Here is a 122,166-nt window from a genome sequence, read left to right on the forward strand (position 1 = left end):
AGAGTGCATTCACACCAGTCTTAGATCATGCTCTTAGTTTCCGAATAAATACATTTATACCAATCAAGGTCCCAATAGCTCAGGAAAAGAAGAAAAGAAATTTGTTAGATAGAACCCTCCATAATTGAAGGTGCCAAGCTATCTTAGTTGTTATTGTACCAAGGACGTATTGAATTCCACCTTCCCCAGGAATTAAGACCCCATGACTGAATAGCGAGGGATTCCTCTAGTAGTGTAGCCCATAGGCCAATGGGTCTCCAAGGGACCAAAAAAAGGGATCCTCAATGGGTAGAAACATCATTGGATGAACCAGAAATCCAGCTCCCCAAACTAAATCAACATGTCAAGGAAGGGTATTGTGAAATGAAAGCATACCTTGATGGAAGAGAGAGAAAACAAGTCATTGTCAGTATAACCATCTAGCATTGCATCTATTTGCATCCCTGTTGCCTTCCGTGCCTTGTCCTGGAAAATTGAGATAAATGAGCAACTCAGAAAGAGAATTGTATATTGATGGGCTAGAATCAATCTTCTCTAATTTTAAATTCAAATTGAAAGATTTTTTTCTTGTCCTGGAAGATCATATCTTTAAATCAGTTCTATAGGAAAGAAGTTGTTCAAATAAAATGAGGTGATGGGCAATAGGCATGGTGAAGAAGTTGTTCGACAAAAAAAGAGACCAAACATGAAGCTGTTGACAGCCTGCAAGAGGTTATAAAACTTTCACGCTTCATGTTTGATCGACAATTTAAACTATCTTTATAGTGTACCATCAAGCTTGACCTAAGTACCAATCCAACTGAAATTTTTAGATATCCTTTAAGGTCAAGTTTGGCAAGGCTCTGCAAGCCTATTTTGGTACCAAATCCAACTAATAATCATACAAGGCGCCAACCACTCATGGGAGGGAGGTGGTGATTCCAGGGCCATGGTGGTACTAATTAATGGAGCTAAAACTAATTCCAAGGTATAAATAAATTTACAAGATCAGGCTTCATTTAATCAACTATCAACTTTTCAAGCATAACTCCAAACATCTCCCAGAACACTAACCTTGTACCAGTTTCATGACTCCATAATAACAGTGTGTAGTTGTGAATCAATACAGGAAAAAAAAATAAAATAATAAGTAGCACTTACTTGAGCCCGTCTTTTTTCTACAACCTTCTTTGCCCGTTTCTTCTTGCGCTCCATAGCATACGTTAGCTCCTCCATTTCATTGAGTATTCTGTCATCATCATCCTCCTTATTCTCATTTTCAACTTCTGTGGCAGTAGAAGCAATAGCCTTCTGCGAAGGAGATAGGGCCTTTCTTATCTGCACCCGCCACCTAATTGACAAAACAAACACAATAACATGGTATGCATTTAAAACAAGAAAGCTAGACTGCACCGTACTATATGTCTAACAATGCATTGCAATTTAACCATTACCACCCCCCTTCTTCTTCTCACTGCAATCTCAATTTTCCATTAGTAAAAATTACTTCTGCACCGTTTTCCATTATTCTCGCAACAATCCAAAAGATGATATACAACAGACACTTGAACCTACCATATTCCATCCAGCTGAAACTCATCAACTACAGGGAAGGGTAAGACCTTAGGTCAAGCGAGCCACAATGTAAACAACAGCAGGCAATTATTGGCTGACATGGCCTAAACATGTGCCAAGTTGAACAATAGTAGTAGGGCCCAATCTGGTTAGAGATACTCAGACAAACCCCAAACACAAGTTTTAATAATCATGGATGACATACATCCTACCCTGCTCCCAGGAGCGGGACAAGAGAGGTCTCACAGCTGGCTTGATAAAAGTATCTATTTAAATTGCTTCATACAGCATGTCCAACCAAAACTTGAACCATGTTTTGAAATCATAGTTCCTGAAAAATTACAGTGATCCCGTGGTATGCCACCTAATTAATTGGTCCACTGCCATCCATGGCTTGTAAAGAAAAGGTTGCCTTTGGTTATATGAAACATTAGAAATTTATAATAAAGAATTAAAGAGATACCTCCCCCTCATTAATTTTAATAACAACAATCGCAACAAAGATGCTATTACAGCACAGAGACATGCACTCTACAGATTTTAAATGGAAGAAAAAGAAAGTATCTAATTTTCAGGTGTGGAAATGCAATCTTAAAAAGATCTTAAGAGAAAATAAGGAAAACAGCATTTCTTACTTCAAAAGATGCTTGAAATCTTGCTTCCCCAAAACACGCAGATCATCACACAGAGTTTTAACCTGTTGAACCATAATGGTTAAAGCAGTTGGAACACAAACTGTTCAAAGTATAAATGAAGAGAATGCAGCAAACTCCCCAAAAACTAGAAATGGTTACCTCTTCTGTTGTTAAAGCATTATCCTTGATGGGCACAGATTTCACATCATCAAAAGTTATGGAAGTAACAGAACCAAGTACATCAAGAGGACTCTCAGACCAAATGAAGTCAGCAGCCGAAGACACTTTTCTCAAAGTTGTGTCTCCATCTTCATACCTGTATGTAGAACCCAATCAGGCAACAATCATAACATAAATTCACTTTTATTGAAATATTTGCACACACAAGGTCAATCATGGTGAAAAGAACTAAATCATTGACCCATCCATGTTACGCTGCAATTAAAGAGCAACTACATTGGAATTTTACATAACACAGACAATTGCAACAGCTTTATGCTCTATACAATCTAACAGAAAACCACATCCAACACCCTGTTTGGTAATTAGAATGCTGAAGCTCACAAAATTGTGTTCAGGTGGATGTGTAAAGATACTAAAAAAATTTGAAATTAGAAAGAAGGTTTACCCATCACGGTGTCTTTTTTGCTTTGTTCCTCTTAGTACATCTACCACCTATGTCAAGGAATTACAAGGAGAAATAATTATATTACAACAATTACAAGAAAAATTCAAGAAATTAATCCGCATATGGAAGAAGCCATTATTCTGTTTCCTCTAATATGAGTTACCTTCCTTTGTGGTTCTACAGATTTAAATAGATGTTTCACATCAAGTAGACGTGGATCAATTTTTGCAGGAGCCTTGTACTTAAAACCCAAAAGATATGTCTCAGCAGAGGTACTACGACTAGCTGCTGGTTTATCCTGTACAACCTTCTCAAATAACTGCAGAATACATACCAGGATCAGATACACACATCACTCTAGAGAATTACAAATAAATGTCTTGATAAAGAACTAGAAAATTACCCCCTTAAGCATATAGTAGACAGCATTATAGTCTTGTGACCTGAAAATCTGAGACAAGACAAAAGATAAGCAGTCAGCATTCTGAAAGCACAAACACACAAACACATACATTCCAATGAGATGGTACAGATCCACAACAAAATACTTATGTCAAAGGGCTTCCACAATTCAATCCTTGAAAAATTAAACAGTTTGGGTTCCAAATACAAATTGAAAACAGGTATTACATGCATAACCGAAGTATAATTAACTGCAACCATGGTCCCATCTGGGATATGAATAAAATGATAGTAGAAATTAAATTATGCAAAATATGAGAAAACTAAAGATAAGAAAATAAACTGAAAAAACAGAAGTTAAACATGTATGCCAGATTGCATTGAGGACCCATGAACCAATATACAAAATTCCACATGCTTATCAGTTTAAGAAGAAATACTATAATGAATCAACCGATAGAACACAAGCACTTACTGTCTCAACAGGAAAGTAAGTAAAAAATGCTAACCCAGATTTTCGATTTTCATTTTTAAGTAACCAAGCAAAGCATCCAATCCATTTCAGACAAAAATTCAGTTCCCAATAATAAAATTCAACAATCATAAGGGTTTAAAAAATTAAAAAAGGACTCATACTTTGGTAATAAATGTGCCTTTGGGAGCCAAGAGCTGGGTAGCCAACTTCACCGAATCAACAACCAACGCGTTCTGCGACATAGCCTCCGAACTCCACGCGCCGCCGACATTGGGCGATCCATCATGAAGCACCAAATCGAACGCCGAGACCCCATTCTCCTTCATCAGCCTCTTGAGCTTGGCCGTGCACTCGGGCTTGGTGATGTCCTGCTGGAGAGAGAAGGCACCGCGGACCGGGGCGATGGGGACGAGGTCGACGCCAACGACGAGGCTGCCAACGGGGACGCGCTGGACGGCGACCTGCATCCAACCGCCGGGGGCGGCGCAGAGGTCGAGTACGGCGTGGGAGGAGTGGAGGAAGCCGTGCTTGGTGTCGAGCTGGGCCAGCTTCCATGAAGCTCGGGAGCGGTAACCGTGCTCCTTGGCGAGGCGGTAGTACTTGTCAAGGCGGTGCTTCCCCTTCACCTTCCCCATTGCTCGTGAGGTTTGTTCACGACCTGTGTTTTCCCAATTAGGGTTTTGCTAGGGTTTTTATACAACGACCAAAAACCGAACCCCTCTTTAAACCCAAGTTTTTTTTTTTTTTTTTCTCCAGTTTAAAACAGAGTGTCTGTATTATAATTTATTAACCACTATTTTTTTCCTTCTTTTTTCTTTCACTTGTTACACCAATTTTTTTTTATTACTTTTGTAACTACAATTTTTTTGATTACTTTTTTTTATAAAATTACTTAAAAATGAAAAATTAAGCAGTTAATGATTATAGGTTCTAAAGGTGATACGGAATTATGGATGGAGGGGCCAGCTTGACTCTCTTCTATTCTTGAGTGTCAAGTGTTTGTGGCTTCTTCTTAGTTCTTTCTCAACTGTTTATCAGAAAGAAATCCACCCAATTTGTTTTTTATGACATTACTTTATTATGCCTTAGAGAATCAGATTCATAGCGAATTTGAAATTGAGGATTTTGAAAATATTATTAAGAAAAAAGGCTCTGTAGACAAATTTTGAAGTTGTAATATAATCACCAAAAAAAAATTTCTATACTTATTATTTAATCACAATTTAAGTGCTGACCAGAAAAATCACAATTTAAAGTGAGCTTCAACCATAATTTCCTAGTCCAACAACCATCATTCATGGTATTTCTTTCATTTACTAGATGGACAGTCACTGGTGGGAGTGTTAGGGTTGTGTTTGGATTAAAAGTGGGAGCTCATAATTCCAGTAGTAAAGCACAATGTAGGCCTCTCCTTCCCTTGAATAAAAAAAAACAATTGTATTAAAAATATAAATATATCATAATCCACCAAATAATCAAGAGGACCATGCCAGAACATTCATTGTTCATGCGCATGCCTTAACTAGAGACATGCTATATGCTACATTCACCAACAATCTGGGGTACCTGCATAATACTTTAAACTGGAAAGAGGAAGGGAAGATGCAATGTCATGTTGCTCAAGTAAGCATTGAGGGGTAACTCCACGCACCAAGGAAGTCAAACTTGTACCGCAGGAAATTTTCCATATAAAAGGATGTAACAGAATCAGGAGAGTGAAATATTACTGCATCATGCAGATACATTGGGAGTAATATCAAAAATTTAACTGAATATTAATGTGTATAAACAACAAAAGATAGTCACACATGATCAAACTGTATGTTTTGTGAAGGCATAAGGAAATCCATAGCTGCATGTCCTACCAAGAAAAATTCTACTATCACGAATTTTCACAATGCCTAAATTTCCCTTCTACTACTCCCCCGTCAGTTACTGTTCTATATGTTCTAATTATGTAACAGCCAGGCTTCAATCATTCCGGCCACTGCTACTTGCAGAAGATTTCTTGCCACCATATTTCTGTCAAAAATAAGGGAACCAGATTGTTATTTTTCGAACACCAGATATCTCATGACAGGACAAGTGGGATCCTGCGGTCAGTGCCACAGTAAACAAAAGGAAAAACAGAGAGTGCTTCTAGAAGTGGTGATATATGCAAAAATAATGAGAACTATTTGAAGATCACCTGCTTCCCAATGTTGAATGGAACATATTTGTATTTCATCATGTGTGCAATTTGGCGCCTCATTGTTAGGACGAACAGAACAATCCAGTAGCAAAGTAGTATGGGCCAAAAGACAGGAACATCAAATGCAGAGAAGAAGGTCATGACAAATGCTATGCAGAAAGCCTTTGTGAAAGAATACCTGTAACCATGAATTATTTACATGAATGAATAATAAAATAACAGGGAGCAGAGAGAAAGAGAGAGATTGAAGCCAAGGTAATTGAGCAAAGGATTTTTCTTAAATGTATGTGAAAGTCAATTGGCAGGTTCACATGTTTCCAGTGACGAGAAATACAGGAATCTATTGCAAATGCGCTTCTCCAAGAGGGCAGCAGCAACATAAGTTAGCTCCAAGCATGCAACCAAAATCAACATGATGGTATGATACACTTAAATATTGTTGTTCCTCGGTAAAACACTAATCTGTATTGTACTCGCTAGTTATAGGCTTGGCTGTCTAACAAGACTATATGGCTGCAGGTGTCGCATGAAATCCTTCAATTGCCAAGCCCAGTAATAAGTACAAATATGACAAGACATAACTAAAGAAGGAAAGAAACATCTCAACTTGATAATACATATAGTGGGGCCTTATAGCAATTTTAGGTAGTTCGCAAATTAGTTCACTTATGTATTGAAGTAGGCATTAGAATCTTCTAGTAACCAGATTACTTGCTGCTGACTCTTGACAATTTAGGCATGCTTATTTCCACCTCTATGAGACTCCATAGTGAAGTTTTATCTTTACAGAAGAAAACACCCATTACAAATATAGCTCATTTCAGAAAGCACAAACTTCAGGTAACATATATAGGGAAGTGCTATTTGTGCTCCCACCAAGGGATATACGTGGTAAATATTTGAACCTACATCTACTCCAAGCACTCCTAGCATTAAACCACCTGAAAAGAAGACTAAGCATATAATTTCACAACCATAACTTCTATGTCCTAAAAAAAATGACTATTTGCCTCCTTCCATAGAATCCACAGAACTGCATATGGGATACTCATCCATCCAAACCAACACTGCAATTTTATCGAAAGAGAACACTTGCCAACACCAAGGCAAGGGTAACAGAACAAGGTACCACCAACTGAATCCCACAAAATAAAAAAGCACTGCTCCCACACTTAACAGGCAAAAGAACAGTAGAGAAAAGTATGATCCACGGTTTCTTGTACATCACAATATACAACAGTTCCTATGCTCACTGAGTGATCCACCATTAAACACTTGTTTAGACCATTGTCCATACCAATAAATGATACTTTTGTAGGCTCCCTTCCGCCCATATTGCAGCTTTTGGAAATCCACTTCTTCCCCCTACCAGCAGCTCAAAGTAAACTTTGACAGAAAATCAACCTTGGACCCCTCCCAGCCACTCATATCTATCGCCTCTCCCCACCTTCACAGCATAAAGAATATTAAAGAAACAATTAATGTCCTCTCAATCCCAATCATGGAAGTTCCTAACAAAATTAACATTCCATAACAATTCTGCTCCCTGCGAGGACAAATAGTCACTTACACGTGCATTCTTGTTCCTTTCCAAAGCAAAGAGAGAAGGGAACAAAACATTCGAAGCATCCACGCCACATCGCACATCAGACCAGAACTTCACCCCAGTTCCTAAACCAACCTTGAACCTCCCAAAAATAATCCAACCACTCATTATAACCTTCCAAAGTCCTGAGCCATGACTTCCTCTAACCTCAATGCCTTTCCACCCACACCTTCTATACAGTCACACTTCCACTGCACCACTACCCTCCAAACACTCTCTTTCTCCACCATAAACTTCCATGACCATTTTTTTTATAAAGCTTGATTCTCTAATACCAACCTCCTAATGCCAAGACCACCAAGCTCCTTAGCAAGGCAAACTTTCTTCCACTCCACCATAGGGAATTTAAACTCTTCACCACCCTGACTGAGACTTCTCTAGACTCCTAGTCACTGACACTGGATTCTTAAACTTCACGCATCTTAGGTCATATACATCATCAAGGAGAGAGGGAGGGGGGAGAGAGGGAGAGAGGGGAGAGAGAGAGAGAGAGAGAGAGAGAAGGCAATCAACATTTCGAAGAAGTCAGATAAAGATGGCAGAACTGAATGGTAAAAGGAAAAAAGGAACATTATATCTCAAACTTTGAACAGCACAGTCCTGAATGAAGCAGAAGAACCAGTTAAGCAATACATCTTGAGCCTTTCATAAAGTAATGAAAATGAGATTCCTACTTCTAAGAACCATTTGAACATTTGTGAGACATTCAAAAAAGCTTTTACAATTTCATCAAATTCAATGCCTTCATATTGTGGTTATTCCAAATCATAAGGAAAATACTTGCCATACTTAAGCATCATTAAGTTCTTAGTTAATAAAAAGCTGATATACTCCCATTTTCTCAATATACCCATACTTCACCAGATTATATTGTTAGGCTTTTCATTATTTTCCTTTTTCTGTCACTTCTTAACACCCACTTTCTCTAAATAACCCATCTACGAAACATTCAGCATGAAACAACAAAAACACAAGATCCAAAGGGGGAGCCAATAAATGTTCCACAACCCCAACACTATTAATAATTGCCATTTTATCATAAAGGAGTGCCAAGAAGCTAACCAATCATCTTAGAATGCAAATAATTTAAAATATCAATTCACAAAATACCATAAAAAAGGAAACATTTAGTTACCAGAACTTAAACTCAGGAAGCCGGCGAATGAATGGCTTGAATTCATCTGAACCCTTTGTAGGAAGCAAAGGCCCATCTGAACCCTCCATCTCCGGATCAGTCAATGGTGACAAAAACCCAATCAGAAGATTCAGTATATAGATCCCGAGACCATATGAAATGATGTAAAACCCCTGAACATAGTAAACCCGCAATGCATAGACAAAAAATAGAACAAGAGTTCCGACCCATCTAAAGACTGAATGAGGAGTAGTCTTATCCAGATAATACTGATAGAGCCTCGATGCATCATATATCCATTTGTTGACAGGTGATGCCGCCGCAGAGGCACTTTCGCCCCCAACGCCCTCCATTCAGTTCAATTTCAAGCTTCACAATCTGTTAATACAATGGTAAGATCTAATCAAACTACACACTCACCATCACGAGAAGCGGCAAACATATGCATAAGCATATGACCAAATTCATACATATATATAATATAAATCCTAATGTAGCTTTTGAACTGCTGAAGGAATGTAGGGTAAGAAACCTTAGAGGTTTTCACTGATTTTTGGACCCAAGATGATGGAACACCAATTAGCTAAGCAAACTACAAAATATTTCAGTACATCTGACCAAAACAGAAACAAAAATTACAACCGCCCAAAACCCAACTCATTCTTCTCTCTTCCTTAACCTACTTTTTTCTCAGCAATCAAGCTGAGTAAGGACTAGGGTTCTTTACAAACAGAAAATGTCCTTAAAGAATCAACAAAGAAGTTTCAAAACCCAGATCCAGAATCACCCCAGGACTTAATTACCAGACTCCCCAGATTCACAGAGCACAAATTGGTGCAAAAACATTTCTGGGGTTTCCCAGAATGAGTGATTCCACGCAAGATAAGAGACAATATAAAAGAACAAAACTAGAGCAATCACATACAGAGACCCAGATCCAAACCCACAATAAATAATCGAAAACTAGTAAGGAACGGGGCTTAGGGAGCTGACCTTCGGTGACTGCAAAGCTTGGAGAGCGACGAAAATTGATTGGGAAGGGTGTTGGAGGAGGCCAAAAGCGTGCAGATCTGTGTGGGTTTTGAGGGGTGTTTATTTTTTTGTTTTTTTGCTTTTTTCTTGGTATTTTATTTCTATACGGATTACGGACTGTGACGCGCGTGAATAGTTGTTGAATAAGAAGTCGCCGAGCGAGTAGAACACGGATGCGGGGATAATGCCTTATGCTACCCATAAGCATGTGAAGACAATTTCGTAATTTTTGCTATATTTTAGTTTTTGTCTTTTTTTTTTTACAATTTTTGCTTTATAATGTAAATTATGTGATGGGTCCTTTTTTCTAATCTGGTGATTCCCCGCCCCATGCCTGCCCGTTTCCCCCATATTATTTTTCTGTGTTAAAATTTTTTATTTTTAGTTTTAATTTTTATTTTTATTTTTCTCCTAAGTTTGATATTTCTAATTTATGATTTTAATATGTTATATTAAAATATTGTGTATTTTAGTATTTTTATATGTTGTATAATATATTTGTGATGATTTTTATTATTTTATCAAAAAAATTAATATTTCAATTAATAATTATTAAGTTTAGTGGATCACACTCGATTCTCTTTTTGTTGGAAGTGTTTCTAACTCCTAAATTTACAACTCATGGAGGGACATTTATTAATTAAAAAATCATAATAATATTCCAAAAAAAAGGATAATGGGGTCTTTGTTACCCAAATCTAGGAACTTTATAAACTTTATGTTGTAGTGGAGTTGTGTTATCGAATTGTGTAAAAATTGTCACTTCTATTCAAAATATATTACTCAAAAAAATTGTGTTCGACAAGCTCTTTAGCATTTTTATTTTTTATGACTAGTCAAGATTTCATTTTTTTTCAATATATAATTTTAGTCAACATTTGCATAAAAATGAGCATAACGCCTTTAATTTTTCAAAACTAAACGTGCTTATATTGCGTTGTCTTAATTGTTACATTGAAACTAAATAAAGAATTGTCCTACTACCCTCTTGTATGAAGCCAGAAGTATGAGTAGTTCTAGTTAAAAAAAAAGTTTCAAAATTGTTATGAAATTGACCATCTGTAGTTTGTTGGAAGAGGTTCCATTGGAACCATTTTCGTTTTGTTGGGTAAATCATATGCATGGTCTGAACTATGAATGAGTCGATGAGATTTGCTTAAACGCCATTTGGAGCCTGAATCCTTTTAGCCCAATTGGGTCCAAGTGGAGTTGATATTAGGTTCAAACTGTAAACCCCATGTTATCAGTTGACCCACCTCCTAAGTCTTAGGCTCCTACCCAGCTCACATTTAAAAAGAGGCTGCTATTTACAATTTTTTTTTAACACATCTTTTCTGGAAAAAAATATATATATCAAGGAAAAAGACCACCTTACCCCTTTTTAATTTCCTCTCTTTCTCCTTCCCTCACCCACACACTCCATCCCCGTCTTTTTTTTTTTTTTCTTCTTATTCTTCTTCTTCTTCCCTCACCCCTACCTACACCATTTATTATTCTTCTTCTTCTTCTTCCCCCCACCCCGACCACCTCCCCCTAAGCCCTCCCCTCCTCTCCGGCTCCTCTCTCCCTGCCGCCTTCCCCCGAGCCATTCCCTCCTCTTTCTCTCTTTCCCTCTCTCTTCTCACCTTGCAAACAGCCAAAATCTTCACACACAAAAATTGCAGGGGCTAGACAGACACAGAGAAAGGGAGAGAGCAGGAGGGGAAGAAGAGAAAGAGAGATAAGGGGAGAAAGGAGAGAGGGGCAAAGAGGGGGTGGGGTGGTAGTCGGCAGTGGTGGGCTTCGATGGTGGTGGGTTGCTCGGCGTGGTCGGGATGGGGTGTGTGTGTTGGGTGTTTATTTTTTTTTTTTCTTTTCTTTTGTTTAGGAGGATGTGCAAAAAGAAAAAAAAAAAAGTGCAAATAACAACCCTCTTTAAAAAACAATGTGTTTTTATTAAAACAAAAAAAAGACATAATTTTCTTAACTATGAACACATCGACTATATCTTAGACTAATCTCCAAAACAAAAATTAGCACCCACACTTCTCTGTAAATGCATTTATAACTCAAAACTAAATATACATTTGTATTTGCATCTCAAAAAATTACATATGCATTTGCATTTGTCGCTAAAAAATTAGTTAAAAATACAAATGTAGATGCAACTCAACTTCACATATATTTTCTGAGTGCTCAGTGAACAATCTTTTTTAAAGTGACGAACGCTCGTACGCGAATAAATGTTTTTTAACTTAAATTTGTAATTGGGTGAATTTCCCGTTAAAATCAATGCGTTTTTGTAATTAATTCCCAACTTGTCCTAAGAAGAAGCAGAGACTAGCAGTCAATGACTTCATGAAAATTTGAAGAAGCGTGGGACCCATTTCTTGAAATATGTTTGATCCAGTCCCATGGAATTAAAGGAGAAAAGGGTAATTCTGAAGCTGCAGGCACGTTGATAACTCATCCGAGAATCCAAGCAATGGTTTTGTCTTGTACATAACACATGGCCCCACCATGAACAACATGATTACTACTAAAATGGTTGTCAAGAAAAGCATTAAGCACCAGTGGTCTAGTGGTAGAATAGTACCCTGCCACGGTACAGACCCGGGTTCGATTCCCGGCTGGTGCATTTATTTTGTTTTTAGCACAAATCAGAAGGCCGACCATCTTTTGGAGACAGAGAGGGACAATAACACTTTCTTTTGTACCTTTTTAACACTGAACTCTCTTGAGTTTTGGCAATTCTTGGAGGAGGAAAAAACTTGGGGTGGGAACGTTTGTACCACGTTATTTTGCTGATGTGACACGACAAATTAGTAATACAATAAGGACATATATTTTTTGTTAACATTTATATCATGGTGAGTCCTAAAAAGTATAATTTTGATATATTATGTATGTTACAACAACAATAACTATGAATGAGATTATGAAATATTTGGATGACTCAAGGTAAGGTCTCATAGGAAGCATTAAACACTAAAGAATATGCAAAGAGGGGAGAGACATTTGAAAGGGCCTAAAACTCTAAAAGAGAGGTGTCCTACAGGGTTAGAAAGTGACCCTTAGAGTGGAGAGATCATTGTATTTGTGGGAGTAGGACTTAAGAGACATGGATTGTAGCATGAATCACTAATTGCCTTAATATTGTTCATAACTTCATATGCGTAGCTTCTTTGGTCAATAAGGATTCTCAAGTTGCCCTCTTATCTTCAAAAGATTTTTTTTCTTGGATGATTATGAATAATGATAAATTCGGGCCAGAACAAAATTTTTGATCGAACACACATACCATGAAATGTTGAAAATATTTTTATGAGTTAATTGCACTAAAAGTTCATTTACTTTTTCCAAAATTTCAATGTGGTCTAAAGCTAAATTTTGAAAGGGCCTAAAACTCTAAAAGAGAGGTGTCCTACAGGGTTAGAAAGTGACCCTTAGAGTGGAGAGATCATTGTATTTGTGGGAGTAGGACTTAAGAGACATGGATTGTAGCATGAATCACTAATTGCCTTAATATTGTTCATAACTTCATATGCGTAGCTTCTTTGGTCAATAAGGATTCTCAAGTTGCCCTCTTATCTTCAAAAGATTTTTTTTCTTGGATGATTATGAATAATGATAAATTCGGGCCAGAACAAAATTTTTGATCGAACACACATACCATGAAATGTTGAAAATATTTTTATGAGTTAATTGCACTAAAAGTTCATTTACTTTTTCCAAAATTTCAATGTGGTCTAAAGCTAAATTTTGTTACAATTAGGTCTACGAAATGTTGGACGTGTTTCAATTTGATCCAAACCATTGACTCATGTTATTTTGTCCACGTGACTGAACAATTTTGTCCCTCATAATTAGTCCACATGCGCAACACGTGACCAAAATAGACAGATATATATCCAACATGATTTAACGGTTTGAACCAAATTGGAACATGTCATATATTTTGTTGACTAAATTACAGCAGAATTTAGTTTATGAACCATTATAGGATTTTGAAAAACGTAAATGGACTAATTAAGCCTATTTTTATTGTTGTACACGCTACAAATTAACGTGAATTCGTGGTGCACGCACATAATTCCTTTCTAGTTATTACTATTGCAACACCAAAATTTTCTACTATAAATACACCAACTCCTTCCAACATTCAAGAAAACTCTTTGATAGTTTTTTAATTTTGTGCTCAATCACATGACACAAATCTCTAAATACTTTCAATTCCTTCATATTTATACTCAATAGTCTTAATTTTCAGGTGAAGCATTTAAAAACCTCATCGAAACCTCTAAAAACAGTTGTTATTGTTTGCAAGGTAATTTTAGTTTTTTGACTAAAATATACTGATATTTTGATAAGATTTGAATTGAACTCTATAACCCATTTTTATATAAAATTATAAAATAATAAATTTAAAATTTATAGCATTATTCAATTAATAGTTCCAACACAGGTCGCCAAAAAAGATTTAACATTTCCCATTTGGCAGTTGGCACCACTTGAAGAGCAAGAGATGCTTTTATTCTGCTCAAATTGTGATGGCTCATTTAAGGCTAAAGTTCATTCACCTTCTGGTTTTATAATTTTTATTATCCGTCCTAATAGTAAACCCATGTTTGTAAAAGCTCGTAATATTGGCGATGTTGAGGTGGTGGTGGCAGCTGAATAGCTGATGCTCGTGATTTAATTGATGGGTTACTTTCGGCGATTGTTTCTGGTTTTAAGAAACTTACTGAGAGGTATAAAGTGCCTTGGCACATTCACACTGTTGTCAAGGACATTCAAAAGTTGCTTATTAGTCTCTTTGATGAAGTAGAGTTGCGACATGTCCATATAATCATAGCCAACTTTGCACTTTTGCTTTACCCTCGTCGGGTTATTTCCTTAGAAAAAAAAAACTATAATAATAGTTTCAAACTAAGACAGAGGTCACCAGAGAAAAATGTTTAACATATCCCATACGACATCATCCGAATAGTAAGAATAGTAAGAGATGCTCTTATGATGTTTGATAGTATAAAATTTGCATGTAACGAGTTGTATATATTATTTATGTCTATCACTTTTGTTATGTGATAGATTACGTGATAAAAAAATAAGAGTAAATTACAACTTACATCTCTGAAGTTGAGAGTGTTTCACAATTTGTACTCTATCATTTTATTTTTTTCAATTTAGTACTTAATGTTTTGATTTATTTACAATTGACTATTGTTATGTGTTTGACTGTCTAATTAAATGTTAATTGATAATTTGACAGTTAGTTACGGTTCCGACATTTTTGCTGACTTGTAAGGTTAAACAACCTTCCAGAATCTCCCATAAGAAATGCTTTAGTTGTTACTGTTGTTTGATATGGATTTTAGTTTTTGAACGGCCTCTAAAAATTTATATTAAATTTAATTTATCAAACATGTCTATGACGAGAGGTCATTTAATCTTACAAGTTAACAAAAAATATAATAATAATAATAATTAAATTAAAAAAATTGAAATGATATGGTATAAGTTATGAAACTCTTCAAACCTGAGTAACTAAGTTGTAATTTGGTCAAAAAAAATAATAAACACTTGCATTGTATTAGGCCCGTGATAGATAAATTCTGTTTTCTCAATCAACAAACAGCTGTGTAGTACACAAGTCTACCTACCCAAGGACAGACGTGGACAAAAGATGGCCAAGGGGATGATGTTTGGTGGCCAAACAAGGTGACGTAGCGATGAGACCCTCGTAGAGTTCCCTCCTCACTTGTAGACATGTACTTGGCTCCACTCTTCTAAACTCTAACCAGCCGAGCCTCCCACAAATAATCACAAATCTTGCTTTTCATTTTTAGTCTTTTACTAAATTACTCTCACCATTACTGCTTTGTACACGTATTCGTGCTTATCAGCGACTCTGATTTTTCTTTTTAATTTACTTTTCTCTCTTATTTAAAAATTTAAATATCCTTTCATCCAAGAAAAAATAAATTACAACCAATAAAAAGACACATAACATGTGGCTAGGCAGCTCAAAAATAAGTGGATACTGCAAAGAGAGATGATAGATGTGAGGGACAAAAGAAAAAAAAAAATAGTTCTATTTAAATCCCTAATTTGCTCGCTATAACTCACTTTTTCTTCAAAAAAATTTTAAAAACTCTTTTTCTAATATTTTTACATATTTTCTGTTCTTTGAGATGAAATCCTATTAACCTCACATCTTTAGGATGCTTCTGTTGAATCAAGAAATCAGTTATAATTAACTTCTTATTCTTGGATTTTTATTGAATCAAGAAGTCGATTTGGCCAGATTTAGTCAATAATTAGTTGAACCATGCAACTAAAGAGTCCCTATATGGTAAAAAAAAAGTTTCATATTACGAGTTTATACATTTTATATATTTATCTCATATCATGTATTAAAAGTCACGTGATCAAAAAGACAATTACAATATATAAGTGTATACATTTATATGTTTACTTCACATTACATGATTAGATAAACAAACATAATAAATATATATACATATTACATAGAAGTGTACTCCCTACACGAACATGAAAGGAAGAGGTTAGAGTGGAGTTTGGAGTGTTGATCGAGTTTTCAACTTTTCTTATTCATTAGTAAATTATTTTTTTATAAAACTAATGAAAAATAAAAGAAAAGGGGTAAAATGAGTAAATTAAGCATTCAAATATATCCATTATATTTTTTATTAGTTACATTGGAGATAATCGAACGTTAGATCTAATTTAATTTTAATTTTTATCTCACTTATTCTCATCACTTGAGCTAACTCTAAGAGTTTAAATTCAGCTTATTTTTATTGGTACATTTTACACCACTTATAACATTTTGTTTATATTAGAGTTTGGGTTTCAATTGTTACTAGCTTCTATAGCAAATTATTATGTTTTCATTACCATGTATGCTTATCCACTACGAGCATCTACCTTCACTGAAATTATAGTTATATTCTCTCCTCTCCTTTTAATCTCCTTTGTAAAGAAAAATGTAATATCGTATATAATAACTTCACGAAGAATGGATATTCTTCAACTTGTAGCTAGCTCAGCTGGCGAAGATATTTCCAACGTGGAACTGTGGAAGAGATATTTTAGGCTTTTTAGCCCACCATAAAGTGCATTGTCTAAAGATTCAACAGATCTTGGATGGCGAATGATATATTCAAAGTCAATAAGGTGTGGCAGAATACATCCCAGAAACAATATGATATTATTATAAGGACACTACTTTGGTCATCCATCCTTTTAAAATGCAATTTCGATAATATTAACATATAATCAAAATTATTTATTTTTTAGATTATTTATTATAAATTATTTTTATAAAAAAATTAACTCAATCAAAAATTATTTGATTATATAACTGATGTCGATTAAATAGAAAAAAATTAATAATTTAATAAAAATTAATTTTTAATCAAAAATTATCGATTTTTTTCTATTTAATTAATAACAGTTATATAACAAAACGATTTTCAATTGATTTAATTTTTTATAGAGATAATCTTTAATATATTATCTAAAAAATAAACAATTCTAATTATGTAATGATATTATCTAATTCAAAATTTAAGAAAGTAGGGTAACCCAAATATTGTCCTTACTATATTTTGTGAGTCTGTGACCAACAGATCCAACACATACTTTCCTAATATCTTTTCTTGGAGCACGTGCTTTAATTCCTAAATATCCATTCACATTCGGATTTGAAAACAGATGAGATATTAAACTAGTATGTGATCCATGCAAGAAAAAGTACAATGAAGAATATTACAGATTAGCAACATGATTTCTAAAACAAACATCCTTTGATCTTTGGTTAGTGTTTGAGCGATTAAACGCTCTCTGTACACCTTATTGTGTGAATTGAGACGGTTCGTTCTGGAAGTGCATTATAAGTATATATAACAAGGTAAAATAAGTATGTACATTCTCTCCAACTTGCGATGTATTAATTAGCATGATTTATCTTTTAGGTTCACATGCAAAATCAAGCAAAAAATCACAATAAAAAATATTTTAGCCATTTGATTACATTATCATCATTTTAGTTTCATTCATCATGTTATGCTTATTTGCATAATTTAGCAGAATTACTATTATGAGGAATTGTTTTATACGAGTCATTAGATTAATCCAATGACATATATTTCTTATCAACTTAAGACCTTAATAATACATGTTTTATTATCCAATAATCTGTTTTAAATTATTAATTCTTAAAAAAAAAATTATCATCCAAATTTTTATATTCTTCGTCTCGTTTTTTACCTCATCCACCAACAGGTTTACCCTATGCCCTCATAAGGTATATAATGAGGCTTGTGGATTTTGGGCACCTAACAATATGAAGCCAACAAATCATATGTCATTTGATTAATATAAGGGCTTTTATAAAACAGTTCATTATAGAAGCCGAACTCCATAATTTAGATGATTAAATAGATCTTTTTTTAACTAATTTTCACAAAAATAACCCTTATGGTGCGTTTGGATGAAGTAATTTGAAACTACTAAGGAATTCACAAATGACGGAATTAAAAATGACGTGATTTAAAATTCTAGAATTTGTAAATTCTCTTGTTTGGATAAATGTAATCATGATGGAATTTAAATACGAAATTTATAATAGTTTTATAAAAGAGTGATGGTGATAGTGGCAACAATAAAAATGATGTTTGTGGTAAGTTAACGATGGTAGTAGGGGTGATGGGCCACGGGCGGTGGGAGAAATGGTGGTGGCAAAAATTGGGGTATTGGAGGTGGTGGCAACGGCGACATTGGCGGTGATGGTGATGGTGGTGGCGACGGCAACATCGATGGTGGTGGTGATGGCATTGGTGATGGAGGCGGCGGCGGCGGTGTCAGTGTCGGTGGTGGTGGTGGTGGTGGTGGCGGTGGCGGTGTCAGTGGTGGTGACGGTGGCGGCGACGGTGGTGGCAATAGTAGCGGCTGTGGTGGTAGCGGCGGAGGTGGTGTTGGTGGTGGTGGCAGCCGGCAGTGGTAGTGGTGGTGGCGGTGTCGGTGGTGGTGGTAGTGACGGTGGCGGCGGTCATAGTAGTGGCAGAGGTGGTGGTGGCGGCGGCGAAGGTGGGGTCGGTGGTTGTGGTGGTGATGGTGGCGGCGGAGGTGGCGGTGGTGGTGGCAGTGGTGGTGACGATGGTGGTGGTGGTGGTGGTAGTGGTGGTGGTATTGTAATTAATTGGCAAGGTAATGGGTAGACACGAATTTTTTTTTATTTTTATAAAAATTGGAATTTTGAAAATGATACCAATTTAGGTGGAATTTAAACTTGGAATTTACAGCCTTCAAATCCCAAGTTTTTTTCCACATAGAATTTACAAAATTCTATATTTATGGACCCAAACAAGGAAATTAGAGCATGTAATTTTTTAAATGCTGAGTTTTGTTTAAATTCCAAGTTTTTTTTCTCCATCCAAACACACCATTAAAGAAAGACCCAAAATGTAAACGGCTCCAATATTAAACAAAATTGCAGAATGGCTGGCTGGCTGGGTGATGATGTCCACAACTTTCTTAAAATGTAGACATAATCTTTATAGGCTTTTTTGCACTAATACCACCCAGATCATAGGAGGTGTGCAGATTTACCATCCATACTTATATAAAGGTGACAATGTGGCACCTACCATTACATTCCGTCAAATTTTCTATGAATTTGAAGAGTATTTCTATCAATTCATATAATAAGACATTTTAAAAACATATATTTTTATTTTAATATTTTATTTAACTATTTTGTTTTTAGTACTAAAAAAAAAACATCATAAAAGTGTATTTATCGTCTTTAATCTTTTTCAAAAACTCAAATTACTTATTGGTACATTCTAGTATATAAGAATTTATTTTTCTAATTTTTTTGGAAACTTCATGAAACTACGAGTATTTTTAATATTTACTATGTAACAGTTATTGTGCATTACATCATAGTTTTTTATTTTCTTGGCCCGGGCATTATATCATAGTTAATCCAACACATATGTTATTAATTGGCATATTGCATCACATGTTACACACAGGGATGGATCCACTAAGTGATAAGGGTGGTCGCCTAACTACCCGCCCGCCGAAATTTCTTTTTCCAAAATCTCTGATTTGATCATCCAAAATGATCACTTGCGATCACTTGTAAATATGTCCATAACCTATTCGACGAAATGTCTCAAAGATTTGACCTCCGAGATAAAATTCTTGGATTTGTTACCGATTACATATCAAACTTTGAGCCCATTTGGTACCCCTTGCCCCTAGAAAACAGAACAAAAATGTCCCATTTTGTCGTAACACAATGTGCCGTTCCATAATTTCAGCAAAAAAAAAAGAAAAGTGCTCCCCTACTAAGTACTAACCAGTCTAACCCACAAACAAAAAGAGAAAATAGTCAAATACGAGGAAAGAAAAGGATAAAAAGAGAAGGACCAATAGTAAAAGCGCAAGCTTGTGGGTCCCCCCTCTCGTCCCCGTCCTGGCTTGTAGCCAAACACATTGTCACTTGGCTACTAAAGCGGCGGCGCCACTAAGCCAAGCCTCGGCTTTTAGATGCTTCTGCTCTGCTTCTTCTCATCATCCCATCCCTTTCTCTCTTTTGGTTTTTGAGTGCTTCATCATTTCTCCATAAATTTCAGACCTCAACCTCACCTCACCTCTCTCTCTCCTCATCTTGCAGCTTTCGTTTGTTTTCATTTCTGCCTCTGGATCTCTCTGCCTTCAGGTGCTTGCTCTGTCTCCCAACTTCTGTGGAGGTAACTTTGGCTTAAATCCTGCTTTTTTTTTTTTAATCATATAATTCATTTGATTGCAATTGCCCATATAAAAATACGTTAGATTTTTTTGTGCCTGCGTTAACAGAAAAGAAAAGGAGATTCTTTGGTAGTAATAATAATACCCAGAAGAGTTTTTGTTATTTAGGAAGAAAGAATGTGAATTTTTGGACAAATTTTGAATATAATTCAGGAGGGTTGTGCAATCTCATATATATATGTGATATTTTAGTGATAATATATCCAATTTCCATGGTGATGGGGTATATCCGTATATGGATTTAAAAGGCTTAGCAGTTCTCATGTTTGATGAAAAAAACTTCCCTAGCACGTGAGAGAGATAGGACAATGGGTGTATATTACATGAAAGTTTTACTCCATGGTTGATATACATATGGACTGTAATGACTTGGTGAGGTGGTTTTTCAGGTGACTTCTGATGAGCCATTGAGATAAAGTTGCTTATGCTGAATTGGGTATAGTGTAATAGTGTATTTATCATGGCTGATCGAGTTGTACGATCATGTCATGATAGTGATGGATCAAGTGAACAAGCTTACGAATCTGTTTGGATGGCTCATTGGATACGCACAAGCTGTAATAAGTCAGAAACCAAGGCATGTACCCATTTATCAATTCGTTATGAGGAGGACCAACAACACAACCATGATGTTAGGAAGCATTCCTTGCTTAGAGGGTTTAGAGAAGTAGACGAACCCAAAAGAGTGAGAGAAATCAATGAGAGTCTTGGTCAGACAGAGAGTTCAAAAAAGATAAGGAAAGAGAGATGGGAAGGCCAGTCTTTTCCGATGTTCAGCCTTCCTCCAAAGACTAGTTTGGCTAAACAGTATCAGCGAGCTTCTAGTGTCCATGGGGGAATGCCAAGTGAGAGTAAGTCACCTACAATGCTTGCTTGCGCTCCCACTGATACATGGGCTCTGGAAGCCATCCCAACACTTTCAGAGCGGCAGGTGAAATATCATAATTTTCTTGAGGACAACAGTCTAGCTGTTTCCAAGTCTTTTCAGGATGAGTTAGTGAGACCAGATTCTAAAATTGCACTGAATCAATTTAAGAGTGGGAGCAGTTCCGTGCCGTCCTTCTTGTGTAGAGAAGAGCAAATTAATCAATTCAACTCTCTTCGAGCAACTAAACATGTTGCAGACACTAGTAAACACTCAAGTTCCACATTTTTGGTTCATGAGAAGAATGCCAATAGCAAGTTAGTCTCTAGAAGACCAGGAGATTCATTGTCAAGGCAGAATGATGGGGTTTTGTTACAACATGACACCTCAACAAGAAGTAATCAGCAACTGGATTTTATTGGTAAGAATTTCCAGGAAATGCAAAACCAGTCAGCTAGTGTATTGTTTCCAAGCCGGAGCAGTCCCCCAGAGTTGACCAAATTGGAAAAAGTACATTGCGGATATTATTCACTGCCAAGCCTGCAGCATTCTGTGCATAACATGGAGACTACTAGATTATGTGCTACTGTCGAAGAACCATCTAGAGGTCCTCCCAAGTTTTCCCAGACAACTCATCATTTTCAGTTCACAAGAAAGACTGGTGTTAACTTGTCTGAAGGAGGTCAAATGTTTGGGGAGTCAACCGTATCAACAAAATTGAAAGGAAAAGCTTTCAGTGAGCTCCTTCATTTTTCTCCAGAGTATGATTTCCCAGTTCAGGCTGGATTGAAACTGCTGCCTTACAGGAGCTCTACAGACAGTGAAGGAGAGGAAGATGAAGTCAAGGCTCGTGCAGTTAATTTAGACAATGAATCATCATCTCAAACTGATACTATGGACATGGATGCTTTCCGGAATAACCTTCTTCCTGGTATTTTAAACTCTATCTCATATATTCTGGACTCTCAACTTAGTTGAACAGAATTTTATACCATGATAGATGTGCATAGGCTATTTAAATTTTACAGCATCATGCTCAGATGTCACTAATGTGTAATAATATATAATAATTTTTTGTGTTCTGTTGTATGTCTTTTGACTAATGATTTTTCTTGTTGTATCAGGTGTGGCTTCATCCCCATCAAATAAGGTAACTCTTACTAATTTTGATTTTGTGAATAATTTGTTGCTTGAAATAGTTTTGGCATCATTTTTTGTTCACTTAAAACACCTAAAATGTTAGGAAAGATATGGATGGCATGTCTTTTGCTGATTTCATTCAAGATGGATTGGATGGTCCAGATTTTCTCCTTGGGTCACCACTGTTTAACCCTATTAGGGATTGGTCTATGACTTAGGAATGTTGCAAAGCATGCCGTAATCTCCTCCAAAGTTTTGGATGGACTTTCGTTATTGCTTTTGGAAATTTATTTTATCTGTTGTCCTTGCACATGTTTCTAGTACACAATGGCAACAAGAAAAAATATATATGTTTGTACATGTATTTAAAATATAGTATATTTTTCTGAAATAAAAATAGTATAGAATATAGGGTTAACAACATATTAACCATGTGCTTATTTGTTTTACAAGTGAATTGGGATTTTAAGGACCACACTATATATGCCGAATGGAATCTGATAACATATTTAGCATAGCACTAAGTGGAAGCCATTCCCATTTTTGAATTTGCAGCATGTTGAGGAGGGCCAGAAGTCACCAACATCTCGATCTGCCTTTACTTCAGCTAGAGAAGAGATTGGAGGTGGACGTCCATACATAACATTACCTGATATAAATCACGAGCTTCCTGATCTTGCAGCTTTTGCAAGTTCAGCAGACGAAAGGGAGACGAGCACTTCAAGAACCCAGAGTTTGGATGTGGAACATCTCCTTTCCCATGCCGAGCAGCCAACAAATTCAAAATCCAGTGCATGTCCAGATGGCCCTCAGGGGCCAGAGCCAAGCAGCAGGTGGGTCAAGCGTCTCAAGTTGTGTGCTTCTAACTCTGCCTATGGTACAAAAAGCTCAAAAATGGGAGAAGCCTCTTACAATGAAAACGTCAAAATTTTTTGTAAAGGTAATATGAAATTCGGTATAATGAGTTCACAGCCCACTATGGGTAGATTTCATGGTAAAGAACAGATGGCAGTAGGTCAAACTGCAATGTTATTAAGGAATGGCAAGTCCTCTTCTACCGACTCAGCTAGGAAAAGTCAGAATATAACACTCTCACATCCTTGGATTCGGAGGTGGTCCCATGAATTAGTTGCACCCCAAAAGAAGTCTAAACCAATGGTGGGTTTTCCAACACAATGTTCAAAGGCAACATTAGATGAATTTCAGAAGAAGCAGTTTCCAAGCATTGCTGCAATGGCACTCATGGGGAAGGCCATGAGTGGTTTACATCCATGTGAGTTTGCAAAAAAGGGGTCTTTTGTAGTTTGGAATTCCAAGAGATTTTAAAGATAATAAGTCATGAAGCTCTGGAAAGAAGAGTAGGTACACAAAGCATGGGAAAATGACAGTTCAGGTGATGGTCGACGTTGGTTGACAAGGGTAAAGAAGGGTTCATCTGTGAGAATCAATTAGGTGGGCGGAATGTGGAGTTTTAAATTGTGAAGTTGCATAGGTATGTATCCAACTTGTAATGTTGATCTATTTTCTTTAAAGAGTAGGTGGCCAGTGGGTTTCGATAGAGGCCCTTGTTTCTTGAGTATGGCCACTACAGTGGAGGATGAGAACGGTGAAGGATGAGAGGGGCCATCTCAACTTCTTTTACTTAATTTTATTATTAGAAAGCAATCTCCTAAATGTGCACCTTTGGTTTTTCCCAAAATTACTGGAAGGAAATCTCTGTTATGCTTGGCAATCAAATAACAAAGAGAATATAAGGTCTCTGCACGCATATGCACAGATGCATGCATGTATGTCAGGCTATATCATAGATGATGTCTCTTTGAGATTGTTAGGTGATAGAGAGAACCTGAAACTGTGCAAGGATCACGTGTTATGCCCTAGATCTCTGCATGCTTAAACAATTTTATTATTTAGTATCTATATGTTACTATAGTTTGGGGCAATTATATACTTCTCCCATGACTTACACTGAACGGTTCAATTATGGCTGAAGTGGTCTGAGGAATCATTAATGTGGATGACGCCCCATAAGGGATATGATCCAGAACTGTTGTCTAAGCTGATGATGTAAGGAGGGTTTAAATAGAGAAGAGTTAAGGACGAACCATGTGTAGAACCATTTCCATCTTCATTTTCTGTTGAACCATGATAATGGACTTGATACACCACACTATCCATAGAGTGAAGAACTGAAGAAGGCAAACTATGATGTGAGCAAGTTTTAAAACTCTTGTGCCTTCTGATTGGCTATACTTCTATGTACTTGTGCAGTTGTGCTGTTTGGTATTTAGTTGACTTCCCCAAGTCTAGTTTGTTGATACTTGGTTTAAGATTCTGTTACATAGGGCTTAAGGTTTCCTCCTTCTTTGATGAAGATGTTGCTTATTTAAGATATCAATTAATTCTAGTATTCTAAAGTATTCTTCGGCTTATTGTATTCTTCAATAACTAAAGTTCATCCAAAATTTTGGCTTATTCTGTAGTGCATGCAGTCCAGCATCTTATTCATTTTTGTTTTTCGGGATATATATACAGTAATGTTCTCTTCTCAAATATACCCTTTGATGTCAAGAACACTTATAATGAATGGCCCACCGATCTTCAGCTGGTGAAAAGCCAACTGAATGAGAGAACGAATCCAACAGTAAGCATGCCAATTTACTTTCCTTTTCAAATTTTTTGTCTTTTTTTGGTATGTTGCTTCCTCCTTTCTTTAAGAATCCAATATGACTGAAAGTCTGAAAGATGCAATTCCTGTCATTTCTTTTTCTTTTGAATAATGCACGATTAATCGATGTCACCAATTTCATTTCTTTCTTTCCTCTCTTTTTGTGTATGAAGAGGCGTCCCAGCCCCAACCCACATCCGAATCTTGATTTACAAGCACTCAGATATAGCATTTAGACAGTCCAATAGGGCTATAGTTCAGTGGCATTACCAAAAGTTTAATAGTTTGTTTTAAATTCAAATTAAAATAAAATGTAAAATATATATCGTTAGTGCAAGTGAAAAGGCAGAGATCTTTTGTTGAGTGAATGGCAGTTGGCCATATGTCCCAGTGCCCCTCTTAATCTTGTTTGTGCTTTTGAGGTAAGGGTAAAGATGCTCATCTACATGGACCTATTCACTCTATGGATTATTGAATGCCTGAAAACTGACTTGTCAAATGTAAAAACTGCTTTGTTTCAGTTCAATAGGAAACCCATCAGAATACTACTAAATTATCCTTACCCAAAAAAAAGAAAGGAAATTTGGGATTGATGCATAATCATGTGTAGAACAGAATTTAGAATACATTCTTTGCTATTATTCCATTTGTTTCAGCCATACACAGAATGGGAACACCCTGTAAATTCTCCTATCTCCAAATTTATTCTCTAACTAATGCATCATCTTAAAATGGGAAATACCCATTTGCTTTTGGCCTATAGGCATATGCTTGGAATTCATGATGTAACTTAGACATGTGGGCCATGCCATATAAACCAACTTTCTTTTCTTGGGTCCTAAGGAGAATTAAGACCCTAAGGCCTTGTTTGGAGGATGAGATTGGACATGATTAAGCAATTAAAATGGACAATAGTCTCATGTCCCATGTTTGGTGGGCTTATTAAGAATTTGAGACTTGACTCACACTTTGGTACTATAGTCCCAAATAATTAAGGTGGTCCACGATGAGACTAGTTTGTCCTGTTCTGTCCTGTCTATAAGACACAGTCCTATCCCGTGCAGTTTTATCCTACATTCCAAATGAAGCCTAAAAGAAGAGGAGGAAGAAAACAATTTTGAGTCCTAGATGCGTTTGTTTAAGAGAAAACTCAAGTCTCAAAACTAATTCTGGACATAATTAGTAGCATAATTAATTCTGCCACTAGAACTTAAATTCAATAATTTTGAGCATAATATTAACAAAACTATAAGAAAATTTACATTGCATTCTTCATTTAGCAATGTACAAATACGTATAGACACCCCCAGAAGAAGGAGAAACTAGAAACTGAGATGTTCTTTCCCATACTTCTTCACTCTAAATTTCAGAGAACTCTTCTTGCAGTCGAAACTTCTGCTGCCTGGCAATGAAAGCCTCAACCTTGCTGCGAAACTCCTCATTACTCATGCCATCTTCAGGGTACACACTCTCTGTCAATCCCTCACCAGGCTCAACAGTTTTCTTGAATTTTTCTGTCTCCGACCGCCTCAATAAACGCCGTGAATTCTTGCAAATCTGACGTTCTAAATTCTCCGATTGACTCCTCGAATAGTTCTTGATTTCCAGAGGAGCATGATTTTTCTCAGAAACTACACCATCCTCAGCTGTGCTCTGCTTGGCCTGGTATTCAATGCCATATTGGCGAATACTCTGATTCTTTTCGCTGTTCTGAACAAACTCCTCATAAAGATCACCTCGTGAATGCTCTGAGCTTGAGTCTTTACCCGAAAACTTGCCAGACTTGGCGAACAGAATGATGACTATGACATTTCCAATGACAAACACAAAGCGAGGACTGACCAGAAAGCCAGAGATGTCTTTGAAGTAGCAGCCAGAATTCTTGACAGCATGAGGGAGATGAAGAGAGAGCCTGGAAACCAAAACCAGAACAACAAACACTTCGATTAATCGAAACAGGTTTGCTACCTTTCTAAGCTGGCGATACCTCAGGATGGCGTTGGTCTTCTCAGCTTTAATGTCATAAAAATTGATTGAATCCATTTTTGATGGGGTCTGAGAAAAATCAATGAAAAATCCTAAAAAGGGTTTTGATGATATTGTGAGATTTTGTGTTTCTCACTCGAAAAATAATCGAATTTTGCCCACCATGTCTCTGACCAGAGCAAGCAGAGGCACTACTATCAGAGTAGTAGGTTTTGTTAGGATTTTGATTATTGGAAGCATCAAAATAGAGAAAACAGAGGAAACAGAGTATACTCGCTGACCTCTGTTTTAGACACGAGATGAAGTGAATTATGTGGGTTGCTTTGTGAATTCTGTGGGATGGGGTTTGTAGACTTGTAGTTGTTGTTGAACCGTTTACATGGTGCAGGCTTTGTATTTATAGGCTATGAAATATAGAACTTTTTCTTTTTTCAAATTTTTAGGACAAATATCTTTTTCTTTATCCTATATTCCATTCATTTATTACTTTATTTCAAATTTGCAAGTTGAGGTTTTATCCAAGGCACCATTATACTAAGCCTATCCTGCTGCATGATTTTGTGGAATATGGCATACTAGGATATAAAAGGGGACCAAAAATATTGACAATAAAAAGATGAAAATATAAATATATGACTAGAAACTTTTTTCTTTTCTATATTTTCTTCAATCGAATAAATGAATTGAATTACCTACCTTTCTGTTTGCCTCAAAATCTCATTTCCATTCAAACACTTTCCCTCATCCTCCTCCATAAGTGGAATTTTTTTTTGCTCAGTCACATGTCAACTTGTTAATTAACATGATGAATTATTTTTTCTTAGATATTTAACATATTATATTATACTGCAAATTTAGACATAACTATATCTAATCAATGATTTCGATTTACAGTTGAACTTAGTATTAATTTTTAGACTTTCTAAAAAAAAGTCATTTAACATATTCAATCTCATAATCTACATATAGTTCATAGATGAATGGATTGCTCATTGTCAATAAGCAGAGTTTGAAAAGATCCTTGGAAGTATCATTGTTAATCTATTTTTGTGAATTGTGCTTTGAACTAAACATGGTTCAGGAAATTAGAGAAGCGTCTAGAAGGGTTTTATAAATTATTGGTGCTAACTTCACAGTCCACCTAGATTGAGCCCTGTGGCAAACATGGATACAAATACATCATTGTCATCTAGATTCCAGACTCAATTTCTTCCTCACTAAGAATGTGACAAGTAAGACCTACTTTCTCTCACTTTCTCTTGCTTTCTTTCTTTCTTTTTTTAATTTTTATTCCAAATGACTTGCTTCTTGGCTTCTTGGCTTATTTTAATTGGCATTCCCTTTCTCCTTTAGTTGGCTTTCAGTTACTTCTGTGCCTTAAGTGACCCACCAATAACACTATGCTGCTTCTTTTACTTATGGACCAGGGTGCTATGTGGCACCTTATAATCTTGGTTTTACACCTCCTCCATCAATCATGGAACACACTTGAAAAGAATCATTCCTTATCCTCTACGAAAATTACATGATCAAGTTTATTAATCTTAACTCAAATGACATGGGATGAGGTTAAAGGTAGTCTAGTGTTAAGTCATTGTAGGTAAAAAAAAAAATCATAAATGGAAAAAAAAAAAATCTTGAGAACATCACAAATGAAGGTCAATTTTGAATCCTACTCAAAATTTTGTTTTCCTAAAACAAAAAATTCCACTAACAAATAGGGGTGAGAAAAATTGAACAAATCGGTGAAACTGACCAAATTGATTGATTCGGTGTTGTGTGGTCGGGTTTTGACCCATTTCATTTGTATAAACCATATAAAGTTGAATCAATTATTAAAGAGTCGGTCCAAAATCAAGGAGTTAAATTTCGTTTTTCAGGGGTATAGAAATTTTAGCATATATTCGTCAATATTTCATCAACATTTCGCCGAAATTTCGCTGAAATTTGCCGAAATTTTCAAAATTTCGCACTGTCTTCTCTAACAATTTCTCATTTTCTGTCTTCTCCAGTAGTTTCTCTTTCTCTGTCTTCACTCTTCGCAAGAGAGGGAGATCCCCAACTTCGGCCAAATCTTGGCAGCTCAAGAGAGGGAGATCCCTGCCAGATCTAGGCGGCCCAAGAGGGGAGAAGAAATCGGGGAGGAGAGGAGGAAGAGATCGGAGAGAAGAAGAGGAAGAGAGGGAGAAGAGAAGGAGGAAAAGATTTATGCGCCTGGGTTGGAAAATGGAAGAGAGAAATGAGAGGGAAAAAGAGGCTCTGCCACGAGAAGGAAAATGGAAGGAAAAGCCGAAAAGGTGAGGAAAAGGAAGTGAAGGAAAGAGAAAGGGAAAAAAAAAAATTCACTCACGGACTCACCAAACAATATTCAAGTCAGCTAGCTAGCTGTCCACCTATGACCCAGCTTTTATTTCTTCTCTTTTGGGGTAGGCCAATGCTGACACAGTCAATGTTCAAATACTTAATGGATACTATTAAGTCTATTATTATGTGAAGAGAAACAAAAAGGGTGCTGTGCCATGTACTTTAATGGATACTATTATTATGTGAAGAGAAACAAAAAAGTAAAAAAAAAAAAAAAAAGAGGTTAAGGGTTGATTGGGGTTTGGGATTTGAGACTTTTGGGCAATTAAAAAGATAAAAAAGAGTTTGAAGTTTCGTTTAATTATTTATAAACTCTAATATATTTTTATATAAAAAATAATAAAAAATACCCTAAGAGGCCTAAACTCTAATATCTTATATTATATCATAAACAATATAGAGTATAGATTATATAGTATAAAGAATATATTAATTCTATTTATTCATTATACTAAGTTTTATTTAACAGTATTTGCCTCCAGCGCGCATTATATTCATCACATATCACATGAAATCTACCATATAATTTGATTTTTTTAATGTTTTTTATCAATGTAGTAGATAATATGTTAAATAAACATATGGTAAAGTTTCATTCAAAATTTTCGTATTTTGATAGTAATTTCCGTCGTTTCCGTCGAATTTTTGTCGAAATTTAAAAATCTTCGAAATTTCCGTCGAAATTTCCTCGAAACCCAAAATTTTATTCCTTGGTCCAAATGCAGTAACTTAAACCAAACTGTTTTTACACATGTACTGATGTTGTTGGTCATTTCTAACCTCATTGTACTCCTTCCCATGTCATATTATAATCTAAACAAAAACCATTTGACAAATTTAACACCTCACCTCAAATCTCTTCTATTGTCATCCCCTCGCCAGCCCACTCAAACCCTAAAATTAATGCCGCAAAAAATTTATCTTAAGAGGGCGAATATTTGGATTGGTGTTATAGATTCATTTGCATTAGGATTACAACAACCTATACTCTATGAGTTATTACATATAACAATACTATTACAAAGAAAAAAGTTTGGGAATTAGTGTAATTTTTTAAAACTCAAATATGCTAACTATTTGTTAAAAGAAAATAAAAAATAACTACCACTTTTCTGCTAACTGCCACTTTCTTGAACTCACATTCTCTTCCTTAATACACTGTTAAAAAAAAAAAAAAAAAAAAAGAAACCAATTCACACAATAGAGTAAATAACTAGAAAAATAGAAACTCACTTGCAAATTTGCAAGTGCGCTATTGGACATGCATTATGGAATATTCAGAAATTGTGGTAGACAACAAACAGACCCCACATGACTCAAAAGTACCAAAGTGACTTGCAGGCTTTAGGCAAAGGGAACTCCCATTACTGAATGATAATTGATTCATTTGTTTGAGATTAAGCAAAAACTCTGTTTTTGTGAGTTGATTATTTCGATTTTATTTTATTAAATAAAAAAAAAAGTTATCTTGTTTTAAAAACAATAAGTTTTCAATTGTTTCAAAAAATAAAAACACGTAAAGCTGCTTTTAAAAAGTTTTAAGCTAACAAATTGATACGAAAACATACACATATATATATTTTAAAAAGTCTACTTATCTGTTCATTTCTTCTTCTTTTTTTCCTCTCTTTTCCTTGTTCATTTTGTCTCTGTTATCTAATATTCTCACTATTCAGAGAACTGAGTTCAGATATTTTACTTATATTTTTTGTGAAAATATTGTATTTGTGTGACTACATATTCAATATCAGCACAGAAATATATCGGAAGACAAATTTTACTACATATTTTTTGGTTACTTTTGTATTGTACATTAAAATATACTATATTCAAATATATGTATTTGTGTGACCACTAGGCAGACAAATTTTATTAATGATTGGGCTTTATGGGGTGCGGTTTGAGCTCCAAATGGGCTAGATCTCTGGGCTCCATTTTCTTTATAGTTTACATTATCCAAATATCTAATATTGTGTGTGTGAAGAGGAGAGAGAGACAGATGGATGCCTTTGGAATCTAAATTATTAGTAATGCTGAGTCCTGTTGGCAATGGAAATTGCTCCTTCTTTCTACCCAATTCCATATAAAACAATAATTTTGGAATTCCTTCCTTGATTCAAGTAGAAGCTTTTGTTGTTAGTGTTAATGCCACTTTTCTTGCCTGTAAAGGCTTTGGCGAATAGATAAGGTTGCAACTGCAACTAAATCAAGGCTGCTTATTTTAACTAATTGTTAGAAATACCACAGCCGGTATTTCTCTTTCTATCTCTCTCCTCTCCTGCTTCTCCATTTCTCTCTCTGCGGTGACACTAATGTATTCATATCACAAAGGCAGGCAAGTTATTCTCAATTCTCTTTATTAGTTGATGGATTGAACATTCAATAAACTCTTCTTTTAATATTATTGACTTTTTTACATATTTCCTATTTGACTCAAGGAATAATGTTTTTTTATCAAACAATCTGACATATTGTGTTATATTATTAGTTTAAAGAAGAATTATGTACTCAAATATTAATCGACCAACTTTTTAAATTGACAGTTTACATGTTATATTATGTTATTGGTTTTAAATAAAAATCATGTATTCTAACATTACTTGATTAGCTTTTCAAATTGATAATATAAAGACATGACATTTTAGACTGTTGGTTAAAAAAGAAAAAAGGGAGACTCGATTGGGTATCATTTTTCTATCATCAATTTTATTATTTGGCCAAAGCACAAAACAAACACACGTTGGATTCGAATATTATCGAGTAGCTTTAGATATTCCATCAATTATGTCGTGTCTGTTCTTTTATATAGATTTATTTTGTGGGCAGTACTTAAAGACGAAGGCCTCTTGACATCAAGATCAGGAACTCGATTATTAACAACTCTCCTTCCCTCTACTATTATGGTTATATCTTAATGAACAGAAGAAGAAGTAGGTCTAGCGAAAAATCATCCTAAAGCTCTTTTTTATTTTTTTTTTTTTTTATATAATAAAATCATCCTATAACTTTTAGTTTCTTATAAAAACCACCACTAACAACTCATATTTTGTGTTTAACAACTATTGGATTTCAAAACTTTAAGCTTTTAAGAAATTTTCCAAAAACTCATATTATGTGTAACCTCATTTTACACGTGGAGAGGCTTATGCATCCCCACCGTGCATTTTACAAGCAAATAAAGTAGTGAAAAAATAGGATTGTTTCCCAACCTTTCACCTTACTAAATACAAACCAATAAAAAAGAAATCAAATAAGGATTGGAGGTTTCAAATCTAGAACCTCTGCAACCAATATACTGATACAATGTTAACAATTATTGAACTTTAAAATTTTAAGCTATTAGAGATTAAAGGCCAATCATGTATATCAAACTAAAACCAATTAACTAGAACAATTTTATTTTGTTTTAGAAGTGCTAAAAGAGTTGAATTAAAAACCTTTTAATCTTGAAGCATAGTCTGGGCACGATTACAGAGATGTTGAACCTTTGGATGGAAGAATGCGATTTTGTGTTATTTTTATTAACTATTCAACACATCACTAGGCTAGTAGGCTGAAGAGCCTGCTTCTATAGAAAGCTTTTGCTCAATAGCGTTTTCACCAAAAACGCTTTTGTAACCTTTTTTTTTTGTCAAAATTAATACAAATATTTCATGTAAATACACTTGAAATCATTTTTTGAGGAAGCACCTAAACTTTCTAAACGTTTTAACTTATTGTTTTTAATTCATGCACTCCACCTAAATCTTAACTCCATTACTCCTACATAATTGCATTCTTCATTTTCTTGAGATAGTTTCAGGTTTCTTGTTTCATAGTGCTCTAAAGCTAACTGGTTAACAAGTTAATACGAAGCTAACAATACTTTTAGGCCTACCATATAACTAATCTCATAATCTGAACTATAATTTTTCAGGCCATATTTCAATTATCATTATTGCAAAAAATCAACTAAATAAAAAATCATTTAAATATCTAATTGTAATCAAATAAATAAACGATCATTGTTTTTATCAAAAACATATACATAGTTGTTATTATAATCAAATGACTAAATGATTTATAATTTTAGAGATTTTTTATAGATCGAGATGATCTTTGAAGTAGAACCTAAAAAATGAACGATTTGGATTTTGATATTAAATTATGCAATGGGCTCAATATGATGGTTAGCTTTGTATTAAGAGCTTCTTTAACAGTGCTTTTAGAAGGCTTAAAAGTGCTTTCAAATAGTCAAAAACGTTTTTGTTATGTTTGGCAAAACAAATAAGAAACGATTTTGGGTTTTAAAAACACTTAGAAGCGCTTTCGAGTGAAGCACCTGTAAGGAAGCACTTCCAAGTATATTAACAAAAAACACTTGAATATTTTTAAAAAAATTTATAAATTTCTAACAAAAGCGTTATAGTGAAAGCACTACAGGACAAAAGCGTTTCCTACAGAAGCACTCCCAAACAAGCTTTAACGTACTTACCAATCAGTTAGTTTTAAAGCATTCTTATATATACACATGTATCTAAAATAGAGTTAATTACACTTACACCCCCTGAGGTTTATCGTTTTTCACATACACCCCCTGAGATTTCAATAATTACACATACAAATCCTGAGGTTTCAAAACTGTTGCATATAACCCCTTATAGTAAGACAAAAATGATAAAAAATTATGCAAAAAAGCATGCTAAAGGGTGAAATGGCCGAATAAAATTACTCAAAGTGTAAGGTCCAACCTCAATACAAATATTTTATTTTTTGTTTATTTATTTTTTTTATTTTGTAGGGGGTTATATGCAATAGTTTTGAAATCTCAGGGGGTGTATGTGTAATTTTTAAAATCTCATAGGGTATATGTGAAAAGACGATAAACTTCAGGGATGTAAGTGTCATTAACTCATCTAAAATAACATAATACATGACAACACAATTGAAAAGAAGTCAAGGATAAAAATCTTGTCTTACAAATAGGTTAACATAACAAATTAATGTGAACAGGAGGAGTCTCTTGAAATAGTCGAGAAAATAATTAATGCTATATATTTGTATTTAATTTTTACAAACCTATGGAAATAGTGCAGTAATCGTTGTTTCTAAGATTGTGGGCATCCAAGATCGAAGTAGCAGTAGCAGTATCTATGCCAAAACCCATGACAGGTTCCATAATTGGCTTTCTCTTTTTCTACGCAGAATTTCCTACACTTTTTTGGATGTCTACATCTCCTGCGGAATGTTTTGCTCCTCTGTTCACATGGCGGCCCATGAGCCCTTGCTATCTCATTAATCATTATGAGGGAATTAGACATCATAGAAATGCAATTATTTAATTACCAGATAACTTTCATGAATAATTTGAATAAATGCGTAAATTAGTACATAATACTAGGTACTAGTGTTACAAGTTTTCTTAAATTATATATGTTTTGTTCAAAATCAAGTAAATACAACATGTTAATTTAATTGACATTAACGAACATCATATGAGTAAAATATTAGAAGCCGCCTGCATGTGAACTACTTACCCATGTTTGTAAGAATCACAAAGCTCACAAAGATAACGAAGATGTAAGCAAATTTGAGAGTGCTAGCCATATACTCATGCATTCAACGCTTCAGCTTGTTTGAAGGATATGAGTAAAGTGATGTCCCAAATAATCATATACAAAGTACGTATATATTGAAAAAATTTAGACATTCATTCCAAAACCAATTGGTAATAGGAGGAGTAGTCCAAAACCTTTATAAACCACTAGATAAGGTTAACCTAACATAGGTGGGTGAATCTGCTCTGATATCATAAAGAAATTTAGGCATTCATTCCAAAATCAATTGACAATAAAAAGAGTAGCTCAAAACCCTTATAAGTTACTATGTAAGATTATAATTTTTTAATGTGGAACAACACTTCATATTCTCATATATATATATAATGTTAGCTTAATATATATTGTTAGCCAATTTCCTAACAATTTAAGCTTTTGGTACACAATAGTTGTTTAACATGATATCAGAGCTTTCTTTGCAGAAAATACTGGTGATTGTTTCACATGTGCTTTTAGATTGGAGCCTGAAAAACTAATTGAAGCAATCAAAAGCGCATATATGCACCCATTTCCTATAAAAGCTTTATTTTATAAGAAAGAAACGTTTTCTAAATCAATTTTACCCTTTTCTATTAAATATGTCTTCTATGACGTCCTTCACCTTATCTATACACTATAGAAAAAATTCAATTTAATTAATTTCTAATCAGAAATTAAGGACCAATTGTTTCTAATTAACCAAAAGGGTGTGATAAGAGAAAAGAGGATGAGCATGGTAGCCTAGTGATAAAGCAAAACACTCGAGTTTACTTGGTATGTATGATGTATCGTTTACAAGTACACGTATCTAGCTAGCTATCCAAAGTTTGCCCTAAAATCTTATACCGGATGAAAGAGTGAGTTGTAGGGGGTTTTCTCATTAGCAAAAAATAATATTTTTTTTTTGTTCTTTTATAAGGTCAAATCGAAAAATACAATAGAAAATTAGGATTAAATATCAAATCTCAATAATTTTTTAGTATAGCATGAAGACCATATAATTTTTCAATTGAACTACCAAATTTAAATGTAGTTTTTTAAATTAGATCACAAATATATTAGCCCATTTGATTTGAGTCTTTTCCATTTGACATTTTTATCCTTTGGCTCACATATGATGAGTGTTAATTAAAATTTATAAGGTTTTGACAAAATTGCCCTCGAGACTTTTATATTATCTTGAAAATTTGCTAATGCATGTAGTCTCAACTTCACATTTAGTTGTGACTGTACGACACTCACAACTTCAAATTTAGTTGTGACTGAACGACAATCACATCTAAGTTGTGAGACAGTCACAGTTAAGTTGTGACTTAATTAAATTTTTTTTAGAGAAATTATACTACAATATAGTATAAATAGAGGTTAAAACAATACTTTTACTCAAAATAATATATAATATAGTGGTATGAGTTGTCTCTTTCAATTTACCAAGACAGTCACAGTTAAGTTGTGACTGGATTGATTTTTTTTTTTATACAATATAGTATAAATTAATGTAATATTTATGATGTAATATTATTTTTATTTTTTTATTGTAGTGACATGTGATGTAATATATGTAAATTCTAATACCTTTTACTTTATTAATTTGTTTGACTTTTCAACTAGTACCTAATCTAAAATACTATTTAATTTTGGTACTTAAACTAAAAAGTTATTGAAATTTAATAGTTAAAATCAATAGACATAAAATACAATACTAAATAAAGAAATAATATATAGGGTGGTCCACTTTTAAGTTGCTTGATTGACCAGCTCCACCATCGATGATCGGCCACTCTTTTTCTATTTAATAACCTTGTTAGTAGTGGCAAAAAAAAAACCTTGTTAGTACTGTTTGTCAGTTACAAGCCCTAATTATTGTTACTCACTTACAAGTCAAAGATCATATAAAATGATCTAATAGAGATGCCATTTATCTTTTTATTATACATGTGAAAAATTAATATACCGATAGAAAGCACAAAAGTATAGTATATGAAATCACATTTGTCTTAATTTTATAATTTACTATTAACTAGTTATGAGAAAAAAAATTTATGACACTGTCTTATATGTTTATATGTTTATCTAGACTTGTCACGAGATAAAAGAGATATACACATACATAAATATATAGAACCCTGCCATGAAATTTGTTCCCCTATAGTGGAGGCCGGCAGGCCTTTCGGATTTTTAAGCATTAAAAGATTATTAATGCATTGGTTTAATGCTTAATTTGACTCTTGGAACTCTAATGGAGATGAATGGGCTCATAGTAAATTGTATGTGGTATTAATTAAAGTGGTCATTGCATTAATGTTTCTTTGGCTACCTTTTAAAGTGGTCATTGCATTAACTTGCGCAAAAGACAACTTAAATATTAAATCTCACCTTAATTAGTAGAAGTAGGAAACTTAAAACGCCATCAAAAATAAGAAAGCTTGCCATGCAAGACAATTTGGACGCAGAAAATTTTTATCGGGATTGGGATCAATCCCACATAAGTTAATATTGCGAGCAATCCTACTTTGAATTTTCAGCTCTTTTGACTGCTCCACGCCTCCACCTTATCCTGGACCTTGTACGACCTTTCCTACCAATCAATACCTCCACAAATACTTCCGTATATAGACTCGAAAAACTCAAAAGGCGAGCCAAAAATAGGCACACATGTGATACCCCGAAATGTGATCTCCCTAGCATGCATTAATTACTGTTTAGCATGTCTCCTTGTCTCCTAATGCAGGGCATACTGGTTCTGGTGGGCAGTGCTCCATCTACTAGATTGTCCCTCAATCCCTTGCTATATAAGGAGGGGCATTTGGATCACATCTCAAGCAATCAATTCAAAGTATGAGGATTCATTAAGGGAGTTGATATATATATATATATATATATAGAGAGAGAGAGAGAGAGAGAGGCATTTGGATCACATCTCAAGCAATCAATTCAAAGTATGAGGATTCATTAAGGGAGTTGATATATATATATATAGAGAGAGAGAGAGAGAGCAATGGTACCGTAGAGTGATCTAGTTGACAGAGTGTGTACATGGGGTTATCCATATAGGTATAAAGGCACAAGTTTGACCGTTTAAGACTTGATTTTCTATGGTGCGTTTGGATGAAGTAGTTTGAAATTACTAAAAAATTCACAAATGACGGAATTTAAAACGATGTGATTTAAAATTCTAAAATATGTAAATTCTCTTATTTGGATAACATAATGGAGTTTAAATACAGAATTTATGGTAGTTTTAATTTTTGATGCATCAATTCAAAAAAGTGATGGTGGCAACAATAAAAATGATGTTTATGGTGAGTTAACCATATTGGTAGGGGTAATGGCCCACAAGCGGTGGGAGAAATGATGGTGGCTAAAATTGGAGTGTTGGCGGTGGCGGTGGTGGTGGTGGTGGTGTTGGAAATGGCGGTGATGGTGGTGGCGGCAGTGGCAGTGATGGTGATGGTGATGGTGGTGGTGATGGTGGTGGTGGTGACGGTGATGGCGGTCTTGGTGTTGGTGTTGGTGGTAGTGGCGGCAGCGGCAGCGGCATCGGGGGTGATGGTGTTAGTGGTGGCGACGTTGGCGGCAGTGGTGGTAGTGTCGACATGGTCGACACGACTTTTTTTTTTTTTTTTTTGTAAAAAGTGAAATTTTGAAAATGACACCAATTTAGGTGGAATTTAAAGTTGAAATTTACAGTCTTCAAATTCCAAGTTTTTTTCCACCTAGAATTTACAAAATTATGTATTTATTGACCCAAATAAGGAAATTAGAGCATGTAATTTCTTAAATGCTGAGTTTTGTTTAAATTCCGAGTTTTTTTTCCTCCATCCAAGCACACCATTAAGTCGAGCGTATTTTGATACAATTTTAGATAAATAAAAAATGCTAACAACACCAAGATTTAACCTTCATCGGCAAAGTTTTGCCTACATGACTACATCCATGCAGAGTTTTCATTTTTACTATGGTTTATGGTTTTTAATTTTTTCACCATTTGATCTTATTCTTGGCAGTGTCTAACATTTTTGGGTACATATCAATTATCAATCAAGATATTTGATCTTATAAATGGTTGTTACTATAATCAAATGACTAAAAAACTTCCAATTTAGGAGTTTTTTTTTACAAATATGATTTTTGAAATGAGGCCTAAAAAATGAATTGTTCGGATTATGAGATCACATTATGTGGTGGGCTCAAAAAAGTGATTAGTTTCGTATTATTTTGCTAACGAGTTAGCTTTAGAGCATTTTTTACAGGGTCATCCCCGTAAAAAATCAGTCAAATCAGTAATTGTTTGGTCATCTAAACTGTGCAGACAAATACAGTCCGTCGGATAAAATTGAAATAATGTTGGTTGAATAAATTGGCTAAACAGATTTCGATTTGGTTGACTTTTTGCAAAGGTAATCTTTGAATTATGTTATAAAATATGAAAGAATCCGATCATTAAATTATAGGTCCGAATATAATGTTCTATACTTTTTTAAAAATAAAGACATTCTTACTTGAAAATTTTCCTATATATATTATGACTACTCTAAAACATACTAGTCAATACATACATACCATCTTTTTAGGTCCACCATACAATGTATTTCATAATCTGAGCTATTCATAGTTTAGGTCCGATTCAAAGATTATCTTTACAAAAAAATCAACCAGCTCGAAAGTTATAACTACAATTATTTCAATACTTTTATCTAAGTATTGTGTTCATTTATTTATTTGTTAATAATTATATATCATATAAGGGCAAATTAACCGTATGATTTATAACGGCGGTATAGAAAATAATGACATATTTTTACAAACCCACCATATAATAAAGTAGTTATTATAATTTATCAGTGTGAGCTAGCAATCAAGTCCGAAGTAGCAATAGCAGTGTCTATGCCAAAGGCCATGACAGTTTCCGTAACTTGCTTTTTCTAGTAGTATGCAAAGTTTGCTACACGTATCTACATCACGATCTGATTGACATCTTTCATGGAATGTTCTGCTCATTCGCTTACACGGTGGTATTGGGGGCGGTGGCTCTTTGATTGCTATCTCAAAATAAATAGCTTTTAGATGTTAGAGTTTTTCATCAATAGAAAATACATGAGAGAAATGGAAAGAGTGGAAAATAATAAAAATGGCGATGAACCAATTTGAGGCCCTTAAAATGATCGTATATTTCATTTTAATTATAATGAGGTATGATTTTGTGGGGTTTACTTTATATTATATTTTGATGATTTAAGCTATTTATTTTTTAAGTTTCTGTTCAAATATCACTCTTGCAAAAATATTAGATAAATTGAAAATTATTAAGACATCTAATTATAATTGAATAAATAAATAAAAACAGTAATTTCAGTAAACACTTGAAATGATGATCATTTAATTCAAATGGTTAAACAATTTTCGATTTGTCTAATTTTTTGTGAAGATGAACTTTGAATATAGATTTACAAAATAGACGACTCTGATTATCAAAATAAAATGTGAAGTGAGTCCCACAAAACATATCTCATAATGATTAAAATGAGATATACTTCATTTAAAAGAAAAAGAAAAACTCTGTTCAATAAAGTAATGACACGTGAGATGATATAAGAATGTGGTATAAGAAATGTGGTAAGTATAGCATTATTCAATAATAGCATTATTCAATAACTATTAACTACTTTGGTAGGCAAGTGTTTGTTTTTTAAAATAATGTGATTGATAGTTTCTTTTTTATAGGAACATGTTCTTTTTGTTTTTGTTAGATAATTTTAAAATATTTTAATTTAATAGATTAGTTATTTAATATTTTTTGCCTTATTAATTAATGTTTTCTTTTAACCAATTTAATTAACTAAGAATGTTTTTAGGTATTTTTGAAAATTTAACCAAACTCTCATTCTCCCTTCATATGTATAGATAGACTAGTCTCTTGGCACACAATCAAGATTTTTCTATTGCACAATCAAAATGAGTATTTTACTACTTGAAACGAAAAAAGAAAAACAAAACAATTTTCAAGGAAGGGGGACGAGGAGAGAGAGAGAGAGAGAGAGAGAAGAGAGAGAGAGAGAGAGAGAGAGAGAGAGAGAGAGAGAAGTGGGTAACGACATAAAATTTGTAATACGTTAATGGTTGGATTGGTTATTTTTAATTTATTTAAATGGCGCTCAATTTACTGTTTTAATCTCTTTAAATGAAATTTTAAATAGTTTTGTTTAATAAAGGGTGTTTTTGGTAAACTCATTTTTTGTAGAGCTTGCGATACCAAAGGGACGAAAGGGTGAGATAAAGACAAATTTCATTATTGATCCTATAGTTTATCAAATTTGATTTTAGTCTCTAATTTTAATTGTATCAATTTTACTATTGTAATTTATCAATTGTAGCAATTTAAGGACAAGATTAATTTTCCATCCACTCAGCCAATGTAGACCCATGGGTGAGTACTATGAGGAATAGAATTTTTGTGACTGAGGTTCGACCAACGGCCTTGTCTTCAAGTGAGGTGGACAATTAAGGCTCGTTGAACTATGGCTCCAGTTATTATTTATTTATTTATTATTATTATTATTTTATTTTTTTTGCTAAGGTATGGTTCCAGTTCAAAACCAAATATGGCTAGAGCAGGGATTGCACTGTGCCACTGTGGGCTAGCACAATTTCTAGACCAAGTCTAAGACTAGACATGGGTGTAAAATTGTGGTTTGTACGAATGACCATAGCCAAAAGCAGGGTTTTTATGGCCAACAAAATTGACTTATTAGGTACTATTTTCAACGAGTGGATGAAAAATTATACTTAGCACAATTAAAATTATATCGACCAAATAAAAATTTGGTCCAAACTACATAAACCAAAAGTAAAATTTAACCTAGATGTAAACATAATTAAAATGTGTCTCATCTAATCTTACATATATTTACATGTATGACATATTTATTACTACATCAAATCTTGTAGCGTAGGCTTGTAACTATGGGTGGGTAGCAAATCATATCCTCCAATATTACTTCAGAAAAAGTGACATTTCGTCAAAATAGTAGCTATGCATGAATAAAATAGTAGAAGTGATGAATTACATACCCATGTTTGTACAAATCATAAACATCACAAAGATGTGAACATATTTGAGAGTGCTAGCCATATCTACTGCTTATGTATGAACGTTAAACGAGATAAACAATTTTGGATTCTTTGTAGCTTGAATTAATGCCTTCAATACTTTAACACCTATAAAGGAAATAAGTAAAGTATTGATGTCCAATAAACATATACTGATATACAAGTATATTTATGTTAAATTTTTATATTTGAATATTTAATTTATATTAAATTGGAATCTAAAAAAAAAATATATATATATATATATAAACTAAGTGAAAGCAATCAAGCAATCATATAATACCAATTTTTTAAGCTCTGATTTTTTTTTTTCAAGGAAGAAGTATTTTTGTATATATACATCAATTTTACCCGTTGTTTTTATATGTTTTCCACGTCCTTCATACGTATGCATTGTGTTTTCAAGAAAAAATTCTAGTCAAGAAAGGATCATTTTTTTTTTTTTGCTAAACAGACCATGGATTAGAAAGCAATTAAGCTGTAATGAACACATACGAAAGTGATTGAGAAAAAAAAATTGGAAATTCTCCTAATGAAGTCTAAAACTCTACTACGTAATATACTCGAATAACTTTTGGAGACCTCAAATAAGTTAATGTGATGTAATTGGCACATAAGATCCTTCCTCAAATGTCAATTAGGATTTTTTTCTAAAAAAAAAGGAGAAACAAGAGAGGTAAGATAACATTTGTTGAATAACACTATTTCCACAAATTTTAGGTTTTTAATGAGGATATGATCCAACATTTATTTATATTTCCAATACTCCCCCTCACATATACTTCTCTCTCTCCACCATTAGAGCCTATGTGAAATTCAACTTAACAGGATTTCAACTTAATTAGATATAATATTGTTACCCTAAAAAATCGTCACGGCTTAGAGATGGAAGGCCGTGAATCAAGTATAGCTTTTCGTCCTTTGGGTGCTTGCGGGCGTGCCAATTATTCTCGGCCGAGAGAGCCGTAATAGAAAATATTAATGAAAACAAGATATTGCGCTGAAATTAATACAATTGTGCGACAAGTAAAGGAACGAGAACTCGTCTAGGTTCGTTTCTTGCCTGTGAAAATTAAAGGACTTTAATAGTATGAATAACTTAAAAAAAATCAAGAGTGATGACAATTGACTGAAAACGAAAGAAAATAATAAAATTATTGCGAAATCAATACTAAAAGAGTGTTCTTAGCAAAGCTACAAAACAAGGGAAATTGACTTTAAGAAATTCTAAGGACTAAGAAAACTAGTTGCTTGAAGAACTTGAGGAATTTGGTTGTTTGATTGTTGATTTTTGATTGTTGTATTGAGGTTGTGTAGAGAGCTTTTCCCTTCTTGAAGAGATGTATTTATAGGAGTGTATAACTTAGTGCTGAGTAGTCCTTGTATGAGTAGAAATCGGCTTCCTTGACCATCAAGTCTTCAGAATCTTTTCCTTATTGCACCATATCTCTTTTGATTTTCTTTCACGCTCAAGTAAATTGCACAATTAATATCTAGGAAAATCCATCAAAATATCAATAAAATTCATAGAATAATCAATAATAATTATCCTAATTTCCTACTATTTTTTCACAAATACGTGTCAAATTTGGGTGTAAACAAATATTGAACATGATAAAATTTGTTAATTTATCATTATTCCCAAGTTTAAGTTATTAGCGTTATGGGCAATTGTTTTATATGATTTTTTTTTTTTTTGCTACGATTGTTTAATATGATTTAAGTTCATAGAAAATCGCAGAATCCAAAAAGCCCTTTAGAGGGGAAAGTACAAGAAAGCCTAGTCAAGAAGGCTAGGCCCAGACTAGGCCCAAATATAACAGGGGCAAAAGGGGCAAACTAATGTGTAATCTCTTGGGTGCTGATCTTTGCAAAATTGTCTCTTTTATTTACCCAAGGAAAAACCAAATAGGCCAACAATGAAAAGTTAACTGGGACATGTCATGGTTCATCAAATGTCTATACTTTTTTTGTTCAAGAGAGAAAAAAAAAAAAAAAACGAAAAACATGAGTAGCTAATTACGGTAAGGAGCTTCAGTGGATGAACATATGCATACAGCCATTTACACAAGGATGAAAACGAAATAAAGTATTGGATAAAAGGTTTGTAGTTGGCTACAAACTTTTGGAATAGTGTACTAGTTAAAAGTTAATTAGACAAGCACTTAATTAATTTTACCTATTCGAGCAAATTAACCGCATAGTATGTAATGACAATATAGAAAATAATGATATATACTTTTACAAACCCACCATATAATAATGTAGTAATCATTCTTTATCTGAGCAATCAAGAGAGTAGTGGCAATAACAATGTCTATGCCAAAACCCACGACACTTTCCGGAATCTGCTTGCTCTTCATTTTTGCAAAGAGTGTTACACTTTTTATTGCTATTAGTACATCTGCCACGGAATGTTTTACTCATTCGCTTACACAGTGGCAATGGAGGCCGTGGCTCTTGGATTGCTGTATCATGCATCATTTTGAGAGAAATTCGAAAATGTTATGAAAATACAAATAATCATAAATTGGAACAAATAATGCAAAGGCATATAATATAAGATGTAAATTTAGGAAAATACTTGGGTCCTAAGCCCTTAGGACTCTCTTGTCCTTATAACGTATGTGGACAAATGAGATCATGTGTCATATGTTTTCAAACTCCATTTTTTGGGAGTTTTAAATAGTTTAATGAGATTTGATGGATTAAAGGAAAAAAAAAAAATGAGAAGAGGGGAAGGAGGCGTTGGGTTTGGTTAGGATAACAGAAAGATAGTTTTAGGCTTTTAGCCATAGTTTTATTTGTATTTTTTTGAAAATAAAAAGATAAAAAAGTGAGAAAGTATATTTGGATGTGTGATTAACAAAAATACGTTGTGTTTGGTTCTGAGTTAAAAAGTTTTAAAAATAATACATGTCGTTATCTTATTTACCCATGTATGTTATAAGCTCATTTAAATAGTACCATGCATTAATGCAATGCAAAAATAAAATAGTAAAAGTGATGAACTACTTACCCAAGTTTGTAAGAATCATAAAACTCACAAAGATAAGGAAGATGTGAATATATTTGAGAGTGCTAGCCATATACACTTCTTCCGTTATGCACGCAAAATGAGATAAAGAATTTTGGATACACTGATCGAAACTAGAATTAATGTCTTCTGTGCTTTAACTTTAACACCTAGGAAGGCAATAAGTACAGTACGTACTAATCTCCAATAATACAAGTATATTTATATTAGATTAGAGTGGCGCTGGGCACCCATTTCAATAGGTTGTTTTTGTTTAAAAGTTAAACATAAAATAAAATGATAAATAAAAAGAGGCGTGGAAAGAAATGATAGACTAGGTCACTTTTTAGTGGACCGATCGATCTGCACCACCATTGATTGACTGGCGGATTTTATATAGACATTATTACAATGACTACATGTAATTGACTGACTTACTATTAATTAGATACAGCACACTATACGGTGGGAAGTGATTTACCGGGATTATTGGGTTCTATTAGAGCAATTGAACCATTAGCAGGGAATGTAGGTGACATCAGTTATATCTTTTTTTTTTTTTTTTTTTTTTTTTTCTTGTTTTGCTAGGGAGTATATGTTTTTTTTTTTAATTCATTTATAAATTCCCCCCTCTCCAGATCTGTGATTAGAAGCTTCCTATAATGAGTTAGACTCGATTAATGTCTATCTCTATACTCGAATAATTAGTTAGATTTATATGCTTTTATCAAAACATACTATTTATTTATTTGATCACATATGACTAAATAGTTTTTTATTTGTTTAATTTTTTGCAATGATAATCTTTGAAGTGAGACCTAAAAAATAGATCGTTCGAATTTTAAAATTACTCATGTGGTTGGCTCAAAAAGATAATTAGCTTTATATTAACATACTATCGTTTGATGCATATGATAGAATTTGATATGATAAATAGCTAAATTCATGTGTATTTAAAGAAGAATTTTCTACTTTAATCTTTTGTATTTGGCTTGGTGTCTCACACAATAATGTTTTATTTTTATTTTTTATAATTAATTAATTGTCGTCTCTGAGTTTTGACATCTTCTCACAAAGAAAAGACTAAAGGCCTGTTTGGCAGTGCTTTTAGAATTGTTAAAAGCGCTTTTAAATTAGTAGAAGCACTTTTGGTAGCGTTTGGCGAAAATAAATGAAAGTGCTTTTGAGATATAAAAGCGCTTTTAAGAGATTTTTTGAGAAGCACATGTCAGGTGCTTTTTTTAGGAAGCACTTCCAAGTGCTTTTGCATGAACCACTTAGAATTTTTGTAAAAATATATTTGTGCTTCTTAGCAGAAGCGCTTCTAGTAAAAGCGCTTCCAAGATGCAATGCCAAACAGGCCCTAAAATCATTCTCTAAACCAAATGGTTATTGAATGAGCGCTTTAAAGCTAACTGTTAGACATCGTTTGATATATAGGATATGATTGATAAATGACTAAATTTATGTGTATTCAAAGAAAAACATGAAAAGTGTCTTCTAACTTAAAGGAAGAATATGGGAAAAAGATGAATTATCCCCACAAATCCCGCCATTTGTGGAGAAATTAGAAGAGATAAGTTTCCCATTTTGATTAGTTCATTTTATTCTCATCTTATAACGGCCTTGGGGTCAAGAGAAAAGCCCAAAATCTAGAAGGGTCCTCATAAGAGAAACTAGAGAAAAACCTATAGAGACTAGGCCCAAATATAAACAGACCGAAACAGGGAAAAACTTATGTATATCTTTTGGGGTATGCTCTTTGCAAATTTCTCGTATTTATCCAAGAAATAACCAAACAGACCAAAGAGCACTCACGCAGACATACGAAGCAACAATGAAATGGTAACCGAGACATGTCATGCCTCATTGTCATTGCACCTTTTTTTTTCAAAAAAATAAAGAGTAAAATGCAAGAACATGACACTACTACAAAATCCTTCATTAGGCACACCCACCAAACAATGCCAATTAGTCTCAAAGGACACACTTTGCAGTGCCTATTGTTGTTATATTCACGGTTTGTGTGGTGGTGCGATTGGAAGGGGTATCTATTGTAACAATGTCACGGTTTAACTAACTGTGAATCCATTCAGACTGGGTCCCACGCCATTCTCATTAGCATACTTGAGCCGAGCTGATATACAAGTGGCTTTAAAGGAAAGAAGCCGCTGGTGTTCATGAAGCCACTCCTCAGATAAGTGACTGTGGTATTTGTTTTGCACGTATTCCTATAATTTCTCATCTAACACAACTTCCAGCTTGTTTTTACTGACATATGTGCAGTAAATGCATTGTCACATAGATATTTGGGACCTTATATACCACACCCAGCGCCCAATGGCATATTACTCTTTATTGTTTTCTTATAATTTTTTTGTTTAATAATAAGTTTATTCTTAGTTTGGGAACCAGGTATTGAGAACTAGGGGTAGGCTCCGAGCTCATGGCCAATCACTACGGCAACTTCATCACAGATTGAGCATTAATAGATGTTTAGTAAAAATCCTGCACAATATTCAACTAAACCAAAGAGAAAACCCAAGTACAAAAGTTAATAATAACAAAAGGTAATGGACGAATTAGAAGAGAAAGAGAGAAAACATTTTTCTATTTATAGAAGAAAACGCAAAAAAAAAGAAAAAAAAAGGGGGGGGGGGGTAAATGCTCATACTCAACTTAACCAATAGAAAAGCCAATTACAAATTTCTTCTTGTGTTCTCTAAAATTAAAAAAAAAAAAAAACAAGAAAAGAGAAAAATCATTCAAGATAGAGCAACACTGTGAGGATTGGGGAAGAGAAGGCCCTAAACCAAAATAAAAACTTGAAAAAAAAGAAATGAAAATTCAAACTTGGTAGATCTCCAGTGTGGCGTGAGAAGCAACGTCCACTTCACAGATAATGTGCTGGAAAAATGGAGAGGTGACTGTACTTTTGCATTCAATGGTGAAGATCAGATCTTCTACTTCAGCCCCTTATACAAAAAAAAAAAAAAAAAAGATCAGATCTTCTAAAGGAAAAATAGAGGGAAGGTAGAGAGTGATATAGAGAGAGTAAAGAAAGATCTAGAGAGACGAGTAGAGAGAGATTGAAAAAGATTGTTCAACTCATCTATACTTCTATAGAATATAAGGAGGGTGAGATCGAAAACAATGAGGGAGAAATTTTTGAGAAATGTGTCTCCACGTTATTTTTGGGTAAAAATAATATTTGAAATTTAAATTTGATTGATATTTCAATCACATCTACACCTACACCCACGTGATTCCCAAATAAATCGGCCAAAGATTCCCAAATACATCTTGTAGTGCCTTTTCATGCTCTCATGTTTCTGTAACCGTGAAAAGAACAAATATAAGAAAATATAAGAAAATGTGAGAGTCAGGAGAGAGAAAAAATTTAAGTAAAAAAAAAAACATATCAGGTGTGTTACTGGAGGTCCGGTCCTCAAAAGAGAGAACCGGTTCTTAAGCCCATAAATTTCAAAGCGAGTTACTGGAGGACCGGTCCTCAAGAGTGAGAACCGGTCCTCAATCCTAGTTTTCTCAAACACCAATATTTTTGAATTTTTATAAAATGTCCTAGACTCCTAGTCAATATGTATTATCTATTTGGCGTGGTAAATTGGAGAGGGAAGGAGGAGGGTATTACTTTTGGTCATGGCACAGTATGCAAACAGTGACTAATAGTTAAAATATTACTTTTGGTCATGGCACAGTATGCAAACAGTGACTGATAGTTAAAATATTACTTTTGGTCATGGCACAGTATGCAAACAGTGACTGATAGTTAAAATATAAAGAACATATCCAAAACCGTGAGAGTTTAGAAAATCACCACCGACAACTTATATAAAATCTGAACAATCCTTATACTAGTACATGACACGGTTTGGTTATCTGTGAATTACTACATGGCATAGTTTTGTCATCTGTACGTGAATTACTACATGGCACAGTTTGCTCATGTATGAAGTTATTCATTTCTCAGTTGGCTTGCAGCGGCTCCACGCAGCCCAATACAATGATTTTTAATAACTCTCAGTTTACAAGTGCCTATTATTAAATTACTCACCCTTTCTCCATGTCAACTAATTTGGAGTTACTGATTACTTCAAACCATGTATTAAAATGTTCTAATCTCATCCTTAGCTAATTGTGAGTCATTGTTCAGTGCTTACTGTTCATTTTTTCAGTAGTGTGAGTGGTTAATTACACAAATACTTTCTGAAATTTAGCTTAATTCCGAAATTATATGCACTAAGCAAGTATGCCAATAGATTTTGGTTTTATAAAAAATTGAAAATACCATATTGAACCAACAAAAGGAGTTTCTCTATTGGTTTGTAGTACATAGCTTCTCTGAGTTGATGTAGTAATCAATTTTTCGGTTTTTATGAGATTATGGGCATGCATCATAGAAGGAGCAGTAGCAGCGTCTATGCAGATACCCATGACAGTATCCATCCACAGCTTTCTCATTTTGGATGCAAACGTTTTTGCAGTTGCGTGAATCTTTACATCTGCCATGGAATGTCTTGCTCCTCTGCTTACATAAAGGCTCTCGGTACTCTTCTTCGATTGCTTTCTCATGCACATTAATTATGAGACATTATTACCATATCATCATAAACTATATACGCACTACGCAGAATATTTGAAGGTCATGCAATTCCAAGAAAAATTAAGATTTTCTAGTTTGTAGGTAGGCATTGTTCTTTATGCTTTAAATCAACTCTTTAAAACTCATTTAATGCAAAAAGAATAACTTTAAAAGGAGAGTTGATTTAACAAATTGACGAATTCTTTGTCAATTTATTCTTAAATGTAAATGAAACTAAATTACAAGAATCTTATACACATAACATATACCGAATTTAAAAAACACCCAAATTACTAAATTAGAAGAACTAAATTGGTCATTCAGATTAAAAGTTACACAAAAACCAGCAAAGAAACATAAGCATAACACCCGCATCGATTTAAAGAGGATGTCCTCTTTTTGCCAATAATTAATGTCTACCACATTGCACATGGAGGTCACCTAATAATGTGGTCTAACATTAATCTAAACTATTCATGTTTTCGTTTCATCTAAAGTATTATTCGTGCAAAAAAATTAATAAAATTGAAAATTATTTAATCATTATATTATTATCATGACAATTTTAGTGTTTATTGAAATATTGTGTTTGTTTATTTATTTAATAATAATTAAATGACTAAAAATTTTAATTTGATTTTATTGATTTGTTTGTAGAGATAGATCCTTAAAAGATACATTTAAAGAAAAAACGGTTCGAAAACCAGATTATGGGTGCTCTCACAATGTGGTGAAAAAGAGGGTATACTCCTCATTGATTTCTCAAGCATTATCAATTATAGAGGATTTGTTACTACAACATATATATATATATAGGAGATACGAAAAAGTGAAATATTTGAAGTGGTGAACTACTTTACCCATGGTTGCAAGAATCATGAAGATCACCAATATGTAAACAAAATATTTGAGAGTGCCAGCCATATATATACTTCTTCTGGATGCTTGTATAGCTTGAATTGCTGCCTTCAACACTTTTAACATGTATGAGGGATATGAGGGTGGTTTATCCTAGTTAGAGGAGGGGCCAAATTGGCTCATGAATTATGTGGAACGTGACTTACCTATAACCAATACTTATGTTTAATCAAATTCAACTATTTTATGATATAAACCGAAGTATGTTTATGTTAGATTGGAGCCTAAGGAAATAATTACAACATGTATTTTTCTATATTATTTTCAGTCAATGATTAAACAGTGCTTTGTAGACTTTGTGTGATTGATAAATTCAGCTATTTTAATTATTTTTTTCTGGTTGAGAAAAGTGAAATTTCTGTTCATCCGGTCCACATCTAAAAAAAATTAGTTAATTTTTCTAAACAGTGACTTCCATTTCTTCCCTTTATATTATTATTCGAAAAATTAATCAAAACCTTTTGCTCTTTCTCTACTTTTTTTTTTTATATTTAAAGTTGGGCTGGGCTAAAGCCCATTTAGCCCGGTAGGTACATCCGTCTATCTGCGCACCAGACATTTACCCTCCAGGGATCCATTTTTTTTGTTTTGTTTTGAAAGATAATGAAAATTGCGTTGGAAACTCAACCAAAATTACAATCTTCAAAAAGCGTCCTGAATAAAATTAGAAGGCTCATCAATCCAAATACTCCTATTAGGATTTGAAACACCAAAACATCCTAGTTTGAGAGAGGGTCACCCATTTTTATTTGACCAAAGAAAATTTTACACAAACATGAGGAGCAAATTTTTGGATGAACAAAGAAAAGAAAATTATTAGGTATATATATTACACATTTGAGCAACCATATTCCATCAACATGAGGAGCTTCTCAATTTTCCCAAATCCACACCATGATGCACTAATCATTCTTCATCAGATTACTTATAGGCATTGAAGATGGAAGTAGCAGTAGCAGCGTCTATGCGACAACCCGCGACAACTTCCCATATTTGCTTTCTCATTTTCGATGCAGACTTTGTTACACATATTTGAATCTGCACATCTCTTATTAAGGAGTGTTTTGCTAATCTGCCTGCATGGCCCCTTTGGAGGTGGCTGCTCTTCATGCATTGCTGTGATCGTACATCATTATGAAAAATACAATTACCAGATCATCACCGTATATAAAAAAGTATTCGGATTGAAAGTGAAACAATTTCAAGATTTGTAATTATAAAACTCATCATTTCCCACTGGATATGGCTATATTGGTGCAAATTTTTCTGACGTATCATCTATCAAAGCAAGTAAAATTTCTAGCTAATTCATAATTTGACATAACATGTTGATGTAAAAAAAAAAAAAAAAACATAGGAGGATGCTCTCTTTTAAAGAGTAATGTGGACCACATTATGAAAATCCACCTAATAATGTGGTTTAATAATCAAAATCGTTTATCTTTTAAATTTCATTTTGAGGGTCTCGATCTCTTGCAACCATTTACTAGATTATTATGGTCATAATTATTAAGTATTTATCTAAAATATTGTCTTTTTCATTTATTTGCCAACAATTAGTTAGTTGACTAATTATTTTTAGATTTTGTCCAATTTTTATGGATATGATTTTTAATAACTAAATTCCAATAACGAACTAATCATTAGATAGCATTGCGAGTGATCCCACAACGTGGTGATAAAAAGGGCATCGATCCTCTTCATAGATTTTTCAAACTTTGATGCAGGGTTTGTTACTACACTACAATATTTAGTAGGTGTGCATAATTAAATATTAGAAGTGGTGGAACCACTTACCCATGTTTGTAACAATGATCAAGACAAAAAACACAATGAAGATGTAAAAAGAATATTTGGGAGTGGTAGCCATGCATATACTTCTTATGTTCGTAAGACTATTTTTATGAGAATGATAGCTACATATATACTTCTTCCATCAACAATTATGTGGACACTTATAGCTTCAATAGGCTGCCTGCCTTAAACGCTTTAACATGTATGGGGATATGAGTAAATTGGTGTCTCATTGTCTCCAATAAACACATGTATGTTTATTTTAGATTGGAGCCATTTTGTATGAAACCTTTTTTTAAAGTGCTTTAATTGTCTTGTTCAAGGAAGAAATTAACCTTTTTTATATTTTTTTTTCTAACAAATTAAAACAACAAACACATCCTTTTACGACAACCAAGGCCTAAAACATTAAAGCATAGCCTCTCAATCATATGAGATGGAAAGGCCTTAAACATCATGATATATAAAGTTTAATATTTTTAGCTATGTTATAGGTCAACTTGTGAATTTGCACACCTCAAAGGAAATGAATTGGTACTTAATTGGGTCAAATCATCCTTCTTCAAATGTACTTTTTTCTTGTTTTGAGAAAACGAAAAATTTCTTCAAAGGACATATCTTCCTTCTTCAAATGTCCATAAATAATTTTAAATGTTTAAGGGTGACAATTTGTTTGCTTATATAAGCCAAAGAGCAGTTGGCAGTGCCTTGCGTTGAACTTACAAGCACAACAAACAACATAATAATTCTCTTTGACCACTTGTAATTAACTTTTTTTTTTTTTTGAGAAAGTAATTAACTACATAAAAATTACAAATACTGCATATTAAGAAACCGCCAGACATAAATACTGCATATTCATAATTTGTGTCGAAATTATAGTACTTAAAATCTAGCCCAAAGTTCATTTTTGGTCCATGTAATTTGAGCTAAGTTCTATTTTGGTCTATTTAGTTTCAATTATTATGATTTTAGTCATGTAGTTTATAAATTGTTGCAATTCAAGAACATCTTAATATTTTCATTCATCAAATCGTCAAATTTATTGTGTTTTTGATAATGTACTTTACAAACGATTTTGATTTTGATAATGTATTTTACATACAGTTGGTGATTCAATAACTAATATAACAAATTAATTGACAAAAATGTTAACGTATCATTGAAATGCAACGATTTGTAAACCACAAAATCAAAATCATAACAACTAAAACTATAAGAATTAAAAGTGAATTTCGCCCTAAAATCTAAACTCTAACATGTTACACTTGTGTCAGTTTCTGAAAAATGGGCCTCAAAATCTGAAAAATGGGCTCAAATCAAAGGACCTAACTGGCCCAAAATAAAACCCAAAGCAAACCCTAACTATTAAAACCCCCCAAACTTCTTCATCTCTCTCTGTCGTTCACTCACTTCTTCTCCCGCCTCCAGAGCCTCCAGCACCTCTCTCTCCTCCGTCTCTCTCTCTAATCAAGATGGTATGTAACTTTTCGATTTCTCACAGACTGATGGATCTGCATCTTTCGATTTGGGTCTCACACACTCTCTCTCTATTTTGCTTTGCAGGCTCCGAAGAAGGACAAGGCACCCCCACCGTCGTCGAAGCCCGCCAAGTCCGGCGGAGGAAAGCAGAAGAAGAAGAAGTGGAGCAAAGGGAAGCAGAAGGAGAAGGTGAACAACATGGTGCTGTTCGACCAGGGCACCTACGACAAGCTTCTCACTGAGGCCCCCAAGTACAAGCTCATCACCCCCTCCATCCTCTCCGACCGTCTCAGGATCAATGGATCGCTCGCCAGGAAGGCCATCAGAGAACTCATGGCTCGAGGGTTGATAAGGATGGTGTCTGCTCACGCTAGCCAGCAGATCTACACCAGGGCAACCAACACCTAGAATGGTCTCGATCTTTCGTCGTTTAAATGTCTAGTATGGGTTTTGCTGATTTTGACAGTTTAATGCTTTTGTTTATTATTATGTGCTTTTAGATGATTTAGCAGTATCGGTTTCAATTTACGATTTTAAGTGTTAGATGTGGAAGCCTAGAGAATTGCTTTGTTGGGTTTTTATCTAATGAAATTGCTCTGTATCTGATGAAATTAGTTGCTTTTATATATCTCTTATAGAAATGTTTGCATGTATATTGATAAAAGTTGCAAGTAGGTTTGCAGTAACAGCTAAATCTATAGAGAATATAGTAGTGACACAGGAAAATATGGTGATCACCTACAATGCTTCTGTTATTCTCAAGAGGAGTTGCATTGCATTACCTACCCAGATTAGATAAATTTCAATGTATACAAAATTAATTAATTCTTCAATTTCATGCTTATTATGGAAAATTCACGCAAGAAGTCTTGTAGTCACACATGATTAATATAACACCAAAAGTCTAGTTGTTAGACATGGAAATCTTGTCAGCTGTGAATATGGTTTTCTTACATTGGGCTCTACTTTGCAACATTGTTTTTCTTTTAATGTAGTGATCCGGTTTGTGTTTATGTGTATTATGAGTTGCATAGGTTGGAAAACAAAAGTTTGTACAAGTAGCATTTTTCTATTTACCTAATATTAAATAATTTCAATCTTCCAACAATCAATATAACTTCACCTAACAAGATGAGATGGTTCATAGTGGATACAATAACACCATGAAAAATTAGTCATAGCATAGGAATCTAATATCTGGATGGTTCATAATGGACTGTGTAAAATGCACAGGAGTGTCTAGCATAAACTGTGTATACGGGAAGAATGGCTTCAGATTATGTTTAAATGAATAGATCCACCACTCAATCAAGAACAATCAACTGATTTCATACAGGCATTATTAGTATGCATCAATCCTTGCTAGGTTTTTATTTGTTGAAATCATTTTTACTTGAAATGCGTATTAGACCCTGTGACTCCAAGAGATAAAAATATCTCTTAGGATCCTCTACTTGCTGGTATTATAGTACTCTCTGCTTATTTGTATATTTGTTTTGCTGGAGTGGTTGATGCTTTAGTGTTTAGGGTTTAGCCTATATAAGAGGCCTGAAAAAATGTTGCTTTGGATATTTGCAAAATGTCAGCACAAAAGAGTGTTTCTATTACTAAAACTTGTAGCTTCAATGAATGTCTAGTTTTGGTTTTAAACTAAAACTTGTTATCTGGTCATCTCCCAGAAAAAGGTGTTGCTTTCTGTAGAAATTCACTTGACCCAAAAGTGTCTCAGTTGTTCGTTTTAAAACAGAGTTGATATGTATGGCTAGATTAACTACCATTCTCTGGAGTATGACTTGGTTTGGGACACTAAATCGTGCTGGTGAGCTTCATGGGTCTTCCTTGTTTTTCATGTTTTTTTGTCATTGGAACTCTTTACCTCTTGATCACTCACCTTGTAGTGTTTGCATAGTGTTTAAGTTCGTGGACTATTTTCTGTATCGACTTTGAAAGTTTGATTGAATTTTTTGTTTTCCAAAATACTATCCTTCTTTGATCTGTATTTATTTGAAATTGGTATTGTGAATTGGTGTTACTAGTGCACGCGGGTTCTTTCTCTTGAAATGATTTATAGTTTAAGATTGAGAAGCTTATTCATTTTAGGAAGATTACCAGGTGTCATTTTGGATTCTGAATTATGGGATTGAATATGGTGAGAGTAGCATTTTAGTTAACTATAGGTGTAGATTGACTCTGCTATTACTGTAAGTATTACCCTTATGTGTCCCAGAATTTGGGTAGCAATCCCCCCACAGCTGAGGCTTATTGCTGCTTGCCAGTTTCTTCCAAAAGGTGGACAGGAATGTAGTCCTTTTTTGCATTTAGTTTTTGCTTGCTCCCACTGGTTGCTTGAGTCATGGCTATGTGAATGCCATTTTCTGCACATAAACCATGTTTAGTTGCTGCTTTTATACCACAAATTATAACAAGCATAGAGTTGGATTGTTTCCATTTGATATAATGCGTCCAATTAGGGGTTATTAGTATTGTTAAGGGGGGATCCTTGCCTCTAATAATCTCCTTTATTCATAAACGCAAGCATTTTCACAAACATAAATTAAACTACTCCAAGATTGTTGAGTTCTCACGATTTTCTTCATTTTTCTAGGGCCAAAAGATGTTTCACTTTGGTCTCTATCATTTTAATTTGTTTTTTTTTAAGATTGTGATTTAGTCATAGTACATGTACAAAAACGCCTTTTGGCCTTTTTCTAGAGTAGAAATCAAAAGCCTCAACCTCCCGAGTCTCTTGCAAAACTTGCGGTACGATTTTAAATAAAAAAAACCAATATAATGAATTTTCTCTTGGTTGTGATGTTTTGAGTCTGAAACCACCTTTATTCACTCTCCCTATCAATTAATTAATTTGCCCCATACCCAGTCTCTTTCAATCTTTTCCACATGTTTGTTTGGGTGTCTATGTTCTTATGCATGGATCTCGATGACTCCAACCTAGGCTGGTGAATGCAAAGTTTCATGTGGCTTTAAAAAAAAAAAAAAAAGAGTTTTGGGAATAGTGGTAAACCAACAAAGTTTATTATGGGGAACAATACATATAATTAGCCTGCCAGTTGCATCCTCCCAATCAATTTAAGTTGAACTTCACGTGTTGGGGTCTAATGGTGGAGAGATACATATGTTGGACATATCCTAATTAACAATTTAGGGCCCGCTTGGTATCTTTTTTAAATTTTTTTTTAATTAAGATTTGTTTTTTAATGTGAGTTTTCAAAATCAATTTTTAAAATTTGAAAACCTATTTGGTATAAAATTTGAAAACAATTTTTAAATTTAAAAAATGATGACAGCTAAAAAAGAATAAAGTATAAAAAGAAAATTGAGAAAAACGATGTTTTATCATTTTTTTTTGTAAAAAATATTGTTGAAAATGGTCTACCAAACACGTTTTCTTAACTAAAATTTGTTTTTTTGTTTTTTTTTTTTTAAAAAAAGCTGTAGTAAATCAACAAATTTTATTATAAAAAAGTAGGATTAAATACTAAATTTTAATAATTTTTTGGTATAGCATATACACCATATAATATTTCAATTGAATTACCAAATTTAAATGTAGTTTTTTAGATTAAATCACAAATATGTTGGCCCCTTTGATTTGAGCCTTTTCCATTTGACTTTTTTATCATTTGGCCCACATATGATGAGTGTTAGTTAAAATTTATAAGGTTTTGACAAAATTGCCCTTGAGGCTTTTATATTATCTTGAAAATTTGCTAATGTAGTATCAACTTCACATTTAGTTGTGACTGTACGACACTCACAACTTCAAATTTAGTTGTGACTAAACGACAGTCACAACTAAGTTGTGAGACAGTCACCGTTAAGTTATGACTTAACTGAATTTTTTTTAAAGAAATTATACAACAATATAGTATAAATAGAGGTCAAAACAATACTTTTACTCAAAATAATATATAGTATAGTGGTGTGAGTTGCCTCTTTCAATTTACCAAGACAGTCACAGTTAAGTTATGATTGGATTAATTTTTTTATTTTTACAATACAATATAGTATAAATTAATGTAAAATTTGTGATGTAATATTTTTTTTATTGTAGTGGCATGTGATGTAATATTTGTAAATTCTAATACTTTTTACTTTATTAATTTGTTTGAATTTTTAACTAGTACCTAATCTAAAATGCTATTTAATTTTGATACCTAAACTAAAAAGTTAATAAAATTTAGTAGTTAAAATCAATGGACCTATTTTATTATAACACTCATTTAAAAAAAAAAAAAAAAAATCCTAACTGCGTGTGGCACTCACACAAAAAATTTTCCTCAGGGAGGATCATATATTCATATGTGCCAATTACATCGGCACATTGCATATAGTCTCTTAGTGGTCTCCGAAAGTTTTCCTAGTATATTACACTTTAATTATGGAGCTTTAAACTTCAATGGGAGTGTTTTCACAATTTTTTTTTCCTCAAATCTCTTTCATATGTATTCATTTACAGCTAGCTCATCTCTAATCTATGGTTTGTTAGAAACAAAGCAAAATTGATCCTTTCTTTATTAGAAATTTAATTTTGTTTTTCAACTAACTGCATAGGGAAGTTGAAGGCCATAGAAAACATATTAAAAGCAAAGGGTAAGATTGATATATATAAATTTTTTCCTCAAAAAAAGATAAATATAAAAGAGTGTGTAGAACTTAAAAAGATTGTCTTATTAAAAATGGTTATTAATCAGTCCACTTTTAACTTTTCAGTAGTATTATTAAGCCTCCATTTTTTTTTTTTTTTTGTAAACAAATCTACTATTAACTTTTTTTTTTTTGGTTAAATAGGTCGACGTTAGAAATGTCATGTATGAATTATGCAAGGTTGTTCTCGATTGGCCCCTTTGTCGATTGATGACATACTCTTTCTTTTTTTCTTTTTCTTTGGTTGTTTTGATCTCTTATCCAACATGGTGGTGTACGGTAGGGTGTGGATTTGTTCTTGTCAAGTTTAGGGTCTAGAATTTAGGATCCACCTAATATCAAGAAACTAAACTCTAAACCGCTACCAACGAACAGGTGCCAATCAACCCTAGGTTGGTTGGCTTACCTTAGACAATTGATTCGCTGCCTGCTAAGCTTAAAATAGCATCAGATTGATTGTAATTGTAAAACATGTACATTGGGTTTTAACTGGCAATCAATTAAAAGTTGTAATTGACAAAATTATGTCGATGTCATATCATAAACTTGTACTTTTGTGTTTTAATGTTGCTTTACTATTAATTTTTAACATGTATATATAACAAAAAAGATAAAAAAAACACTGCTATAAGTATCATTTACGGGATCTTTGAATGTAACTAAGCAACAATAAGTCATTAACGGACAATAACAATGTTTTAAAAATAAGACTGTCGATCGATTAATTGGTCCATTAAAAATGCACCGACCTATCATGTTGTAAATCTTGTGATCTGCGGCTATCATTATTTATCACTCTATTTTCATATTTGGCCTTAAAAAAATAAAATAGAAAATAACTATTGGAAATGGGTGCGCCGCTCTTGATTGCTTCACTTATGTTTTTTAATCAGACTCCAATCTAATATAAATATGGACACTACTTGGGTCACCCCTTGGGGTACCCACCCCTTAGAGGTACCTCAAGGTCACCCCTCCCCCCCAAATTAACAATTTCGGTAATGCCGCCGTATGATCGGAACCGTTTATTTTTTAGATCACCTATTATAGATCATCTCTGCAAAAAATCAACTCAATCGGAAATCGTTTGATTATATAACTGTTGTTGATTAAATAGAAAAAATCAACGATTTGGTCAAAAAATCACTCTTTAATTGAAAACCATTAATTTTTTTTACTTAATTGAGAATAGTTATATAACCAAACGATTTCCAATTGATTTGATTTTTTGCAGAGATGATCTATAATAGGTGACCTAAAAGTGAACGGTTCCGATCATGCACCGACATTACCGAAGTTATTATTTTGAGAGAAGGGGTGACCTTGGGGTACCCCCAAGGGGTGACCCCAATATTTTCCTATAAATATACTTGTATATGGTTATTGGATCAGTACCTTACTTATTTCCTCCATAGGTGTTAAAGCTTTGAAGACATATATACTCCAAGCCAAATTTGTTATCCCTTTTAGCGTGCATTACAAAAGAAGTATATATGGCTAGCACTCTCAAATTTGTTCACATCATCGTTATCTTTATGCTCTATATGATTCTTACAAACATTGGTGAGTACAGTCCACTTCTATTTTATTCATGCAATGCATTAATGCATAGCTACGTACTAATTTGACAAAATTTAGTTTTCATACGAATTTGTATAGTTGGCAGAAACATATTTTTCCGTACGTAACAAATATTTATAAATATAAATAAATATACGTAATAGTAGAGGAGAGGCATTTTGACAGTTCTTATACAATATAACAACTGACATGTAAGTTTCAAATCAGTTCTCAACTTAACTCCTCATCATGTCGTCTTTGGGATGATGTTTATGTTGGATTATGATTAAAACAAATAAAAACAAGATAAGTAGAGAGGCCAAATTTAATGTGTTATATATATATTGTGATTTATAATTTCCTTCAATTGTGAATTCTTTTTTAGTGTGATCGTAACACTGCGTGATAATGTAAATAATTCACTCAAATTAATTATAATATGTGTATAATTTTAATGCTATTATTTAGAGTATAAGATTTTAATTCTTAAGAATTGTACACATATTATAATTTAAATAAATTGGTCATATTGATACACCATTATGTGGTGCTACGGTCACAAATTTTAATTTACACCTTGTAATATATGCCTTTGCACTATTAATTTGTTCCAATGTATGATTATTTGGCCATTGTATTTTCATAACATCTTTGACTTTCTCTGAAAATGATGCATGATATAGCAATCCAAGAGCCACCAGCTCCATTGCCACCATGTATGCGAAATAGCACAAAATTTCATGGCAGATGTCACAATACAAAGTTTGATGAAGAAAGGTGTGCCAACCTTTGCATGGTTAACGAGCATGCATCCAAAGGAAAGTGTCACGGGTTATGGCATAGACACTGCTATTGCTACTGGATTCTTGATTGCTCACACAGTCACACTCTTGATAAAGAATAATGACTACATTATTATATGGTGGGTTTGTTGAAATACATATCATTATTTTCTATAATGCGTCTATTACAAACCATAGGGTTAATTTGCTCAAATAGGGTGTATAAACCTAGCTAATATTTTCTTTATGGTGTAATTTAGGATAAGTGTTAATTTCGTTTTTTTTCACTTGTGCTTATATGTGTCGCACTTGCGAGTGTGAATAAACATTTTTTATTGTGCAAACGTAGATATTTTAGCACACACATAGTGTGTTTAATATGCTTTTTCTATTACGCATAACCAAAAATTTGTTTGGGGGGGTGGGGAAATAAAAGTGTGATAACCTTGTGAATTGAAGTGGAAAAAAATTCACTACGTATGTACTATACCATGGCCAAAGAAGAGAATTTAACTAACAATTTTTTAATGCTGTATATCTAATTCTAATTTTTCTAGACCTAATAGAAAAGAAAAGTGAAAATTAATTTTTATATACAAACTAAAAATTTTGCCCATGTAAGGAAATTTTTATATATGAATCAGAAATTTATCATACGTAGATTAACAATGACCTAAAAGATTAATTTATATTAAAAAATGACAACTAAATCAATAAATATTTAAAATTTCATTATAGTCAAAATACAATTTGGATTCTTATAATGGTCACATGTAAATATTTGCTAATTATATAATAATAAATGAGCCCAATCCAATTTGGGTGGCCCTATACTATTTCTAATATTAAATTACTATCATAGCCTTCAAAAATATTTTGACTCAATTTTTAAAATGTTGACTGTCACAAAATTATCATGTCTTAAAATAGTAGCCGTGCGATAATTTTTAATTAAAAAATAATGACTGCATAATAGTTATCAATTAAAAAAGAATAATTGTATGACAATTATTAATTAAAAAATATAAAAACGATAATTGTGTGACAGTTACCAATTAAAATGTTAAAATTCAATTCAAATTTACCTTCAAATGGGACTTAGATCATGAAACAATTTTCTTTTCGTCAAAATGCAGAGTCGTTTCCAAAATTTTTGAAAAATGAATTGTTGAAGCTGAGAGTTGATGAAGCAGTGATTTGTTAGTTTTTTAATCAATTTTGTCTAGACACGTGTCACAATGGATTGAAGTAATGTCTTTTATTTAGTTTTGCTTTAAACACGTGTCATTATGTGATACGTTTTAAACTTTTGACCGTATTTTGTAACTTTTACAACTTTACAGACGTTAGACTTTAGTTACGTTGAAACCGGTGGCAGTGGATGTAATATTTGGTAATACTTATGTCCTCTTTGTACAATCTGTAATTTTGTTTAGGCTTATTCACACCATTGCCCCTGTAAGATACACTTTTTTTCACTTTGCCCTCTGAAACTTAAATCCTCTCAGTTTGCCACCTGAACTTCACAAAGTTGTTGCAAAAGACCCTATACCTTTAACTCTATCAAATTTTCCGTTAAAATAGCTGACATGGCACCTATATGGCATGAGTGAGACCATTTTTTAGTTATGTAAGATCCATGTAGACAAGCAAAATTATAAAAAATTGACATGGATCTTATTATTTTTAGTTTAAAAATTATTTTTTTTGTCTACATGGATTTTACATAACTAAAAAAGGGTCTCACTCATGCCATATAGGTGTCACGTCAGCTATTTTAACGGAAAAATTGATAGAGTTAACGGCATAGGGTCTTTTGCAATAACTTTGTGAAGTTTAGGTGGCAAACTGAGAGGATTTAAGTTTCAGGGGGCAAAGTGAAAAAAAGTGTATCTTACAGGAGTCAATGGTGTAAATAAGCCTTTTGTTTAATACATTTTAGTCAATATTGTCTATTATGTTATTTTAAAAAAGTTCATTGACTAATTTATAATATTAAATTTTTTTATTAATTTATTTATAAATAGCCCTAATTTATAATATTAGATTTCTACATGCAATTCACATTTCCAGTCAAAATGCTTTTTTACTTTAGTACATATGTAATATATGAAATTTTTTGTAAAGCATGCATTTAATATATGTGCCAAACTAGCAACTAACATACATGTTAAAGAATTTTTAAAAAATTTGGGGGGTTTTTTACTTTAATTTTTAAACAATTTTTCTCTAGACACCATCACATTTATGAAAATATCTCCACTTAAAACAAAAAAAAAATTAAGTAAAAAAAAAATTTAAAAAAAAAGGGAAAAAAACAAGCTGAAACCAGTCTCAGCCATCCCAGAAAGGGCTGGCCTCCACCCACCCTGCCGCCGTCATCATCGTCGGCGTCGGACCTACACCGCCATCGCTTTTTCCTGCCACTCTCTCTCTATTTCTCTTTCTTTCCTTCCTCTCTCTTCGTACACCCTATGCCAGACGGAAAGGGAGGCTAGCATAGGGAGTTCGAAGAGAAAGGAAGGAAAGAGAGAAAAAGAGAAAGAGAAAGATAAGAGGGAGAGAGAGAGAGAGAAGAAGAAGAAGGAAAAAAGAAAGAGAACGAGGGGAAGAAGAGGTCGGTCACAAAGGCTTGGTTCTAGTTTTTCTTCTTCTTTTTTTATGTCATTTTTGGTCATTTCACATTAGGTGATTTTTGCAATATCACAAATTAATTGGAAGTGTGTGTAATTAGAAAAAAAAAAAAAAAAAGATGTGCATATAGCAGCCCACCTCACATGTAACCAACACAAAATCAAATTTAAAAAAAATAAGAATTCAATTTAATTTAATTGTTGAGATATGAAAAAGAATCATACAACCAAATAAATTTTTTATTGGTATCTACAGCCAAATAATTAGACGATTATTAGTTTTACAATTGATAAATAGCCACTTCTATAAAACCATTTGATCAGCTGCAACATCAATCATTAATTAATTGTTATATCAAGGTTCAAATAATATTAAACAATAAGTTTTTGATAAGTTAATAATTTATGATCAAATTAGGTATATATAGATGATTCTTTGAAAGTCTATTATATCAAGAATGATTAAGGTACAAATGATCACAAGAAGGTACTGTTGAGCTTTTGCGGTTAAGAGAGTTTTCCTATTTTGCATACTTGAATTTATCTTTTAATTCATGTATGTTGAATTGTTGATGGACTACCGTTGGATTGATTCTCTCTATGTTGATGTTTTGTTGTTTTGTTTATTCAGATCTGCTTCTTTGTTTTCTCTGTTTGTAAGTTGTCGTTTTGACTCTTCCTTTGTGGGTTTTGGTTAATGTAATTGATTTTCACCGGCCAAAAACAAAAATTTGAACTTTTAATTTTTTTTTCATTAGTGCTAGATATACCACATTTTTATACCATAATTTCATACCACCTTATGTGGCAACTTATATGGCATTCATACATTGGATACTAAAAAATAAAAAGAAAAACTCAAAAAGAAAAAGAAAAATTGTGTCCAATAAAATAATGACACGTGAGATGGTATAAGAATGTGGTATAAGAAATGTTGTAAGTATAGCATTATTCTTTTTTTTTTTTAGAAGATCTTTTAATTCATTTTCTTAGTAGATCTTTAATTCTAAAAAAGAACGATTAGTTACTTTTAAAAAATAACCAGGTACCGTTGGACTCATTAAAACAAGGGAGAATTGACAAATTCTTTAAAAAGAGTTACTGGTGGGCTGTGGGATATTTAAAATAGTTTAGAGACCCGTTCGAAATTGGAAGGGTCCATTTATCAATAATTATATATATATTTTTTTAGCTTAATTATCGATTTACCATCTAAAACTGTAACTCATTCCCACTTTGCCACCTGAAAATTTTTTTGTCCTAGATTACTACTTGTAACTTACATCAGTGTCCCATTTTACCTTATTCCGTCAACAATTCCGTTAAAAATGATGACCAGGCAGTTAAGCTGACTTGGTGTTCTAGATGTGCGTCACGTGTCACATCTTTGCTTTTATTTTCAGATTTTTTTTATTTTTATAAACTTTAAAAATTAATTAAAAATAGCTCCTAACTCAGAAAAATACACGAAAAACTCCTACGGACTCGTCTTGACTAGCACTAATTTACTATCAGGTTAAATTTACCAATTTGCTCTTAAAAATTTTCAAAGAAATTAGAAAGTCCAAATTTATTTCTAAAAAATTAAAATAAATTTCCCTATATCAAACAAATTCTAGAAAAAATTTTAGAATTTTCGTAAACTCTTGGACAAATTCTCAAAAATATTTTGAAAATTACCAAAAGCCTGTTTTAGAGAATTATTTCGAGACTTTACAGAAATTCTAGAATTTATTTTATAGGGAAATTTATTTTCCTCTAAGACCGAGAGGTCTTTTGGGTAGCAAGTGTTCACGAGAAAGATATTGTTAATTTTTAGAAGACTAACGGTGCAGACCTCATATTTTTTGGAGTTTGGGAGATTATCTTATGAATTTCCAAAGAGTTTAGAGTATTTTAATTTTCTAGAAATAAATTTGAACTTTTCAAATTTTCTGGAAATTTTTAGAGGGAAAATTGGCATTTTGACCCCATAGTAAATTAGTACTAGACAAGTCAATAGGAATTTTTCGTGAATTTTTCTAAATTCGGAGCTATTTTTAATTAATTTTCAAAGTTTATAAAAATAGGAAAATAAAAAAATCAGAAAGTACAATAAAGATGTGACACGTGGCGCACATCCAGCGTGCCACGTCAGCATTAACGGCCATGTCATCATTTTTAACGGAATTATTGACGGAACAAGGTATAATGGGACACAGATGTAAGTTACAGATGGTAATATAGGACAAAAAAATTTTCAAGTGGTAAAGTGGGAATGAGTTACAGTTTTGGGTGATAAATGAATAATTAACCTTTTTTTTTTCCATAAAGGGAAAATAATTTATTTAGGATAAATAAAATAAAATTATAGTATCTAAAAGACTAAAATAATGAAAAGAATTGGAAAACTCCCGTGTGGAAGTGTCGTTGTCAAATTTTCTTTCAAACTGTTTTTTTATAATTATAAAATTATGCAATTGTTTTTCCTTCCGTTTGAATTTACTGTTAGTAATCTATTATATCACTGCATTAACATTTCATTTATAATATGTGATACAGTTTTGATTTTATTTTTACAATTAAATGGCCGTAGTTCTTTGGCAAAGTGTTGTAGACTTGTAGTTACCCATGAGTTTTGATAGGGTCAAGGGCTCAAGAGTCGGTTGTGCTTGCGGTCCAATCAATCCTTTGGACAAAACATGGTTATTAGCGGGCCATGAACTTAATTTTTCATGATTTAATTGAGAAAAATGTGGAAGTCTATGTTCAATCATTGAGGGTCATGGCCCAGGAAAATCTAACTCCAAAAGAATACACCCAGGCCATTGGGCCGGACAAAAGAGGAAAAATCTGGAATTCGGCCACAATAAAAAAACATTTGTATAGCTAATAATTAACATTAGAAATACTACGCGCTAGCTACTTTTTATTTATTTCTATCTTATTTATTATGGTGCTAATTTTATAAAATAGTTTTTTGATCGAAATATTTTATTTTCAAGATAAAAGATCATCTTTGTAAAATGAATCAACCAAATGAGCTTTCCACTGCATCACCACCCTTCTTCAAGTCTCTCTAAACTGACTCAATCGACCCGACCAATGTACATTTGGACAGTTATGGGCTGGCTGAGTCCTAACTCGAGCCTTTCAATTCTATTGGTTGGTTAGGCCTTAACTCGACCCAAACTATTTGTCGCTTACTAAGTTGGAAATCGTTTAATTATTTTACTGATAATAATTATATAACTAAATAATTTTTGATATGGTTGATGTTTTACAAAAAATAATATATAAAGAGCGATCTATAAAATAAAAGGTTCATTGATTTTAACTACTAAATTTCAATAACTTTTTAGTTTAGGTATCAAAATTAAATAGCATTTAGATTAGGTACTAGTTGAAAAGTCAAACAAATTAATAAAGTAAAAGGTATTAAAATTTACAAATATTACACCACATGCCACTACAATAAAAAAATAAAAATAATATTACATCACAAATATTATATTAATTTATACTATATTGTATTTAAAAAAAAATCAATCTAGTCACAACTTAACTGTGACTGTCTTGGTAAATTGAAAGAGACAACTTACACCACTATACTATATATTATTTTGAGTAAAAATATTGTTTTGACCTCTATTTATACTATAATGTAGTATAATTTCACTAAAAAAAATCAATTAAGTCACAACTTAATTGTGGCTGTCTCACAACTTAGATGTGACTGTCGTTCAGTCACAACTAAATTTAAAGTTGTGACTGTCGTACAGTCACAACTAAATGTGAAGTTGAGACTACATTAGCAAATTTTTAAGATAATATAAAAACCTCAAGGGTAATTTTATCAAAACATTATAAATTTTAACTAACACTCATCATATGTAGACCAAAGGATAAAAATGCCAAATGGAAATGGCTCAAATAAAAGAGATCAACATATTTGTGACCTAATCTAAAAAATTACATTTAAATTTGGTAGTTCAATTGAAATATTATATGGTGTTCATGCTATACCAAAAAATTATTAAAATTTGGTATTTAATTTTAATTTTTTATAAAATAAATGGTTTCAATCATAAAATTATATTATATAATGAAAATGACAACACAAAAGAAAAATATAGAAAAGAAAAAGTAACTAGCGAAAGTAAATGACAACACAAAAGAAAAAAAAAATAGAAAAAGATAGAAAAGAGAAAGTAAGTTAGTAACTAGTGAACTTAATTAAAAAAAAAAAAGAAATCAAATAAGTCGCAGTAATGATTGTTACAAAAGAGAAAAAAAAAAAAAAAAAAAGATTTATGGGACGGTACCATTTTTCCATATGTCCCTTATAAATTTATACCTATCTTAGAAAATAAGGAATTGCATAAAAAAAAACAAAAAAGGTCGGATTTTAACATAAAATCTGGGCCACATTGCGTGGCGTGTTGGCCGGTTTGGAGTTCGGGCCGCCCATAGAATAATTATTTTACAGCTCGATCAGCTGTAGCTGGGTCTATAAATGTAATTCTTTGGGTTTGAACCATTCTCTCAAGCTAAGAGACTTTCTTCTCATAGGTCTGAATCTCACCTACCTCTCATCTCCCTCTCACCTTCCTTCAGAATCATCCCCTCATCGGTGAAGCCTTCAATCAAAGGTACGTTTGGGGATTTTTAACTTTTTCGAATTTTGTTTGTTTAGGTAGTTTGTTTTTCTATCTGGTTGTAGAATTTTGGAATAAATTTTTAATTATTGCTTTCTGTATTTGATTGTTATTCGTTTTGGTTCACTTGCAGAACCATGTTTCTCTTCTTTTCGTTTTGGTGACATGCATGACCTCCAGATCATCTTTAGCTATTGCTGACAAAATATACTTAAGAGTGTAATAATGACTCGGAGCTAATTTTTCAATAGAAATGTGTTTCTTAAACTTGAACATGTCTCATTTTTATGACTTTGAAAAATATTGTTTAATATATAAGAGAGATCTGTGACTGTTGCAAAACAAGAGTGTCTACCCTCAACTTTTTGTCCAATCCTATGCACTTCATATACTTGATGATGATAAGAATGTATAGGAACAAAGGATCTAGTAGAACAACAAACACACATGATATTACAAATATCACAAATCTCCCTTTTGGTATGGTGAGATGCAATAGACTATCAGCAAGGGAGCCAATACTTGGATTGGATGTCCACAAAAATCAAAATCGACAAAATGGTGGCAAGGCTCAAATTTTATCTGATGGGCACAATTTATGATTGTTATGTCTTGTCCAATAATCCAGATTCAAATTCTAATACTACAATGGGAAACATGAAATTTGGACATATATCAAGTGAAAAATTGTCTCTAGTAGAGATCATGAGGGTCCATTCCTTCCAAAGTGGAATATGATATTTGTAACATCATGTATGCTAGCTGTTTTACTAGATCCTTGGTTCTATACATTTCTATCATCAACAAGGATTTAAAGTGCTGTGGTTAGGCAAAAAGTTGAAGACAGCAGCTCTGTTTTACAATCCATCACAGTGTTCTCCTATATAATGGACGTCATTTTCCAACATTTATAGAGTAGAGACCTATTCAAGTTTAACCAATACGTTTCGTTTGAGAGGTTGGTCCTATGCATTATCACACTTCAAAGTATATACAATTGTGCGAGGATCAATGCTGATAATTTTGTGGTTTTAGATCCAGGTAACCCTATAAGATTTATTATATAAAGTCTAATAACTTCTTTTCTTCTTGAATTAGATCCATTATTTAATAATTTATTTGCCTAAATCTTTGGGTTGACTGTACAGATTATAATTGCCTAAATATGTTTTTATTTTGTTGGTGTCAAGAGGCTTCACCAAAATATAGTTGCCCTGAAGTTACCCTTACACTAACAAAAAGAACTAACTTGATTTTCTTGATGTTTCTGGTATTGTAAGCAATGGTTTAGTGGGGTTTGATCTTGAAAGTTAATTTCGCATAGTTTCTACTTTACTATGTATATGTTTTGAGTACTTATTAGGGATTTAATTGGGTTTATAATTATCATTTTAGTTTTTTTTTTTTTGGTAAGCACATATTCCCTAAATTTACAGTCAATTAGTTTTAAATGACTTTTGAGGGACTTTGTTGGTTGATTGTGTTTCCATCAGCTGTAATATCATCCAGACTTTAATGTTGAAGCAGCAATTATGGAGTGTGGTTTCACTAAATCATAAAGCTTATATGATTATACTTTCTCTACTTTAAGATGAGAGAAAGAATATGTACAAATGTTATCACTTGGACTAGTGTAAATGATGAGCAATTGTATTTAAATTTCCAAATTTTTTCTTTAAGATAAGAAGATATGAATCCATTGCAATACGGTATGTACATCGTTAGCAAAAGGTTCAGGTTCTTGGAATAAATTAATTCTTTCGGTTCTGAAAACTGGGATTTGCACTAGTACATATTTCTTTTACTATATAAAAATTGGAAGAGAAGGGAAAAAAAAACCACGACTATGATTGTGTCCAATCCAATAGGAAAGAAAAATTCTTTAAGAGATGCGGAATTTAAGTAAGTATTTATCGAAAATTTCGAAATTCATTGTGGAAAAATGGAATCTGGAGGTCATAAGTTCAGACTTCCGTCTAAGCATGAGATTTAAATTAAATACATACCACCACCACCTCACTCACCCCCTGCTGCCACTGCCACCACCGCCATGACAACGACCCCCAACCCACTATCTACATTATCACCACTGCCACTACTGTCATCCCCATTGTAATTGCTGCCATCACCACTTGATCCACAACAAACGTTGTTACTTTTTTTTTATAATTTATTTGTAATTTGTTAAATACATTTTACCTCCTTGTACGAATATATGCTTTGTTGGGTTTATAATGTTAGGCTTATTAGGAGTTGTTGGCATTTTTTAGAGTAGTATCCACTATCCAGTATGATTTAGGGGAGAAACGTGCATGTGTTGAGGGAATACTGAAAAATAAATTGGAATTTCACTACATAAAAAATTGGAAGCGTATTTAAGGAGGAGATATGATGGAATCAGATAAGAAAGTAACTATTTGTGAGCACATTTTTACTTGGTGTACCCACGTTAAACAATTTGTCAATAAGTTGACACTTTTACCCCACTCCCGCAAACCATCCCGTCTCCCAGCCTCACCACCAATGGCGGGGCACCATCGGTTCATTTTCATTGAGGCCTTTCCACTTTGAAGCTCACCTATGACTTCAAAAATTTTAAATCAAAACAGGAAATAATATTAATTTAAAGGAAAACTTTTGATTGGCTAATGAACAAGAAAAAATCACATAATATTATAACAAACAAATATAATTAAAAATCCCTGCATATATAACTTCACCATCAAGACCAATAAATCCCTCAAACTCTGTTACAATCTTGCAAAGTAACAAAACTATCCCAAACAAATTTTTATTACAATCTTACAATCTTGCCGAGTCGGCCGACCAATAATGGTGGAGAGTTGCGGTTTTTTATTATTCTTAAGCTCATGAGGAACAATTTAAATGGATGGATTGAATCCCTTCAAATATATTGAAGTGCATATTTAGGAAAGTTAGAGAAACTGGATCCATGAGTTTCCCCAAACCAGAAGAAAATGTCATTGATTGTAAGAAATGTAATCCCTTGGTAGGTATAGTACTCATCAGCAGAAGCAATACAAGTGCTTACCCCCGACTCTTTGCTAGCATCCGCTCTCTCTTGCAGCTCCAATGCAAACTCAAGTTGTACCTCCACCTCACCCATCGTGGGACGTTCGGCCCCCGTGGGACGCACACATCTCCGGGCAATGTCCATAAATTTTTTCAAACAATCTGGAGCTATTTTTCCGATTAAAAATGGATCCATGATATCAAGTAAGGTTTCCCTTCCCTCACATTGTTGAAACTCTCTTGCGCATTTGCCACACAAGACTTCAAATAACACCATTCCAAACGAAAACACATCGGATTTTTCCGTAAGTTGTCCAGAGTTCATGTACTCTGGATCTACGAACCCTATCGTACCCGCCACGGTCGAGTCCACTTTGATTGGTGCATTTGACAGATTAGGAGGTCGGCCCATCTTGGACATCCAGAAGGCCGAAAGCTTAGGCACAAAACTGTCGTCCAATAGAATGTTTAGGCTTTTTATGTCCCGGTGGATGATGGGATGTTTAAGCCCTGTGTGGAGGTAGTGTACTGCACGCGCCGCCCCAATGCAGATATTCAATCGCTGCTTCCACAACAGCCGATCGGTGTTGTGAGTCGTGAAAAGGTAATTATATAAGTCGCGATTCGGCATGTACTCGTAAACGAGGATGCACTCACCTTGTTCTTCACAGAATCCGATGAAAGACACAAGGTTAGGGTGGCGTAGCTGGCAGAATAGCAGCACTTCCTTCTTGAACGCAGACAGTACTGGCTGTAGTGAATTGTTATGGCAAAGGCGCTTGATTGCGACGACAGTGCCGTTGATACGCCCTTTATAGACTGAAGCAATGGCACCGTCGCCGATATGTAGCTTGTAGTTGAAGTCATCGGTGGCTGCTTTGATCTCAGCGAGTGAAAATCGATTGCATAGTTCTTGTGGAAACGCCCAGTTTTTGTTTTTCATGGGGTTTCTTTTGTGAAATGTTTTCTTCCATCGAAAGAAGAAACTTGAAACTGCAGATTGTGCACTATGCGACATCACTAATGTATCTGCCTTCCAAGATCAGCACTAGGGAGAGAAGAGATCGGGGAGGGAGAGGAGGAACAGTGGGAGAAGAGAGAAGAGATCAGGGAGGGAGGAGGGAGTGAGGGACTGGGAGAGAGATAGAGAAGGTGAGAACTGAGAAAGAGGGAAGACTGGAGAGGACAGGTCACGGGGGAAAAGGAAAGGAATGAAAGAAAAAAAAAAAAAAAGAGAGAAAAGAAAAGAAAGAAGAAAAAAAGAAAAAAAAACAAACAAAGATTTGGAGTTTCGTTTGAAATTTTGTTTGGCCGTTTTATTTGGTTGTTTTTAAAATTTTAATATATTTTTATATAAAAAATAATTAAAAATACTTAAAGGGTCTAAATTTTAAAATCTTATATCATATCATAAACAATATAGAATATAGATTATAGAGTATATAGAATTTAATGTATATATTATAGAATATAAAGAGTATTAAGGTATATAGAGATTAATTACTAATTAGTATCCCATTTTTTTAACAATATTTGCCTCCAGCGCGTATTATATTCACTTTATATCACATAAAATCTACTAGATAATTTAGTTTTTTCAATATTTTTTATCTAGATAATATATTAAATAAATATATGATTAAGTTTCATTCAAAATTTTTATATTTTAATAGCACTTTTTGTCGTTTTTATCTAATTTTGTTGAAATCGAAATTTTTGTCAAAAATTTCCACCAAAAATTTTTTTAGAGCCGAAATTTTACTCCTTGCGTGTAATTTCTTCACGCATGTGCACACCAGATTGGACTATTCCCACGGGGTCCAAAGTTTCCTTTTTTATTATCTATTGACACTGTTTTTTTCTTTGGATGGGACATGAACCATTTGAAATTAGCATTAATATAGAGTAAAATTTGTAGAAGTAATAAAGTAAAAGATAGGGAATGGCTCGTTGTTAGTGAAACAAAGTAAGTTATACGGTACCAACTGCAAAGTGGGTCATAGACTCATAATTAAAGTGGGTAAGAAGAAAGCCTGTAGAAGCTTTTTGTTGTGTTGTAAAGCATAGTATGACAGATTTTGTGTGGTATCCTTTGTTGTTATAACTTCATATGTTCATATATACTTATCCCATCCAAAGACGAATATTCCAGCCTCAATTTTAGGATAGCTTTTTGAGCAAAGAAGGCCTATCTTCTAAGAGAATGTACAATGATTTTTTGCTATATGATATGCTATATGTTATATTTAGTATAATTTTTAGCATTTAACAATAGCTTTTATGCTTTTTACTTCAATGACATAAAAGTTATAGCTATATGTTAATATATTTATATTTTAATATATTCATATATATCCTTATAAATTAAATTTAATATATTAAATTATTTTAATAATTATATCATTGTAAATATTTTAATGAGATCTTTAATATGAGCCCAATATTAAATATATTTAAATATTATTATTTTAATACCCAAATTAATATTTTAGTATTGTTTATGTCAGTCAAATTTAGGAATTGTAAAATTTGAATACATGGCCAATCAACCCATGACAACTGCCCATCCTCATGCCTATTGCTGCAACCTTTTCCATTCATGTGAATATCATTTCCTCTCTTTCTCCTCGTGAGACCCAACACTTTTTCAACCAATTACTTTCTTTCACTTGGTTTTTTATTTTTTCTTTACTCATATTTTTCAAATAGTGGGTGCACTTTTTTCTTGAATTCCTTCATAGCAATTACTAAATTTTCTGCTATATATAGTGGAATATTTAGCAATAGCATAGCAAATGCTAAATTTAGCTATGTCATTATAGTGAACTGTTTTATCAATTCTGTTATATTTAGCATATAGCATAGCATTTAGCCATGCCATTGTACATGCTCTAACCAAACAAAACATAAGGCAAACTAAGAGTATTTTTAGCAAGCTGGTGTGCCACATTATTACAAATACGTGGAGTATAAGACCAACAAACATCAGACAGTTGTGTAATTAAAAACTTAGAGCTTTAAGAACTCAAAAATTAATATAACGAAACATATACTTCTCAATGAGTTAAATTGATTTCGGCCATGTTGTGTAATTCTCATTGAGTTACAGTGTACTTATAGGGTGTATTAAGATATAAGGGCTTAAAATGGATGAGGCAAAAAAGACTTCAAAAAAATAAAAAGGGGATGGCTCATGGGATTGATCGACTGGTCAGCAAGGCTAGCTCCTCGACCAGATGGGCTTGGGGAAAAGTTGAGGCCGTCTCCTAAAGATAAAAAGGGGTTTATTGCTAGAGAAAGTATATTATTGTAGCTCACTTTTTCTAATAGACAAAAAGACATTAAAGCCTAGCACTTGGAGCACAGCCCAAGCCTTGAATGTTTCGAAGACAAAGGAAAGTGGTCAAGGGCTCCAGTGTTGGCCAAGTGTTGTAGTTACCCATGAGTTTTGATGGGTCAAGGGCTCAAGAGTCGGTTGTGCTTGCGGTCCAATCAATCCTTTGGACAAAACATGGTTACTAGCGGGCCATGAACTTAATTTTTCATGACTTAATTGGGAAGAATGTGGAAGTCTATGTTTTTCGTGACTTAATTGGGAAGAATGTGGAAGTCTATGTTCGATCATTGAGGGTCATGGCCCAGGAAAATCTAACTCCAAAAGAATACACCCAGGCCATTGGGTCGGACAGAAGAGGAAAAATTTGGAATTCGGCCACAATAAAAAAACATTTCTACAGCTAATAATTAACATGAGAAATACTACGCGCTAGCTACTTTTTTTTATTTCTATCTTATTTATTATGGTGCTAATTTTATAAAATAGTTTTTTGATCGAAATATTTTATTTTCAAGATAAAAGATCATCTTTGTAAAATGAATCAACCAAATGGGCTTTCCACTGCATCGCCACCCTTCTTTAAGTCTTTCTAAACAGACTCAACCAATTGTACTTGTCAAACCGACTTGACCAATGAACATTTGGGTAGTTATGGGCTGGTTGAGTCCTAACTCGAGCCCTTCAATTCTATTGGCAGGTTAAGCCTTAACTCGACCTAAATCACTCGTCGCTTACTGAGTCGGAAATCGTTTAATCATTTCACTGATAATAATTATATAATTAAATAATTTTTGATATGGTTGATGTTTTACAAAAATAATATATAAAGAGCAATCTATAAAATAAATGGTTTCAATTATAAATTATATTGTATAATGAAAATGACAACACAAAAGAAAAAGAAAAAGAGAAAAAGATAGAAAAGAGAAAGTAAGTTAGTAACAAGTGAACTTAATTCAAAAAAACAAATCAAATAAGTCCATATGTCCATTATACCTATCTTAGAAAATAAGGAATTGCATCAAAAAAAACAAAAAAGCTCGGATTTTAACATAAAATCTGGGCCACATTGCGTGGCGTGTTTGCCGGTTTGGAGTTCGGGGCCGCCCATAGAATAATTATTTTACAGCTCGATCAGCTGGAGCTGGGTCTATAAATGTAATTCTTTGGGTTTGAACCATTCTCTCAAACTAAGAGACTTTCTTCTCATAGATCTGAATCTCACCCACCTCTCATCTCCCTCTCACCTTCCTTCAGAATTATCCCCTCATCGGTGAAGCCTTCAATCAAAGGTACGTTTGGGGATTTTTAACTATCTTTTGAATTTTGTTTGTTTGGGTAGTTTGTTTTTCTATCTGGTTTTAGAATTTTGGAATAAATTTTTAATTATTGCTTTCTGTATTTGATTGTTATTCGTTTTGGACCTTTTGGTTCACTTGCAGAACCATGTTTCTCTTCTTTTCGTTTTGGTGACATGCATGACCTCCAGATCATCTTAGCTATTGCTGACAAAATATACTTAAAGAGTGTAATAATGACTCGGAGCTAATTTCTCAAAAGAAATGTGTTTCTTAAACTTGAACATGTCTCATATTTATGACTTTGAAAAATGATGTTTACTATATAAGAGAGATCTGTGACTGGTTGCAAAAACAAGAGTGCCTACCCTCAACTTTTTGTCCAATCCTATGCACTTCATATCATAGTTGATGATAATAATGTATAGGAATAAAGGATCTAGTAGAACAACAAACACACGTGATATTACAAATATCATGTGTATTGTGAGATGCAATAGACTATCAGCAAGGGAGCCAATACTTGGATTGGATGTACCCAAAAATCAAAATTGACAAAATGGTGGCAAGGCTCAAATTTTATCTGATGGGCACAATTTATGATTGTTATGTCTTGTCCAATAATCCAGATTCAAATTCTAAGACTACAATGGGAAAAATGAAATTTGGACATATATCAAGTGAAAAATTGTCTCTAGTAGAGATCATGAGGGTCCATTCCTTCCAAAGTGGAATATGATATTTGTAATATCATGTATGCTAGCTGTCTTACTAGATCCTTGGTTCTATACATTTCTATCATCAACAAGGATATAAAGTGCTGTGGTTAGGCAAAAAGTTGAAGATAGCAGCTCTGTTTTACAATCCATCACAGTTTTCTCCTATATAATGGACATCGTTTTCCAAAATTCATAGAGTAGAGACCTATTCAAGTTTAACCAATACGTTTCGTTTGAGAGGTTGGTCCTATGCATTATCACACTTCAAAGTATATACAATTGTGCGAGGATCAATGCTGATAATTTTGTGGTTTTAGATCCAGGTAAGCCTATAAGATTTATTATATAAAGTCTAATAACTTCTTTTCTTCTTGAATTAGATCCATTATTTAATAATTTATTTGCCTAAATCTATGGGTTGACTGTACAGATTATAATTGCCTAAATATGTTTTTATTTTGTTGGTGTCAAGAGGCTTCACCAAAATATAGTTGCCCTGAAGTTACCCTTACACTAACAAAAAGAACTAACTTGATTTTCATGATGTTTCTGGTATTGTAAGCAATGGTTTGGTGGGGTTTGATCTTGAAAGTTAATTTCGCATAGTTTCTACTTTACTATGTATATGTTTTGAGTACTTATTAGGGATTTAATTGAGTTTCTAATTATCATTTTAGTTTTTTTTTGGGTAAGCACATATTCCCTAAATTTACAGTCAATTAGTTTTAAATGACTTTTGAGGGACTTTGTTGGTTGATTGTGTTTCCATCAGCTGTAATATCATCCAGACTTTAATGTTGAAGAAGCAATTATGGAGTGTAGTTTCACTAAATCATAAAGCTTATATGATAATACCTTCTCAACTTTAAGATGAGAGAAAGAACATGTACAAATGTTATCACTTGGACTAGTGTAAATGATGAGCAATTGTATTTAAATTTCTAAATTTTTGCTTTAAGATAAGAAGATCATGAATCCATTGCAATACCGTATGTACATCGTTAGCAAAAGTTTCAAGTTCTTGGAATAAATTAATTCTTTCCGTTCTCAAAACTGGGATTTGCACTATGACATATTTCTTTTACTATATAAAAATTGGAAGAGAAGGGAAAAAAATCACGAATATGATTGTGTCCAATCCAATGGGAAAGAAAAATTCTTTAAGAGGTTCAATGCGGAATTTAAGTAAGCATTTATCGAAAATATTGAAATTCATTGTGGAAAAATGGAATCTGGAGGTCATAAGTTCAGACTTCCGTCTAAGCATGAGATTTAAATTAAATACATACCACCACCACCTCACTCACCCCCTGCTGCCACTGCCTCCACCGCCATGGCAACGACCCCCAACCCACTATCTAATCTACATTATCACCATTGCCACTACTGTCATCCCCATTGTAATTGCTGGCACCACCACTTGATCCACAACAAACGTTGTTACTTTTTTTTAAATAATTTATTTGTAATTTGTTAAATGCATTTTACCTCCTGTGTGGAGGTAGTGTACTGCAAGCGCCGCCCCAATGCAGATATTCAATCGCTGCTTCCACAACAGCCGATGGGTGTTGTGAGTCATGAAAAAAAGGTAATCAGATAAGTTGCCATTCGGCATGTACTCGTAAACGAGGATGCACAGTAGTGGGACGGGCTAAATCTCCAACAACCTGCACCTGAAATAAGCAGGCAATCTTAAATCAATCAAGTAATCATTAGACGATTGAATAATATTGTACTTCTATTAAAATATATAAAAAAATCATTTTGTGCTCTACTGCACTTGGTCACTTTCGTGGTGCTTGGTATTAATTTTTGTTTGGCAAGCAGAAAAAAATAAAAATTTATAAATCTCGACTACAGACTACTTCATTCACTAATTATTAATCTAGTGATATATATTAAATCAGTTGCGTGTAATTCCTCCAAAAGAAAGCCCTATATCCACGTCAAACCCACGCACACCAGATTGGACCATTCCCACGGGGTCCAAAGTTTCTTTTTTTATTATCTATTGATCGACACTGTTTTTACTTTGGATGGGATCGACATGAACCATTTGAAATTAGCATTAATATAGAGTATAATTTTAGAAGTTATAAAATAAAAGAGAGGGGAATGGCTCGTTGTTAGTGAAACAAAGTATCAAGTATGTTATACCGACTGCAAAGTGGGTCATAATTAATGTGGGTAAGAAGAAAGCCTGTAGAAGCTTTTTTTTGTGTTGTAAAGCATATTATGACAGATTTTGTGTGGTATCCTTTGTTGTTATAACTTCATATGTCATATATACTTATCCCATCCAAATTAACACACCGAATATTCCAACCCCAATTTTAGTTTTAAAGTTTAAACTTATAACAATATCCGTACGTAATTTGAAATCTTGAAAATCCAAAATTTGAAAACGATTAGTAATTTCATTTGGGACTTGGCTGTGCAATTAATAAGTTGTAATTGGTAAAATTGAACAATTGCAGACAATTACATTTTTGCAAACAAATGCGATGTCAAATATCTTAAATTGACCAATTTTATAAAAGTAGTGCTAAAAGGACCTGAACCCTTGAAAATTAGTTTCGTAGAAATTTTCAATCTCCCAAACAACATATTAAGATAGCTTTTTTAGCAAAGAAGGCCTATCTTCTAACCAAAACAAAGCATAAGGCAAACTAAGAGCATTTTTAGCAAGCTGGAATGCCACATTATTACAAATACGTGGAGTATAAGACCAACAAACATCAGACAGTTGTGTAATTAAAAACTTAGAGCTTTAAGAACTCAAAAATTAATATAACGAAACATATACTTCTCAATAAGTTAAATTGATTTCGGCCATGTTGTGTAATTCTCATTGAGTTACAATGTACTTATAGGGTGTATTAAGATCTAAGGGCTTAAAATGGATGAGGTAAAAAAGACTTAAAAAAAATAAAAAGGGGATGGCTCATGGGATTGATCGACTGGTCGGCAAGGCTAGCTCCTCGACCAGATGGGCTTGAGGAAAATTTGAGGCCGTCTCCTAAAGATAAAAAGGGGTTAATTTATTGCTAGAGAAAGTATATTATTGTACGTAGCTCACGTTTTTCTAATAGAGAAAAAGACATTAAAACCTACTAACCTAGCAGTTGGAGCACAGCCCAAGCCTTGAATGTTTCGAAGACAAAGGAAAGTGGTCATCGATCCCAATAATGAGTATTTAGGCACAAGTAACCATTTGCTTCTCGATATTTTTGTGAGCCAATTCGTAACACCATGGATTCTTCATATAAATGCTGTAGGGATTTTTGTAGCTAATTAATTAATAAAAGCCCTTCTCTCTAGCTAACTCTTAATAAAAAAACTAAATCCATTTGAAAGACGAACAAGCACATTAGTTTCGTCCACAAACCAAATGAAAATGTCATTTATTGCACGAAATGTTATCCCTTGGTAGTTATAGTGATAGGCAGGGCCATTAATACAAGTGCTTGTCTCCTGCAACTCGAGTGCACGCACAAGTTCCACCTCCACTTGGCCTATTGTTGGACGTTCTCCTCTGCTAGGATGCACACATCTTCCGGCAATCTCCATAAATTTTGTCAAACAATCCGGAGCTATCTGTCCGATCAAAAACGGATCCATGATATCAAGTATGGTGGTCTCCCTGCCCTTGCATTCTTGAAACTCTCCTGCCCATTTGGCACACAACACTTCAAACAACACAATTCCAAACGAGTACACATCAGATTTGTCCGAGGGTTGTCCAGATTGCACGTACTCTGGATCTATATACCCTACTGAACCCGCCACTGTCGAGTCCGTTTTGATTGCTGCCTTTGACAAATTAGGAGGTGGACTTATTTTGGACAGCCCAAAGGCAGACAGCTTAGGCACAAAGCTCTCGTCCAATAGAATGTTTAGGCTTTTTATGTCACCATGGATGATAGCATGCTTAACCCCTGCATGGAGAAAGTGTATTCCACGCGCCACCCCAATGCAGATTTCCAGCCGCTGCTTCCACGACAGTGGATCTTTGCGATTTGTGAGAAGGTGATCGGAGAAGGTGCCATTTGGCATGTACTCGTACACGAGGATGCACTCACCTTGTTCTTGGCAGAATCCGATGAAAGATACAAGGTTAGGGTGGCGCAGCTGGCAGAATAGAACTACTTCCTTCTTGAATGAAGACAGTACTGGATATAATGAATTGTTTTGGCTGAGGCGCTTGATTGCGACGACGGTGTTGTTGATATAGCCCTTATATACAAAGGCAAAGGCACCACTGCCAATATACAACCTATCGTTGAAGCCTTCGGTGGCTGCTATGATCTCAGCCAGTGAAAAGCGACGGCATACTTCTTGTGGAAAGGCCCAATTTTCACTTTTTGTGGGGTTTCTTTTGCGAGATGTTTTCTTCCATGGAGAGAAGAAGCGTGAGACTGCAGATTGTGTAGTGTGCCACATAACTAATGCATTATCTATCAGTACGTATCGACCATTTTATTAATCAACTAACTATTAATATAGTGATAAATATATATTAAATCATGAGTTCTGACTTCTGAGTAACTCCTCCAAAAGAAAGCCCCAAATTCACGCCAAACCCACGCACACCAGATTGGACCATTCCCACGGGGTCCAAATTAAGTTTCTTCCTGGCTGCTTGTGGTCAAGTGGTGGTAGCATTGGGGCTTTTCCAATCTTTTTCCATTGATCATTACTGGGCATTGGCTCAATCCATGCAAGTTCCTTTAATATCAATGATGCAGTTGTGGAACATTTCCTAGAAATAATTGATGGTTAGTTGTCATCATGGATTTTGCTAACATATATGAGTAGCTAGCGCTTGATCCTCATGACTCATGAGTAGTCTTTGAGAGGGAGACCCATAACAGTTTTCCACCCACTTGTTTCCTTTCAACCCATCTCAAACCCAATATATTCATCTTATTCATCTTAAATTTGCTATGTATCATGCATATTTTTCATATTTGGACAGCCAGAAAATTAAGTACCAATTCGCAATCCTGGAAACTAATTTATAGCAAAATTAAGTTTCTCACTTAATCATTTTGGTATTCACATGAATATGTATATATAAAGAGACTAGAGGCAGATTCATTGGCATTTGCTTGGAAAATTTATACAAAGAGACTAGAGGTGAAGATTCTTGGCATTTTCATTGAAAATGCATGTAGAAAAAGACTCACTGCAAATTCATTGGAAACACTAGTTACTTTCAGATTTTTAACATATTTACATCTACAAGTTGATTACTCTACTTAACACATACAACATTTCAATGACAGCCACCTCCACCAACAAAATGGGTCTTCACCCGTTAAATGGAGAACCACTAACACCAGCCTTCTTTAAAAACAGGTTTTAACAAATAATCTTGCATTCTGCTAGAGTTAATGTGCCATCCTAATTAAAGTAGTTTAACAGATTTTTTTGTCACATTAGTTCTGTTGTAATCCTTGTGTAAAGTCATCATCATGATCATTAATTTATTAAATAAAAAATTGAAATAAGGGCAAGAGGAAAAACTATTGTCTCATATTTTTCGGGGAGCTAAAGGATTTTTCAATTATTAATATAGTGATATATATATATTAAATCATGATGTATGAATAATTCCTCCAAAAGAAAGCCGCAAGTCCACGCCAAACCCACGCACACCAGATTGGACCATTCCCACGGGGTCCAAAGTTTGTTCGTTTATTATCTATTGACTGATTGACAGCTGTTTTTTTCTTTGGATGGGACATGAACCATTTGAAATTAACATTAATATAGACAATAAATTTTATAGTTTAAAGTAAGAGAGGGAATGACTCGTTGTTAGCGAAACAAAGTATGTTATTACTTATTAGTTATTAGTCACTTATTACCAACTGCAAAGTGGGTCATAATTAAAGTGGGTAAGAAGAAAGTCTCTAGAAGCTTTTTGTCGTGTTGTAAAGCGTAGAATGACAGATTTTGTGTGGTATCCTTAGTTGTTAGCTTCATATCTTCATATATACTTTAATACTTATCCCATCCAAACACAGAATATTCCAAGTTTCCAACCTCAATTGTAGTTTTTCAATTTAAACTTATAACAATATATATCCGTACGTAATTTGAGATCTTGAAAATCCCAAATTTGCAAACGATTAGTAATGTCATTTGGGATTCGGTTGTACAATTTATAAGTTGTGTAATTGGTAAAGTTGAACAATTGTGGACAATTATTCTTGCAACAAATGCGATGTCAAATATCTTAAACTTATAAAAAATAGTGCTAAAATGATGCAGCGTAACACGCAATTAAAATATATTAGGGAAAATCAGCGTTAATCCCTAAGAAAGAATCGGTATATCATGGGCCCACTTCTGATACCACTACAAGAAAAATATCAATAGATATCACCTCTTTTATATCAGATTTGAAAAAACTGATATTGTAAAAGTTATAATATCAGTTAATTTCTTTGCTAATATCTAAACTCTAATAGAAATCACATGTTTTTTTTCATCTGATATATAATATTTTCCCTTTTTCTAAAATTTTGTAAAACATCAGTTTAGACTGTCAACTGATATCTTAACACACTGCTTATAAGTTTTTTTTCCTACCACCCAAATCACCTGATATCTAATGTTTTAATTTTTCTTTATATTTTATAAAGTCTAACATGTCAACTAATATTTTATCTACATAAGTATGACCCCACTTAAAATTATTGTCCTACCAGACTGTTAGACACTAACCCTTACAAAGCTCAGACACAAATCCACAAATCCACAAATCCACAAACCCAAAACACACACACACCCACAAACAGACTGTTAGACACTAACCCTCTCTCTCTCTCCCCCTGCGAACTCGATCTCTTCTCCTTCTCGTTGTCCGGCGAGTGTGGCCGGCGAGATGACCACCACTCTCTTCCTTTCCTTCTCCTCTCTCTTTCCTTGTACTTCACTCGCCCTGAAACCAAGCCAGAAACCAGAATCGAGCCACACAGACCCGATGGTCTTCTCCGACGATCTTCTAATCCCGACGGCGTCGCGGCCCAAATCCGGCCACAATGGGTTCCTCTCGTCGATATGTGTCTATCCATGGCCTTCACTTGCCTTGACAGCCATGCACGACAGCAGTTTGAAGGCTACAAAGCCGCGACTTCTCCAGTTATTTTACGGCGAGAGAGGCGGCGTATGACGGCGACTTCACCTTGGTGAACCCCAACATTGAGTCGCCTAAGACTTCATTGAGCTTCATGAAGCCTCAGCCTGCAACTCCGTCTTCGATCCCGTTTAGGGTTTTTTTTTTTTTTTTTTGTTGAATATCTGATTTCTTTCTCTATGAATTCGCTCTTGATTTTATACTTTGGTTTTGTAGGTGAATAGATTGTGGTTCTGAGCTGAGAGATCGATTTCAAGGATTCATTTAAGAGGTTGGCTTAACAGAGTACGGGTGTGTGTGTGTGTGTGTTTGTATAGCTTATTTAATTAATTTAAACAGGGTACAAATGTATACTTTTAATTAATTTATGTGTTTTTTTAATATAAATTTTTGTGTTTTTTGCAGCCTATCATTGAGCCACCAGCTCTTGCCCACCACCGTGCCCATCCTCCACCTTGACTCACCATTGATCCACCAACTTAGGTAAAGGAATAAACGATTGTTTTCTTTTCCTGACTTTTGGTGGTTTGATTTTTGTTTTCTATTATTCTTTCACTAGTATTTGTTATATGTGGTGGTTATGAGTTCCGTATGCTTCTATTATTTAACTTTTATCCTAAATTGGTGTGTTTTGTATAAAGCTATTGTTTTATCTATTTTTTTGTGCAGGTGCTTTGGAACTCCCAATTACGTACATGTGTCATGACTAATGATGTGCTTGCAAATATATCCCTTTGTGGTTTCTAATATGATATTTGTTATCCAGCTATGTTGTCTTCTATTTATATTGTATTTTTCTAATGGCTGAAATGGTTGATTGTTCACCAAGTGCTGCATATATGGGACGCCTGCTCATTACTCTGCATTAAAGTTTTTGTAAGATTTCTTGTAGCTCTCTTTGATTTTTTTTATCTTTTTTACACTAGAACAAGTAAATAACATGTACTCTAATTTATTTATGCTAAAAACAAGAACTCTAATTCATTTCACTACACATGAATGTAGAGGGAAAGAAAAAGTGAAAATCATAGTGTTAGTTCCCTGTGTTAATCCAAAAGAAGGTAATGCTAGCTAGCTATTAATCTAGCTGGAGCGCGCTAATGTACCTCTACATTCTTTGATCATAAGTTTATATACATATAGCAACTAGCAAGTGCTCCAATTCTTAGTTTGTCTTTCATAGCCAACTTGTAAGTTGAGTGCTTTTCTTCTAGATCTTATGATTCTTATTCAAGTATATATGCATGAGTTATATAGAATGCTCAAAGCGATAAAGATTACAAAGAAAAGTTATATTTATATATTGTGACATTGTTGCATTATATTTATACATATATTGTCTGGCAATATGCATCTCTATAAATTTAATTAATTAGATAAAAAAAGTTTCATATCACCGTTTACAACAGTCCTAAACTGTTCGTCACTAATGCCCTAATTTCTTGTAGTGTTTATTTATGGGAACTGGGGTTTGATTTTGGAATTAGGGTTATAGGCAGAGAGAACTTCGATTTCTTGCAGGGTATAGGTTTATGGAAATTAAAAAAAAATATGGTTTTGGTTTCTGGTTTTTGGTTCTTGCAGGGTTTAACTTTATATTGCAGACTGAGCTCATACCTGTTGTTGGTCTGATTCCTTCTCTCTTTTCAGGTACTCACTATGACCCTTACCATAACCTTCTCTGCATAGTTTATGGCTGCAAACAACGTCAAATAATTTATCTGACCTTCTTAGTGCATAGGCTTTTTCCAACTTGAGAGTGATTAAATAGGTCTTTTATATTTCCAGTGCTCCTTGCATGTCACTAATAGGCTTGCTGCAAAGAAAGTGCAAAGATCTTGCCTTTATAGTCTACTTTCATCCCTACAAAAGTGATTTTTTTAGTTTTATTTCTGAGGGGCAACAAACTGATGAGCATTTTTATTCGTGCTATATTGTTTGACAGTATTTGAAGCCAACCATAAAATCAACATCACTGTGGCTTATTAATTTATTTTCCGTTCAAAGCCAAGGTATTGAATTTCTCTGATTGTTCCATATCCAATGATGGTTTAGATTTTCATTACAGGAGCTTGATCATGTAATTCACATTGTGTACAGAACACTAGTGGGCTATAGTTAAAATGTAATAATGATATTTTTTTTGTCATTTTGGTAGTTAATGATGATTCATTGTGCATATGTTTATTGGAATTGCAGGAATTTGATCCATTCTCATTGAGTATCGATGGGGATAAACTTTGTGGTCGTGGAACTACTAGTTGATTGCTTGGGGCATGTTGAACTTGTAACTGAGCTCATGAGAAGGCTGGGGGAGACAAAGCTAAAATTGAAGTCAACTACATGTGGTGGTTGTCTTGATTACAAATGAAGAGAATTCCGCCATTTCAGCAGTTGGTGTGGATGCACTCGTATAGGATGGGCTACTCAGTAAGCTAAAGGAAGGTCCTCTGTAAGTAATTTGCATTTCTTAAAAAACAAAAGGACAACTAAGAAACATCACTTGTTGGATATTATATTGTAATCCCTTTTTGGGTACTTTGAATGTTATTGGTGCTTAAAATATGAAATATATGGGAATGAAAGATTTTATACTTGCACAAATTTCAGGCCATTTCAAAATACAGGCACAATTGTATTTAATTCATTGATATCCTTTTTAGGTGAAAAAAAAAACTAATATATATCATACATTCCAAATCATTTTTTGTCTAAAAACTGAAATGTTATGTCATTTTGATATCAGATTCTCTCTCAGACCTGATATATAAACAATATTTAGATATCAGAGTATGTTTCATACCTGATATTGATATCGAGATTACATATCAGATTTTATCATATACCTGATATTGATACCAAGATTTTAAATCATATTCTACCTCAAACCTGATATTGATATCATGGTTTTATATCATATTCTACCTCAAACACGATATGTATTGATCAGAACTATTGATATTCGGATTTTATAGATATCAGTAATAATATCAAAAATGATATATAAACAATGTTTACATATCAGTTTAAAACTGATATCTAAAATGTGAACATTAGATATCACGACGCGCTATATCAGGCGGCTACCCAAATAGATATCAGTCCACGACTGATATCTATCGACATTTTTGTTGTAGTGTACTGGGCCGGGCTGAAGTTTGTTTCTTTTCTTGGGCTTCTGACGGTCGAGTTGTTGCATGAACCGTTCTGCCATTTGTTCTACATCATAAAAGAACTTGAACTCTTGAAAATTAGTTGAGCATAGTCAAACGGCGATCTTCTTTCGACGGTGCAGACCTCCACCCTCTTTCCACCACGCGGCCAGGCGCCCCACAAGTCGCAAAACCAGCTCAGAAAACAGCCCTCGCTCATCTGTCTATGTCTGGTTCGATCGACCACCCCGACCACACACCCCATCTCTCTCTCTTCTTCACTCTCTCCTATCTCCCTTTCTCTGTCTCTGTCTTCTCTGATCGACCACCCCGACCCCAAGCCCAGGCCCTTCGGCTTCTCTCCTATCTCCAGCGTCTCTCTCATCTTTTCGGCTTTTCTCTCCTTTCTCTGGCTTGGGTTGTCGCCAATCCGTAATCTCCGACATCGACTGCATAACTGAGAGAGTGGCTGCAGGGTGGGGAGTTGATAAGACACACACAGAGAGAGAGAGAGAGAGGGAGGCATGAGAGAGAAGGAAAGAGAGAGAAAGGTGGGATTGGGTGTGTTGCGCGGTGGTGCGGGTGGGAGGTGTGGTGTGTTTGGTGATTTTGAGTAGGAGGTGTGTATTGTTTGATGCTGGGTGGGGTGTGTGAAGTTTGATAGGGGTGGGTGCGCAATGAGAAATTTGGTGAGAAGATTAATTTGGGATATTTTGATAATGGGAGGGCTGTGTTAAAGAAAAATTTTAAATTTTAAAAGAGAGTATGAAGTATGTAAGAGAAAAAAGTGTGCAAAAAGAAAAAAAAAAGTGTGCAAAAAGAAAAAAAAAAGTGTGCAAATAGCAGCTTTCTTTACAATTTCTCAAAACATACCTCCAAAATTCCAAAATACCCACTCACAAAAAAAAAAAAAAAACATACACGTGTCACCCACAGCCAACCCAGCCCGATTCCACCCCTGGCACACCCACAACCAACCCACCCCCTGCACCAAAATGATCTTCCCACCTTGTGGCTTCTCCGGCCAAAAAATCATTATGGTCTCTCTCATCTCTCTCTATCTTCCCCTCTCTTTCTCTTTCTCCTTCTCGTTCGCATACACTCTCTTTTTCCCTCGGTGAAGTTGCTGGGCTATGTGGGGAGGATCGGGGCTGGGCGAGGCTGGGCGCAGAGGGGCGAGGTGAGGCTGGGTATCACCGATCTGGAACAGAGGACATAAAAGAGAGAGAGAAATGGAGAGAGAAAGAGACAGAGGAGAAAGAGGAGAGAAAGAAAAGAACTGGAAGGTTGAACCGCCGACGACCTTTCTGGGGGCAGGGGTGGGGTTGGGGTTGGGGTGAGGACATAGAGGGACAGAAGAGAGAGAAAGGGAGAGAGAAGAGAGACCAGAGGGAGAAAGGAAGAAAGGAGAGAAAGGGAAAGAGAGAGGAATGAGAGAGAATGTGAGGTGCCGGTGATGGTGGGGTCGAGGTGGGTGTGGACTTGGAGGTTGTGATGGCTAGTTTGAGGTGTGTAAGAAGAGTATTATGGTTATTTGGGTTAGGCATTAGAATTGTAATTTAATAAATGAGGGAGAAGGGTGTGCAAAAAGAAAAAAAAAAAAGTGTGCAAATAACAGCACTCAACTTTATTTGTAGTGCTATATTGATTTTGGGGTTCCAACATATGGGGATAACTCAGTCAAATTTAATCCAACAAAAAATCATTGTCTATTTGATCTAATGTCAAATTAGAGCAAATTGAGTCTCACATACTATTCAATGATAAAAAATCTAAACATCTTAATTATTTTAATGTAGCGTAACACGTAAGTAAAGAAAAACTAGGGAAAACTATCGTTAACGCTAGAAGATAGATCTGGAGTCCACCAAAGAAATGAGGGAAATATCAAGTTTTCTGAATAAAATTGATAATAATCATCAACAAATAGTCCATAAGGTTGTTTAAATAACTCCACAATCCTAGGCATTCAAAATTCAAATAGAAAGAAAAAAACTACATATTAGGAAACTTTATTTAAAATAATTAATTGACTATTTAAGATCCTAAACGAAGGAATTTGGCATAAATAGGCCCTTCGAATCGGTATACTATAAGCCCAATTCTAATACGGGCCAAGCTGATGCTAAAACTAGTTTCACGTCTTGGCCTTCTGGTGATCAAGTTGCTATATGAGCTTGTTTGCCATTTGTTCTACGTCATATTTCATCGATCAATTCTGCTAAAGTTGCTTTTACTAAAACAATAAAATAATATTTATTATAACTATTTGTCTCATCTATTGGATTGACAAACTTATAAAATAACAAAAGTGTCACGTAGGTTAGTAGATGACACTTAAAATATTTGCTACCATTAATATTGCAGCAAATCGGGCCTCACTAATATTAAATGAATAAATCTAACACAATTGCATTATTGTAAAGGCTGTAAAAGTTGTAAGAGATAAAAACAAATAGTAAAATAAATAATAGTTGCTCTAATTATTTGGCCTATCTTTTGAAATGATAAACCTTTAAAGTAACAATCTCTATGTTATAGTGCGACATAAGTTAAGAAAGGACATTTTTACCTCATTCTTTTGCTTCATCCGTTGAAGATCGATGCTCTTAGTTTTAGAATATGAGCAATGCTTGGGTGCCTTAAAAAGCCATACCTTAATTGTGTTTTAGTGACATGTATTGTCATACCAATTAAGTGTATTTTACAAATTTTATATAGTCTATTTACCCTTTATCATAAATTTTACAAATCTTAAATTATTGGAAAGTTATCAAAAAAATTCCACTGGAATCATTTTAATGATGGCTTAATGTCTTCCTTTCATCTCATTCTTCTTCATTAGTTCATCATTTTCATTACATTACAATATGTGTGAAAAGGTCCATAACCTAGTGATAAAACTTGGTAATCAGGTGCAATTTTGATTTATTATATAATAAATCAAACAAAGTGCGAACTCAATGCAGATCCCTTACGGGGACATTGTAAGAAGACGTTTGGAAGGACAAGAGAAGCAAACTAGAGCGTGGCTAGCTAAAGCTAACTTTCAATATTTTTAGGTTGTCTTAGCCCAAACAAAACATTGTCGATCTACAGTACTTGATGGGAAATTAAATACACATTATTCCTCCCACTCAATATCTTTTTTTTTTTTTTGGGCAAATGATGATTCATTAAAAGGCCCAGTGAAGGGCAGAGGAACAACAAAAAGGGTGGGTCCCAGAGGAGTCCCAGACAGAAAAGATAAAGAAGGAAAGGCAAATCTATCAAAACAGACAAGCCCCCTAAAAGAAATTGAAGATTACTAGATCTGGACAAGCAAAGAAACTGAGACAAACGCACCGGTCAACCAGAGCAATAATCTTCAGCTCCAAAACTAGTTAAGTCATTGGAGGGCATGGTAGCCCATCGCGAGACAATACAAAGACAAGGGAGGATGGGGGTCTTCTGACCCAGTGCTCAGGGCACATCCTCCGCCGAGCTAGGGTGGCAATGCAGTCCGCCGCCAAATTTGTGTTCCTCCTCCCACTCAATATCTAGAGTAATAATTTAGAGGCAACCATAAATGTATGTTGGCCATGGCTTTAGAAGTGGTATTATTTATTTCATTATAGTCTGAAAGTTTAATTAATTTCCTCCAATATTTTAAATCACACAAAAAGTTATTAGAAGATCAACAAGAGTCAAAATAAGATAACTAATAAAGTTCTTAGTATGATTGGAATGCACATTAATGTCAAATGTATGCACTCCATATGATGGCTTATTTTATTTTATTTTTCAAGAACATATGATGACTTATTATATGGCTAAGAGAAATGGAGTCTTCAACCTTCACTATATATTTGTAACTAATATAGGTGCAAAATACATGAGTATATATATGGATAAGGAATGTATGAAATGTCATTCACATATATGGTCGAGTTTACTTACATGGTTTGTCAGGCAAAACAAACTACACATGTGGAATGCTACATTTGTGAATCAACTAATTAATTAATAGTCACGAGATAGACCCTAGATAGCATAGTAAAGATGGCAATCTTTGATTGTGAGTTTGCTCAATATATGAATAGTGCATGGAAAGTAAAATTAAAAGATGTCCTGCTTTCTGTTGAGGGCTTCTGATCGAGTGGAGGTGTCTACATCACATGTGGACTGAAATGAGATTCGTACTCTCGATATACAGATTTTGCAAAGGATATTGCTCGATCGACCTCTCACCAACCAGAAGGAACTCCACTTTTCATACATTCATGTCTCACTCGTATGTTTTACACTGTTTTTGAATTTTTTTTTTTCATTATATATAAACAACTTTTCAACTTTTTTGAGTTTTAGCACATGCATTTTACTCTTTACTTCCTGCAGGACGACTTAAAAAGTGCTAAAGACTTAAAAGAGTAAAAAAAGAGTTAATTTATAATGAAAAAGGAAAAAACAGTGTCAAGCTTATGGCTGAGATCATTTGTATGCAACTCCTTCTGATGAGTGAGGAGTCGAGTAATATATTTTCTTTTTACAAATGTATATAGCAGTATATATGACCGTTAATCTTTTTTTTTTTTTTTTTTTTTTTTCTGACTTAATCCCTTAGTCTCACTCAAGCGTTACCCTTTACCTAGTCTTTAGCATCACTAAAGAGTAAAGGAACTTGTACATATATATAATTAAATTATACAAGAAAATCTTTTTTTTTTGGCCACTATACAAGAAAATCTTAACTACACTCAGTTTCTATTACATCATGTGACTAGCTAGTATATAACTAATGAATAAATGTGATGAGAGAACCGTTATGTTCTATGCAATGGGTGGATGTAACTATATATATATATGTAGCATGCATAAAATGAAACAACTATGGCTAAAATTTCAAAGTCAATTTTGATCTTTCTTTTCCTTTGCTTAATTCCCTTGCACAGTCAGGTGAGCAGTTTCTTAATTATTTTCCCTATATATGCACCATCGACGTCGATCATGGTTCAAATAATCTTTGATCCATTTGGATGGAATGATCTAAAATTTATATTGAGGAATTTGAGTTCGAGTTTTTTGTGCAAATTACATCATTTGATCGCTTTCTCTTGAATGTTTTAAATCCTCCACTTTCTTAAATAATCAAATTTATAGGTGTGGGTTTTACAAACATGGTATTAAATTTTCTAAAGTCCAATCAAGCAACTAACACTAAGAACTCAAATTCAAATATCTTATTTTAAATCCTTCCCTCCTTCAACCATTTTCTTCTATCAATCTAATTTTCTTCTAATAATTTTATGTTAATATATATACATATATATTGTAGGAGCCTAGGAGGCTTGGTACCAACACCTGAAAATAATGCTACGACGGACTTTTGCACTCATAAAAGCATGACGTGGAGCTGGGAATGCTCGGATTCAACATCTTGTATGAACCACTGCATTTTGTTGGAGAGCGCGAAGAGTGGAATGTGCAATATGAAAGATTGCTATTGTGTTATTCTTTGTTAACTCTGATCGAGGGATATGAGAATAAATGTAAACCCTGGTTTTTAAAACCCATGAGTTTTACACAACGTTTTATAGAACATTTTTGGTCAATCCCAGCCGTTGATTTTAATGCTCGAATCATGCACTCATGTAGTGTGAATTAAAATTTCAAGTTGATTCAATATATAACCATTGGATCGAGAAGATATATTCAGTACTACTACTATCTAGTATGCATATGCGCAAGAAAATTAAGTACCAATTATATATGATGCAAAAAAAAAAATTAATGGTTGGAGATAATAAAACGTACAACTTGAAATTTGGCATGCATGGTAAGCATAGAGTCTTAACCTTCACTATATATACTGGATGGATGATCGAAGTACTAAATCCATAAAATATCTAAGTCCAGGACGTAACATGGGCTTGGGTCTCGGGATTCAAGGTCTCGAGTTTGAGGCTCAATCAAGGTTTAGGGTTCTGGGCTGACAGCCTGATATATTCTGGGTCTCGAGTTTTTTTATTGGGAATTAAAATTAAAGTTAAGCTTAGAGATGCTCTTAAAAATTAAGCTGGAAGTCTATTATCTTGGATGAATTAAAGATGTTGATGAACAACTTTGACACCACAATGCACTACCAGAAAATTGGCCAATAGGAACAAATTTTTAGCCACAGATAAAATTCTGTGACAAATTTCAATTCAGTCAATGCTATTCCTTTTATTAAGTTCAAAAAACCCACTGATCGATGAGAATATGTGAGAATAGATCTCACAGATATGTATATCTATGTCTATAGATTAAAAAATTAATTTATTCAATTATAATATATATATATTTTTTATAACTTTTTATATATATTCACAATAATAATGATATTCTCTGTGCTAGAGTTCGCATTTCTAATCACTGTCAGACAGCAAGTGGATGGTTGAGAAGTGTGTAACAGAGCTAATTTCAACTAGGCCTAAAATATCACAGATATATTTCCTATGTGATTGTTTTTTTGTTTGCGTGTGATATACGGTGGGTGTAATGAGCGGCAACAATTAATCCAAAAAATTGCCGCCTATTTTACAATCTAATTGCCAGTTAATACTTTAATAGAGTCACAGAAGTACAATACAAATTAAAAAAGCTGATTCTAGAACTTCCCTACACAACACCTGAAGACTGATAAATAGAACAAACTTATCCCTTTAATTTGACAATAGATCAAATACAACACCCAAATACAAAGTCCACCTCACCCTTCTTCTCTGCTGCGACGGTGGTGTGTGAGAAGGAATTTGTGAACTCAGCTCTTAGTAAAAGGCAAGTACTTCATTACCACATATGAGATGCTACTTATTATTTAGCTATGAATTTATATGAACTATTATTGACTGCTAGCTTGTTCATATCCTTGTACAGATGCATGAGTTTGTGGATGATGATCTTGTTTCACTAGAGGCCGACACAGGAATGCTGCTGCCACTAAACCCACTAGCTGATATGCATAATGGGGAGCTACTCAACGTTCCAGGGAATGGGACGAAGATGATAGCGCTGAAGAAATCGAAGATGGTGATGGAAGTGAGCTGTGCAAACGTCGAGGGCGAAACATAGAAAATTGGGCAGTTAATGGACCAGAGGTGATGGTTTTTAACAAGAAGGGGCAAGCAGTTGAACCTGGTCCGACAGTGGCCCGATGGCAGCGATTTCTTGGACTGATGGTGATTAAAAAAATGCAATATTATTAAAATATTTTGAATAAATCCATGTATTTGTTTAAATATAAAAATAATAACTCACGGTTTACAAATTAAGATAGTGAGTCCAGCATTCATGCCATATTATATTATTTAAAAAATAATTAGTTTAATATAATAATGAATCTATTTTATTGATATTGATGTACACAACTTTCAAGGTATTATCCCACCGTTTTACACAAAATGTGAGTGAATGGCCTATACCCACCCAAGTAGTACCCACTGACCCAGTTTTAGTAGCTGTTCCGTAGCTAGCTGGGTTAGACACGGATAACAGTGGAAAAATTGGGTAAAGCCCACAGATGTGGACAGTGGCTGATGGCCAATTTTCTGGTAGTGATGTCTTTTCCAATATATTTTTATTCTGTTGTGAGAGATTGGTTGTGGTTGCAGAGTGACGGATTCAAAATCAACCGTTATGTGGTCGAGATTAAGAAGCTCATGATGCATCTCACGTGACTCACTCTTTCTTCTCTTTCCTTTGATCTTCTTTTCTCTTTTAGATATTTACACAAACACTTTGCTTGCATTTTTGCTTCTTTTTTAAATATTTACACAAATACCTTACTTGCATTTTTGCCCTGCGCCTGCCACAAAGACCCAAGCTTCAAGAGGTCAAAATTTTTATTTAAGCCCAGCATTTATGTGTTCATGAAATTAATTGACCTCATTGTCTCATTGACCACACCATGCATCCACTAGTGATTGTACCTCAAAACCTTATAAATTATTATGCAAAAGTATTACATTATCATTGTGGGATAATTTTTCCAATCTAATACAGGTGAGACTGAGGCGCACACATATATAAGTCCCACTTGTATGAAAGAGATGATCAACTAAATAATAAGTTATGATGATAGTCATAAGTCCTGATACAAATAGTGTTACTCATGTACATACTGTCACTACTCACCGCACAAATTGTCAAATTCTAACATTTTCAGGCACGTGTACGGTCAAAAGTGATAAGAGTATAGTATGAGTCAGATACTTGCCATGTGGGTATTGCTGACTTAGCATAGCTTAGTTTGTCTGTTAGTCAGCTAGTTGGTTCTGTGGTTGTTAGAAGACCAGCTGTCTTCCACGTACGCTTATCCTCCCAGCTAGTTAGCTTAGGTGATGATGCTTAGCTTATGCATATATATATATATAAAAGGCTTAACGTACAGTCTTAATCCCTATGTAACAATTTTTCATAAACAGTCTTGCTTAGTAGAATAAAACTTTTTCTCTCTAATTTTCTCTTCTATTTTCTCAGCGTTTTCTCTGTTTGGTTTCTGCACAATTCTCAGACATTGAATCATAATCATGGCTGGTTATCAAAAAGAGACCGAAGATAATTTTCATTTCTGGGCCATGACAACCAACTCTCCAGTCACCTTTCAAATATGGAATCAATCCGACCACTAATCAACATTACGTGCTTGGAGGTTTCGTAAGCTTTCTAGGGACATGCCATGTTGATCAATTTGCCAAACACAGATTGTCTATCAATAGACTTCTCTCTCTTTGTCCTCTAGTGTACTTCTCATCTAGGGGCCCATAAAATTTTGCAACATGCATGTACTAGGAATCTCCAATTGGGAGTAAAACTATTGTAAAACTATTTCATAACTTTCTTTTTGTCAATTTTTTTCCACCCATATAGACAGTTTAATTTTAATTTTTGTAAGATTTTATGAGCTAATTAGAAATACATCCATTTCGAGAGATCTAATTTGATATCACCCCATTTTTTTGGAAAAATTAGATATATACTTATTTTTTAATTTGTCACGTAGGATTATCTATTTTCTACAAAAATTTATTTTGTGATTTTTTTCTTTTACCTTCTTGAGTTGAAAAAAGGTAAATTTTAATGTTGTTAATTAATGCATTATTTCAAGGTATTATCATGAAAAAAATTTGTAATTATTTGCCATTAATTTATGAAGTTGAATATTAAGATTTTTCAATCTCTGATTTTTTCGTTTCCAAATTTCAAAGTTTTATCCGTTTTCCAAATTAGTGTGTATTAATGTCTTATTTCAATGTTTTATTATTTATTTTTTTGGTAATTAATTATCATTTATGTTTGACTTTGAAAATTAAGTATATTTTTTTAATTTTGTTTTCAAATTTCAAAATAGGTGTTTTATTGTCCAAATTAGTATATTACGACCAACATTCAAAGATTAAGAAGAAACATTATTTACATTTTCCAAACATCATTAAGCTTCATCCTCACCTGTTTTTTAGGTTAACAATTTTAAAAGTTCAACACGGCGTTTTTTGCAGTGTTTTTCAAGTTTCCATTCATCCTTACTTACACGTAATTAGTAACGTGAAGCTTTGTTTGTGTTTGTGGTTTATTCGATCTTCTTTTTCTTTTTTTATTTTCTTCTTATTTGATTTTTCTTCATCTTCTATCCTTCTTCATTATCAATCTCCGATCTTCTTCTTCTTCCTCTCATTTTTTTCTTCGACCTTTTTTTTTTTTTCAACACCAAGCACTCCAAGAATCGATTCTTGTTTTTCTTCCACATTTTTCTACCTGAGTAAGAGGTGATGAAACCATTGATATATATACCTCAAAAGGAGGTTGATAATTATATATACGTACCTCAAAAACAGATTGGTAATTATACATTTTTCTTGACCTGAACAATAAGTATCTTCTTATTTTTCTTCTTTTGCTTTATATACCTGAGTCAAAGGTATTGATATTGGTATTTATATATCTTAATGCTATGTTTGTATTGTGTTGGATTTGTTATATTTTTATTAGATATTTCTCTCCTTTTTTTTATTACCCAAAGTGGAGGGCTTACTGTGTTCATTTTTTTATCTATATTATATGTACAAAAATGCTCTAAAACTAACTTGTTAGTAAGTTAATACAAAACTAACTACCATGTTGGGCCCACTGCACAATGTAATTTCAAAATCCGAACCGTATATTTTTTAGGCCATACTTCAAAGATCATCCCTGTAAAAAATCTTCAAATCGGAAGTCATTTAGTCATTTGATTATGATAACAACTATTTCTATGCTTTTATCGAAAATATTGATCGTCTATTTATTTGATCTCAATTAGATGACTACATGATTTTCGATTTAGTTGATTTTTTGCAATGATGATCTTTGAAGTATGGCATAAATAATTGATGGTTCGGATTATGAGATTAGTGATGTGGTGGGCCCAAAAGCATGGTTAGCTTCGTATTAACTTGCTAACTGGTTAGCTTTAGAGCACTCCTCATTATATGTATATTCGGTGTTTATTTATTTTTATTTTTTGTATTTGAATGTTTATATGTTGATGTTCATAATTGGTAACATTTTTTTTTTTTGAATTTGATGCATGAATCATGAAATTTCATCAATTAAAACATTCAAAATAAGGAGTAATAAATGCCTCAAATCATGGATCTTTAAATATTAGAGCAATTGCATATGTCGTAAATATCCACAAATTCATGCCTAAGCCATTATTTGACATGAAAAAAAAAAAAAAAAAAACCCACACACATTTATTTACCTACTGTGCCTACTCTAAAATAAGGTATTCAAAATGGTGTTATATCTAAAAGACCCAGATTTTATTAGGGGGTTATAAGAGTCTATTAGTGTATAATTTAGAGAGTTTTAGGGCTTATAACTTAGAGCTAGTTAATTACTTTAGAGTATACAATTTTCATTTTAAAGCTTACAGTTTATGCTTTAGATCGAGTTAATTACATCTTCAAATATGAAATTCTGTCCAGATCTTATTTATTAGGCTTATTCGCGCCAATGCTCCCTGAAAGTAACTTCGATTTTCAATTTGCCCCCTAAAACTTCATTCCTCCCACTTTGCCTCCCGAACTTTACAAAATACCATATTTCGTCAACTCCGTTAGTCCAACTGTTAGAAATACTAATATAACACCTACGTATCTAATATATGGGACTGACAACCCACCATGTGGACAAAAAATTATTATAAAACTATAATATATCAAAAAAATTTAATAAATTCATATTTGAATTAAGAAAAGAAAACAAGAAAAAAAAATCAGCCCCACCATTCCCTCCCCCACCTGAACCCCGACCCACCCCACCCCACCATTCCCTCCCAATCCACCCTACCACCCTTCCCACCTTTCCTCACCGCTGGCAACCCCTTCCACCGGCCCGACTTATCTCTTTTTCCCTCTCCTTTTCTTTATCTTCCTCTCATTCTTTCTCCCTCTCCCTTTTCTCTCTTTCACTTAGATCTGGGTTTTGAGGCAAACCGAGCCGCCAAACCCCACCAACGACTTCCGTAATCGGCGACTTACCCGAAGGTCAGCGACTTTGGGTTTCGACTTGGTCTAGATTTGGGCAGAGACGACAGAGAAAGAGAGGGAGAGAGGGGAAGAGAGAGAAAGAGAAGGAGAGATGGGAAGAGAGCAAGAGAGAGAGGGAATGAGAGGGAAGGGAGAGGGAAAGAGAGATACAGAGACAGAGAGACAGAGAGAGGGAGGAGGGGAAGCTGGTCGGTGGCTGGGTGAAGTGGGGTGGGGTGCTGTGCCGGAAAGAGGAGCTACTGGCCCACCACCGACGGCTGAGTAGGTGGGGTGAGGTTTTTCTATTTTTTTATTTCCCCTTTTTTTAGAAAGTATTTATTTTTTCTTTTTAATGTAAAAGACCTAATTGCCTCTTTTACGTAAGCGTCATGTAAGCTTTTTTGACGGACCTATATACGAAGTTGACGGAATATTGAAATTGTAAAGTTCGGGGAGCAAAGTAGGAGGAATGAAGTTTCAGGGGGCAAATTGAAAATCGAAGTTACTTTCAGGGGACATTGGCACGAATAAGCCTATTTATTATTAGTAATTAAGATACTCACATATGCATTGAAGAAAAAACTTATCTATCACGGATATATATTTTTTGTGTCTATCTCTTTCATCATGTAATTAATGTAGCACGTGATAAAAGAAATAAACACAATATTATATAAAGAAATAGACATAATGTTATATACACTATATTATTAGAACAAATTTCATGACTATGTTATTATAAAAAATGAATATCGGTCATGTATTTTCTCTTTTTGATAATCGAATATGAGTACATGTTGGTTATTGCTATTTGCTAGATAGCTTGTCTATCAAAAATCCCATATCAGAATTTTTGGGATGGGTGCTCGTAAAGTTGACAGATCCTCTTTAACTTGATATGCTGGACTGGACCTGACAAAGTTCAGTAGCTTGGGTGGGGCCACCACCCACATAACTAGACACCTCAGGGCCACGTGGCCCAATTCCCGCACGCCATGGGCTTCTGCTGCATGTAATGAGAACCGTCCATGGGGTTAGCCTGTTAGGTGGGTACGTATGCGTCCAAAACACCGACATGTGACCACAACCTGCATGATTGAATGATATACTTGTTTGGACTTTGGTACACTGGTCCAAAAAACTTTTATCTTTTGGAAAATATCCCAAAATACAAAACCATAAATATAATAATTTCACAGTTATATGTTATAATATTGATGAATGATAAATTTTTATTATTTAATTAAATATTAATAAATATATAGGTACTATAAAACAGGTAAATAATATCATGTAACAGATTACAATGGCATTAAAAATTAATCTGACTTTAGTCTTTAGTTGAGGTTGACATTTACAACCGGTCAAAAATTAGGCTACCATTTCGTGAGTTTTCTTAATTACTTTCCTTTAGTAGGAATACTATTTACTCCAACTTCTTTTCTTAATCTGTTTTCTCACTTATATATATAACACATGATATAGTGATCATGACTTATCAGTCTGCCATAAGTTAGGAAATCAATAAAATGTTGGATTATATAATATTGTCATTTTTCTCAATTAGAAATATATGAACTTAATGATGATCGAGTTTAAGGTGAACAGTCACGGATCATTTATTGGTTAGTGAATCTAGTTACCATCTCTTTCACTAATTAAAATGCCCAACTTTTCCTTAAAAATGAGACAAGATCTGGGATAAAATATGACGTCGAAAAAACTGAGGCAGGAGCAATAACAAATATTTTAGACTTTGTTTTTTCTATTAAAAAGAAAAATATTTAAAAACTTTCTCATCTTGCTCCTATAAACAATAGTTAGACATGAAAAAGTCATATATGACATGATAACACGATACGAGCATGTATTGAAAATTTAGTATTCAAGACTTAAGTTGATCCTTATCGGATCAGGTAATTATAGGCTAACACTATAAAGACACAATATTTAATGAGTTGTTGGCGAAACAAGTTTTAACATGATAGTGACATGTTTTCGATAATAGTTTTTTTGTCTATAAAAATCTTTTAGGCTTTTATTTTTCATATTTTTTTTAAAAATATTTTGGACCTTCGTTATGTAATGTGTTGATTATAAATTTTTGTGGTGTTATATATATCATGCTTTATTTATTTTATACTTAGTATTATTTTGTAAGTTTTGATATTTTGTTATATGGTTAACCAAAATAAAAAAGAATACTGGTCAAACCGATAAACACAATATATTAAAGTTGTGTTTATCTATGTGCACATGATAAATTAAGGATTCGAATTTTAGATTAGAATAATTTCACAAGACATGAACATATAAAAACACGATACGTAGACACGTCTAAGAAAATTTTTTAGATCCGCTAAAAATGTAAGGATAAAGTTGATTAAATTACAAAGTACAGCGGTCATTAATGTATCTGGCTCTATTTGGAGGATTATTCTTATCTAATAGTGTCCCCATAGAAAAGAAATTGTTGTGGTTAATTGTAAGGTGATTATAAATATAAAACTAGAGAATCAATGCATTTACATTTTACACTATCAACCAAGGTATTCCTCCAAAACCCTTCAAAGAATATCAAAGCGTCTCTTCCCCCAATCATGGTAAGGAAGATTGAAGACAGTGTTGGTGTAGCCATCATATTATCAATCAATTAGGCTATAGTTACTTTAGATGGTGAGAGAGATGAAAACATAGTTAAATTATGAATTTATTAACTAACTATCAGTTTAGTGATACTTTTCTAATAAAATTAACATGATTAACAAAATTGTATATCTTAGCTAGCTAGTTGTGTATATATTACCCAGATAAATATTAATTGGTATTTTGGTTGGTGAATATTATAGGTATATATCTTGGGCAAATGTTTGAGATGAATAATATTCCATGGTGCTTAATTGGTTAGTCTTTGCTCATGAAATTGGACGTTTTGATAACTATAGGCAATCTGGGTTTTATGAAAAGGCCCCTTCTGTTTCCGTTTTTGGTAAGATCACTGATCAAAATTATTCACATGCTATTTGTTTGGAAATTATTGGAATGGGTTGAGCCAAACATTGAACCACGATATATAGACGCCTGTCAAAATTTGGATCAATAAATGGTCCAATTTCTTCCTCTCCCATGTGGTAGTTGTTCTCACATTGCATATAACTTGATATAAGCTTTCAATAATTTTAATAGAGGTAACAATTTTAACACCAATTTTTCGTTAACAGCCAAACCCTAAATCCAACAGATAATATGTTAGTTTCTTATTTCTTATAAATAAATAAAATGAATAAATAAAAAACTATCGATCAATTATGATTTATAAAATTAATTAAGATAATAATTAGTGTCTCTTGTACTACTCTTGTTTTAAATAAAAATTTTAAACTATCCAATAATGCAAATAGTATGAGTTGTATATTCCTAATTAAAATTTAATACAATTATAATGAGTTGTCATGAGTCGATCTCCACTTAAGTGGCATTGGATTGAAGTGAAGGGTAGTCTTAGCATGGTTCAAGATCTTGATCTTATGCAAGCAAACATAATGAGCTCACTTCATCCCCTACGGACGCCGGGCAGTAGTATAGGAAATGAGTCTTCTCCCAAAAGGGTTTGGATTCAAATCACAAATGTTGTGTAACTGTGGTGATAATTGTTGGAGAAAAGTGGCTTGGTTAAAGTATTGCTGTAATTTCTCATTGGAACAGTAAAAGTCCTCAATGGATGTATAAAAAATTAATATTAAGAGTAAATTTCACTTTGTATTAGGTATGATTTATCCAGATTGTCAAGTTACTCCCTCAGGTTTCAATTTTGGCAATTAAAAACCTAAGTCTGACTGTACGTAAAATGCTTATATAACACATGTGAGACCTACAATTAATGTCTGCAACCATCATAATAGCAATTTCGGAAAAGTTCATCTTGCAAGAGCACATAAAAGGCAAAAGATTATGTGGTTGATCTTGTTGGCTTCCTGGGTTGTGATGGTAGTACTGCTGCTTTGTTGTATACTTAATGGCTGGAGATACTAAATCCTCTATTAAAAAGTCAACAATTTAATTTATTTGAAGCAATTAATCATCAACAATTAACTATATGAGTCCCACATGTGCTACATAAGCAATATTTAACGTCTAATTGTTAAGTCAGACTTACGAAGAGGCTACATTGTCTTTGATTTCAAATGTTGAGTTAACCTTGAGTTTTAAATTGCCAAAATTGAAACCGGAAGGGGCACCTTGACAATCTGAGCAAATCTCAGGGATGCAAAGTAAAATTTGCTCAAATATTAATTAGTAACACACTAATGTCAAGGCCTTTTGCTAAAATTTTATATTTGTCTAGTGTTGCGAGTGACTAAATAAGATTTTTTAAGAAACAATAAAATAGATAGTTCAAATCATTAGAATCGTCAAACCTAATATAGATTAGATCCCACGATTTGTCCCTCAAATAACCTTAAGGGATCTCTCAATTAATAAAAGCTCCCAAATAAAAAAAACTGCAAAACTTTTGTATAACTTGAACTCTAAATTATTTTAACTTTTTTTCTTAGCTTGCGCTACGAACATAGTTATTATCAGTATTCACTACCACAATTGTTATCACTATTGAATTGTCTCCACACCATCGATCATTGCCATAACATTATCGCCACAGCTATCTTTGTTACCCCTACCACCAACATCGTCTTTGGCACCACCACTTCTACCATTGCTACACAATTCCATTAGAAAAATTAAAAATTTCACATATTAACTACATCATCTTGAATAGATTAGTAAAAAAAAAAAAAAAATTGCCAATAATGAAAAAAGAGAAGCAATCGTGAGTTGTGCATGTGTAAGCGATTCAAAGTCGACCACATCGGCAAATGACCATACTTAACAAAACTAGTGATGAGACTTCAAATCTTGTCTCTTCCAAATTTTACCATAAGAAGGATATTTTACAGCGTTATGTCAGCGCCACCAAATGATGAAAGTGAAAGGGTTACAATATAATCAAGTGCATATATTTTGTAATTTTGTGTCTGCCAATTAAGTTGTGCCCATTGAAAAGTGAAAACCAATCATGTCATTATCAGTTACTAGTAACATGTCAAGTGGCGGGAAATATCTCTAATATGAACCGTCGAATGATTATTAAATATTTAATATCATTGAGTGCTAATATATTTACTAAAAGTATCTCACATTTCTTATCATTTTGTGTTTGATTTTCTCGTATTAGTTTAATGCTTGAGATGGACAAGTGTTTGATTAATAATGGCTTTTTCCTAATGCATGCGCAGCCTAGAAATTTGGATTCATGGCACAGTGTGACAGTGAACCGTCCCATAACATATTTTTATTAAATATAGGACATTTAAAAATTAATGACATTATATATTATATATACTATAAAGTTAATATATTTTGTTTGAGAGAAATACTATATACTTATATAATGTAACTATAAATATAAGAATTGCAGGTTTTCTCGTGAGGGCTCACAAGCCAATAAAGCTAATCACAATCTTTCAAAATCATTCACGCATTTCACTCCCCTTATAAATCTGACTTCACACTTCCCCTTTTCTCAAACAATCTAAACTCCCCTGATCATTCTCTGGAACTCCCACAATTTCGGTGGCCTTTCAAATCCAAAGACCACCTTTGGTCTGTTTCAGCTACTCTGAATTTCGTTTCGTTTTTTTTTTGCTTTTTTACTGTCAAAATTTTGGTGCTTTGGGCTTCTGGGTACTTTTAGATTCTACTTTTTAGGAGTATCTGTTATCTGGGTGTCCTGAGTTTTGCATTAGATCCTTTACCAACTTTCCCAGATTTGGCTTTGATTCCTAAACTTTGTTTTGGGTTCACTTGCTTAAGGTTTTAATATTATTATTGTTATTCCACGTATGAGTCGTATGACATTGAATATGTGACTCACTGGCACTTAATAATATCATTTGTGTGATCTATACTTTACTTGGTTACTTAGATAATTAGATTACAGCTCTCACTTTACTGGGATTTGGGTTCAATGCGTTTTTGAGTGCATAATTTCTGATCCATTACAATCCTATCAGTGAGGCAGCTGGAAATGGATTCTTGCTGTGTGACCTTGAAGCCAAAAACCCATTTGGGAAAACCAATTCAAGGTGGTTTCTTTAATGGGGATACTGGGTTTTGGGGGGAGAGGATCAGAGGGAGCCTTGATAACAGGCTTTGGGTCAATCAGGTGGCAAATGCTTTGAAAACTGAGAAGAGGGTCAGGAAGGTGAGACCTGGTGCTGTTCTTGCTGTTCTCACATCAAATAACACCAAGGAGGCTGTGGTAAGTGATCCTTTCAATCATCCATTTCATATTTATGAAATGACAATCATTTCCTCTGTATCCACCACCTTCAAGTTCTAAAATTTGTATGATCACTGCCGTTTGTGTATTTATTTTATGAAAAACCCAGTTTTAAATTGTAAAGTTTCATGGCCAAAAAAAAATAAAAATTGTAAAGTTTGTTCATTTCTTTTGTAACTTTATTTTCTTTGTTTGTTTGATGAATACTGTTATTCTTAATCTTGGGTTTGATGTCAGACCCTGCAAGTGCCGTCGTTCCACAAACGAAGAGTAGACCCGAAGAATGTAGCTTCAATCATATTAGGAGGAGGGGCAGGGACTCACCTCTTTCCTCTTACCAGTAGAGCAGCAATACCCGCAGTAAGATGACATAAGTTTATTTTTTCTGATTTATTTTTACCAAATTTGGTTTTATGATCCTTCCTATTAATGACCATACACAACCATGATTTATCCAAGTTTTTGAATTTATATTGCATTTGAAGTTTTATTATGTATTGATTTAATATGATTGCAGGTCCCAGTTGGAGGTTGCTATCGGCTTATAGACATTCCAATGAGCAATTGCATCAACAGCAACATAAACAAGATTTTCGTACTGACCCAGTTTAATTCTGCTTCTCTCAATCGTCACATTGCTCGCACCTATTTTGGAAATGGTATCAACTTCGGGGATGGATTTGTAGAGGTAATGAGTTCTTAAACGCAGATAATATTTGTTATAATTTTTTGAGTTCTTTAGGTTTTTTGTGATTGAAGTTTCCAGTAATACAAGGAAAGAAGAATTTAATTATTCACATATAAAAAAAAAATATTTAGTTGTAGGCTGATGATTATTTAAGATACTGCAAAAATCAAGTTTAGAGCTGACAAATTAGTCTGATAGGGGAAGTTTAATACTTTAATGCTGTTCTCTAGTTAAATGAAGTATTTCTCATGATATAAGAAAAGCAGAATAAATGATTCTTGCGTTTCAAAGGATCTTAGCGGAAAAGAGAACAGTACATATATCCGAATGTGTGTCTTTTTAATAATTCTGTTTCAAGTTCCTTGATTATTTGGTGACTCAAAGCACACTTCAAGAGCAGGTTCTGGCAGCCACTCAAACACCTGGGGAAGCAGGAATGAATTGGTTCCAAGGAACAGCAGATGCTGTGAGGCAATTTATATGGGTATTTGAGGTGGGTAAAGAAGCTTTTTGATTTAAAGTTTGCCAGGGGGGGGGGGGTAGATAGGAATAATAGGCCTGTATGCTGTTCTTTTGGTTTACACAACTTTATTGTGGGTACAATACATTGCATTGTTCCTTGTAGGATGTCAAGAACAGGAACATTGAGAATGTAGTGATTTTGTCTGGTGATCATCTTTACCGCATGGATTATATGGACTTTGTGCAGGTATTATAATTTCCCTTCATAAATGATTTTCTGTTGTTGTTGATTTTTCTTTTTGGTACAAAAGGAGGTCAAATGGGGAGATTCAAACTTTGGCCTTGCTTACACATTTTCTATGATATAACAGAGTCATGTTGATAGAAATGCCGATATTACAGTTTCATGTGCAGCAGTGGATGAAAGGTCTGTTTCGTCTCCTTATTGTCTTTATAAGACTTTAAAAATTTATCCTTCATGGTTTATAGAATTTGTTTGTGGTAAAGTTTGTTGATTTACCACTGTTCCCAAAAACTTAAGTTTTTAGCATGTGAGGCAACTATTACTTTATATTCTAATACTCCCCCTTACATGTAGGCTCCTTTCCATCACTAGAGAGTCATTTGTGGAATTCAAAAGAATTTGGGTAGTTATAGTTGCGGGGATATGGACTCAGGATCTCCCACTTTGATTGTTAAATTTTTGTTGGTTTACAACTGCTTTCAAAAGTTTAAGTTGTTGGGGATGTGGACCAACTATTATTACGTATTCTACAATTGCAGTTTCAAGACTATGTGAACATCAATAATTTTAGTATTTTCCTTTTACACACTCCACTTTCATAAGTCAGAGAACTAAAATGGATAAAATTTATGTCAATGCACATACCTCACAATCTTTTCTTGTAATTATTGCTGTTAAATTTTGTCTAAAGTTGAATGCATATTTTTCAGCCGTGCATCTGATTTTGGATTGGTGAAGATAGGCAGCAGAGGTAAAATCACCCAGTTTTCTGAAAAACCAAGGGGATCTGATCTAAAAGCAATGGTAAGCAAGAAATAGGAGATCTTATGCTAACCAAATTATTTTTCTTACTTTCAATGAGGTCCTTTGCACTTAAATTGTTTTCCACCCTTGTTTAAAATAAATTTTTGATTCCTGTTATTGAAGTGCTCATAATAGTTGCATTATGAGGAACGTATAAGACTGATGCTTTTCTTTGCTATTCTTTTACACTTTCCAATGAGATGAAATCTTATACTGATAAAGCATAGTTGCGTACTTGTTCCATTTCACTCTTTTGTAAGTTAATTGCAGACGTTGGGGCCATCAAAAGAAAAAAATTGATTTCGAAGTAAACTCTTATAATAGAGATGAGAATAATATCATGAACCAATGATAAGATGATTATATATGTTTTCCAGATTCATCTTATTTGGTTTTCCATATGTTCAAACATTTACCTGTGTATTTAGATTTTAGACTTTCATGATTCTATATTTTTGTAAAAAATTATATTAGAATAAAGTTTTACCCTTCTTGGTTGATATTCTGCAGCAAGCAGATACAACGCTTCTGGGATTGTCCCCACAAGATGCCATGAGATCCCCATATATTGCGTCAATGGGAGTTTATGTATTTAAGACAGAAATTTTACTAAATCTTCTTAGATGGAGATATCCAACATCCAACGACTTTGGATCTGAAATCATTCCTGCTGCAGTGAAAGAGTACAATGTCCAAGTAAGAGAACCATAATAGTTTAAGTGTCTTCATCTACTAATTAGTTTCTCCATCTCTATTTGGTTTGGTAGGAGGCGGGTTTGTCAGCCATCACGGCTTGACTACCCCCATTTTAAAACCAAAGGAAACAGAACAGTAAAGCCTCAACTGAAAGACCATAAATTTGAGCCATTTGCATTAACAATAAATGATTCTTCATATTTTCTACATACCTATAGATTTTTGTACACTTAAATTTAGAGCAATAAAGAATATGTGATTTTATGTTGTCGTTTTCTTTTACAGGCATATATATTCAGAGACTACTGGGAGGACATTGGAACTATAAAGTCTTTTTATAATGCTAACTTGGCCCTCACTGAAGAGGTAGGTTTCATTGCAATAGGTTTGTTTCATTTTATAGAAATGACATTTTGAATTCCATCTCCCTTCAGTTCTTATCTTTTGAGTTCATTCAACATGTAGTAATCTGATACACAGACGGAACATGTCACCCAAAGAAAATAAAGCTACTCTGGATTTTACTTTCGCATTCTATTGAAACAAACATCCATTTTCTTTCTGTTTTCTGGGGCACCTTGTTATTTCAAATCATAGCATGGTGACCTGGAGGAGATACGGATTTGCTATAATGGCATATATTCTTACATGGCATAAAATGCATGCACTTTCAGCAACTTGTGTATAAATATTACCTTACTGTCAATTGTGTGAAACAAACATCAACAGCATTTTATTCCCCTGAAATGTGATTAATGCCTTGGAAAATTAACTTCTCTTTCTTGCAGTTCCCGAAGTTTGAGTTTTATGACCCAAAGACACCTTTCTTCACCTCTCCTCGATTCTTACCACCAACCAAGATTGACAGCTGCCGGGTATGCAAGTGCTTTAGGGTTCATATTTGCAGCTTCAACGAGGCTTCTTGCTTCTCATGCTTTATTTGTTTTTTGCAGATTATGGATGCAATAATCTCACATGGATGTTTCTTGCGAGAATGTAGTGTCCAGCATTCAATAGTGGGTGAACGCTCACGATTAGATTATGGTGTTGAGCTCAAGGTGAGTTATCATGGTTTTCAAAAAGAAAACTTAAAGACTGGATCATATTTTTTACTTTTTCTCTGATGACTTGGTTTATTTAAGTGGTCATCTCCTATATTACAGGATACCATAATGATGGGTGCAGACTTTTACCAAACAGAATCTGAAATTGCATCTCTGGTTGCAGAGTCAAAGGTTCCAATTGGTATCGGAAGGAATACAAAGATTAGGTAATTAGACTCATAAATTGAGAAACAGTTCTTAGCTTTAGATGAAATATCCAAACATCAAGTTCTCTAATTATATCTTTATGATTCTTCCTTGAAGGAAATGTATAATCGATAAGAATGCAAAGATTGGGAAGAACGTAATGATCGTGAACAAAGCTGTAAGCATGGCTTCCCATGATCTTGTCCCCATTTTCTAGGATACATTCATCTTTTTCTTTTACTTGTTAACCAAATATTCAATCTTATGGTCAATCTAACTGCTCTGGCGCTATAGGGTATTCAAGAAGCAGATAGGCCAGAAGAGGGATTTTACATTCGCAAGGGAATCACAATTATAATGGAGAAGGCAACAATAGAAGATGGGATGGTTATATAAATGGATCTTAACATCTCAAGTACCTCCCAAGGACGGTGAAAAGTGCTATTAGGAAAAAGACTTGCAAAGGCAGTGCGCATTTACAGCTGAGAGGATAGCTTCTGCGGCATTTTGTCTTTAAAATAGGCAAGTACCACCTTTGTTACTGTATTAAACTAGAAAATCCTTCTGTACTTGTAAAAATGGAGTTCATAAGCTTATGAGATTTGAAGAGTCATGAGATGTACAAAAATAAGAGAGCCATGACCCTCCGGCTGCTTTCATCTTCTGCAGAGGTGCCATATGCATAAGAACCTATGAACTTTCTGTATCTGTATTGATTATGAATAATGGTAGTGACTTCTACACTTCTGGTATTAGCGGTAGTTCATCTCTGATGATGTTGGTTCAAAGAGAAGCCACCCGGCAGCCATACCAATGGAGAACAGAGCTAAGAAGAATCAGAGAACTCCTATTATATAGCCTGTCCTCCTTTTAATACCCCATCACAAAATTTCATAGTGCAAAATGAAAGTTCATAAAGTAACAGCTATCTCCTAGCTGAGATGTTTGAATTATAGTGAAACACTGTTAGTATTTAAGCATTGTTAGGAACCTATGTTATACCATTGTTGTTTCATTGGCATTTAATTCATTCAAAACTAAAGAACCAATAAAGTTCAAAAATTTGTCCAGATATGAACAAATGAAATATTGACATCATTTCAGATTCTAGAAGTTGAGTGTGTATGTAGCACCACTCTAAAAACATCCCACTCACTTACATGCTTATTCTGAAGGAGGGGAAATAAACTTATTTAACAAACCATTTAGAAGCTCATGAACCTTAGCTCATGAATAAAAACAAAATAAAAGCTGAAAATCATACCATAAAACCGAGTCTTTAGTCACCACCTAGGCATGTCATGGTGCTCTGCATTATAAACTCACACGTGGAGGGCTGCATTTTTGACATCTGTCCAACGCCGCGTGAATGTGGTGAAGGAACTAAACAACAGATCAAGCAGCAGATATGCAGCAAAGACAGAGGGAACCTCAACAACAACAACAGTTAAGTAGTTAACTTCCAATCCAACACAGAAAAGAAAAGACAGAAGATGGATTTGAGGCAAATAGAGAATGTAATGAAAAGCTCAGAAGATGTTGGTGCTGAGAAGAAGAAAGAGAACCTCGTTTCCAACATTAACACTCATGAAAACAACCAACAAGTTGATTCAGGCTCTGCTCTTCAACTCTTTCTTGATCACATCCCTGTCAGTGCTATCCCTGGCATCAAGAACTCACCTGGTACTAGTATACCATATATATCCTTATATATAACATCATAATCTTCCAACTTTCATTCTTCTCTTTTCAGCTTTAACAAAACTAGCAAAAATCAAACCCTATTGAAAAGAATAGCATTTTATATGAAACTTTTCAATAGTAGCAAAAGATTGGCTGTGCAGGGCTTTTAGTTTGGTACCTATGTTATTGCATAGGCCTTAGGTTTGGTGTGAGGCCCTATGCACTCTACATATTGCTATTCTTGAAAAATTCTAGAAAAAAAAAAAAGGTATTTTGGGTATATTTTTGCTAATTTTTGTTAAATTTCTTTTTCTTGTTGTTTTTCAATTTGGTCTGCTTAAACTCTCATTTTGAACATGTTTTCTGTTTGTAAATGTGTGCAAAGTTTTGGAATTGAAAAGTGGGGATAGTGTAAGAGATGCCATTCATTTGTTGTACGAGAAGAATGTGAGTGGTGCACCCATTGCGGACACTGCAACAGGAAGCTTTTCGGATCGGTATATTGGTTTCATTGAATTTGCAAGCATTGTTCTCTGGTGTCTTGAGGTATGTTTTACTTTTTTCTGCAGATTTTGACATCTGAAAACACAACCCCAAATGAGCATTTGTAGTTAGTTCTCTTATGTAGTATGTACCCAATTATATGTCCACTTTCTCACAAAAATTTCATTTCGAGGAATGGGAAAAAGTGGAAAACCGCAGCACAGACATTGGGAATGATAAAGAGTTTGGGAACTATGGTGTCTTTGACATGCTTGAACAGTATCCTCACATTGGCCAAACCAAGGTTTTTTTTTTTTTTTTCTCTTTATTTCTTTTATTTTATAAGGCAAGTAGAGACACCCAAGAATTCAATACAAACAAAAGGCCGCACAACATAGTACGAAACGAGTAATGCTGATATCCCAAAATTTTAAATCCCAACTGATGCGGCGGTCTTAGTCCTTTATGAAAGGAGAGAGAGAAAATAGTGTAATGAAAATGAGTTGTATTCCCTTAACTGAAACCAATTACAACTGATAGAGTTAGATATTTACATTGGGAAAACACTGTTAGACTAACTAACAGTAACAGTAAGGTACAGTTAGCAAAACTAATCATTGGCACTAATCCAGTACAAAAGGCCTATCATAAGATTCCTAAGTCTTCTGTAGTCTATCATCTATCACTTTAAGCATAGCATACTTACAAATAATCCGAAAATAAATCTAGCACTCCAATAAATTGTAGACATAATATTTCCATTACAAAAGAGGCATTGGTTTATTTATTCTTTAAGGTTCAGCAACAGACTAGATCTCAGAGTTTGCAGGTAGTCATCTAATTAACAACATTGTCTCTTCAGTCTTTTCTGTAAGATTAGATACAAAATGAACAACTCTGAATTTTCATCAAGCTCCTCTATCTAGGACTCAAACCAAAGGTAATCTCATCCGTTTCAAATTGAATACTGAATAATTGGTATTGCCAACTACTTTGGCTCTTCATTAATTTCCCGGATGCAAGCTGTTGTCGAAGAAAAAGACCAGAAATTCCTTAGCTCATTATACAAAAAACTATAACAAGAAACCCAAAGAAGAGCCTGCATTATGAATAATTTAGATATGTGTGCTTTATGTGAACCTCCTTCTCATTCCTAATTCAACCCTCCTGCTCTTGGATTACAAATGACGAGTTTCTCTTTTCTTTTGTCCTCTTTGTTATTTCTGTTTTCTTCCCAGTTTGTCCTAAACTTCAATAAATGGATGATGTAAACGATATACCTAATAAGCCTACATGGTGACTGGGTCTTGTAGTAATTTGACAACACGAGCTCAAATGAAATTCCACCAATATAAGCATTACACACGCAGATGAGTGCGCATGCACGGAGACACATGATAATTATTCTGAGTCTTTCTAGACGACATGCAGGAAAATTTGTGCTGCAATGTCCTTGGCTGTATTATTAGCATACCAACCTTGTTATAATTATTACTTATGTTCTGCTTTAGAACTCTAATTTGATGCAGATTGTTTGGTTTCTTTTTTGTTATGAATTCTGCTTTCGAAATCCACTTTTGTTTTAATTCTGTTAGATTGGCGAGCTAGCTAAGTCGTTTCTATGGGATCCATATTTCCCTGTAAGTGTAGATGACACACTCTTCCATGTTCTGCTGCTGCTTTCAAAGCATCAGCTGCAAGTTGTGCCTGTCATAAAGCGAACCAATTCTCAAGTCATTGGTTTTATTTCGCAGGTATATATATCTACCTCTAAAGTCCACTTCATAAATGGTATTAACAATCCAATATGGTATTAAGCAGCAGACCAAAATGAAAATCTGTATAAGTAACATGATCTTGTAATTATTAGATACATGATCTTGGACGGTTTTTGTTTGAAGTGAAATTGTTAAAAAACATCGATAAGGAAAATTGTTGATTATATTTATGCTTGGATAGCATGGAGTAATCCATTTGCTGCTTCAATCAAATGGTTTGGACTGGTTTGATAGCATTGCTGACAAACGGTTATCAGACTTCCGGTATGTCACGCCATAAATTGTTCTTTTCTTTTCTTCTTTTTCTCTTTGATGAATCTAGCTATAAACAGTACTTTGCAGTGGAAACAGTTATTTAATTCTCATTTTGGTTGGAATTGCATCTTCGCCCATGTTTTCATCGAGGTTTAGTACTGAAGAGCATGTTGTACATGTGTATGGAGACCAAAGCATAGCAGAAGCATTTCATGTTCTGTGGAAAAACCGAAGTGGTGCTGTTGCTGTCACAGATAGAAAAAATAAGAGGCTCATTGGTAGCATAAGGAACAGTGATATCTACCTTCTTCTGGAGAATGACAATCTCTTTCAGAATATAAAGTAAGTGAAATCCATGTTTCCTTCTCAATCTTTTAAGCTAGTTTTGCAACATCTATAGTTTTTGTATTTTGTTTCTAATTACAGAGAGAATGGAAAAAGAGGAGGGAGGGAGGTTTAATTAATGTTTTGTTCTTTTTGTTAAATTATTTTTAGGTTGTAATTCTTTGTTTAAAAAATGACTATTTCTTTTCGCTGTCTCCTTCACCTAGCTATGTATATACATATACTAGAGCCTATTAATTATTAAGTACCGACAAATTCTTTTATTATTCAAATACACTCAAAGCCTCATAATTTTTTTGTGGGCTACCTTTTATATATTTGGGTGTTCTTGTTCTCAGTTTGTATCAAACTATTTCTCTCTCCCCTTCTCTTCTTCCTCCTTTCTTCGCCCCTCTCTCCCCCTTTATCTCTCTTCTCTCCTCTATCAATTTCTCTGCTATGTTGTAGAGGCCGGCAATGACCTCCAATCTGGAGAGAAAAATCTAAATTAATCGGGTGTCTAAATCTTCATCAAAAAAACTGGGTACCAGTGGTCCCTCCAATTAATTGAATTGGTTCATATCTTATAATTTTAGTTTTTTTTTTTTTTGTTAATCTCTACAGTTTCAGCTAAAAGGTTTAAATCCTAAACCAAAAAGCATTTATTTGAAGTCTTTTTTTTTTTTTTTTTCTAACATTCTTTTAAGCCACTTAACGTAACTGGAACTAGAATTTCAGAAAATACCCATATTAAGTATTCCACACTATTAAAACTGCAGTTTCTGCAGGTCAAAACTGAGTTGCAGTTTCAGAAACTGAGCTAAACAAAAAAAATCAAGAACTCATATCAAGTGTTCTACACCACTAAAACTATAGTTTTAGAAACGTGAAACTGCAACTAGTTTCAGAAACTTAGTTAAACAAAAAAATCAATAACGTACCCATATCAAGTGTTCTACACCATTGAAACTGCAGTTTTAGAAACTATAGGTGAAACTGAACTAAACAAAAAAAAAACAAAAAAATCAAGAACCCGCTACTGATATGGAAGGCTTTGGGCGTTGTTATAGTGAGAAACTTGTCATGTTATTTGGCTTTGGAGGGTGTAGAGAGTGGAGCAAAGCCAACTGAACTAGATGTTACAATAAAATAACCTAATTATTAAATATTATAAATAAGTGTATTGCATGTTACAAACAATAAATAAAGTGTAGGGCAGAGTAATTAATTCTTATTTAATTAACCAACTGATATCCTCCTATTTTTCTCCGTCATTCTCTTTAATTATAAGAATACAAGAAAACTATTATGTTGATTTCCAAACAAGTTCTTAGTTTTTCTAGCATTATAACCGATCCAATAATGATCTGAATCATCAATTTGAGTAATTTATTTTAAGTTTCTGATCATTCTAGTTCTATGCAATATTACTTTGATGAAACAATATTGCAGTAGTCTACCTGTGGAGAAGTTCATCCACATGGGGACTGATCATAAAACCACAGGCTCTGATCCAACCATTGAACCAGACCTTGCTGCTCTTCTCTCAGCAGGCTTTCTCGGCCTCAAAAACAGCAGCTCGCCGCCAATGGACTCACCAGTCACCAATAAGAAATCCCACACACTGAAGCAGGCCATGAGAAACATGGCAGACACAAAAAGCAGCTTCAGCTTTTTGGTGGATGATGAGTCACAGCAGCCCACAGGGGTGCTCACATTGAGAGACATGATCATCCACTTTGCTCCACCATGCATGGACTCGAGCTTCCACGGCGGTGGGTTCTTCGAAGCTGCACTGGAGCAGACTGGGTGCCATATCCATAATGGAACCATGGTCTCTGATAATTGAGTGCATGCATAGAATATTATTCCATCATTGAAGGTATTCTCTCTGTTATTAATTCAAGGGTCCATGATCGATAGATAGAAGTTATGCTGCTTTCAATCAGAGGGCACATGGTGCATTATTTGAAATGAAAGAAATAATTTATTTCTTTCATTTTGGACCATTGTTTCCATCAGCTGATGAGAACTGTACCATTGGGTATTACTTTGCAACCGTGATGGTTGCAGGACCACATGATGCCCTGACATGGAGATTACCAAACATATATATATCTGAAGCCATATCCTGTGGTTCTGCGCCTTCTCCTTGTGCTTTTTGGTCACATTATATTTTTCGTCCTTGTAATTTAACTTTATATTTTTGGTCCTAATAATTTGATAATTTGAGGACAATTACTCTAAATATACAATCATTTAAAATCACATTCACTCTAAATTTTGTTATTTTATAAGCTACTAGTAAGGCCCTCACATCTTCAATGTGAGATTTCTCTCAACACGCCCTCGTACGTGTGGTGTCATTTAAGCCTAACACGTGGACAATTTATATTAGGTGACGTGAAAGCACGAGTGGCCGTTAGACACATCACGTGAATAACCTGCTCTGATACCATTGGATGAGCACCCGAATCCCATGACATGAAGGCCCAAAGCCTTTATGAATCAAATTATAGACTCCCTAAAATTTCCCTATGCATAATTGATCTGTAATAATATTTTTTTTCTCTTTTTAATTTTCTTTATTAATCGACTATTGTTTATGAGATTTGAACTCAAAATCTCCTCTGACAAAGAGAGACTGAATGTCATCTACTATATCAAATGGTCATTGACTTTTCTCTTTTTGAAAGTTGTTGGTAACAATTATGGACATTATATTTTTTTTTTTCCAATTTTTCTACTTCGTCGGCTATTTGAAAGGTAGACCACGGGTCACAAATAAATAAACGAAGGACTAACCACCTATGGCAATGATATGATACGAGAAGAGGAAGATGTTGACAGTGATAAAGGTTTCCACTCTTTCATCTAACAACCAACGTCGATCTATGTTGAGCTTTGATCTAGATATGGTAATTTTTTCTCTGCATGAATACAAATATGATACGACCTGCTAAATAGGAATAATAAGGAATAATAAATCAATCAGATTAGTGTTAAGCATATGAGAACACAATTGTGACATGATAAACACGTGTATTTACGTAATATAAAGAAAATGAGTTTCTTTACTCATTTTAATAATTTGTATTATACTAGTCATTATATAATTATAGAATTATTTTTTATCGTTTTGTTAGTATCATGATTAAATAAATTTTTGTTTTATAAGTAATTCATAAGTGGTAGTATTATTTTAAAAATAAAGAAAATTATGTTTACTTGTACCACATCTTTTTTATCACATGCTACTACATTTCTCATAGGGGTGAATGTAAATTACACCTTTATTAGAGATGCAGTAACAGTTTGCTTGGTACTTATGAAAATGTTATCTGTTTAAAAAATAGGGTGTTTGTTGTACTGTATATGGGCAAGCTAGCTAACACTTACCTAAGCAACATTAGATATTAGGTAAGCATTCTCCTATAAGTATGCAAGTGTGTTCACGCATAATATGTATCAAGAGAAAGAGGAACACATTTGAAATTAAGCACAGATATAATGGAGTAGAGTAAGTTCTTCACATGAATGGAGGAGTTGGGAAAACAAGTTATGCAAGCAACTCTTTGAAGGAAATTGGATCAAGGATCCAACTCAAAACTAATTGATAATGAATAAAAAGGCTCAAGATAGCATTTACACAGGACTATAGAGAGTATAGACACCATTATTCATGTCTTGAAGAGTGTCCCTTGTGGAATGAACCAAACAGCCCGTTGTGGTCTAGACCCCATTATGCCCTGCTGTTGCGCAAGCTGATTGATGCTATGTTGTCCAAGTGGTATCCAAATCCCGTGATAATCTAGATGGAAGCGTCCCTGGTGAGTCAGGCTAAAGATTTATCTGGATATATGGAGCCGGCTTTTAATCCGTGGTGCATGGACCAAGATGATGATGGGTGTTTTACGCACCAGGCCTGACCGATAATTGGGCCTGTACGTACGTAATCGATCACCTTTTCATGCTGACGCGTTAGCAGCTCGTGAGGGCTTCTCCTGGCTCGTATCCCTGTATTCGTGTCGTATTGGTTCTTCCTAATGTCCTATATATATCATTGAATATTTGAATGTGATTCCTAATTCAGCTGGTTTTGGCAGTCAATAGCTCTAGCAGTACTGCAGAGTGCATACACTTCTTGGTAGGGTCGTATTATTAATGATATGTGTTAAAGATCTGGTTTCATCTTTGTCTACTGTCCTTAGTTTTAGTGTTTGGTAAAAAATAAAAATTATTTTTTTCCGCAATTCTCAACTCCCCATAATAAAAATAGAAAGTAAATTTTTAGGTGCTTTTGAAAGCTACAATGACTCACAGTAAAAATGAATATTTTATTTTACACATAATACTCTCATTGATTTCTATGATTTTTATTTGTTTATTTTAAATTAAAAAATATGTTCATTATTAGTTATATTTTATATTATGATAATTAATTATGATATTTAATTTATAGGATTAAAATTATAATATATCTAAAAAAATAATAGGCATACTTATTTAATAATGTTGTTCTTAAAAAAATTAATGCTAATAAAATTTGTAGTCAAAAATTTAAAAAACAAGTAAAAAAACATATTATTTTTACCAAACAAATAGGTGAAATGCACTTTCAACATCATATTCATTTTATTAATTATATATAGTCACAACATTTTTATATTAACATTTACCAAACACTTTGATACTGTTTTTTGCACTCACAACACTTTTGAAAACATAATTTACCAAACACTCAACTGCTTGTTATTTTACTTCACATCTGTTTTTTCTCACATCAATACCAAACTATCCCTTAATAATTGAACGTTGAGGTGGACATCCGAATCAATAATAAAATCTAAAAGTCCATGGAGTTTCAAAAAAAAAAATTGATCTTGTTGAAGTAGGCAGGGGGTGGAATAGATTGTAGTGAATTGTGGAAATAGAGTGAATCTAATTAAAATCCTATTTGTTTTTAAAACAGTTCCAATAGAGGTGAATGTGGATCACACCTTTTTACAGATGTAGGACACCCATGTGCTTGTACTGTATATTGGCAAGCTAGCTAACTATTAGGTAAGCATTCAATTATAAATATGCGAGTGTGTTCAAGCACAATAGGTACCAATAGGACGACTGAAAGAGGAGTAGAGGACCACATTTGAAATTAAGCACAAAAATAATAGAGGTAGAGCAAGTTCTTCACATGAATGGAGGAGTTGGGAAAACAAGCTATGCAAGCAATTCCCTACCACAAGTTAGTGAAAATTAATTCTCTGTTTAATTTCTCTCTTTCTTTTTTATGTTAATTACTTCTTAAATTTCGATCTTAATGTGTTAAATAATGGTAATTTCTGTTTTTTGTTTCAGAGGGCTGTGATTTCAATGGTGAAGCCCATAGTAGATGCAAGCATAGAAGAGCTCTGCTGTAATCTATTCCCAGAGGAGTGTTTGAAAATTGCAGACTTGGGATGCTCTTCAGGACCCAACACCCTTTTGGTGGTATCAAATATCATAGACAAAATCCACACCACATTTGAAAAGCTGAACCGGCCACCACCATCAGTCCAAGTGTTGTTGAATGATCTGCCCGGGAACGATTTCAACGCAGTGTTCAGGTCACTGCCAGACTTCTACAAGAAACTTGAAGCAAATGAGAAGAAGCTCGGGCCATGTTTCATTGCAGGAATGCCGGGTGTTCGTATGATTAATCGTCTGGGCATAACGACAAGTCACACAAGGCTTAACATCATGTTGTTTGGGCCTAAGCCCTTCCTAGGCTCCTAGCCCCTGACCTACCAGGCTCCTCCTAGGCCACGACCTCTTAGGCTCCGGCCTCCTAGGCTCCGGCCTCATAGGCTCCGGCCTCCTAGGCTCCGGCCTCATAGGCTCCGGCCCCATAGGCTCCGGCCTCCTAAGCTCCAGCCTCCTAGGCCCCGACTCGTGTCAACTCACTCGGATCCTCGAGACCGGTGACACGTGGCGCTCCTACAGTGCAAGTCATCACAAGGGACACGTGTCATCACCGGATTGGTTGACACTCTTCCAAAGGTACTATTAAAGAGGTACCTTCTTGTCACAAAAGGGGGACTGAAATCATTATTATACTATTCACTCACTCTGCTCTCAGATCTCTCTGGACACTGACTTGAGCGTCGGAGGACCTTTGGCCGGCACCACACCGGTGCTCTTCCCGCTCACTTTTGTGTACCTGTGCAGGGTGCTCTGGATATCATTCTCTCTCATTGCTCACCAGTCGGACCCCAGCTACCCGTTCCTGCCCCACTTCGACGTGTCATCCTCTCAGTGGCGGGTCAACGGGCCTACGTGGTTCGACTCGACGTTGACTGCTCTACCATTTTTGGGCATCAACAGTTTGGCGCCGTCTGTGGGAAAGTTACAACTTTTCCCCATTGAATTCTCTACCCTCAGTTGAGGTGCAAAAAAAACCTTCCGAGCTTCCGAGCTCCCGAGCTTCCGAGCTTCCTAGCTTCCGAGCTTCCTAGCTTCCGAGCTTCCTAGCTTCCGAGCTTCTGAGCTTCCAAGCTTCCTAGCTTCCGAGCTTCCGAGCTTCCTAGCTTCCTAGCTTCCGAGCTTTCGAGCTTCCGAGCTCCCGAGCTTCCGAGCTTCCGAGCTTCCGAGCTTCCGAGCTCCCGAGCTTCCGAGCTTCCTAGCTTCCGAGCTTCCGAGCTTCCTAGCTTCCGAGCTTCCGAGCTTCCGAGCTCCCGAGCTTCCGAGCTTCCGAGCTCCCGAGCTTCCGAGCTCCCGAGCTTCCGGGCTTACTAGCTTCCAAGCTTCCGAGCTCCCACTCAGGCTTCCGCGCCGCGCACCCACTCAGGCTTCCGCGCCGCGCACTACTCAGGCTTCCTCGCCGGGCACCCACCCAGGCTTCCGCGCCGCGCACCCACTCAGGCTTCCGCCCCACGCATCCACCCAGGCTTCCGTGCCACCGACACCAGCTCCCTCCGAGCTTCCGCCCCGCACACCGCCACCCCCGGCTCGAGCCCAGGCTTCCGCCCTGCTCACCACCCAGGCTTCCGCGCCGCGCACCCACCCAGGCTTCCGCGCCGCCGACACCAGCTCCCTCCGAGCTTCCGCCCCGCGCACTACCTTATCGCTTTAATCAATGAAAGTCCTACCACGGACATCTTTTCATTCAAAGCATTAATTGTGTGTACGGGCACCCGGGCCATCGGACATCCGACCCTACCCATATCAAGTACCATGCATTCAAGGGAAAATCAGTATCATACATGTATTCAAGGGAAACTAAGTACCATGTATTCAAGAAAAAATTCCACAATACCATGTATTACAAGGAAGGGCATCCTACCCAATAACAGGTCGGACACCCTCAACAGCATTCTTAAGTACAAACTTAATACTCAAAAGAGTTTGCAATTTGGTACGGGCGACATCCGACCCGACCATATAACTCAAATAAAAATAGGGCGATGGTCCGCCCACCCCTGCCCCCGGGCCATGTTTGCTTCAAACATTTATTTGGGATCATCTCCCATGTCATGCTCTCCACCTGTGGATGCTCCATCCTCGGGCTCTACCTCAAGGGTACTCCCCTCCGGGACGTTGGCATGCCCATCATTACCCGTTGTCCAACTCCTGCTTGGCTTGGCTCAGCTCCTGCCCGCACTGCTCCAACTCTTGCCTAGCCTGGTCCGCCTCCTTCCTGGCCTGCAGTAGCTCAGCCTGCAATGCATTGTTCTGCCCGACCACTTGCCCACCCCCATGTTTCCACACCCCATCTGGGGTCGGGGCACACTTGGCCTCGTCGGTGTCCCATCACTTGTAGACGCCTGGTCGGACCCTCCATCATCCATAGAATTGCCCTCCCTTGACGAATCGTCTGAGGAAACTATGGAATGTTCGATCCCACTACACCTGCCCATAAAAAAAAATCAAAAAATCAAGATGGGAAGTGCTCGGAATACCAAGACAACACCATGGACATATCAAGATCGCTACTGGTTTCCCACCCCTCATACGTGCTCTTCCACCCCCAAATTTACAACATTCACCCTATCACTTTTCACATGCTCAGCCACCAACCATTTATCAAAGCCAATATTCAAAAAATCAATTCAAGGGGAAGAGCCATGACAACCCAAGCCTTACCAGTATTCCGCGGCTTCAACAGCTCAGACGGGTTCCAACCCACTACTCTTGTTTCCTATGTACCTGGCCAAAAAAACACAACAACACCCAATAAATTACAAAGTCCAAGAATGAAGGCGTGTGGCCTACCCAGTGCTCAGCAAGGCTCATATCCACTTGCACCACCTCCTGCCCGAGCAGCCGCGCACCCGAGCACCCGTGCACCCGAGCACCACCTCCTGCCCGAGCAGCCGCGCACCCGAGCACCTGTGCACCCGTGCACCCGAGCACCCGTGCACCCGTGCACCCGAGCACCCGTGCACCCGAGCACCCGTGCACCCGTGCACCCGAGCACCACCTCCTGCCCGAGCAGCCGCGCACCTGAGCACCCGTGCACCCGTGCACCCGAGCACCCGTGCACCCGTGCACCCGAGCACCTCCACCTGCCCCTACTCACATTATCCAAAAATTCACAATCAGAATTCCAAGGTCCGCCTCAGGCTGGACGACCACAATTTCTCACAGTTCTAAATTTTCTAAGGCAACATCAACAATTCAAGT

General features: G+C 34.4%; 7 protein-coding genes, 2 long non-coding RNA genes, 1 other non-coding gene and 2 pseudogenes across 12 annotated transcripts in view; 7 read left to right on the plus strand and 5 right to left on the minus strand.

Moving 5' to 3' along the window:
• The window catches only part of LOC147276978 (FtsJ-like methyltransferase family protein), a 6,531-nt gene extending 2,150 nt beyond the window's left edge, over positions 1-4,381 (minus strand). The window contains exons 1-8 of the mRNA XM_086253817.1: positions 3,856-4,381; positions 3,221-3,268; positions 2,981-3,136; positions 2,818-2,864; positions 2,349-2,505; positions 2,190-2,251; positions 1,141-1,330; positions 376-465 (exon numbers count right to left, since the gene is read on the minus strand). Coding sequence (XP_086109943.1) covers positions 376-465; positions 1,141-1,330; positions 2,190-2,251; positions 2,349-2,505; positions 2,818-2,864; positions 2,981-3,136; positions 3,221-3,268; positions 3,856-4,329 — 1,224 coding nt within the window. The 5' untranslated portion in view covers positions 4,330-4,381. The remainder of the gene's footprint in view (positions 1-375; positions 466-1,140; positions 1,331-2,189; positions 2,252-2,348; positions 2,506-2,817; positions 2,865-2,980; positions 3,137-3,220; positions 3,269-3,855) is intronic.
• Positions 4,382-5,349: 968 nt separating this feature from the next.
• RER1B (endoplasmatic reticulum retrieval protein 1B) lies at positions 5,350-9,762 on the minus strand. Its single transcript, XM_086253818.1, has 4 exons — positions 9,620-9,762; positions 8,627-9,004; positions 5,883-6,063; positions 5,350-5,716 (listed from the first exon to the last, which is right to left on the minus strand). The coding sequence occupies exons 2-4, from the start codon at positions 8,977-8,979 to the stop codon at positions 5,666-5,668; spliced, it is 585 nt and encodes a 194-aa protein (XP_086109944.1). The 5' UTR covers positions 8,980-9,004; positions 9,620-9,762; the 3' UTR covers positions 5,350-5,665.
• Positions 9,763-12,204: 2,442 nt separating this feature from the next.
• Positions 12,205-12,275, plus strand: TRNAG-GCC (transfer RNA glycine (anticodon GCC)). Its single transcript has one exon. It is a non-coding gene; the product is annotated as a tRNA-Gly (tRNA).
• Positions 12,276-20,279: 8,004 nt separating this feature from the next.
• LOC147276981 (uncharacterized) lies at positions 20,280-24,167 on the plus strand. The gene is made up of 4 exons (XM_086255109.1): positions 20,280-20,424; positions 20,872-22,278; positions 22,472-22,497; positions 23,043-24,167. Exons 2-4 carry the CDS (start codon positions 20,943-20,945, stop codon positions 23,811-23,813), a joined length of 2,133 nt encoding a protein of 710 aa, XP_086111235.1. The 5' UTR covers positions 20,280-20,424; positions 20,872-20,942; the 3' UTR covers positions 23,814-24,167.
• Positions 24,168-26,367: 2,200 nt separating this feature from the next.
• LOC147276982 (uncharacterized) lies at positions 26,368-27,486 on the minus strand. Its single transcript, XM_086254952.1, has one exon. It carries the CDS (start codon positions 27,196-27,198, stop codon positions 26,515-26,517), a length of 684 nt encoding a protein of 227 aa, XP_086111078.1. The 5' UTR covers positions 27,199-27,486; the 3' UTR covers positions 26,368-26,514.
• Positions 27,487-53,927: 26,441 nt separating this feature from the next.
• LOC147276983 (small ribosomal subunit protein eS25y) lies at positions 53,928-54,615 on the plus strand. Its single transcript, XM_086254267.1, has 2 exons — positions 53,928-54,000; positions 54,089-54,615. The coding sequence occupies exons 1-2, from the start codon at positions 53,998-54,000 to the stop codon at positions 54,410-54,412; spliced, it is 327 nt and encodes a 108-aa protein (XP_086110393.1). The 5' UTR covers positions 53,928-53,997; the 3' UTR covers positions 54,413-54,615.
• Positions 54,616-70,898: 16,283 nt separating this feature from the next.
• Positions 70,899-72,386, minus strand: LOC147276984 (receptor-like protein kinase ANXUR2 pseudogene; annotated as a pseudogene).
• A 3,344-nt stretch (positions 72,387-75,730) lies between these two features.
• On the plus strand, positions 75,731-77,152 carry LOC147276985 (uncharacterized). The gene is made up of 2 exons (XR_015123979.1): positions 75,731-75,943; positions 76,094-77,152. It is a non-coding gene; the product is annotated as an uncharacterized LOC147276985 (long non-coding RNA).
• A 2,395-nt stretch (positions 77,153-79,547) lies between these two features.
• Positions 79,548-81,124, minus strand: LOC147276986 (receptor-like protein kinase ANXUR2 pseudogene; annotated as a pseudogene).
• Positions 81,125-83,480: 2,356 nt separating this feature from the next.
• Positions 83,481-86,401, plus strand: LOC147276987 (uncharacterized). Of its 2 annotated transcripts, XR_015123958.1 has the most exons (5): positions 83,481-84,086; positions 84,221-84,298; positions 85,400-85,465; positions 85,761-85,827; positions 86,015-86,401. It is a non-coding gene; the product is annotated as an uncharacterized LOC147276987 (long non-coding RNA). The 2 variants fall into 2 exon arrangements; XR_015123959.1 differs by lacking the exons at positions 85,400-85,465; positions 85,761-85,827; positions 86,015-86,401 and adding an exon at positions 84,485-84,893.
• A 17,597-nt stretch (positions 86,402-103,998) lies between these two features.
• Positions 103,999-109,725, plus strand: LOC147276988 (glucose-1-phosphate adenylyltransferase large subunit 1-like). 2 transcript variants are annotated; one of them, XM_086253151.1, is made up of 15 exons: positions 103,999-104,159; positions 104,570-104,817; positions 105,076-105,198; positions 105,356-105,526; positions 105,927-106,019; positions 106,152-106,235; positions 106,360-106,415; positions 106,943-107,036; positions 107,547-107,732; positions 108,018-108,098; positions 108,521-108,607; positions 108,686-108,790; positions 108,896-109,002; positions 109,100-109,160; positions 109,277-109,725. In XM_086253151.1, the coding sequence occupies exons 2-15, from the start codon at positions 104,584-104,586 to the stop codon at positions 109,376-109,378; spliced, it is 1,584 nt and encodes a 527-aa protein (XP_086109277.1). In that variant the 5' UTR covers positions 103,999-104,159; positions 104,570-104,583; the 3' UTR covers positions 109,379-109,725. The 2 variants fall into 2 exon arrangements, with proteins under 2 accessions (XP_086109277.1, XP_086109278.1); XM_086253152.1 differs by lacking the exon at positions 103,999-104,159 and having other exon boundaries at positions 104,189-104,817.
• A 750-nt stretch (positions 109,726-110,475) lies between these two features.
• Positions 110,476-115,354, plus strand: LOC147276989 (SNF1-related protein kinase regulatory subunit gamma-1-like). The gene is made up of 7 exons (XM_086255428.1): positions 110,476-110,665; positions 111,051-111,215; positions 111,355-111,452; positions 112,744-112,902; positions 113,108-113,190; positions 113,332-113,523; positions 114,958-115,354. Exons 1-7 carry the CDS (start codon positions 110,476-110,478, stop codon positions 115,352-115,354), a joined length of 1,284 nt encoding a protein of 427 aa, XP_086111554.1.
• Positions 115,355-122,166: the final 6,812 nt, after the last annotated feature.

The sequence above is a fragment of the Dryas octopetala genome, chromosome 8 (genome assembly GCF_963921425.1).
Source record: "Dryas octopetala chromosome 8, drDryOcto1.1, whole genome shotgun sequence".
Taxonomy (NCBI): domain Eukaryota; kingdom Viridiplantae; phylum Streptophyta; class Magnoliopsida; order Rosales; family Rosaceae; genus Dryas; species Dryas octopetala.

Bases quoted from the DNA above. Each gene is read 5' to 3' on its own strand.
- RER1B (XM_086253818.1), bottom strand. From the start codon at position 8,979: ATGGAGGGCGTTGGGGGCGAAAGTGCCTCTGCGGCGGCATCACCTGTC. The intron at 6,064-8,626 runs GTAACTAAATGT...TCATGGTTACAG, and splicing joins CTTCCTGAGTTTAAGTTCTG to GTATTCTTTCACAAAGGCTT. The intron at 5,717-5,882 runs GTGATCTTCAAA...TATTTTTGACAG, and splicing joins CATTCAACATTGGGAAGCAG to AAATATGGTGGCAAGAAATC.
- LOC147276988 (XM_086253151.1), top strand. From the start codon at position 104,584: ATGGATTCTTGCTGTGTGACCTTGAAGCCAAAAACCCATTTGGGAAAA. The intron at 107,037-107,546 runs GTAAGCAAGAAA...GATATTCTGCAG, and splicing joins GATCTGATCTAAAAGCAATG to CAAGCAGATACAACGCTTCT. The intron at 108,791-108,895 runs GTGAGTTATCAT...CCTATATTACAG, and splicing joins ATTATGGTGTTGAGCTCAAG to GATACCATAATGATGGGTGC.
- LOC147276982 (XM_086254952.1), bottom strand. From the start codon at position 27,198: ATGGATTCAATCAATTTTTATGACATTAAAGCTGAGAAGACCAACGCC.
- LOC147276989 (XM_086255428.1), top strand. From the start codon at position 110,476: ATGGATTTGAGGCAAATAGAGAATGTAATGAAAAGCTCAGAAGATGTT. The intron at 111,216-111,354 runs GTTTTACTTTTT...AATGGGAAAAAG, and splicing joins TCTCTGGTGTCTTGAGGTAT to TGGAAAACCGCAGCACAGAC. The intron at 112,903-113,107 runs GTATATATATCT...ATGCTTGGATAG, and splicing joins TCATTGGTTTTATTTCGCAG to CATGGAGTAATCCATTTGCT.
- LOC147276981 (XM_086255109.1), top strand. From the start codon at position 20,943: ATGGCTGATCGAGTTGTACGATCATGTCATGATAGTGATGGATCAAGT. The intron at 22,279-22,471 runs GTATTTTAAACT...TTGTTGTATCAG, and splicing joins CCGGAATAACCTTCTTCCTG to GTGTGGCTTCATCCCCATCA. The intron at 22,498-23,042 runs GTAACTCTTACT...TTGAATTTGCAG, and splicing joins CTTCATCCCCATCAAATAAG to CATGTTGAGGAGGGCCAGAA.